The 143,871-nt window shown below is 40.5% G+C and overlaps 4 protein-coding genes across 13 annotated transcripts; 2 read left to right on the top strand and 2 right to left on the bottom strand.

Annotated features, from left to right (window-relative positions):
• The first annotated feature begins 37,335 nt into the window (after positions 1 to 37,335).
• On the top strand, positions 37,336 to 61,824 carry CRACD (capping protein inhibiting regulator of actin dynamics). The gene is made up of 8 exons (XM_050710652.1): positions 37,336 to 37,455; positions 46,554 to 46,718; positions 49,037 to 49,105; positions 50,399 to 50,581; positions 52,566 to 55,650; positions 57,370 to 57,560; positions 58,589 to 58,754; positions 61,664 to 61,824. Exons 1-8 carry the CDS (start codon positions 37,336 to 37,338, stop codon positions 61,822 to 61,824), a joined length of 4,140 nt encoding a protein of 1,379 aa, XP_050566609.1.
• Positions 61,825 to 63,847: 2,023 nt separating this feature from the next.
• AASDH (aminoadipate-semialdehyde dehydrogenase) lies at positions 63,848 to 84,806 on the bottom strand. Of its 7 annotated transcripts, none has more exons than XM_035546754.2 (15): positions 84,538 to 84,806; positions 83,189 to 83,442; positions 81,029 to 81,149; positions 80,228 to 80,568; positions 79,210 to 79,402; positions 78,041 to 78,282; positions 75,056 to 75,162; positions 74,428 to 74,600; positions 73,481 to 73,673; positions 72,864 to 72,982; positions 70,705 to 71,545; positions 69,301 to 69,464; positions 68,607 to 68,732; positions 67,470 to 67,601; positions 63,848 to 66,579 (listed from the first exon to the last, which is right to left on the bottom strand). In XM_035546754.2, exons 2-15 carry the CDS (start codon positions 83,416 to 83,418, stop codon positions 66,172 to 66,174), a joined length of 3,390 nt encoding a protein of 1,129 aa, XP_035402647.1. In that variant the 5' UTR covers positions 83,419 to 83,442; positions 84,538 to 84,806; the 3' UTR covers positions 63,848 to 66,171. The 7 variants fall into 7 exon arrangements, with proteins under 7 accessions (XP_035402647.1, XP_035402671.1, XP_050566614.1 ...); XM_035546778.2 differs by having other exon boundaries at positions 84,564 to 84,757; XM_050710657.1 differs by lacking the exon at positions 84,538 to 84,806 and adding an exon at positions 84,322 to 84,423.
• Positions 84,807 to 87,796: 2,990 nt separating this feature from the next.
• On the bottom strand, positions 87,797 to 134,947 carry PPAT (phosphoribosyl pyrophosphate amidotransferase). Its single transcript, XM_035546742.2, has 11 exons — positions 134,590 to 134,947; positions 101,281 to 101,347; positions 97,676 to 97,882; positions 96,168 to 96,280; positions 95,931 to 96,076; positions 94,591 to 94,663; positions 93,327 to 93,478; positions 90,897 to 91,024; positions 90,399 to 90,620; positions 89,874 to 89,994; positions 87,797 to 88,438 (listed from the first exon to the last, which is right to left on the bottom strand). Exons 1-11 carry the CDS (start codon positions 134,715 to 134,717, stop codon positions 88,263 to 88,265), a joined length of 1,533 nt encoding a protein of 510 aa, XP_035402635.1. The 5' UTR covers positions 134,718 to 134,947; the 3' UTR covers positions 87,797 to 88,262.
• Positions 103,073 to 143,363, top strand: PAICS (phosphoribosylaminoimidazole carboxylase and phosphoribosylaminoimidazolesuccinocarboxamide synthase). 4 transcript variants are annotated; one of them, XM_035546709.2, is made up of 18 exons: positions 103,073 to 103,472; positions 108,311 to 108,397; positions 111,801 to 112,184; positions 113,237 to 113,326; positions 118,572 to 118,655; positions 121,911 to 121,985; positions 122,629 to 123,030; positions 124,341 to 124,406; positions 125,618 to 125,808; positions 135,163 to 135,214; positions 135,731 to 135,928; positions 137,940 to 138,118; positions 138,708 to 138,887; positions 138,978 to 139,091; positions 139,886 to 139,969; positions 140,094 to 140,274; positions 141,336 to 141,494; positions 142,149 to 143,363. In XM_035546709.2, exons 1-18 carry the CDS (start codon positions 103,085 to 103,087, stop codon positions 142,313 to 142,315), a joined length of 3,081 nt encoding a protein of 1,026 aa, XP_035402602.2. In that variant the 5' UTR covers positions 103,073 to 103,084; the 3' UTR covers positions 142,316 to 143,363. The 4 variants fall into 4 exon arrangements, with proteins under 4 accessions (XP_035402602.2, XP_050566615.1, XP_035402613.1 ...); XM_050710658.1 differs by having other exon boundaries at positions 111,705 to 112,184; XM_035546720.2 differs by lacking the exon at positions 108,311 to 108,397.
• Positions 143,364 to 143,871: the final 508 nt, after the last annotated feature.

The following is a 143,871-nucleotide window of genomic DNA, read 5'->3' as shown; positions in this document are numbered from 1 at the left end:
CTATAACACTGTTCAACACTACTGTTTAGTCTAGTGTTCATGAACAACACTGTATTTATTGTGTTAAATAGAAATCTTGGATATACTATTTAAAATTAATTATTATACTATTAAAATATTTATTACATATTTATTACATATAATAGAAGTATATATTACATGTTCCATAAATAAATAATACTATTAGTTGTCGCTATTAGTGATCAGAGGAAGAAGTACAGACAGTAAGATGGAAAACACGTTCTTCACTATGCGACTTTCTTATTACAGGGCTCTGCGATTCATTGGAGGTATGACTTACTGGAGCTACTGCATTTTGTTATGAAACACAGCTATAATTTCATTTATTAAAGATCTAATAGTGTAACAACTCCCATACCCTCACAACAGTACAGCTGTTGTGTAGTTCTAAAGGAGCCTAAAATGTAAGACATTTTACTGCAAGAAGAATGGCGATTTAAAAATAGGGAAAGCTTAAAGTCATGTTTGAGTTCATAAACTCCGTGACTATGTAAATGTGTTGTGCTGTACTTCTTCTTAAAGTAATAATTGAAAAAAAATCAAAAAGCAAAACCCCCCAAATATGGCTGCAGCTGAAAGGAATACTAACCAAAATGTTCACTCTGAGGTACTGGTTATTGACGATTCAGGTACTGTAAAAATAGATCGGCATTTTGGTTGTATATTAAAGAGACAAAATATATTTTCATTTTATTTATAGAGGAAACTTCTTTCTTCCTCATAAATTATTGCAAGGAATCTGTTTCTGCCTGTGTCTGAAAGCTGTGGATTTGACCAGGCTGATCCTGCAGTTTCTTCTTACTTCAGATGGGTCTCCCAGTGTCTTTCTTACACTGTTTGGAGCATATTTGATTACTTGGACTAGCAAGTTCCAAACATTTGTATAGGGAGTCTAAGTTACAGTTGTTTTTTGTTTTATGGCAAGGTTTGAGTTAGTGTTGTTTCTTTTGCTTCCCTTTCGTTTTTAATTTTTCTCCATTATTTCAAGCTGTAGCAATGTTCAGCTTCATTCTAGTATTCTGTAAATGAAGGTCCTAGAACCTGGCTTTAAGAAGCAATACTATAGTCAGTTTATTTTGTCTTTCCTCTTTTAAGTGTAGGGCTGGTCATTTTATTATATTTCTGAGTACCTTGTCAAGGTGAAAGTTCTTGCACTTCACGTGTCCAGTTGTTTAATATACTATATTGAGAAACTTTTCCTGATACTAAACCTAAACTTTCCTAGGTACTAAACCTTAACTTCTTCTACGTTTTATCCCAGAGAACACTTAAAGCTTCCTAAACAACCCTACTCCTTTCATTCCTCTACAGTTGTGCCACAAAAATGAAAGTTTATTTCTGTATGATGGAACTATCTTTCAGGATTCAAAATATGGTCTTTTCTAGCCCCATACCTTCCTCTATAAAAAGGAAGCTGCCTTAAGGAAATCTCCCGAGATGGAAACATGGAAAGGAATTTCAGAAAACCACATCATAAAGAGAACAATTCCTTTAGGTTCCACTTCAGGAAGTTGCTTGAGGATAAATTCAACTGATTTCTTAAGTTGGGGTTTTGGTTTCTTAGTTGTATATGTGATTAGTGAAAACAGTAATATCTGTATGCTTTACTTTTCCTGAAGTTGTATTAAATAGGCTGAAGACATCTTGTGCTTTTTCCCAAGTCATGTCCCTGGCTGCCTTCAGGGGAAGTTGCACCTTTCCAAGGAAACGGGCCCAGCAATTTTAGAATCAACAAAGCAGACAATACACCAAAAAGATTATCACAGCAAAATAAAAGGTGCTCATCATGAGGTACAGCTTAATAAATTCTAATTCATATTAAGTACATAGAGGAAATTATATAGCCTTTGTGATGTCTATACAAAGTTGTAATTGGAAGAGCCTACAGTTCAGTCAGTTGAAAGAGAATATGAATTTGTTTGAGTGAAGGAATACTGAACGCTCTTATGGAAATTTTAATTAAAAAAACATTAATTCATAAAAAGACTGACATAACTCTTAATCTGCAAAGAAATCTGACCTGTGCTGAGCACTGGTTACAGAAGCAGAAGTTAACACTGCTTTCTATTGCTTTAAAGGATTTGTAATCCATATCATCTAATTAAAAGTTAGGTCCAATTCCACCAATGACATTTATCCTGTTAGTGCAACAGAAGAGACCCAGGCTATTGACCTTTCTTGTGAGTGTTTGGCTCTTTTGGCAGCAGCAGGGTGTATAAATAATAGAAAGATTTTTGTGGGGAAGATTTTCTTGTTTGTATTAAAAGAGATGGTTGATCTAATTATGGGATGGGAGCAGGGATTTTTAGATGCTTGAAGTTAATGAAAATCTTGGTTTTAAGAAGCTTGGAAGAACTGTTCAATAGCAACTATTAAGAGGTAAAATACTGCTGAAGGTTGCTCCCATGAATGTCATCACATGAGCTCATGAACTGCCAGTTTTCTGTTAATTTCATGACCTTGACTTTCAGAAGTCCCCAAATGAGGCAGTGATTTTAATCTTTATTTAGGATTCACATCTAGCTAATCTTGTTTCAATCCCTCTGCCTCCTTATTTTCCTCCCCCATCTCTTCCCTCTGTCAGCTCTTCATTCTCTGTCAGTTTGCCTTGAAGTCCCAGAGTGGATGAGTCAGTGATTCCAATCTGTACCTACTTAGACACCAATTCCCTTTTAGGGATAGCAATATCATGCTTTAGCTCAGTGGGCTGTCATGCTTCGTGAGAGATTTTGACATCTAGAACTTTCTTTTATTAGATATTGACTGTTTCACCCTTCTCTTCCTTTCAGTAAAGTATGGTCTCTGGGGTCTTTTCTTTTTAAATACCCTCTGCTCCTAAAAATCCCACTCCCTTTTTTTTTTTTTAAATAATAAAAAAGAACAGCTCTTGGCTGCAAGGATACTACCAATGCATGAAGATCCAGCCTGCTTTAATCTTTTGTTGATCCCTCACTTGTCTTCCTCTTCTTTTCCTGTCCCCTTATCATCTATCCATTCATTTTCAGGCACCTGAATATCCACTTGGCTGCCTCTTGTCCATCCTGCCTCCCACCACTCTTCAGAGGAAGAGAGGGAATAGTTTTCTCCCTCTTGAATTCTCTCTTGATCTATAAAACTAGGAGAAAGCTGTAAGGGTAACACACAGTATGGGTCTCTGTTCATGTTTTCTAATTGGCCAAAGTATTGAAAATGCTTCTGTCTCTTTAAAATGGCATGGTACTTTGTGCTGTGACTACTACTGAACGTGAAGTTATTTCGGTGAATAGAATAACTTCATGTGTGTTGAGGTGTGAGGTGACCTCATTGTTCCTAAATCTGTTCCTGTTTTGTAGAACGTTTTATTCAGATCTACTCTTTCAGCTGCTCTAGTTTTATTATTTCTGCTCTGGTTGTGTAACAGAATCTTTGAAATGTCAAAATCATGGAAACAGAAGTTAGTTGAAATGTAGCTGCTCCCCGGTAAGACAATGATGGAGTAAAATTAAACAAGGTTTGTGGCTTAATAAAGTAAGAAGTGACACTTGCCAGGTTTTACTCGGGCGCAAGGATGTTGATTAATAAGAGAGCTGTTTCTCTCCAACTGAGAGTTCTGCTAAAAACATTCAAAAATCACCATTTTGTCTTTGCTTGCACTACGTCAGGGCTTCAGAGCAACGTTGTATTAAAATTCCAGTAAATTAAGTTCAGTTTCCCTTTGTGCAGAGTGCTTTTCAGTCAGTGCTCACTCCTGGACAAAGGTGTATGTCCCCAGGCACAGTCTGCTCCAGTCAGTCCTCTGCATTTGTGCTGCTGCTGAGGACCCTGCTCTTGGGACTGTTAAGCTGGAAATGTCCAGTAGCAAGGAAACTGGACAATCAGTCCTCAAAGTTCACTCAGTCGGTGCCAGGCAGCTTTGCTGGGTGTTACCAAGTAGAGCTTGTTTGAAGAAGCAGATTAGAGGGAGGTGACTGTATATTCATTGCAAATGCCAGATATTATCAAATGACTTATGTTGACTCAAGAGTTTTTCCATTTGGACCTCCAGCATTTAAGGGACAAAGAAGAGATGAGAGTCCAACTATGTTGCTTGAGAGCTCCCTTTGTTGCCGGAGGGTAGTTCCCATGGGATGTGTTTTGTCCAAATGATGCATCCTCTCTTTTGTATTGTTAGTTACTGTTCAAAAACTTCCAGTGAAGTGACTTTTGCCTGGCTCATTGTCCGTCACTCTTTTTTACTTGATTTCTCTTTCTAGCTTCAATATTGTCCATTGACTGCAAATAGCTTGGTGCATTTGACTGAGTTGGTAATCTGTGGGGTTTTTTTGTAACCAGCAGGTAAGTTTTCTGACCAAACGTGTTTCCCAGGTTAAAGGTCTAGAGCCCATGCCAAATCTAAGCTTGCAGTAATAACCTCTATTACCTCCGACTTAAGGTAGTGATAACAGAAGACAGAAAGATGCACGGTTTGTTGCAATAAAGCAAGAAATAAAAATTGATATCTGCAATTACATATGCTAAGGTGTTAACAAACCTGCCTCAGTTTCCTCTCACATCCAAAATATGTCCAGATGCAATATGATGACAGCTGAGCTGGTGAGATGGGGGGAAAATATTTTACTTTGCTATCAGTGAATGGTATTGTTGCCAATTCAGTGATGGGAATTATGCAATTATTCTCCACAAAAGAAATGTAATAACAAAACATTTACTGGGCCTAAATTTTTGTTGGATTTAACATGAACTGGACTTGTTTTGGGGAATAACTAGGACTTTTAAATGTCTACTGCATTACATTCTTCAACTATGAAAACCTACTTTCACGTAAGTCAATGGAAAAAAAAAGTTTTTTCTTTTTTAACTTTTTAACTTTGACTATGCAGAGTTTAAATTTGTCACTTCACCTTTCAATCCTCTTGCATTTAATGTTTTGATACATAAGAAAAGCTTGTGTTTCAGTTTTCATACCTGCTTAAACACCTCATTGTCACCAGTGCCACAGCTGTTTTCCAGGTAGTTTGTGTGTGACTGAGATAATGATGATATTAGGAAGTTACAGGGAGACTGGTTTCCACCTCTTCATCACAGGATTGTCCACCACGTCATGCTTGTTGTCTGAGTGATGCTGTTCCTCAGCTGCAGTTATGAAAGTCCTTTGGCAGCCTTGTGTGATGATTAAACACTGTGCTAATTGTCTTTGGCCAGGAGATTTTTTCATGGTCATTCATCCATCTCCAGCTTTGATGCCAGATTAAGAAGTCATTCTAAAAGCTATCTTTTGATGCCTGGGCTTTTCAATATTGTATGCTATATCTAGCATAGATACTAGCTAGATATAGCATAGTGCTTTGGGAGGAAGGCTTGAGGGGGCTATGTGGAGCGATTTATTTGCTTCAGGGAATCTTGTTCTGACAGATGCTGGGGTGTGGAGGGAGCATCCATTTTTAGATGGGTCAAAAAGCCATGCATTTTGTTAGACCAGAATAGCTTTTTCTTTCTCTCTTTTTCAGCTATTTTTAATTAAAAATGAAATTGGGTGAGAGTCATTCTCTTCGCTCCTGAGAACGTTTCATTAATGAAATAAAATGTGTCACTAAAGCCATTGTTACACATAAGTCTTGATATATCTACCAAAAAATCCATGTGAGAAATCTGAAAGGAGAGAGGGACAAGGGGGATATTACTCCAACATTTTTCATCTTATCTTCTTTTATTTTCAGTTCAATCCTGTTTGTCTGCCTGTATTTTGGGAAAGTGATTATCTGTGTGTCTGTGTTTCCACTGCTTAGCAAAATGAGGATGCTAAGCAGCTTGGGATTCTTAAATGCTTCTCCAAATAAACTAATAATGTGTGTTTAATTGACTTTACACAGGGAGATTTAAGAAATCAGATCTCATTGAATCTAATATGTACAATAGTTTAATTAAAATTCTCCTCTGTTAAAGGCTTTATCTTACTGAGCTCAAAAGTCTCTGCTATTGCTGAAGTGCTAAGGACCTCAGTTTAAACCAGAAAGTGACCATAAACTTCTTTGTTTTCACAATGAGAAAGTACAGTCTTTCTCTAGACCCTGAGTTTTATGAGAAACACTTCGATCTAAACACCTTTGGGATGTGAAGGCGTAACCTTAACCACTTACTGTTGCTGGTCTTTGGGTAAAACTTGTAAATCATGATTTTAAAGAAACCTCATGCAAGAATTGAAAAGACAACATTAAAACAGGAATTTCCTGTAGAATTCGAGGAATTTCACTGTACTAGAAGCTACTTGAGGCCCAGGAGATTTGAAAAGTAGACCACCCGTGTTTATAGCAAATAACAGATCTGAGAGCCTGGCTTTATTGTGCTTATTTTTGCTTAAATACTGGTTGTAAAGGTCTATTTGTGGAAGACTTGCACCTCTGCGAAAGGAGCTACTTGAGCCATGCAAAGTTTTATCCAGAGTACAGAGAAGTACTGTAGCAATCTCTGGCTTAGACTGGGTTGATTGAGAACTGTGTGATGAAGTCTTTTTTAGGTTTTATATTCATGATTTTGTTGCTTTCCAAGAGGGATCTGCATCATTGTTGCTTCCTTTGTGACGATAATATGGACTGTTCAATGCTTGCCTCCATTTTATGGTATTACAGGATGCTTCAGAAAATACTAGCGTCTAGCACAATTTTTCTTGGAAAATGCACCTTCCAGATTTCATGGTAGTTTATGACATTTAACTATTCTTGTAAAACTAAAAACATGGATGACAGAGTAATTCCAAGATTTTTCCGACTTCTTAAAAACTGCTGGCGTTACTCATAGCACCCGTACCTTATTGCCCTTGTGGAAAAGGTAAGCTATTTTGGGCTTTGTAGCTGGGGAAGATTGAGCAAAAAGCAGTTATATAAACTAATGTAGCAAGTGAATTTTACATGAAATATCATTCAGGAGGTCCTAGCTATCAATCTGAAATCACCTTGGCTAGTTAAAACCTCCATGAAAGAAACATTTTCCACTGTTTCAGAAGGACTTTATAGTAGGAAGAGTGTTAAATACAAAGAGTGCTGAAATATGTGCTCAACTCGATTTGCAAGGCTGTTCCTATAAGGTTCCTCTCACCTTACAATTTGTCCTTCAGAGTTCTCTTAAAAGCAAACAGAACAAAAAAAAAGCCAAACCCTTCTCTCTGGTGATTTCATGGCTTTTGTTTCTTCCTCAGAGAAGATCAAGTCTGGAGTTTCTCTGACTTCGTCTGAAATTGTAGGGATGATCAATTTGTTTAAGAAACCTTGTAAGTACTCGACTTGTTCTGTAGCTTATGGAGCACACGATGTCCTGTCGTTCAACAGCTCACTGTTAGATGTTTTTTTATTATTATTATTTTATTTTTTTGTGGCTTAGTTTGAAGTACTTTCAGGGGGGAGCTGGCTGATGGGATAATGTGCTGTGCTTATTGTTTTTAAGCAGGAGCTGCTGCTACTGTATGTGCTGCTTTTGTCCATTTTTATGGAAGTCATAACAGCATATGTGTGCAGTGGAGTCAAATCCAAACCAAAGAGGTTATTCTGGTTGATATTTTTGCAGGTAATTCCCTGTGGCATCACTGGGAGCTATCACACACGTGACTCCCCCAGTTTATGCTGTGTCAGATGCTGTGCTTTACCTTACCTTTTGAGATGGTCCTGATTTATGAAAGTTTAGAATTTATGGTTTTAAATTTTGAAGTAAATAGAAAAGCATGTGTTCATTTAGGATCATCTTGAATCTTTTGTACAGTTGTCAAAAAGTTTGCTATTTTTAAAGCTTGCTAATGTAGTTCTAATTCCAATAGTTTCTTTCTGTATTAGTTGTCAAATATTATTATCTTCCAGTTGCACTGATACTAACATGCATTATTTCATTTTTATTTCTTGCATTGGATTTGCAGTGATTAATTGCCAAATTCAGAATTTGAGTTAAACGATGTAAATGGACTGAAGCAGTATTAAATTTGTACGTATGTGTAAATAGCAAGCATGCTCTGAAGCCGTGGTGCTGGATCAATGTGGCGTCCTTCTGTTCACCTCTGTGTTGGCTACGTTGAGGGAGTTACTTGGGGGTGGGGGGAAAGGGGTTGTCCAAAATGTTTATAATGAACGGGACTTGCTTTCGACTTGAGCCAGTGCTTAACATCTTGATGTGACAAGCTTTAGTCTGTTTTCGGGTTTTGTGATTCTATGTCTATTTCTATTCAGAATTAAATAATATCTCTGTTTCCACTGGGTTTTATGATGCTCCATGTGAGCTTGTGTTACTGAAAAGGTGTCAAGAGGGGAAAAGGTCAAATGTTTTGCCAGGGAAAGAAAAGAGGGAGGAAGGAATGTGAAAAAGTCTTTACTCCTCAACAAGCTATTTAATCAGCTCTAATTATGGATTTAAAGGATGGAAGAAGCAAGAAGACACATTTTGCATGCACAGTTGAGGAATTCATGTAGGAAGAAGAGACAGAAGTGTTTGAAATACCTGGCTAGCTCTCTCTTGTTGTCTGTTAATAATTCACATGGGCCTTTTCATTTGTATTTTGCTGAGAAAAACAGAGTAGGCTTGAAATATAAAGAAACTCTTAACTTCCTTTGTGAAGGAGTGGGAGTACAGCATGTCCATTCAGTACAAAGAAAAGAATTTACTTGGGTGAAGTTTTCAGACATCTTTATTTTTTTTAATTTTTTTATTTTATTTTTATTTTTTTGTAGGCAACTTCACCAGTGGCGTTGGGAGAAGGAAACTGTTTCTCTCATGTGGTGTTTACACTTGTGTTAGCTGTTATTAATATGTAATAACTAAGTTGCAAATTCCTAACCTAGACTTTCCCGGAACCTACTGCCTACTTTTGCTGAAAAACATTTCCTATAGTATTACCACCAAATAAATGGTACATCATTGTCTTGACATACTGTGGGATGCTGGGGTTAATCATTGGATGGTACCACTGTAAGGACTGAAAAATCTCTGGCAGCCAGCTGTGGGGAACAAGTCTGATTCAATGTCAACATATTCAGTTTCTCTGTGGGTACCTGAGTTCCATGGATGGGATTAGAAGTAGAAAGGTAGAGAAAATCTGCAGTTTGCCAGTCTTTTCTAGCTAAGGTGAGTGGTGACAATTGTGCACTGTTGGTCTTGTTCTCAGAAAGTGCTGCAGTGCTAGGGCTTTATTTTGATTCCATTTTCTGTCCCTTTTCTATGTTAGTGAGTGCAGTTGTTTTAGAACTTTTTCATGCCAAGCAAGCTTTATCTCCCAAATGTGTAAAGAGAAAATTTAATATGTGCTATTAAAATCCTGTTCGTAATGTCTTACTTGGGATATTTGTTTGTTTCTGATCCCCTTAGAAGCATACAATTTGCATAAGAAATATGCATAAGTATTAAACGAATTCTAAAAAATGAACATGGTGTATACATCCACAAGTAATGTAGGTAGCATAGCAATGCTTTTTATACACGGAACATGAAGTTTTAATACCTCATGGGTGGAGACAGCCACTAATTGGCTAACACAGTCATTTGTAGCAGAGGCATTCATTATGTTTGTTTGATAAGATTTCTTCCTAGTGCTCTTTCAGACAAGTCGGAATGCGTAGTCTGGCTGCCTGTCCCCATGGCTCAGGAATGGCTTTTAAATTACTCCTCTGTAGTATAAGCAGGCTTGCTGCTATCAGAAATGCGACAGTAAACTAGGTGGGACTCTTGTCTGAATCAACCTTGCCATGCCTGTATTAATTTTTTGTACTTAAAAAACAACTTATACTTAATGAGCTGCAATTAATCAGCACCTTTTGCTTTGATACACAGATAAAAATATACTTTCAGTAAAATACTTGGTGAACTAATTAGAGATCTCCGCCCAGTGCAGTTGAGAGACTTCTGTTCTCTACTTTATTTGTTTCTTATTAAACAGTGATATCACAACCTTGTTTCCTTACTGCAAAGATGCAATCTCTTCATGTTTTTCTTCTTCCGTAGCAGACTGTATTTAATTCTTATTCTGGTATGTTGTTTCTCTAAATGACATGTTCTCTCTAGCCTAAAAAGGAGAGTGCTTGTCCCATTTCGTAACATAGCCTAAAGCGAGGATGACCAGGTGCTCTGTGGCTACATTTGACCCAGCTGACTACTCAGGTGCTGGAAGATAATAAGAGGATGACTCCGTGGAGGGTGCTTGGGTTATCCTGGAAAACAGGTACAGACAAACCTTACCAGTCTGATAGCATGGTCCAGGAGGGCAGGGCAGAGAAGCACAGCTATCCACAGCAAGGTCACGTCCTCAAAATATACCAGCTCTGGCACAAAGCCTGTATCAGCAGAAGAAAGCGGAGTCCTCTGAGGCTGCTTTGGAAGTTCTTTACTTGTCCTTCAGCCCCCTGAGAGGGGGGTTTTTCTTTGGTTTTAACCATGGTTGATGTTAGAAAAAAAAGCTATGACATTTTTGGTTAATTAAAAAAAAAAAAAAAACCCTCTCTCCAATTTGGGCCCATTCTGCTAGGAGACAAGCAATGCAGTGACTCCTCTCCATGAACTACCCAGGACTGGTGTCTCTGGAGCTGCTGCTTGGGATTCCTACCATGCTGTGAGTAAGTGTTGTGTTTCTACCAAGGTTGCAAAGAGAGAGAGTTTGCTTCATTTGGGGTATATGAGGACTTTCTCAGGCCGTTTTAGTAGTAGAGTAGTTGGAATCACACATAACTAAACAAAAATTCCATATTCCAAGAAAGTAACGTGGGTTGCGTACCTCTTGTTGTTCTTCTGAGACATAAGGTTCAGCAAGTGTTTTCACAGCCTTCCTTACTGCCCTTGTCATTGATCCTGGCTAAATTTCCAGTCCTTTGGTTGAGAGGCTTTTGGCCTCTTTATGGTGAACTGCAAAGCGTGTGATGGCCATGTAGGAATGTGCTGCCAGGCTGAAACCGTCGCCAGCCAGCAAGGCTTGCAGATAGGTGTTGGTTGCATACGTGTACCCACCACCAAGAGACCTCAAAGATGCAAAGGTACACGTAGGTAACCTGTCCTAGCTTCTGCCCTTTCCACTTCACTCTGAATGCTTTGTTTAAATAAAATAGGGGTAAATGCTTTCCCTTCAGATTGAGGCATACCCTCTGAAGAAAAATACTGGAGAAAATGTTGTTCTGCGTTGGCATTGCAGTATGTTCCTGCCTCACAGCTGGTGAGTGTCATTTTCCTTCCATACAACATGAAAAACTTACTTGTAAAAACTGAAGAAGAGGGGACAAAGAGGTGGGAGAAGCATGAGCTTAACTTGGACATTGTGAAAAGCTACCCTGTATGACTGAGAGTGCTGTCATTTCACATATCTAACTTAAATATTTTGTGGTTTTTTTTTTCCCTGACTGTCCTTGGTGGGTGTTACTGTGCATATGGCTTCTGGCCTTTAGTTCTGCTGTTTAAGGAAGTATCAAGATTTGCACAGTCATGTAGGGCATCAGGACATTTCTGACCATGCAGTGGAAAATCTGGTATGGGGTCTGACAGCGGGCTAACACGCAGCACTGGGATGATTGTTCTCTTTGGTTAGGACTTCTTGCTGTAAATGTTAATTTTCCCCTTGTGTGTGCCATGATGCAAAGCAACAGCCACTGTTGTTCCCATACTCACAGCTGACAGATCATTCAGAAAAGGTCCTGTGGTAAAGATTTTAAGAGGCATGACCTGATTTCCTTTGAGATGCTTTGCAGCTTCAGAATGCATTAGGGAGAGAGGTGTGTACATCTCTTGATGCTAGTTGGTCCCATAAAATAAACTGATTATTTTTATAAGCTTTTATTTGGGCTACTTTATTATTTTTGTGCTGTTACAGTTCTTGCAAAATCAGTGTGCTGCTGGGTAATGCTTTACAGGAGTGGAAAAATACTGTTTCAGGTACACAGACTACAGGTTTTTACTAAGTTAAGAATAGATGTGAAGCGAGTGAAAAGGATGTAAATAGATGAGTACACACCTCTCTCCTCTGCCCCCACCCCTTTCCTGCATTTGCTCTCTGGCATTTCTTTTACACAACTCAAGGCTAAGAGCAATTGCTGTAAGTGGAGCAGAGGTATCAGGTGAAAGTGTTTTGTGCAGGGTAGCAGGCAGCCTATGGTGCCAGCAGAACAATTAGGGGAGGGAGCTAAACATGGTTTGTTCAGCGTGGGCTTTCTTTGAATCTGATTCTGAGCTTCCATATCTGCCCTTAGCTGGACAGAGAGAGTAGCAGTTCCTGCACCGAGCTGCCTGCAGAGAGCCACCAGCTGTGGTAGCACCTGGGAAGCGAGTGCTTGGAGCTGCCACAGTGCTCTCCTGCTTCCCCCCGGGCTTGACAGGCAGGCCCTGCAGTTAATCAGTGCCCGGACCCAGAGCACAATTTCGGTTTCCTGCTCTTGTTGCTGCATTCGAACAGCTGGAGAATGTCCGGTCTGCCAGGAGGCGCCCCGTGTAGCACTATTTTCTGGAAAGATGCTGTAACAGTAGATGGAGCAGGTGGCTTGGCTGGCTGCTGTGCCCGCTCAGAGTATGGCAGGCACAGCCGGCACTCCCAGTGTCCTTCCAGGGCTCATAAATTGCCTTTTGGAATATTTTTCAATCTAGAGTCCATCCTGATGTCGTATCCCTGGATCTACAATGCATTCGTTTCCCTTGGCCGTAATTATGTGTAATTATCCTTACCAGCACAGGAGGTCTCTATTCCCTACCTGGCCATCTGAGTCTCTTCTGTTCTGTTTCATTCTGGGACACAGTAAATGACATAAATTTCAACGTGGCCAGGTGGTTTTGCAGAAAAAACACCATCTCCTTTGCCAATGAAATTTAATTGTGCCCAACTTGTGTGGCTAAATTTTATGTATTTCACCAGGTCGGTGTTGATAATGGTTTGTAATCTCAGTGCTGGGAGGCAGCGTGTGATGAGCATGGGTGGTCACAGTGGCAAATCCTGGCCTGGAACCAAACCAGCATGAAATAGTTTCTAAACAGAAATTTCTAAATAATAGTAGAATAGTTTCTACTGCCTAAAGGAAAGAAAACCCAAGGAGATATTTTAAAAAGAAATGTCTAGTTGCCCTAGTTCAGGGAGAAAGAATTGCTCAACTGCCTCCTTATAAAATGAATTATTATAGATGTTTTTAAAATGTTTAGATTTATAAATGCTCGAGTATCTCTGTTGGCTGCTCCTCTTCTTTTCAAATTTTATGCCTCATAAGGAATTAATTTTCTTCTATCATAAAACAGAATGGACAGGGGAATGGGAGATTTCACTGAGCATCACAGTAGTAGCTGTTCATTTATTTTTTCTAGTTTGATGGTACAGATCTTACAAAGAACCCTTTATTGATATTTCATTTTGTAGTATACATACTGATATCTTATTTGGCTAACATTTAATACAACACTGCTTCTACTTCTAAGTGGTTTTTAATAAATGTACTTGGCATCAGCCAAATAAATGTGATGACAAAGTACATCTATCTGAGTATTTTATGAAGTCAATGATGTTAGGTTTGCAAAGATGCAAAGAAAAACATTGAAGAGGTTTTGTATTTCTTAGGTATTTGTAAGGAAGTCTAAGCTGTAAAATGTCATAGGACATTTCTGAGGTTACAAGTCAATAAGTGTTTCAAGTGATGTCATGTTTCTCTATTTTAATTCTGGAAGACAAAGGCAGACCATAATCACCTTAATCTTTCAGCTGCCTCCAAACTGCAAAGGCCCCACTGAAAACATACTAATCAGGTACTGCTTTTGGTCTGAGCTCTGACCTCTTCTTTCTTCCTTAATAAATAACAACAGGGAAATATTTTTTTATTCTGTATATTTTATTACGTTGATGACAAGAAGAGGAACTGAGTCGATTTTAAGCTCCTTTTCTAAAGAGGCAGTTGCCAAAACTTCAGCACTAAGGCCTATAGTCATCCTCCCACTACACAAATGTCTTACACACATCTCGTGTCAGTGCTTGGTACAGGGTGGAGGCAGCCCAGGCTGATGGCTCAGGTGCCAAAAGCAGCCCAGAGCTCCCTGTGTGGTCTCTGCTCTGTGAAAAAGTTGTCTGAACTTTTTTCTTTAAAGGTAGCAGCATGTTACCTGCTTACCACAGAGGGACAGGTGATGAATAAGGAGCAATTAGTGAAGGATTGCAAAACTCTTTGGTGTTTGAAATACAATACCAGTATAATTAGGGTTTAATACTAATGATTAACTTTTTATTTCATCTCCAAGGTCTAGCTGCTCAAAACCACATTACTCCAACTGGTGTGATGGTGTTGGGTAGCTGCAGGGTCAGCTGGAGCTTTTCTCTTCATACCATTCAAGTCAGTACCGCGATACCAATTTCATCCTTAAGTGGACAGTGGTCTACAAAAATGAGCAATTTCAGAAAAAGGCTGAAATGAGCATCTAACCTTGGCACTCAGCAGGGACATCCATCCACTGCAGGCTAGAATAACAGTGTGTCAGCAGCGGGGTGAAAGCAGGTGTACTCGGTGCTGCTGAAGGTGCAGGGGAGCAGGAGGAGTTGTAAGCTGTGAGCTGTAGGGGAAAAGCATCTCTGAGTTGCAGCGGGGTCTGCCCAGGTCTGGAATATTTAGGTGGTCTGAGGATCTGAGGCGCTTCCTTGTGTGTCTAGGAGGTGGATCTTGTCCCTGAACAGAGCAGAGGATGTCTCAGTGGAGCCTAACAATTACCTGTTTTTTACTGAGGAGGAGACAATCTGGACTTGTGTTCAATGTATGTAGTGAAAGCTGCTCAGAGAGAGAAAAAAATGGCTGTAGGATAAATAGGCAAATCTATAGACTCAGGCCACCCGTCCGGACTCTTAATCTGGCCACAACTATTGTAAATTTCTGCAAAGATGGTGTGTCTATTAGAAGAAATAACTGAGCCTTGAGAAGCGAGCATGCAGCAGAAATGCACCAGAGGAGCTCACCATGAGAAGGGGAAGGTGCCCCTGGTCTGGCTCTACAGGGCCCCAGCAGAAGAGGCAGCTCTTTGCAAGAGCACTGCGTCTTGAGGAAAGGAGCACAGAGCGGGTCCTGCGTCCTCCATGGACTTGGCCAATGTTATTTCCGAGGATGATTTGACGATTTGCCAGTTTGGGGAAGGAGCACCACAATTCCTTCTGGCCACCTTGCCCATCAGAATAAGGTGGCTGAGGTTGGATTTAGCAAAAGGACAAAACCAAAACCTTCTGAGTTCCCTAGTTCTTTTCACTGTTGGTTTCACCATGGAAGCATCCACTTCCATCTTTGCTCTTTTTTTTTTTTTTTTTTAAACCAAGATTGGCAGGAGGATTTCTGAATGCCGTGGTTCATACAGTTCTTCTCTTCAGAAAATAAGAGATTTTGTCATTTTCTTTACATTGCTATGCAGTTGTAAACTGCAACAGCATTTTAATTCTGTGAAATCAGAGATGGTCACAAGTGTTTTAGTTCTTTTAGACACGTTCAGCCTGAGTTCAGGTTGGGCTTGGGTTCCATGCCACTCAGATATGAGTTGTTTTTTTTGTTTGGTTGGTTTTTAAGGCTCATTGCAAAATTTAGAGATGGTTCTGAGGTTTCAACTCCCTAAGCTTGGGGAGGGCAGATGGATTTGCTGCCTTCTGTTCAGATTTACCTTTCTAAATTTAATGAGGAGATTACTAAAATAATGCACTGCTGTGGTTGGTAATTTGCTTGGAATAGGACTCCTTTAGTTCTTGGCTTTTCCATTTCACCTTATAACTCTTAGAAATCTGAAAAACAACAGAGGCATAAAGTAGTTGTGGGTATTTCCCCCTTTTTGCCAGGCTACAGTTACTTGTAGAACTATATCTGAACTTTTTTTTAAAAAAAGTAATTATTTTTCATAGAACATACGCTGTATTTTTTCCCTGTTATCCATGGAGCTACTCTAACTCAAAAGGAGTATTGATAGATTCCAAAAACATACCAAACTATCCCTATGACTGGGGACCAGGCAAGTTCATAAAATGAAAAATTGGCTCTCTTAATTTCATCTGGTCCATTTAAAATATTTTTCACCTCACCTGCATCAAGGGTACAATTCTTTTATAAATTTGTCATTATAAAAGTGCATTAAACTGAAACTGCAAAAATTAAAAAAAAAAAAAAAAAAAAAAAAAGCTTTTCCTTAGATGCTTGCCTATCACAATGAAACAAAACATTTTTGTCTGCTGGTTTCCTTCATTAATGAGTTCCTGTTGATCTGAGTAGTGACACCACTTTGAAGGCACTCCATAAATTGCTAGTTTTAGTGTTTTCAGCTTCTCTATGTCACAGTATACATCCTTAGTGTTTTCAGCTTGTGTTAGGCAACAGAAGCAGAAATGCCGTGTCTGAATTTTTCACTGAAATGAGAAACTTCTATCCAATAAGACCCCGTATGTGTGGCATTCAGGAAAGAACACTCGTGCAGTGTCAAAATGCCTCAGCAATATAGTCATTTGTTCTTTCAGTTATACCCATATAAAAGAGGGAAAAATCAAATCCCAGTCTAAAATATGTTGGAAGTACCTGCTTGCTTTCAGCCTTGATTTATTAGCTGAGCTCTTTCTCCCCCTAAGGCAGTTGGCTCTCCCCCCTTCTCTCAGAGAGACTCCCCTAACCTGTTCCAGGAGCCCTTCCCATCGGCTGACATTTCATTTTTTTTGTGGTGGCACCTCAGTGCTGGCTTACATTTGTGCTGTGACCTGCTGGTGTGGCCAGGTTTGTCTTCCCTCCCATATCTAGCTGATCAGGGCCAAGTTACTAAAGGATATCTCAGCAAAATGCACAAAATGAATGAGTTTGTGTATGATACTTCAGTATTGCCTCTCCTCTCTGCTGGCCCAGTCCTCAAGCCACCCACTTCAGGCACAGCATTCTGGTTCTCCTGTGTGCTCAGGAGATCTCTCAGCTTTGTCTTGGCAACAGATGCCAGCTTTATTTTATATCATAAGCAGGTAGTTTCTGTGAGGAAGAAATGCTCCTCCTCTCACCAGTGGGGAACAATTGCAATTGGCACGATACAAAAGTTTTTACTGGTGCAATACAAGACTTGCTCTAAGGGCTGGAGGGGCAAGGAAAAAGACTTCACATAACATAATGCTCAGTGAGAATGATCTTTATTAATAGTGATTTCGGTGTAAATGACTGCCGAAAGCTGGGGAGAGGCAGCAGGGAGGTGTCTGGCCACCCAGGGTTGTGCTCCTCGGACTTTGCACTGCTCTGCAGTGGGGCCTCAGGCCCAAGTTCTACAGAATACTTTTTTCACTGAGAAGGAAACAATTAGCCAATACCTCTACTATGTTGACATCAAGTGCTTAATGCATGTCAAGAAACCTCAGATAAAACCCAGAATACCAAAAGGGCCTTCCATTCCTAGTAATATTAATTTTTCTCCCTCCTCTTACATAACGGATGGATGTTGTAGCGGTGAATCAGAAGCTATTGTGGTCTCTTCCTTTCTAAGCATCTCACATGCACTGCAGAATGCAGAGCTATTATAAGCAGGCTTTGTCTCACCCCGTGTGCTCCCATATGCAGCCCCATGCCTCGGTAACATCTCTTGCATTTTCTTAACCCTTTTGTAAATGTCCTGACATGTACAAACTCCACTAGCTGCTGTCACTGTGCTCAGGGTGCATATCCCACATGGCCTTACTTAAATCCCTTGACTGCTATTCACTGTTGTAACCTCTACTGGGGCATCTCCCCTAGAAGATGGGGAAAGGAGGAGGAAACTCCCTGGCTGCTACTGAAATTTACACCAAGTTCCTCGCACTTCTTCCCTGCCACAGTCTCCAGCCTATCCCACGTGTTCCCAAAGTGGCCTGCCTACTCCAGGCTTGGTTGGGCTTTTCTGTGCTGCCTTTGTCAGGAGAGAGCATCTTCCTCCTTCTGGGTCCGGAGGTGCTGCTGGTGTGCTGGATCGGGGGACAGGATGTCGGTGGTGAAATGAAAGGAGGGATGAGGAATGTGAGGCTTTGTGACCTCCGGGAGTGCTCACTGTGGTTTTCAGTAAAAACAACGGGCACACGAGTAACACAGCTGGCTGGAAAGGCTTACAAATGGAGGGAGGTAAGACACCTGCTAGAGTAAAGTAGTGAAGAAGTGGGAAGGAGCAGTATCTACTTGGCTTTAGTTCTTCTGTTTACTGTCAGCTAAACACATAAGCACTGCTCTTCACTCTCCTCCTGCATTAATCTCTCTTCCTTGCCAATACCAGTAACTGTGGCAGTACTCGTGCAGCAGAGATTGAGTCCTTTTACCTTGAAGTGAGTAAGATAAGGTTTTACTTTCCCTGTTATTTCCTTGTTACATAAAGAGAAGTGTTGAAGTAGCTTTCTTTGGTCTGGGTGCTAAAGTATATTTTATGGTGCTTGTTTGAACTTTAATAGGATCTATTATGCTGATTCACGTTTCCTAACATCTGTTTCAGCTGCGTGCATTTTCTTTGGCAGGTACAGTCTCTGGGAGGAAGGAAATCACAAAACAGTCTGTTTATGGAAATGTTCTTGCTTCTCCAGGTGGCAAGGGAAGACATGTTTCTGGAAAGCAAGATTGGTTCTTGTTGTGTTATGGATCCTTTAGGTAGTATTACTAGTTTATATCAGGTAATCCAAGAATACCTCATCCTCTCTGTGGGGCAAGGTTTGCAAGAAATAGTATCTCTTATAAGATCACTTGATACTCTTGGAAAAACGCACAAGCATTGGCAGGCTATTTTTCCTTAGCTTTGCCTAGGTGTTTTCTGAGACTATTGCGTCTGCACCAATTTGTTGCCTTTGATCCCTCCCAATCATGTTGTCATTTAACATTTCTCAAGTATTGATTTCATCTCTGGTTATGTTGTCTCATCTCTGTCACCATGGGACTGTTGCTTACTGTCTGCTTATGCTCTAACGCTAAATGTCTCACAGCTGGGACTTGACCTCCTTGCTGGGAAGCCATGTCGCTGAGCCTGAATGCCAGCCTCTTTCATGTCGATCTTTATTCCCTCTGTGGTAGCTTAAACATTTCCTCAGGCTCTTTGGTGTTAGCATCTGCTTTGTATATCTGGGCTGTGTCCATCTGACACCCCTAGTTGGTTTTTTGTTTGGTTGGGTGGGTTTTGTTACAGATGGAAGAGAGGGCAATGGGCTGAGGGAAGATCATGGGGGGGTAAAAAACATCCAGGAAACAGCTTTTCCACTGAAATCTGATGAACCCCAATAGGTAGAGGAGCTCATCTTAAAACTTGGGAACATGACCAAGCAGAGCAGAGCCTGCCCTCCTCCTTCCTTGTTTCCAAATGGTTTGGTTCCCATTCCTGGAGGAGTGAAGACACCTCTCTGGGGAACACTGCTCCTGGGTCTGAACACAAGTGCATCAGCAAAAAACAAAGTCATCACAGACTTGTTTTTCGCTGACAAGATGTGGTTAGCGATGTCCATCAACTTTCCCTCTTACCATGATATTTTGGTTCTTTTTCTCCTCAACTGCTACACTGTGCCTGCAGCTTGGTATCTCTCATGCCCTCTCCCTGCCATGTATCTTCAATATCTTCATTATTCTATTACAGCACATTTTCTGGTCATTACACCCCCTGAAAAGGAACGCTGTTGTTTTGGACACAGCCCCTGTGCAGTGCCTCATGTTACAGACAGGCCTTACAGGCAGGTGCTGTACTTCACATATGAACAAATGTCTGGGAAACCTCCACAAACCCACCTGCAAGATTGAGGCTTGAAAAATCTTGGCCACGATAACTTCCATTTTAAAAAGTCACTACAAATCCTGCTTTTATTTTTCCCCTGAACCACCATGGTTCTGCCTATCAGCTGATGTCCTTGTTGGGTCAGTTCTGCTTGGAGAGACCTCTTCCCTGCAAGTTTTCTCTCTCTCCCCACCCTGGGTGCCCCAGCACCACAGCAAGGAGGACAAGCTGCAAGGAACCAATGCCTTGTTACTTATTAGGTCTCTCTCTGTGATTGTGTTAGGCTCATTTCACTTGAAAATTATTTTTCAAATGATTTCAGTGGTGTTGGCATCTCCTCTGTGCCATCCACATATCAGTTTCTTCAGCCTCAGCTGTGCAGTGCGCCTGCTGTTTGGGGTACATTGCTTCCTCTCTTTCCACTCTTTTAAATCTCTTCCACCTGCAACAGTTAAATTTTGGCCCACCAGTGCTTGTGCTGAGGGCTCTGTGCAGTTTTTGAAAGGCATCACAGCAGAGGAATGACAATGGATTTGGGTGACATTTGAGTAGTTCAACTACAAGCTATCTGACAGGGATTTGCTGGCTGGTGCAGTTGCTAATGCTTTGCCAGCTGAAGTCCAAAGGCTGTGCCTGATTTACAGGTAATGAAATCCATTACACCTGCCTTAATCTTTATAGCAGAGAGCCTCAGAGTGAAAGAGATGGTGCAAGGGGAGTAGCTCTTCCTCTTGGTCTCCTGTCTGTTGCCAGGAGTGGAGGGATCACCAGCTGCCTTCGTGATGTCGCTGCTCTCCACTTTACCTGGCTCTGTGTTGGGCTGTGCGTGTCTTTGTGCAGCTGACAAATTATGTGACAGTGTAAAGATTATTCTAATTTGCTCTGCTACTCTTCTGGAATAAGTTGGGAAGGGAACATGGACCATATGCGCTGTGTTATTCAGCTAGCGTATCCAACTCTGTTTATCTGTCGCCTTCACACCTCGTGTTTTGCTGTGATTCCAAACTGACTTGCTGCTAACTGCTTACAGTGATTTGAACAAGAGAGCCCTGTATAACAGGCAGAAACCGGCTTAATTGCTGGTCTCCTGTGTTCTCCTGGGGCTGGATTTGTAGGAATCGTGTTTGAGGGATTAAGGAGAGGAGGAAATGGCCCGCATGAGCCTTCCTGGCTCTGTCAGCAATTGCCCTTGGCACAAGCTGACAGCGTTGGGTACCCCAACCTTCAGCCTTATCTGTCCCATTTTTCCTGTTTGAAGCATAGATAGGCGAGAGGGATGAGTCATGGTTGAGCTCGAGCATCAGAGACTTGGAAGGATTTCGCACAGGGTGTTTGCTGCTGCACTGCCAATGTTTTGGTTCCTGTTTTTTTGTGTAATTGTTTTCCTGTTACAGGATGGATTTTACCCCGTAGGTGATATCATCCCATGTCTTCCTCTATAAAATCTCATGACAAATTTGCGTGCTAGACTTTGCCTTAGCGGTTAGGGCTGGCTGCTCCTCGTGTCTGCACTGTCAGGACCGGGAATGGTGCGTGCAGCCCTTGCAGGGATGGCTGTTGGTTGGTTTTGCAGTGACTCAGGAAGCCTGACTTAAAGAATTCATGCATAGCAATGTGACAACTGTGATGATGCTGGGTGGAGTGGGAAACAGCCAAGGGATGTGTTGAATCACATGGAGAAAAACAGACCTCAGTTGGAGATAACCATGTTGGCTTTTACCCGTTTTGAGATGAGAGCTGTGTTGGTCTGTCTTGTTGAACACCCGGACTCACAGCTGAATCAGCGGGGTAGGTTTGGAGCTGATGAGGTAAAGCACCTCTAGAAGAGGAGGGGACAAGGGGATGGGGGGTGACTAACACAGTGAGAACCTTTTTTAAAAAATGCTGCCACCGAATCGATGTATACAGTAGATTACATTACCCAGCAGAAACGGCATCGCACAGCCTTCCCTTCCAAAGGAGGCTGAGGAGCGGGCAGTGTGGGAGCTGTGCAGAAGCAGCCCTTTCCCCACTCCTGGGTCTGGTACCGGCCCTTTCCCTCCTGTCTGTGCTGTCAGTTGATTTATGAGTTTTTGCAGGCAGTCTCTGAAGCACGTGAAGGGTTGGGGCAGCCATGGCCTAAAGCAATAACTTGTCTCTCTCTGCCTGCCTGTTTGGGGCTTTGTGTACCGATACATGTCTCTAAAGCTGGAATTGAGCAGTGAGCAGTTGTCTGGCTGGGGATGTGAGTTGGCTGGTGCACGGAAAGCAGAGCTAAGGGACAGGGGGAAGCAAACTTCTGTCCCCATTTTCCTTCTGGGGTGCTGTCATATTAGTAAAATTGTGCAGCTTTGGTGGTGATTGTTTCCCTAATCTGTTTTTGAGGTGTATAATCCAGCAGTTCATCTTTTTACCTATACACTGCTGCTGGGATGCTGTGTTGTCCTAATGAAGTTGTGCAAATGCCGTGAATCTTTACTGCTGAACGAGAAGATGATGCTGTGTAACCCTCTTAGGGATTTGTAAAGGAAGTGTGGCATTAGTATCTATTGCATCTTTGACTTCTTACTTTGATCTAGGTTTCTTGCTTCATCTGTAATCAGGTGCGGATGCCCTCAGATTCATGAGGAGCCTCCTACAGCTTTCTCGCTCTTTGTGCAAGTTTGTCCCCACCCCTGGGTTCAGCTGGGGCTGGCTGGCACCCTGCTGGCTTGGAAACCCCCCATCACTGGAAGCAGCTAGGTGACAATGTGCTTTGGCGTCTTTTTTCTCCGCAGTACTCCACCGTTATGCCTCTGGCAGCTGCTCTGGGGAGTCACCCAGACATGGCTTCGCCATACGCAGGTATGGCAGAGTGGAGCACGAAACCTGACGTGGCACTGCTGAGTGCTGCTGCAGGAGGGAAATCTTTCATGTTTCCTGGTCAAACCTTCCTACGGGGGCCTCCCTGTACTGTGTAATCCAGCTGCTGCCTTCTGCTGAGCTGCAGCTCCTGGGGAAGGGCAGAGTATGCACATGGGCACGCTGTCTGCATGCAGCCTGGGAGAAGAGCGCATGTAGGGATATAAAGAGGTTACAAAACTCTGTGTCACCAGTACAACAGGATGCTTCTCCAGCTGGGCTATGACGTGAGGCTGAAAGGTTTTTTAAAAGCCGCTATTTTGTTTTAAGTAGATTCACTGCAAAATTACGCAGAGGTAGAAAAGAAATCAAGTTTTTTGGCAGTTATGATGTTTTAGAAATTCTTTGGTACATCCCAGCCCAGAGAAATTAACCTCTTCTTGGCAGTGGGTAGGAAGAAACTCTTGGTGCTTTTTGCTTCAATGCATGTTGAGAGAAAAGTAGTTTGAAGCTACATTTATTTTCTTCAAACTTTTGTGGAGGGAAAAAAAATCACTTCTGGTTAACTTGTTTTATTTCTTGGTCCTGTCTTCATGTCTGCTTTGTCTTTTTGCTGTGCTTTTTTGGTGAAGCTTTTAAAAATTGAAATATCTCAAGGAAGAAGTGCTTGGTCAAATTCTGTCCTGTTCGCAGTTACTTTGGGGGCTCAGAAAAATGTTTATTGAAGTAACTCACCAGCAAACCAACAGAACTTTGTCCTGTTCCCTTCGCTCATTTGCAAATCTACTTGTCTGGTTGTGAGGCCCCATAAGTAAAGTACAGCAGGTTACTTTCAATTGCTTTCAACTGAAGGCAGAGGATCCTGCACCTGCTTGAATGGGGAAATCAAAGCAGTGCTTGTCTTTTGGTAAAAAGGCCAAAACAAAAGCATGGCATAAGCCTAAAAGCGATCCCCAACGTTATGTTCTGGCTCAGCAAAATTATCCTTTCCCCTTATCCAAATGTTCAGCTGATGTCTCCAAGCAGACCCTTGAACCCAAGAGCAGATGTTTTAATGCTCTTAGTTTTGCTCTGTTGATGCTGTACGTCAGCAGGGAGTTGCAGCCCAGCATTTACATCGCAGGCGCTGGGCTGCTTCGGGCTGGTGCTTTGCTCTTTGACCTCATTCTTCCTTTGAACGCGGTAACGCGGTGAGTGCTGGCGAGTCGCGCCGGGGGCTGCTTCCCTCAGCCCTGCCTGTGTTTGCCTTGTAATCTGCAGACAAGAAAAAAGCAGGCAAATTCCAGCCTTTCAAGAAGCTCTTCGGCAAGCGGAAGAAAAGGGAGCCCGCCTCAGACTGCGAGGAAGCCAAACTGAAGCCGAGCCACTCCTTCGGGAACGTCTGCAACGGCGCCTTCTCCTCCGATGAAGAGCCCAACGGTGGTCTGAGGTAGGAGCGCACCGGAGAGCTGGGGGCCCGTGCAAACACAAGGCTCACTGCCCCTGCTTTTAAGGGGCAGGGCTTGGTGGTAGAAAGTTGTACGCTGGTTGTGAGGAAGTGCGTGCATCCTTTCTGAACATGACACCTGCTGCTGTAGAAACCAAGGTCTCGCTGCTTGTACACGCTGCTTTTTGGGAGCATGTGCCAGTGTACAAAAAAGAAATGAAAGCAGAAATGAATTTTAATCCTGCTCCGTGATTTAGCATCCCTGAGCAGTCGTATTAATGGCATCTCTGCTTTTAAAATTGGGGAAAGGGAATCTTGAACTGGCTGCTACAGATGCTTTACTGCATACTTTTCCCTGCAAGGTGATATTTCTGGGTCCGGATGGAGATGTCCTCTTCTGGTCCACACCTGTACAGTTTTTGCATTGTAATTAGGGTCAACAAACAGGCTGCTCTTATTTCTGATTCTATTTGAATGTGGAGTAAAAGGGGGAAGAGAGGGGAGAGGGACACCTGGTAATCAGGTGTATTCCAGTGACAAGAAGTGATGGGAAGAGAACACAAGAATTTGCTGCAGAAATGATGGGGGGAGGGATTAGTATGTCAGAAACATGACCCTCCACATTATTTTCAATGATGCAGAATCACAACTGTGAAAATGTAAGGTATCTAGAAACTTTTATATAATTTTGTTTCGTTCTGTAAGTTCTTGGTTTCCCCTTTGGTTTCTGCAATGCAATCTTGTATGCCTCTTTTGGCTGTCCCAACTTTTCAGACAATGAAGACTGAAGGTAGCTGTGTTGTAGATGGGGGATGTGGCTGGCTGCTGTGGCACTGCATTACCTGCATGCAGGATGCAGAGCAGCTGTAGGAAGTCACCATATCTTTTGCCTCAAGAGCAGACTAGCGAGTAAGAGCAAAACAAGGGGCATCATCTCGCTCCCAAGAATTTCCTATTCTGTGTAACTGAAAATACAGTGCTGTGCTCAGACACAGATAGTGATGGAGGAGCTTGCCTCGCTCCACAACAGCGAAGTGAAGGGGTGGCAGACCCTCCTGAGGCTGTTAAATGCTGGTGTTTTTCAACACGGGCAACTTCTTTTTCTAATTAATAAGGGCATTAAGTCCCTAGTGGAATAAATCAGTTTGCATGATGTAAATCACAGGGATGATCAAATATGGAGGGTCCCAAGTCTCAAGTGGGATGTTTCTTTCTGCGCAGGTGATTCATGAGAGCTACTTCTGCATTAGCCTGCTAGAAATTCTCTCTCGCAGAACTCTTCTTTCCCTGTCAGGCTTCATGGTACAAATGTAGGTGGGATTAGATAACAATTTTCAGTTTGCAGGTAGCGTCTGCCACATTTACCCATCCCACAACATGCATAGATGTTCAGTGCGGTGCATTAAAGCACTTTTGGGAGCTTAGCTTGGCCAGCTTTTTCAGTTTTCAGCAGTGTGGCTTTCATCCATTTTTTTTTTGCCTGTAGTATAACTTCAAATGTTTATGAATTAAATGCAGAGATAAGCTATTTAAGTAAACTAACATACACAGTTGTTTACAAGTTGTCTGCCAGTAAATGCATTACCATACCTTTCATTATTCATACAGAAATGAACCAAAGGGAATATAAATAACTAGTAGTGTATTTATATATAACTAAATTCCTGAATAGTTTTATAAACTCCTCTGCTTCAAACTCTTTAAGAATGTAGAAAGATGGCATGTTTAAAAATACTAGTAATAAAAGTTCCAAATTTGGAAAAAAAAAAAAAAAAAAGGGGGGGGGGATGTTTACATTCCCTGAATGGAGCTACATTTCTTAATTAGCCTGTAAAGTACATTGATTTGTTGTTTGCAGACATTTCACATGGAGTTTTTGTTTAGGGGAGGAGAGATTTGCTGTTTTGAAAAGATAAGTAAGCTGCTTCAGGAAGGTAAAAACAAGAAAAGAAGTAAGTGTAGGCTAAATAAGACATCAATATCGCTTCTGAGACCTAAGCTAGTATTTCACTGCATGGTGTATTGGTTTACAAGCCTGCTCAGAGCAAGTGCCTGAATCTCTAATGGAGAATGCACCAACCAGGTGATGCAGACACACCATGAGAAATTCAGGTAATCTGCATGCAGTGTAGCTTCACCAGCTGAGTTGGAAGCAGGCTGGGAGCTCCGCCTGTCCATCCCTTCTCACAGCAACTTCTTGGACTCATCGGATGCAAATAACACTCTTGGTAACCTGATGTATGCACTCTTCAACCCCTATATTCATCTGTGTTGTTTTGCAGTTCCCAGGCAGGAGGTTTGTTACTGCAATGTGTCTTGCCCTGACTTCTGAGAGACTGGAATTCCTTTGCCTACTTTTATATTGCCCTTCTCAAGTTTACAAAGTTAAAACTGTATCCATTAACTTTCTGTCCTAAGCATAAGAGCTAGGAGATAGAAGTGCTTATTACATGACAAGTTAAATCGCATTTGTGGTGCTTCACTGAAGTCTCTAGAAGCTTCTGTTCTGAGACTGTCAGACATTTTATAACATTTAGTATTTGTTGTATTATTTTTCGTGAAGGACACTAAGCAAGCATTGTGAGGAAAGATCTGAAAAGTTTGTGGTTCTGGGTTAATGTGCAGAGGCAGCTGGGGAATTACATTTTACTTGTAGAGGCTATGGCAGTGCCTTTACTTGGGCTGAGTGCAATATTCCAAAGGACGTGGCAATAACCTGTCAGCTCTGTAAAACTCAAGTGTGACAATATTGATCTTCCAGGGAAAAGTCTCCTGGGAATCTTCAGTCTGTTGAATGTGCCTGGCCGTGAAATTCGGCCTCTTTATTTGTAAATCCCCATCAAATTCCCCATAATCCCCATAAAACTGTTCTCACATCACCTTCATAGAGTCATCTTAATTAAGTAGGAATTACTGAAAGATCTCAATTCTTTCTGTATGCTGTGGAGTACTGCCTGTGAAGAAGAAGGTGTGACAGATTTATTGTCTTGTAAACAACTTTGCCTAGTTTTTGCTGAACCTTAGTCAGCAAGAACCGCTGTTGGGACTGGACCTGAATCACCCAGCTCTTTGCCCTAATAGAGCTGTGCAGAACTGCGCAGCAGTTAGTGCTCACCTAATGAATTCAGCTCCTTTTCTGCTTGTGGGGACTGTGTGCATAAGCAGTGTGGTTTCTGGGAATGTATTCGCTCTGTGAAAATGTCGCATTTTGGCAAACAACCTTGCTGTTTGCTTTTCAAGGTGTATCCCTGTTGCACTTAATCAGATAATTCAGTGATCGTGTAATTGCATTATTTCACATCCATGACTGTGGAAGCCATAAGCATTCCCTTGCAAATATGAAGCTTGTTTTCTGACAGTCTTACTGGTAGAACTTCAGAATTATCTTTCCTTGAGAATTGTCCTGACATCTTGTCAGGACACTTCAAATCTGGAGATGTGAACTGGACACTTGCAGGACCTAAGGAAAATCTTCATGTACTTTTGGTGATATTTGCCCAGCGTCTGCACTTGAAGACATGCTTCATGTAGATTTAAGGCTTAAGGCAAGTATTTTGCACAGGTTTCATCATTAGACCATGTAGATAAGCAAAATAAGCAATAAAGGGTTTATGGACCAGAGCTGGGGCAGGGAGCACGCTGTGTTCCCATGCTGTGTCAGGAGTTTTATGGCTTGTGACTGGAAGTTCCCAGGAGGGACACCCTAGGGTGATAAACTGGGACACACAGCCAAGATGCAGTGCGAGCCAAGGCCATACATCTGCACAGAGCTGCAAGCTGCGTGAGTGGCAGGCTCCTGAGAGGAGCAGAAATCTCCCTAATTTCTCCTGACAATCCAGCTGCCAGCACCAGGGGTAAATCTCTCTGCTCAAAAAGAGCAGAGGAAGGTCTGGGGAGAGGACAAAAAGTGTGTTTTATTGTTGTCGTAGGAGACCTTCAGTTAGCAATTTGCTAAAGATAATTTTTGTCGGAGTTCTTGTGGGTTGGGCCATGTCAGTGGTCACTTACACCTACGTCCAAATGCTACAGACAGTCTGAAGGTAGAAAGGTGCTGGTGGCTTCATCCCAGTCAGCAGCTTTTTGTAGTGCAAATTTGGCTCCTCTCTACTTCAGAGAGGCCAAGGGCAGTGATGGAAAGAACGCCAGTGATGGACACACAGGGTGTCTACACAGCACAACTCTTCTAGAAACTTGATCACTACTGGCCTTATTCAACTTATTTTGAGAGGGAAAATAATCTGATCAAGATTTGATCAGTCAGTTCAGTTGTGGTATCTTAGTCAATTCCAGACAGCTGTTATTATTTACCTAAGAGGTATTTGACCTGTAAAGGATAAATTTTAACTTTACGTTACTTTTCAATTTTGTGCCTGAATGGGCACAAATGGCACAAGCACAAATTTTCAAGTAGAGAAAGGACAGGAAGCATAGAGATATCTACATGGATAAATCGTGATCTCTTTGATGGACTGAAATTTAAGAAAGAAGCCCACAGTAAGTAGGAACAAGTGATGAATTCCAGAGTGATGTAAAGGATAAGGAGAAGTCATTTCATGGATTCTTTACTGATGGACTGAGGACTAAGCAAAGAGTTCCTTCCATTGTAAACAAGGAGGGAACGATGGCAACAACTGATGCCAAGAAAGCCACAATGATTCAGTCCCTCTTTAACCTTTATCTTCAGTACAAAAAGCAAAAAAAAAGGAAGAAAAAAAAAGGGAGGGGAGCAGCACTAATTGGGCTTTCAGTATTGTCTGTTTTTAGCCTATGTGAACTTTGTTCCTATGAGTGCAGTTTATATTGAGTTTGTGCATACACAGATAGCAGGAATATCACAGCTTTGAGAGAGTAAGTCCTCCAAATAAAATGCAGGTTCTTCTGGCGGGTGCAGAATGGGACCTGTATTCTTGTGCTTGTTCTCACAGAAGTTAGAGATAGGAGAGGCTTGTTTAGTGCTCAGCCACCCTTTCTGTGCTTGTTCCCAGCTGGCAATTTCCTTAAAAGAAAACAAAATTATTCATCTGGTTTTGTAAACAGTGTGCTCAGCTTGGGAATTTCTGCAGGTAATTGTGGTCTTCTCCTCCAATAGCAGAGTATTATATAAGTTAGGTCTAGGGTGTGATACCATTTATTCACTGTTACTCATCTCTCATATCTCCATTTTAGCATCTGAATATTTAATTATAATTTTGCATTTCATGTGAATGAGAACAACTCATCTGCGTCAAATGTGGCCTTGGTTACTAACTGCTGATCAATGGCGTTCACTCTTGTTGTCATAGAGACTGACTTGAAAAATTAATGTAATTGTATTTTCCTCATTTCTCAAATGACTCTTTATTATTGCTCAGGTAATTACTTGGCATGTACTTTAAAATAATATTGATTAATTGACTGGTGATTTGCCTTATTTAATCAATCACCAGTCAAAACTAATGATTGGGAGAATCTGTTCTGTCTCTTTCTGGACTTGATGTTGCCTCTTGAGCAAGCCAAGCCCCTGCTCTGATGTTCACCTTGCAGCTCACATTTCCACAACATTTTGATGGGTGATGCAGTTAACATGGGAGGTACTCTTCACATAACTTTGGGGGGGATAGTGAAAGAAGTAGGACAAGCACTATCATCGTCTTTTCTTAGTGTTGACCTTTACTACCTGTTCAGACCAGATTTGGTGCAGGTGACAATCACCAGGACACAAAGGTTCATGTTCCTGCTCCAGGCCACTCCAGGGATTTCATCCCAAGGTCAGGCAGTCTGTATTTGGCGTGTCGTTTAGGCAGACTCTTCAGACATACCAAAGTACTTGTAGGCATGCAGTCTGTCCCCAAATTTCCAGAAGCGGCTCATGATATTTTCAGATTTTCATAAAGTAAAGTTTTGCTTCTACCTCCAACTCAAATTTGTAAGCCTAATATATAAGCTTTTAATGGCTGTGTATTTTTTTCCCTGCATGACTATTAGAGCATTTGATCTCATGAAAATGATTCACCAACAGCTCAGCTGTTGAATTTCTAAATTTGAGAGTGGGGAGGAGAGAAACCCAACAACCTATAACTGCTAATTTAGAGGAATCTGCTTTTGTCAAAATAGGAAGAATAAGAAAACTTTAATGTATTGTTTTATTAGCTCTTAGTATATTTATACATTCATAAATCCCTATGACATGAAGGTGCTGACTAAACGTGAAAATAACCAGACTCTGGACAGTCACAAGCTCTTGTGTTTTGGGTGCAGTAGAGTGTCCCAATTCCTTCTTGGACAATTCCTGCCACTGTTTTGACACATTTCCATCAGGATGTAGCAGTGGGCAGCTCTGTATGAAGCAATCTAGACTATCAGTTAAAAACTGATCTCTACCTACTAGCACCTTCAAAGAGCTCCCAAAATGCCTTCCCTCTGTCATATCCATTTTTTGTTGATTGGGCAATTTTTCTTTTCTTATTAGCCTGATTACTCCAATTGGCTTTTGTCAGTTTCCTGATTTCCCTTGTGAGTGTTTTCCTGTCTCCAGTGGGATGCCTGGGAGTAGTGGTGCTTGGTGTGCACCTTCTCCTGGAGCCTTCATGTTAGCAGCACTCTGACACCTCAGAAGACACCTCTGTCTTCTTTTTCCTTATCTTTCATCCTCAGCCCTGATCATGACTAGTTTATTTTTCACCTCGGTAATTCTAGAACTACTTCTACTCTGGTCTTCACCTCTTCCATCACGTACACTGCCCTGCTGCCCCGGGCCCAGTCCCACAGTACCTAAGCAAGGATAGCAGGGACAGATTGTGGGATGGTGGCCAAGTTGAACCAGTGTGCAGATAAGGCAATATCTGGATGATAGGACAGGTTCCAGGCTGAGCCAGAAAATCAGTTTGTAGGTCAGGATCAGGTCCAGTGATCACCAGGCAGGTAGGTCCCCAGTGAGAGGGCAGGATAAGCCAGGAAGTCAGTCTGCAAACTGAGGTGTGGATCAAGGGCCTTCATGGCCAGACATGGCTGTGACTGAGCTGGAGCCAGCACTCCTCCAGCACAGCTCAGGCAGCAACCAAAGCCCCCAGGTGTGATCACAAATATTGCTCCCAGACCCCATGTGTGTAGGTAGAGGTCCCAGGTGAGGCTGGTCAGGGATGTTAAAGCTTATGAGGGCATTCAGGGCCCTGACGCTTCTCAAGATTAATTTCTGTGCCCTTACTGCTCAAGATGTTGGTTACATTACTAGTATGTATTAATGATGCATCAGCTACTCAAAACTAGTCTCGATCCCTACTTTTAAGGAATAATTTATGGTAAGTTCATAGGTTACAGGTCTCCTGGTGACACCATGCTGAAGCTTTGTGTAGCATAATGTTGCACGATGCCTTTTGAAATGAGCAGGGCTACTTAAACAGACACCGTAAAAACAGGTCCACGACATCAGTGGGACTCTGGTGGGTTATACTAACGGGATTGTGCAGTTTCCTCAGAGTTTGTGTCCTGAGGTTCAGCAGCTTTTGAAGGCGACATGGACACATCTTTAGACTGAGCAGAGAAATGATCCCTAAGTTGACTTTATGAGAAAGAATCCTTCAACTACCCTGCTGAAATATCTCCCTCTTGGCTGTTCAGCTTGTAAGGAACGTGTTTATGGGCTTGTTAAAACAGTGGAGTAACATGCAGTCTAAGCACAGTTGTAACTCACAGCCCTTGCAGCACAGACAATATTCCCCATCCAGGCATTATTTAGAACTAAAACTCACATTCCAGCACAACGTGAATAGATGAAAGAAAATAGCTAAAAATATGGCTCAGTATTACAGTCTATTTTCATCTATTAAAGTATTAATGCATCTCTGGAATGACTAGAAAATGCAATTTGTGTTTTTCATCTCTAGCTGCCCTGGGGACATTCATGAGAGAGGAAAGGAGTTGGAATCAGATTTCTTTTTTTAAAACAAAGCATTAAGTAAAGGCAAGCTATTGCTGTGCCTGTCATTTCCTTGTAGCACTGTTCTGGGAGGTGACTCTCAGATGTTTTTGAAGGGATTATATTAAGGGTCAATACCTGGCTAAAACACATTTGTTCTTACTTTAAAAATTCACAAAGTATACAGTGTTGAAAATGGCCGTATGTTAAAAAGTTGGTGGTTCTTGGTTCGTTCTGTGGAACTGGTTTCTATCGGAAATCTAGAAGAGTGGAAGTCATGAGACTGTTTTTGAGTCAGTCTCTATGAACATGGAAGAACAGAACGCCGCCTTCTTTCCCTTTATTTTCCAATTTCTATTTCTAACTTCTTAATATCAGAGTGGGAGGAACATTTATGAGATGCTGAAGAGGCAATTGGTGATACGAGGTTTCTGTACCACAGTAACGCATTGATGCACGATTATGCAAGAGCTGAGAGCTGAGTGTTAACCTGCTGGCAAAACTTTCTGAAGATTGCACATTTGTCTTTGAGAAGAAAAGTAGCTCCAGAGGAAATGAGGTAAACTTAGCCTTGTATTCTGTGCAGCATTACCCCTGTATATACCCTGGTGTACTTAAAGGTTCAGTCCCACAGCAGTATAAACGGATCGAAGTCCAGGCTGCAGTCATCCGACTCTTTCCAGCAGCTCTCTGGGCACGCCTCCCCCAGCTGGCACGGGTGCTTGTGACAATCTCCACTCAGCCAAACCAGGAAATTGTGAGGGTTTTTTTGTTGTTTGTTTTCTCTAGTTATTTATTCACCCAAATCAGTTCTTTCAATTGTTTCACATGAACCACTAAGCAGGCACAAAAGAGGTGACAGGAACGCATGGGGAGGAAGGTAAAAGGAGAAAGGGTAATACCTCACCCAGTCCTCGTGTGGAGGAGCTAGACCTGATGTAAGATCCCATCCTAAACAGACACAGGTGCGTAGCCAAGGATGACTTATGGGCATCTGAAGAAAAATCTCTTTGTCTGTTTTCATGGAGGAGAAGTAAGACTTTTCTTGTAGGCTCAGGGTGGTTCTATTCTGCCATGAAGCATTCGTTTCACATTTCCTAGTTTCGTAGCGATCAGACACCTCAGCAAGAGTGAGTAATGGAAAGAGGATTTATTGCACAGAGTTTTTTGCAAGTCAAATTCATGTATAGATAGATTAGGTTTATGATGCTATCAACATATATGTTATCTGTTTTACCTGTGGTTTTCTGGGATTCTTCCAGAAGTCTAAAATACTATCAGAAGTTGTTCTCCCTTTCCAGAGGAATGATTTAACTCAGCACTGAGTTAAACAGAGAGTCTGAGAAACATATTCATTTTGAGCTGAAGAAAGCTAGTTAGGGACAAAATGCACCTGAGGCAACTGTTTTTATAATTAAATATAGCGAGACCTGGATTCAGAGCCCATGTTATGGTCAAGTCCTCATCCATGGTTAAGATGCGCTGTGGTCCTCCATATCTTGCTCTCTTCCCCCCATTTGACAGTTCTGTCCTCATTATTTGTAGAAGTCCTGTGGAGTGGTTGGGACTGCTGGACCCTCTTGGGGTACCCTCAAGATAAAGGCATATTCTGGTATATTCTTTGTGCCAAAGGCCATGTGTATCAAAGAACCCCTAGCACGTTCTCAAAATGTAGCAGGTATTTCATCCTAACAATCAAAAGGTGAAAACTGTGCTCTTAGTTTTGCTGAGAAGTTGAATATTCTTTTCATGTCTTCGGGAATCTGAAGTGGGACAAAGCTGTAGCAAAGAAAACTTTGAGAATGAATGAAATTTACATTCAAACTTTGCTCCAACTATATGAAAATGACTTTTGAAAATTTGTGTATTGGAAGTGAAACTGGAGCACAATACTTGGGTAGTAACCCATCTTCAGAAATCAAGACTTTAAGGATTTGCTATACGTGCTTTGTATTTTGGAATAGCTCATCCGTAATTTATTTAATTCAGTCAGGTGTTTAGAAGTGAGTCAGATTGTGATTCAATTATTTTCAGCACAAACAGCCTCAGAAGTGTCACTGTCAGTGTTATCAACACAAGTGCTTATAAATTGATGCCCCTGTTTTCCCAGATCTCTTGGAAGTGATACAGCAGTTGGGAACTGAGCAACAACTTCAGCTGGCTCCAACTATAACCCGTGCCTCTGACACACAGGGAATCTATCCAGAGCTGTTTCTGGTGTACACACGGCTTTTAATTGAAGGGAGGGCTTTCTGTACTAGTCTGTAGATGTGGATTGAGAGGATCCAATTGTGTAAAGGCTTCTGAGAAAGTCTTCGAAGATAAGAATGGTAGTACCAGTGAAGGAGGCTCAATTATTCCTATTGTATGATGACTTCAAAGGAATTCAGTCTTTCTGACAGTAGAACATGAGGAGAGTGGGGAAAAAAGGGTGGAAAAAGGACCTTTGTGATCTAATCTGTCAAACTCACAGCTGGGAGGATTTGAAAGGACCATAGGCTCCAAGTGAATAAAATAAGAGACCTTTCAGAAAGTTGAAGTAGCCTAGAAATTGCCTTAAATGCTATTTAGACTCACCTGTAAAAGAAACTGGGTTACTACAATGTATGAATATGCTTTTTCCAATGTGCTTTAGCCTAGATAGACATTTAAGAAAAAAAAATGAAGCCATTTTACGGATTATTGGAGATGGGGCTGCTAAAATTTCTCAGCTATGCAGTTCTGAAATGTCCAGTATTTGGATTTGGATATCCCCTGGTTTTGAGGGGATACAGTAACGAGAGGTCCTGCGTTAATTCACTGTGGAGTTTCATGAAACTGTTTCACATGTTCTGACAATTTGGAGTATGTTTGTTTCAGTAGTGAGTTAAAAACGAAAGTTTTCAAAATACAAGTTTGGCATCAGCTCTATAAAACCAAAATGTGCTGCTGAAGTTTGGACCTGCTAGTGACCCCGCTTCAGTTCAAAGGGGAGAGTATAGAGATAAACGTAACAGTTTTAATTTCAAGTGTGCAGCAACAAAACTTCTCTGTAAAGAGAACGCCAGCCCACTGGTCAGTCAAAGGGCAGAAGTGCCAGATGCACAAGGAGCAGCTGTGGGACAAAGCTGGAAGTGTCTGTGCCACAGCACAGCTAGAAGAGTCTTTGAGAGAGGATCCTGTGGGGAGCACAGTATGAACTGGGCTGTGCGTCTTCAGCAGATCTCTCTGCTCTAAGGTAAACTATAAATTCCCATGGCCTTGCCTTCTGCACATACCAACCCACGCAAATGAAGGAGCGGTTGGCACGGGTCAGTTTGTCAAAATTTGCATCTTGCCCTCAGTTTTGGTCACAGAGGGAGCTCTGTGAATACACAGACTTTTACTCTGTTGAAGGCAGTGCTGGAGCTTTCAGTTCAAACTTGCCGAAATGGTTGTATTAAAAACCAGCTCCCAGTGAGCTTCATGTCACACCGCTCATCTTGCAAGCCGGACCTTCTAGGATTTTGTCGCTGGTTAAGGGGCATTTCAAAAACTCTGGTTGATGGGCTGCTTCCTGGGTGGCCAAGGAAGCTTTCTGTCATGTATTCCAAGGCCATGCAGTGCTCCCATAGCTCTGTGTATGGGCTGAGTCAGGATGATTCAGTCCAGACCCTTTTTAGAAGAAGGTTTAAAAATATACTGTTCTGGTTTCCTCTAATAAAAGGTTTCTAAAATAAGGTGTATTACCCTTAGCAGGCAGTCAACTTGTGGTTTTTATTTAAAATAAATAAATAAATAAATCTAGAATAAAATACAGCATCAGTTAAATGTTTTCCCTCTTTGATGGCTAAAAATGCTGTGAAATGTTGAATAGCTCTTTGCTTGATTGTGCTTGATTGCATGCTGGTTTGTTTTAAATGAAGCGTGTTGTTCAAATATTACTTTTGGATTAAAAATAATTTTACATTTGAGTATGCTTGTGTGGAGGATGAAGTGATATAGGGAGCTCTGTGTCTTCTCCCCAAAACCTTGGATGATTTATTTTAAATGCAAACTTATTCTATATATAAACTAGAGAGACAGAGAGGTTATGGGGAGCTCTTTTTTCTGTTATTGTCAGGTTATCTGTAAGAAATTTTGTTAGAAAAGTCAATAATATCTTATAATTTAACCAATTATATGGGTTATATTAATCATATATAAAATTCATACTTGGTAAGAAAGATTATCATTTTTATTTTTAAAAAAGTTCACGCCACTGGGGGGAGGGGAGAGATGAATATGTGTTAAATACTTTCCAGAGGTATTTTTCAAATTATGAATATAACTATTCTGAACACTTTATAAACTACAGGCACATTTTTAGATGGAGAAAAAGAGAAATATACAGATTTTCTTAAACATGTAAGGGTTTAGTTTTTCATGATGTTTTACTTACCCCTCTCTCTGGAAGGATCCACCTTCCTTGATTTTGCTGAATAATTTCTCTTATAATGTTTCCTAACATATTTAAAAGGTTGTCTTGGTTAGGTTGGTATAAAAAAAGTTTTGTTTTTCCTTCTCTGGACTGTAAATTTACTGAAGCTGTAAATGGCTTCTGTAGAGTTGCCAATAGGTTATTAAAAAGAGATCTAAGGCCTCTCAGTTGTTCAGTTCCTTCTGCTGTGACTTTCGTCATGTTTGTATTTCACTGGCTTCCTAGTTACCATCAAATATTCTAGGCTGGACAAAATGCAATTTTCAAACTCAAATATTTTCCACCACGCTGCCCCCAAAAAACTAAAATAACTCAGAGCATCCTTTAAAAGAAAAAAAAAAATCTCACTTTTCTTGAAGAGCCTTTAAAATCTCTAGTAAATTAAAACACTTTTGGTTTAATCCCTTTGCCTGTGGATTTACAGCAGCCATATAAGTAGGTCATTTGTGATGCACTCCCTTCCTTGGCATTTGGGCTCCTCGCCCATGGGCATGTCTCACTGTTTGTTGCCAATCAAACCCACCTAATATGCTTTGTGTAATTCAGTGGGTTGAGGATAACATTTCATCGTCAGTGTGACCACACTCATGGTGATAGAAATGGGTACGTAATGAGCTCAACAGTGTATTACCTCCTTCTGTGTTTGAGTGCTTACTTTTGCTTTGGACCTGCTGTCTGTATTTTGAACCTTAGTCCGGCTAAGCAGTTATTTTATATATTTTTAATTATAATATTTTATATTTTTTAAATATGGAGTCTGGTAATGTATGCATCATCATCTACCCTGTATCCTAAAAGTACTATTTAGCCCTGGGCCTTCTAAGGAAAATTGATTGAACTTTTTCAACCTTCCTATTAAAAACTTCTCACTTAATGTTCTTCCAAGGAGGAAAACTGCACACAAAGGAATCATTAATCTTTTGATAACAGAAAATGTTTGGATATCTCTCTTCTGAGAACATTCAAAGCTCTCATATGGACAGGAGGGAGGGAAAATCTGTACAGCTGTGCAGCTATGATATGAAGGGCCACTCTCATAAATTGATTGTTGTACTTATTACCTGTTTTTCCAGGTCTTCCCATTATTATATGGGCAGTCGAGCTTTCTCCCATGACAGTATTTTTATACCTGATGGGAGAACAGAGAGCGAACAGACCGTCCAAGCAATGTCACAGGAGAACGTTTTAGGAAAAGTCAAAACACTGCAGGTAAGAAATTACAACTGGGGGAAAATTAATTTAAAGTGTGGTGGAAAATGTTTTCTGGAGCTCCAGAACATGTTAAGTGTGAATAAAGGTGGGTTGCTTGTTCAGTGGCCTGGGGGCTGTTTCTCAGCCATTTAAGTTGTCTGGCCAACAGCCACATTGACAATTTGGATAACCTGCAGAAGGTCTAGGTTCTGGTCTTGAAAGGTACGACAGGGATGCTGCAAGCAAACCTGCATACATGTCTGCATCTTGTGGAACTCATATGAATTGAACTCATGGTGTTGGCATGTCTGATCCTTATGTCTGAGACCTACAGATGTGGCACTGAGTGGAAAAATAATAATAAAAATTGGGGTTCAGGTGACAATGAATGGCATACAAAGTGAGACTTCTTAGCAAAGCTCATTTCATTATTGTTTTGTACTTACTGCATTTTTCCTCAGTTTTTTCCTCACTGGTCTTTGAGTGGTTCTCAGGAAAGGCAGATACATTTAACTCTCCAAAGCAAACAGTTGATTCGTAGCTACATACCCAATTCAGTTGGGTATTTGCTTTGAAAGAGCTTCACATGACCTGCTTTCCCTTGCCTTCCAGAATTCTGTCCCATTAGTGCTCTACCTAATTTTTTGCTTTACTTGTTTTTTATGTCTGTAAGATTCAAGCTTATGCTTATCTAGACCTTGACAGAGCTGTCCTTCAGAAGCACCTCTCAGTTTATTGCTCGGGATTGCTGGCATGCTCTGTCAAAGCGCTGGTAAATTTTTAATGATGTGTGAGTGTCATTACCCTGTAGACAACAAGTAAAATAGTAGTGACTTCTTTTACCTCCACAGCACCCAGTCTGGATCCATCTTTCCTGGTGAGGGAGATATCTTGCATGGTAGGCTAAGGAGACTTCCAGGATGTAATTGTTCCTTTATCCTGCACAGTGCTATCAGCCGACACAGCACCGAGTGGCGCTGACTGTGCTGACTATGGATAAACTTTGAAGCAGAAACCACACTAGGACAGCTCCAATTTCTCTGTGCTGTTTTTTCAGCTTAAATTTCCCCGGGTCAGGTAGAATCAACGCACACTACTTGCTGGGCTAGAAGTCATCATATTTTAAATGACTACTGGCTCTGGGCAAAGATGTGAGGTAGCTGGAACTGACCTGCAGAATGCTTGAGTGTCCTTGGGACACAAAGACCACTGACTTCAGCAGGGAGCTGTGCCCTCCCTACCTGTTTGATCTGTTGTCTGGGCTTCAGTATGTTAGCTTTTCTCTGAATACCTTTTCTTCTTGCAACTCAGCCTGGAACAACATCCCTGATGCAGTTTTTCCCACTCTGCTGGTAACGGTGACATCCAGAGCAACCCATGCAAACAGAAAGAAAATGCATAATATATTGTAAATGACTCTTTCAGCTATTTACATCTTATGCAGAAGTTATGTATCAATCTAAATGTCCATGGATATTTTTCTTTTTCATAACCCTACACAAAGGTTCCTTATAAATGAGCCTGGGGGCCACATCCTGCATCTGTAAAATCTGCTGTCCAGGACATAACTGTCCTCATTTCCCCAGCCATGATTTCCACAGCTGTTCCCTGAATTTTAGGACAAGATCATGCCAAAATCCTGTTGCATGTTTTTAGGTTGACCTTAGGGTTGGGTCCCAGGTCTAACCAGTTAATTCTGAAGGTTTTATGCAGTTACCACCTCGCACCTCATCTTTTTTTTTTTTGCATGGCAAAATGCTCCTTGGTGAAGGAGTGTTGCCAGGATTCAGAGCCCAGTGCTGACTCTGAACTTGCCATATTCCAAGTAGAGACCAAAAGCTCTGTAGATTTTATCCATTTTCAGGAATTTGTGGATGGAGATACAGTAAAGGTTCTCGAAACGTTATTTCCCCATTCTCACCTTGCATTTCTGCCATCTCTGGAGTCTTGATGAACCCACAAAAAATGGTGCAAGACTGGTTCAATGTATCAGCCTGGGCAGGTGGCCAGAGCGTGCACTGGTTCGGTTTCTTATTGTAGAAATTATTCCTGCATGATTGTGTGTTCAAGGTAAACTGGTTCTTTCTGGAACAGCTCTCATTTCTTTTTATTGATTTTCAGATTGGCAGCATTCATCTTATCAGGCTCTCCATAAACAGATTTGGTCATGTTCTAAGGTTTTACTGCGTCCTGGAAGCCTGGCTGAGAAAAGCCTGGCTTCTTTTTAACGTCAGATAGGCTTTGTGTATCCTGAAGCTGCTACTTTGTGTTGGTTAAGCCATCTATTGTTGTAAAAGCAGTCTTTTCCTCCTACTTTGGATCTGCTGAGGTTTACCATTACCTAGTTTCTAAGATGCAGTGTAAAAAGCCAGCATGAACCTGCCCCCACAGAGCGCCAGTACCCTGGTACTGATAATGCATTTAGCTCCTCAGGGACTGGTGCTCTGCTTCTTGTGCAAGGCTGTGAATGAGACCTCAGGAGTGGTTAAAGCCTAAATCTAGTGGTGTATCAGGGCAAGTCTGAAAGAAACTCTGGGAGCTTGTCTTTATGGGCTTGCCTTCCATAGGCTGGTGTTTTATTTTTCCTTTCTTCAAGGTATGTTAGATCAACCTCCTCACATTTTGCAGCTGTGATTGTTGTTCTTGCTGCTGCTATTTGTCAGAAAAGGTTAAAAAAAAAAATGAGCAAAGGACAGTTCTTGTTTCAGAACCACCAGAAGCTTCACCAAGTAAAATGGAAGCTTGGTTTGGGTGTTTTGATCTTGGTGCATCTGTGCCACTATCTCCCCTTTGCTGCACAAATGCTGCAGCGTGGCACTGCTGCAGACAGGAGGACAGCTTGTTCTCTGCCTCCTGCCTTCACTGAGCGTACCTCGGGTCACCTGGCATCCCGCAGGCAGCGGCAGTTGGCTGCAAGAAATGCTAAAGGTTGAGTATAGTTTATGGCTTATTGCATCTAGGAGCTGCTGGGCTATATTTTTTCTGTTTCATGTGGCCATGTGCTTTAAAACAAACAAATCATCTGCTGTAAAACACCATTTATTGCACCGTGCTTAATTATGACAAAAACATGTTTTGGGAATCCAGACTTCTTGGTCAAATTCTGATTTATTTTTTTCTTTTTGCTGTCAGACCTGATGGCTGTTCACTTTTGGAACCCTTTCTTGTAGTCATTAACATATCATAGCTAATGATCAAGCCAGTGTTTCCCCCGCTGTGCATTGCACATCTGCATTCTGCCAGACGTTCCCATTGCTCTTTGTGTTTTATATTGTCCAGATCTCAACAAGACTACAAAGCTGCTTGTTAAACCTCAGAGCTATTATCGTTTAACTTGATGCTCTTCGTTTTGTGGAACTGGGAATGAGTTTTCACTGAGTGACTGCCCAGCTTTGTATTTCTTACAATTCATTTCATTGGTGCCAATATTTTCTAGTACCGCTGCATCCTAATTATTTTCTTCAAATTTGACAGTTGTTTTCCCTTTATAAACTGAATTTATCACCTTTTCCTAATCATTCTTGTATTTCTGAGGCACACCCCCTTTTTCTTACAATCATATTACACCCTGGAAAATTAGCTTCTGTTTTCCTTTTATCTGCTTTACTTTTAGGATCACAGAATCACATGGTTTGGGTTGGAAGGGACCTTAAAGCCCACCCAGTCCCACCCCCCTGCCATGGGCAGGGATACCTCCCACCAGACCAGGCTGCCGAAAGCCCCATCCAGCCTGGCCTTGAGCACCTCCAGAGATGGGGCACCCACAGCTTCTCTGGGCAACCTGTGCTAGTGTCTCACCCCCCTCTGAGTGAAGAATTGCTTCCTCATACCTAATGTAAACCTACCCTCTTTCAGTTTAAAGCCACTACCCCTTGTCCCGTCACTCACTCCCTGACAGAGTCCCTCTCCTGCTTTTCTGCAGCCCCCCGTAGTTTTGGTGCACTGTCAGGGGAGACTCAGGTGATGAATACCACAGATCCTCTAGGTGTCTTCAGGCTTCTCCAGAAGGACTTGCTCTTAACACGTGCACATCTGTAAGTGATCCATTACTACTTCATACTGAAATATTCATTTGCATCTGGATTTGCTGCAAATACATAGGATCTCAATGGATCCTCTGCCATTTCATATACGGTTTGATTCTTTACCATTCTTCCATTTTAGACTCCCCAAAAATCTTCCTTGAACTGTAATGTCCCAAAGCAGGCATGCTGCTCCAGCAATGGAGAGCGGAATAGTTCTTTCCCTGAATATTATATCCAATACCTGTGGTAATAATTCTTTGTTTCCTCCCTTTCACTAGGTTTATCCTGTTAATTTTACATTTTATTTACTTGCTATAGTCTCCCATTATACCAAAATAACTTGGTGCTTTCCATTTTATTTTCTCTTGGGGAAAAAAAAAAAGCGTATGTAAGGTGTTCTGCCTGTTCAGATATGCTGCAGATTTTCTTGTATGGATAAAGAGGGACTCATTTCCATAAAATGAACAATTAGGTAAAGAGTTTCTTCAGCCTAGGAAAGAAATGACAAGGGAGAGAATATGATAGAGATGCGTGAATTCATGAATGGAGTTGGGAAAGTGAATAGAGGACAATTACTCAGTCTGTCGCAGTGTGAGAACATAGGAGCATCAGTTGAAGCTAGTTCCATTTCCAATCCAAAACAAATATTTCTTTATGCATAGCTGGACTGTACAGCTCCTTGTCGCGCAGTGTTGTTGCTGAAATATTTATAAAAGCTCAAAAAGCAACGACACATTCATAAAAGTTCCCAAATTACTGTTGACCCAGAAGTGCTCAGATGCCACAAATCATTGGAGCATTTTTAAGAGAAATCTTTGTATGGGCTCACCCTGTTCTTATACATTCCTGAGTCATTTGATTTTTGGGGTCACTGTGATAGACTGTAGAGGGCCAAGAGGTATTTCAGTGTTGTGACTGTTCCTAGGACAAGTACTATTGATGAACTCATGATTTCACAATAACATATAGCTACAAACCGTAACTTATTTATATCTGTGGGCATTGCAGACAGACATGAAAAACAGGTATTTGAGCTGAAGGCAAAATATCACCAGCACTTCTTCTAAGAATTGTTCAAATAGAACCAGTTAAAATGGTACTATTTTATTGATTTTAAATGGAACAGAGAAAGTAGCTCTCAGGATCTGGTTTTGGATTCACCCCAGGCACAGAGCCTTAATAAGAATGATGTGGTTTCGGGGGGCTGACTCCAACATGCATGCAGGCAGGCATGTACACAGAAGAGGAGCCAAATCCGAGTGAAAGAGGAGATGCACAGCCCAATCTGGGCTCACTGCCGGTTAATATGGAAGGTTTATTCTGTGGCATTTCCTATGCAAACACAAAGAGTGCTTTGAAGGTTGAAGCTTTTTAATTCTCTGCAGGCACCAAGTAATGCAGAGCAATTTCTCTTGGGAATTTTATTTCTGAAGTCATTAATGTTAAGCTGGTGTAAAGATGTCAGTTAAACTGCATGTTATAGCAAATTATTTGGCATGAAATAAGTGGGTCTGTGTCACGGTCCAGTTACCGAGGAAGATTTTTAAATGGGATGAGTGCAAATGTTTAATTTTTTTCTAAATTCCCAATATTTCTTTGCCTTTATTAGACGAATACGTTATTTACAGCTGCAGCACTGAATATCTTAGAGCAGTGAGACCATAACCCCAGGGCTGTGGTTTTGCTAAATACTGTTCTGTTCTCACCCATCGTGGCAGCAGACCTCCTGCCCCTTGCAGCCTGCAAGGGTCTGTTCCTGCCCGTGGCAGTCAGGTCGAAGGGCCAAGGCCACGTCTCCCATCTGTAAAGCTGGCTGGCGGGCGAGGGCAAGCAGGAAGAGGAGGGGGCATCCAGTGGGCAGCAGCCCCAGCCGGGGGGTTCCTGTCCTGCAGGCACGAGGTGGTGGCAGCGGCAATGTCCCGTGCGCAGCCCTGCCCCTCACTTTAATCTCAGAAAACGTGGGGATGAGATGAGCCTGCGTTGGAGCAGTTTGATGATCCGGTTCAGAAACTCCTGTGTGTGTGTGTGTGGTCCCACCAACCCGTTTCATGGTCACGCGTGGTAGCTGTACTGTGAATGATGTCTAAGTCCCGTGGAAATACCCACCCGCCTTGGGGCTGGTAGGACTGAAGTGGAAGGTACAGACAGGAGATGTTCGTCTCTTTCCTTCTGTTTCTGACTGATGAGACTGGGGTACAGGATGGTGATTTCTGGCTGCTGAACTACAAGCCTTTTGCACAAACCAGAAGAGACCAGGTACGTTTAACTGAGACCAATATGCATCTCTGGGCATTTCCAAGGAGTATTTAAGCATCTTGTGACTGCACAATGGTAGAACAACAAAATGTCACGCCTGCAACTGCTAACAACTGGAGTTGCAATTAATCCTTCTCGGGCACCCACATGCCCTCAGTAGAGGGAATTCTCAAGTAAGGAAGAGTTTATAGTTCTTCTGTGTCCATGAATATGTCTCTAACTCCCTTCTTTTCAGGGAACATGGTCTCTTTTCAATGGCCTTGAAGCTTAAATATATGTATCTCTCCACTTCTGGATTGCACTATTTGTGTTTATTCTTTCAAGTAAAATTTGTGCATTTTTTTTCTTTCAGGGATGATGCAATTTGTTTTTGTTTTGTTTGTTTGTTTGTTTGTTCTTATAATTGACCAGGTAAAGAATGTATGTGTACGATCTTGAGAGGATAATTGCACCACAGTTACAGTACAAACACGCTTTCAAAAAGAATAAGGAGTACATTTTATGTCGTTCTTTGAAAGTAGTCAGAATAAATTTGCTTAGTGGTAACAATAAGCTATTTGAGACTTAGACATTCAGTATTCAGTATCAGTTTTGGAGATTGCAGAGTACTGAAAGCAACTGGCCAGTGGAAAACTATTAATCGAGTTTATTCTTTTTTTTTTTCTCCACAAAGTCAATAAATAAATGCAAAAAAAAAGAGCCTTCTGTCCTATAAGGAATGTGAGGGCTACTCAATTTTTTTTTCCAGTCTTCAAAGTGATTTATGTAAGTCTGAGCAAATAAATCTATTTAAACTTCAAAGTAATTTAAATAACTGTGTACAGTCCAGAAATATTGGCAATATTATATTTCCTGGAAACAACAGGAAAACAGCATTTAAAAACAAATGTACATCTTTACAGCATTTTTCCTGTCTAGGAATATGACTTTAAGATGAAGCAAAGAGCAGCCTCAATTTATACAATATGTTATCAAATTAAGAATCTGTTCTGGAGCTGGTTTCTACTGGTGTCAGAGGAGCTGCAGGAACAGAGCACGGTCACAGCCTTCACACTACTGAATACAGGCATGTTTGCTCTCTCCAGCTCCCATTTGCACAGCGGAAACTTGTAAGACTTCAAGTCAGAGAGCTGCATTTATAACATGAAAACCTTGAAGAATTTTGTGCAACCCTTGCTATTAGATGATGGGTGCACCGGCAGTAATCTAGGTGGGAATAAACCTCCACTATACAAAACTGCCCACTGTTTCAGAATGCTGTACTAGATGAATTTAATCATTTTCCATCAAATTCAAGTGGACATAAACTATTCTAATTCAGTAACCTGATTCTGAGGAGTCTCTGCATGTATTTTACCAGGTTTCTGTATCAAAATACTAAGGTAATGTTTTGTGGTTAATATGCGTAAAATTTAAGTCCACTGAGTGATGATGAAAGTAAGACTGCTCTGACCTGAATCCTTTTAGAGTCTACCTCCTGCTATTAAAGGGTGTCTTCCCTTGGCAGCTGTTCACCTGAGCTACGTTGATGATTCTGCGGTATGGAAATAAGACATGCCCTTGTTTTTTGTGATACCTCCTCTAATCTTCCGTATTTCTCAGTCAAACTCGTATCATGGGTCCGTGCAGGTACCTGACATTCACACTGAATACAAGTTGCACAGTTGAATTGAGCACCACTGAGCTGTAGGTGTTTGCAGTAATGAAAGCCAGAGATGCGAGGTCTCTGGAGAATTTTCTGTCTTTGAAAGATGGTAAGGCAGGAAAATAACTACTTGCTCCCTTCCTTCCTAACTGAAAATGATTTGCTGAAATATTTCAGGAAGAAAATCTATCATTAAGTGTTCCTTACTCCTATTTATTCCTTCTTCAAGAGAATTTCTTCACTGTTACTAAAAACTTCGCTTTCAAAGACTGCATGGTACATGTGTCTGCAGTAGCCAGAGCTGCAACTTGCCCAATTCATCCCACCAGAGGATAGATATTACATGCTACTTATTTTGCTTACCTTATCCTTGATATAATTCAGGAGTACTTTCTTGTAACCCTAGAGAAAAGATTACTTCAACAAAGAAAGTAAATGATGGGAAAGCTCCTTTATCTTTTGGTTTACTGTATCTTCTGTGCATAAACTTTTCTCGTGTAAAGGCTGGTGATGGGGCAGTGCATATGAGCATGAACTTACACGAGTTTGTGCACTGTTCCTTGACAGCAAGCATCTAAAAGAAGCTGGGTTTTCTCTCCTTTGAGAACTTGCCTCCCCTAGCACAGAGTTATGCCAGATCCTTAAGATATTAAAACTTAAAACTGGTCCTCACAATTAGGATATCTTTAAAAACTACAGTTGCGTGGCATACAGGGTTTGGGGGCTAGAGAAGAAAGAAGCTGCCTTTTGGGGCAGTTTTAACTTCTCAGGGTACACGTGGATCATGATGTTATCATTTCTTTATGGCAGTAAGGCTTGGTAATTAGCTTTTATAATCAAAGCCTTAACCTGGGACACAGATTAAGAAAACAGAAGGAATGTTGCAAAATTCACAATAAATTTGCAGAAGTTGGCAGCACTGGTGAGAGCTCAAGCTGATCACCCAAAATGAGAAGTGATGCAGTGAATTCCTGACCGTGGTCACTTTGTGGGGAGAATGGAGATGGGATGGTTGTCATGTTACAGCAACGTGAGCCTCAAGTTAATTTTTGTTGTTGTTGTCCAGAGTCAGAAGTTGTCCTGAGTATTTCTGTGCAGCTTCCATGTGGAGAACAGGCACGTGCTAGACTTGACTTGTTTTGCTCATAATATAAATACCTTTTTTTTTTTTCCTTCCTTTTGTTTTTCAGCAACAGTTGGCCAAGAATATAAAATTTGGGCAGCCTCCACAAATGACAATTTCTGGGAGGACAATGGGGGAGGCAAGTGCTAGTGTAGAAGAGGATGTATTGCTCAGTAGCCCCATGGAGACTGACACTCAGCAGGACACAGTGCTCTCAGAGAGTGGCAATAAAGTAAGCACTTTAAATCAATGTATTTTTGGCATTACGGTGGTACTACAGCAGTAAAGTTCACTGGGGAGTAACAGATGTCTCCAGTGAGGCATCGCTGAGCTCAGCGGGCTGTTGTTTGGGGGTGGCATCTCTCAGCTTGTGCTTCTTGGACTGTTGCGAAGCGTGTGCTCTTGGCATTCCGAGCCAGGTCCCACAGCACCAACTTGAACGTCTGCTCTGAACCTCAGCAAAACAGGCATTGCTCACAGCGTAGCTACAAGACTGGATTTCTTCTAAGACAGAAAATGTCTTGAAATACAGCTTCTCCCCCGTGGAAAGCTGTGCACAGCAACTATGGCAAAAATGAAAATCACTCCAAAATGAGATCCATAAAACCCTTGGTCTTGGGGTAAATATCCATAGTCCTTGCAGACAGATGAAGGCAGATGTGGTGGAGAAACATTTTGAGAATGGTCCATAAGCCCAATGTCCAGTGCAATTCAAACAATTTTCCTAATTCTTCATTGATAGCAGGAACTGGAGGCATTCAGGTATCTGGAAGGGGCTTGTTCTGACAGTGAGGAAGCACAGAGAGTGACAGGAGCTCTCTGGAAATCCTCTAAGGAGAGACTGGCTCTGTGTCATGTTGTAGTGGGTGAAAGGAACATGGGGGACAAAGGGACATCCATTTCCCTGCCTGGAGGAGGCTGCCTTTGTGTCTGGGTACCCTTGGGGCAGGCACACAGCACCCCCACTGCTCATGCACCCATCAGATCCTGGAGGGGGACCAGGGCGTGAGCTCGTGGTCGCTAGTGCTAGCTCTGGCTGCATGAAAGGTACTGAGAGCAAGTGTCCTCTGCAGCTCGTGCCAAACATACAGCAGGGTGATTCATGGCTGAGGTGGCCAAAACTCTTCATCAGCCTTCAAGTGGCAACGTAGCTCCCCATAGCACCCGGCACACCACAGAGCGCACTGGGATGGGGGCACGTTTTGGCTGCGTACCTTGGTAGTAGGAGCAGGTTGTGTTTGATGCTGGCATGCATCCTCTGCAGCCTTCCTGCTTCAAGAGACCAGAACGTCACCTGGTGACCTCCAGCTTGAAAGCACAAGTAATTCAGTCACTAAATCATGGGAGTACCCCTGGGTATTAAGGAGGGAGAGGTTCAGTCCTTACCACCTGCTCTTTCAAATCCTGTGTTTTGAAAACAGGATTAATGCTACTTCGCACAATTCTTTTTCTGAATGCTGAAGGAGTAAACATTGCTTTTACATGGAGATTGCAGTTCAAAGTGCCCAGGCAGATACCAACAAATCAATGCTGAAATGCAAGAGCACTCAGCACTTTGTTTTTCTCTTACTGTGCACTACTCACTTACCTGCTTTATCGGAGACTTCCTGGCGCATGGCAGCTTGCTTGGTTCCTGCTCACCTCTGCTGTTGGCCGTGTAACAGCTCCGTGTGTTTGTCTGCATGGGCTGGGGGCATGGGGTGGCTTCTGGCAGGAGGTGGTGGCTGGGCCCACGCAGCACTGCAATATTTCATGTGTCCTCTGCTGGCTTGTGACTGCTGGTTTTCCCAGCGAGCTGGATCGCCAGCAGGAGTTCTAGGTTTCATTTAACTGGTGTTTGTCAAGCTGATTCTTTATACTTTGTGCTAATAACCTGTTTAGAAGGGAAGGCTGTACTTTTTCACGTGCACCTGGTGTAACAGGATGCCAGCATCCACCAGGTTATGAACTAATACTGTGATATAAGAAGTAAAGAAATGTTTCTGGATGCGATGAATGCTGCTTCAGCCCCTGTGCCTTAAAATCCCCTCTGGGAGATGGCTTCAAGGGGGACAGTAGCTAAGGAGTCATAGTGACCGACAGGCTCAGATCGCAGCGGGGCCGACGTGCTTTGTGAGAAGAGGAGCCGTCGGGAGCCTTGGGTTGCAACTCGTTGCAGCAGAGGCAATGCCTCACTGGGTAGGGACCAGGTTCTTAGCTGTGGTTAGGCCTAGCTCAGGAGAAAATAAAGGTAGTATGAGCTGCCTGAAATCCTGCAAAGCTGTGCTCTTCCTTTTGATTTTGAACCTAGTTATCTCCTTAAGGAATTTTGCCTTTTGTAGTATGTAGCAGCAGCGACCGCTTCGTATAGACAGTGGTGATTGAAGGAGCAACAAAGAGAAAATTTTAGTATTTAGAAATAAGAATTGTTTATCTATCAATCCTGCAGTGACACAAAATGAAAAAATAAATGACTACTGTAACTTGCCTGATTTCACAAGTCCTTCTACCCATATTTATTAGATTCTTTATGTTTTACTATCTAGCTGTGGTAATCTTCTTGTTTTCTAGTCAACTGACGCTCCAGATCTGTTGAGAACAATGAATTTGCCCAGAGCAGGACATGAAGTGGAAGAAAAGGTACCAAAACTTTTATACTCAGTTTGCACTGAATTACTTGCTGGTTTTAGTTACTAGAAGCCTGTCAGTCAGTTTTTGCTTTAATACACGTTTCTTTGTTTCGTGATCGTCCAAGACTTTGTAAATAAGCACTCACTGAGATTGAGAAATCTGTTTCTAGAGTGAGAGTTGATGGCAGAACTCAGTCTCTGCCAGTCCTGCAGCATTCCTGCATTTGATGCATTAATCACAGAGACACAATTTTCCTAAGTACTTCTACTACTTTGTTATGTCTACGTGTAATTCAATAAGTGTATGCAAAATGTTCCATCAGTTCTTAAGTAATTGGTTCCCTCATTAGCATATGTTTAACCTTGGAAGATTGCAGAGCTGTCTGGAAAACAATGTATGGGACTCTTTCCTTATAGATGTTTTCTCCCTTCTTCTTTTTCTGTCTTCTTTTTCCACTGGGGTTGTGCCAAATACCAGTCTCAGGATGATGGGTCAGTGATTTACGGGGAGGCTGTGATTACAGGCACTCTCACAGGTCTAGACATACAGCTCCACTCTGTTTATTCACACAAGTTGTTTCACTAAATCACTTTGTTTGTATTTGCAGTTTCTGAACCTAAATATTTGAAATGCAAGAGGAAAAGCACCAAAGACAGTATTTATTTATTTATTTATTTTCCTGTACTTTGGTGCTAGCTTGGACAACTCCCCATGGCTGTGGCAGGAAGCTTTTCTGGAGGCACTGGGCTGGTCTGAGACCCAGTATCTCAGTCGTCTCCCATGCAAACAGTACGGCTCTGTAGCTGTTCTGTTCTAATGCTTAGATAAGTCATTCTGATTTATTCTTGCCTAAAGTTTATCATCTAAATGATTTAAAGATGTACCTATTTTTCATTAAGCAAACTTTAAAATGTTCCGAGGGATGTTGCTGAAAACTCTGCCTCTGCCCCTCCCATTTCCAACAGCTTCTGCACGGAACTAAACTGTGGAAAAAAAAATTAGAACATTCCAAGTAATTTTTAAATTAAAAGTATGAAAATGTGGGAAAAGGAAAATGTTACAGCTGGATGAAGTTCATAATTTCTGTAGTGGAAAAACAGGGTTTGAAATAAACCAATTAGTTTATAAACTAGTTATGAATTAATAATTGCTTTGAATTCAAAACTGCAGAGTTTTGTGGGGATTGTTTTTTGTTCTGCTGTTGTTGTTTTTGCGTGTTTTTGTTTGTTTGTTTGTTATATGAATATTTTTAAATGGAACAAATAGTTTAATAAAAACTTCTTGTGTTTGTGATACGAACAGGTCACTCCAGTCAGACCATCTCGGCCAAAAAGACAATTTTCCTGTTCTGGCACGATTGAAACAATCAATCTGGATGCAGTTCCCCAGGCTGTTGCTCGTCTAGACAACAGTGCAGCTAAACACAAGCTGTCAGTAAAGCCAAAAAAGCAGAGGATGTCAAGAAAGCACAAGAGATTAACAAAGGTATTGAACCACTGGTGAAATAATGAGAGGGAGGGGGTACTTGTTAAGCTGTGTAACCACAAATGAGTGCACCAGGAGTAGCAATAGACAGAAGACTGCCTCAACATGTAATTAATACCATTAGAGGTAGATACTGAAGCTTGGACAAATCTTGTGTCTCCAGGGCAAAACAAAATGGATGCTTGTTTTGTTTTGTTTTGAAATCAAGATAAAGACCTAAAGATGAAACCCTACGCTGGACAGACGATGCAAAAAAGTTTTAATCACAGAATCATAGAACGGCTTGGGGCAGAAGTGACCTTAAAGACCACCCAGTTCCAACCCCCTGCCATGGGCAGGGATGCCACCCACTAGATCAGGTTTCCCAAAGCCCCATCCAGCCTGGCCTTGAACACTGCCAGGGATGGGGCATCCGCAGTTTCTCTGGGCAACCTGTGCCAGTGCCTCACCACCCTCTGAGTGAAGAATTTGAACATCCCCAGCTCTCTCAGCCTGTCTTCACAGGAGAGGTGCACCAGCTCTCTGATCATCCTCATGGCCCTCCTCTGGACCCGCTCCAACAGGTCCTTGTCCTTCTTGTGCTGCGGGCCGCAGGCCTGGATGCTAGCTAATATGTCAGCTATAGCTAATAGCTAATATACGTAGTTGAAACAAATGCTACTTAAATCTGAGGTATTCCAACTAGAGCTTTCTGATTCTTGCTATTCTAGTTTTTTTTTTTAAAAAAGTCAATGGTCTGAAGAATATCTGCCACTGGTAATGCTGCTCTTGTACGAGTGATCAGGTAGTACAAATTGGGGGGGAAAAAAAACAGCTTTTCTTAAAATGGCATGGATTCTGAGAGTGGTGATATCATTGTCTTACATGAAAGAACAAGACTTGAGTAACCCAGCTCTTTCAACAGCTTTTAAAGTGAATTATCAAATCCTAGCTCCATATGCTTACTGCATGGCTTTTATCTTGACATCTTACCAGCATTTGTAAATGGGACTGTTGAAGTAATACAGCATACAGGAGAGCCCACTTCCCCACCATTGTACTTCAATGTCACTCTTGCAATGAAGAAATTAAACTTAAGCATTTTGTTTATGCAGAGTGGTTTTGTTTAACTGGAGCCAAATGATGACCAGACAAACGGTAGCTGGACAGGGCATTAACTGTGCTCTTTTGCTCATGGGAAGTGCCGGGCAGCACTGTTTGGGCACAGCTCGTCTTCAGACCATGTCACTGCAGAGACAAGGAGCAGGCTGTGCAGGAGATCTGCCCTCGGTGTGCTGCAGGCATTGCACCTACCTGCCAGCGCCGAGGGGCAGCGCGCAGAAACAGGCAGCAGTTGGCACGTGCTGGACAGCGCGGCTTTGTGAGGGAGCTCTAGGTTTTGTCAGTGGCCTGGCAGTAGGGCTAGAGGCTTGGCTGACTGTGAAGGTATCCCAGTTCAGGATTTGTGAAAAGCAACCACATTCTGTTTGCCTGAGCAGTGCTCTTTCCTGGATTGCACTGCAGAGCTCTTTCAGGTGGGTAACAGCTTCTGTCTCAGCTAACATGTAGATTTGCTACAAAAAAGCCGGCAAAACAACTGCCCTTAGGTTGGTGCTAATTATTTCAAGCTTTTAGAATGGAGCTCTAAGTAACAAAAGAGGGATACAAAACGCATTCTCCCTATTCCTCAGTCTACTGTAAATTTGAAATGCCAGGTCTTAGTCTGGATTAACTCATGTACACCAAGGGGTGACTGAATATTTAGCATTATACTGTTGTTATTGTTGGGATGTTTTCTTTCTTATAAAGGCTATCATCTGTACAGGTGAGAGGCATGGAATATACGATGATGGTAACCATAAATTGGGGTGTGTTGACTCTGGATGCGAATCATTGTTTTTAAAGAAAAAAAGTAATTTTGCATTTGCAAGTGATATTTTTTTCACTGTAAATAACAAGCCAGTAGGCAATATTAAGTAACTCCATGCTTGTCTCCCCATTTCAGGGATCACAAAGTTTAACGATAACAGAATTTGAGCCAGAGGATCTAGAAACTGAGCTGTATGCAGACAGATACCCCGGTTATAATGGCCACTTCACAGCAGACAAGCTAATCCAGAACAGAGATGAGCCAAAGCAGCTTCCACTGGCAGAGGAGAAAAGAATTGAAGATCACTGGGGGATCCTTGAGGCGGAAAGGATAAGGCAGATTGTGGAAATGGAAGAACAAAGGGAAATGGAAGAACAAAGGTGCCAAGAGCGTGAGCAGATGCAGAAAGAGCAGGAGAGGAGGGACTGTGAAGAGGAGAGTGGGCAGAATCTCCTTGAAGGAGAGACGTCTTTGAAAACAGAAGAGCAAGCATGCCAGGAAGAAGAGAGAAGACTGCTGGAGGCAGAAAAGAGGCAAGAGCTGGAGGAGCAGAGGCAGAAGGAGTTGGAAGAGCAACAGAGACAAGAGGTGGAGCAGCAGAAGCACAGGAAATGGGACGAGCAAGAGAGATGGAAGCTGGAAGAACAGAAGCACAGGGAATGGGATGAGCAACAGAGACAGGAGCTGGAGGAGCACAAACACCAGGAACAGGAGGAGCAAAAGAGACGAGAGCTGGAGGAACTTAAGCACCAGGAAGAGGAAGAGCAGAGCCAAGAGCTAGAGGAGCAGAAGTTCCAGGAACAGGAGGAGCAGAGATGCCAGGAGTTGGAGGAGCAGAAGAGGCAAGAGCTAGAGGAGCAGGAGCACCAGGAATGGGAAGAGCAGAGGCACAAGGAGCTGAAGGAGCAACAGAGACAAGAGCTAGAGGAGCAGAAGAGGCTAGAGCTGGAAGAACAAAGGCAACATGAGACTGAAAAACAGCGTCAAGAGGAAGACGAAAGAAATCAGCTGGAGGAACAAAAAGAACTCAAGGAACAAAAGAAGGAAGAAAAACAGAGACAAGAGCTAGAAGAGAAAGAACTTCAAGAAGGTGAAATAAAACTGAAGCAGGAGAAGGAACTTGAGAGCCTCAAGCAACAGAAGAAACAGGAGGAACAAAGGCAGCTCTTGAAGGAGAAAGGAGAAAAGACAGAGGAGGAACAACCCCAGCAATTACTGGAGAAGAAACAGAAGCGGGAAGAGCAGAGAAAACACAAGCTCACAAAACAAATGCACTTGGAAAGTACAGATATTATGCAACAAGATGAACTGAAGCAACAAAATGAACAAGAATGGAGCAAGCTGCAAGAGCAGAAGACAGAACCAGAAGGAAAAGATCTTCAACAAAAGCAACAAGAAAAATCCTTGGAGCAGCAACAGGACAAGGATCAGCTGTGTTCCGGAGGGGCTGACAGGCATCCAGTGGAGGACAAGCTCCAAGAAAGACCAAGACCCCCAAAACTCAAACAGACAGAAAAAGGGAACAAAACAGCAGAAGAAATCCTAGCCCAGAAGCTGAAGAGAGAAGTTGATGCTCAGGAACAAAAGCGAATAGGGGAAGAACTCAGGTGGCAGGAGGTAGACGAAAGACAAACTGCATCCAGACCCTTCACGTTCCAGGTGTCTTCTGGAGATAAACAGATCATATTTCAGAAAGTAAATTTGAGTCCAGTCATGCCTGTCAAGGGAGCAGGACTCTCTTCCCCTTCCCTCAAAGACTGCAGGGTGCACACCTCCAGCAAGGGCTCCCACACACTGCCCTCATCTGTGTGTGTGCCCCACACAGCTATTTTGGTTACTGGAGCGCAGCTGTGTGGCACAGCAGTTAACCTGAACCAGATAAAGGACACGGCTTGTAAGTCATTACTGGGCTTAACAGAAGACAGAAAAAACGTGGATATTCCTTCACCAGAGAAGGCCCAGGAAAAAAAGACAGGTACCAAACCCGCCAACAGTAAAATGAAATATGCACAAGAGACACTGGACCAAGCCACGCTAGCTGAGTGGGCCTCTATCCGCTCCAGAATCCTGAAGAACAAAGAAAACAGCAAATACAACGAGAAAGACAGAGTAAGCGGCTGCAGGCACAGCGATGACTGGACGCCCCGAGGGCGAGGTGCTCCCCATGGTAACTTGAGGAAAACCCTATCTGCAAATGCAAAGTTCTCAATAACACCAGCATGGCAGAAGTTTTCAGAAGCTTCAAAAGCCAATTTGGACACTGAGAATGTGAGTGCAGCGAAAGGCAGTGAAACAGTGGCTGTGGGAAGAACCACTGGCTCATCTGCTGACCTCACTGGGGAGGTGGCACCCACTTTTAAGGACAGCTTAGCTGAAACGGCTAAAGAGAAACTGGAAACCCGCAGTGAAATTACAGACAACACGGAAGGCTGTAAATTTGCAAAAGATCTTCCATCTTTCCTCGTTCCAAGCTTTCCTCATCCTCCGGGTAAAGAATTACCCCAGTCAGAACCTCCAGGTGCGCTGGAAAATCAGCAGGGTAACAGCACAAAAAAACCTGATAAACCAGCACCAAACGGAGAAGAAAACGTTTCTCCTTTTGGGATAAAGTTACGGAGGACAAACTATTCCTTACGTTTCCATTACGATCAACAGGCAGAGCAAAGGAAGAAGAAAAGATACAGTGCAGGAGACAGTTTTGATGGTGTGCCTGACCCTCTGCTTACGACAGAAGGTGAAAAAGAACCCACTGTTTTTGCTCCACAAGAGAGCACGTCCCCTGGCATGGGAAGAGCCAATGTCCGTGGGAATTTAAAAGACTCCAAAGACTCTTCAGTTACCGTGATAGAGCTTTCACAGCCAGCGGGCACACCACTGCCAGCGCCCAGCCAGGGCGCTTTACCTCCTCACGAGAAACCAGCATGCAAATCACTGGCCCCGCAGAAGCCTGCGCTAGCTCCAAAGCCTGCCAGCCAGACGCCGCCGTCATCTCCTCTCTCGAAAATGAACCGCTCGAACCTGGCTGATACGCTAGGGCAGAGGTTTATTAAAGCTGAATCGGACGGTAGCTGGAGAAGAGAAGACAGAGCGGTGCCCCCCACGGCACTGAGTGAGAACAAAAATGAAGAGGAAGAAATCAGAGAAAAGAAGTCATTTTTCCCATCTCTAAGTATTCCCTGGAGAGAAAAGAATGACAAAAAGCCTGAGCCATTGAAGAAAGGTATGTACTTTGAAAAACTCATTTAGCTATAGTCTGCATTTCCAAAACGAGATACTGAAGTCCAGAGGAAGAAAACTGGTCTTAAGCTATAATTGTACACATTATTGGCACATTAATTATGGAGTGCCGCTACTTTGCTTAGGGTTGTCTGAGTGAGACTTCCCATCCCCACAGTTTGATTTAGATACACACGAAATCAATGTGGCCAGTATGACCTGCTTAAATAAATTAATTTCTAGGAGGTAACTGAAGTGTGTGTGTTTTCCGAGTTAGTCAAATGATGGACTTCGTGTTACATGTGTAATGGCATCATTGGAGCAGAGGGAGTCATTGTTATAATTTACATCACATTGGGTATATTTCTAGGGGAATACTATCTAGCTTACAAAGAAAATAAGATGACGTTGCTCTTACAGTGCCTGTCTTGGGCAAATTCTCTACCTACCTATACATGGGTACACGAGCCTGCATTTCAGAAGCACTCTGCAGTAGCAGAAGCAATCTCAGTAGTCATAGTGACTCTTCAGAGGAAGGCTGAAAGTGCCTGTGTCCTGAAATAGTGTTCTGTACAAATGGAAAAAGTCCCCTGTCAGCATAAGGGCACTCAAAGAGCAAGGCAAGAATTCAGCATTTATTTGGGAAATCCCTTTTTTTTTTTCATTCTTAGTTTTTGTAAGCATCAAGACACTTCTAAAGCCATATCTCAGTGGAACCACTACATATTTTCCATATTTTCACAGTCTGTGAGCACGAATACCCTTTTTTCTTTCATTTTTGAATGAGGATTTATGGAAATAGTTGGAGGCATGGCTGCCACCTTGGGAGAGCAGGGACTGGTGCCTCTGAAGGTTTCTGTGCTCTGCAGGAACCTTTACACCCACAGAGCTGCTCCCTGCCACTCACAGCTCTACACTGGCTGCAAGCCCCAATGTTGTTCAAAAACAGAACGCAGAAATTTTCAAATGCAGAAAATCTCTAGCTTGTTGTCAGAGATGCTTTTAGCCTCAAATACTACTTGCAAACATCAGTACAGATATTTAAAGGTATGTAAGATCAGATTATAGGTGTTTTGGTTGCTAGCTCCAATGAGACTTTTCAAATAACTGCTCAAATAAAGTCTGATTTCTTTCTGGGAGTAGCCAAAGGCACCAACCATTAGAGAAGGTTATATCCACCTTTTATTGCTCTTGAATCACTGCGCTGAATGAGAAAACAACCAATGCCCAAGTGGCAATTTTAAAAAACCTTTTTAAGAAGGGCTGCAGTTATAATTAATTTTTAGCACCCTTTTTTAGCTGAAGTTTGGACACTGTTCCCTTAAATGTGGCTGGAAGACCAGGAAATTGCAGTATCTAGTGGCTGGACCCCTTTCCTTTCATCAAAGGTACAAACAATCATTGAATATGTATCACTTACTTTCACTCAAATGTCTCCTAGGTAGTGGGGGAGTATATGTAGTAAATTAGGCTAGAATTCTAGGGGACAGGCTTTTTAACAACAAAAAGATAAATTTGTACAGCTGTATGAGAGTGCTGAATTGGGTCTTATTCTTGAGGCATTAAAATTTTCAGGTTTTGACATACAGTTCATGAAGATCTGCGTGTGGCACAGAAGTCAATAAGCTTAGCTCTGGAGTTTGACACGGCGGGTAAGTTGTACTGATTTGCTTGAGCAAGGGATGTGCATTACTCAACCAAATCTTTTCATGGTTTCTTACAGAAAAACCAGTCCTCCAGAGCAGGCACTCTTTAGATGGCTCTAAATTGATGGAAAAAGTTGAAACTTCACAACCACTTTGGATTACATTGGCGCTACAAAAGCAAAAGGGATTTCGTGAACAGCAAGCTACTAGGGAAGAGAGGAGACAAGCCAGAGAAGCAAAGCAAGCAGAGAAGCTGGCTAAAGAAAATGTAAGTAATCCTTAGAAATACTGATGTGATCATTGCAACTACTGGCTAGTTTTATTTTGTGGAAGGGATTTCTTTTCTTGTTGTGGTTGGTCTGTAAGATGTCATAAAAGCCAAGATGAAGGTGAGTAAAAAGTAGTCTGAAAGTCCAGAGTTCCATTTTGCAAATCTCCAGAAGGAAATAATGTGCAATAGTGTGACAATTTTAAGGATAAAATCTGATGCCTTAATATCAGAGGGTAGTTAACAGCAATCATAAGCATGACCCCTGTGCAGGTGGTACAACAGAAAAGTTGTATGGAACCTCTGTCCTTCAGAGCTTGAGAGAACATCAGTGCTTGGGATATAACAGCTGGAAGATTCACTAATAGGTGAATATAGGTGAATATTAGTAAACTTGAATTTATTTTTATCATAGCATGTCCTATTTGGATAAAACGTAGATGAGTGAAAGAAATAGACTGTAATACAAAACATTCAAACACTTAAAGCAGGCAATGAATTCAAGTATTGCATCTCTCCTGTTCTCTAAGTAGGTATTTTTCTATTAGTAAGAAAACCATTTCCCCTTACAGTACAGCAGTGACGCTATGCAAGCAGCGATGCTGTATATAGGTACCACAGATGGTAAAAAGGGAAGCTGTGTGGATAATGAAGCCTATTTTGATGTTTGTTATGGGACCCAAATTTCTGATGGACAGATACACAGAGACATACGTAACTGGTGGAAGAAAGCAGTGGGTGTGAAGCTGCCCACAGATGCACACTGTTCTGTACTGTGTGTAACAGGTTGGGCTGGGTCAAACTGCCCAATATTTTGACTGAAATGACGAATTTAATTTTGCTGTCTTCTTTTACAAGCTTTACAAACTCTAAGTTTTAGAAGAATTGGAGTGTTTGGATTCTTTGCCCAAAAGGAAGGTTAAGGAAGGGACAGGTGATGAACAAAAGTATCAAGTGTGCTACCTCTTACTGGTAGCCACTACAGGACAGGCTGGTCCTCATTTACCAATTTTTCTTCTCTGTTCTAGGCGGCTGTGAGTAATCAGTCAGATAACAAAAGCAGCAGCAGCAAAACAAGCACACTGCAGAAATCTACGCCTCAAGAAGGGGAGAAGAAAATTGAGTCTGCTGTGTCAAAACTAGAAAGAAGGGAGCAGCTGAAAAAGTCTAATACCCTTCCAACATCTGTGACAGGTACAGTGAGAGATTCTCATTTCCTCTGAGAATAATGCACTTTTAGAAGTGGTATTGCATGTTTTTGAGAAACCGAATGATTTTCTCTCTCTCATATTACCCCCAGAATTAAGAATGCATTTGCTTTCAGCAGGAGCAATACACCTTGGCCCAGTCTCATGTGCTGGCCGTTATGCTGGAAGTACATCATTTTAATCAGTTTTTGCTAGGTCCCCAGATCATTAAATTTGCAGAACTATGTCTGCTCAGAATTGCCCCAGTTCAAGTTAAAAACTAAAAACAAAAATTAGGCTGTCTCCCCAAGCCATATCCAACAAGTATTTTTTGAACAAGTCTAGTGAATTTAAGGGCATTTGGTTTACTGCAAATTGCAATTGCAGTGCTGATTTGCTTTAGGTAGAGGGTCAGCACAGAGTAGCAATGGTGCTGAAAGCCTACAAGATGTACCTGTGTGGGAAATAGGGCATGTTATGTTCTCACACCTCCCTCTTTGGAGAGGAGAAATTCTCTCCCCAGAATATTTGGAATGAGGATTTCTTCCATTCAAAAACTCAAAAAGTAATTACATTAAATTGAAGGTAGCCTATCACTTTGAATTTAGGATTTCGCCCTCCCAGTCTAGTATCTAGTTTGGACAGTTGGAACCAGAATCCACTACTGGACTTGTCACTTGGATAAAATGAACATTCATAAATAATATTCATACATTACATATTCAGAAGGCAGAAACATGAAAATAAATGCTTCCTCAAAGGTCATGGCATTTGGGGTGACTGTTTAAATTTGAGATTTGTGTAATATTTCTCTAGTCAACATTAGTTCTAGGCAAAAGGTTTTGAAGAAGAGTATGGATAAATAATGAAGAAACCTTTTTACAGGCTAGACTGTAAATAATGTGGACTGTTTTGAAAGTAAAGTGTTGATGCTTGTTGGCCAAGCATCAACAATGCTTGTAAAAATGCTTAATAATGCTTGTAAAGATGCTTGTTGGCCAAAAAGGCCAACAGTGTCCTGGCTTGTATCAGAAATAGCATGGCCAGCAGGACCAGGGAAGTGCTTGCCCCTCTGTACACAGCTCTGGTGAGGCCGTACCTTGAGTGCTGTGTTCAGTTTTGGGCCACTCACTACCAGAAGGACATTGAGGCCCTAGAGCGTGTCCAGAGAAGGGCTATGAAGCTGGTGAAGGGACTGGAGCACAAGTCCTATGAGGAACGGCTGAGGGAACAGGGGTTGTTTAGCCTTGTGAAAAAGAGGCTCAGGGGAGACCTTATCATGCAGTACAATTACCTTAAAGGAGGCTATAGCAAGGTGGGGATCAGGTTTTTCTCCCAAGCACCAAGTGATAGGGGAAAATGGCCTCAAGTTGCACCAGGGGAGGTTTAGATTGGACAGTGGGAGAAATTTCTTTACTGAAAGGGTTGTGCAGGATTGGAATAAGCTGCCCAGGGAAGTGGTTGAGTCACCATCTCTCAATGTCTTCAAGAAACATGCAGATTTGGAACTTAGTAGTGTGGTTTAATGGTGGACTTTAGTATTAGGTTAAAGGTTGGACCAGATGAGATCAGAGGTCTTTTCCAACCTGGGTGATTGTCTGACTCTAAATACACGTGTATCAGCTGCGTCTATTCAGTACCCCTCCAAGCCAAGAATTATGGAATGTAACTATGAAAGCAGTGAGGTATTACAGCGACCTTAGCTTCGTAACAGTAAAGGCTAAAGCAGCGCCATCCTATGTCACAGACTGTTCTACGCAGAACATGAAGGGGCACCAGGCAAACTTGTATTCAGTTGGCTTAGATGCTGCATGTCCACAGCGCAGCTGCGTGCCCGTGCAGATATGCCTGAGAACTTCTTTTGCTTGCAACATCTTACACAGATTGCCCCAAACTTTCAAGCTACCTGTTAGCTTGCTTCCAGCACCCAAACTGGCTTTGGAGGCAGACAGCTGGAAAAGCTTTACAGCATTCCTCCCACAAGCTGTCACAGGGCTCTACTGCAGCCCTACCTGGAAAGATGCAGTGCTAAGGTATGTTGTACTGTAATATGTTGTCAGCTCTAGCAGAAAAACTCTAGCACAATAGATGATCCAAAATTAGATCAAAGAAAGGCCAGGAACAAAAAATTAGCCTTGGAAGGTCTGTCTGCACTAGGATATGAATTTCACAAGGAAATTCAAGAGGAATCGCTGATTATGTTAAAGTGAAAGCATAACTGTTGGCTCTAAAGGAAACAGTGACACTTGGAGTCAGGTAGCCATTATCAACAGCACAGTATAATGTAAGCCAGTGTTTCTTTACTATGGATGATAACACTGATTTAGGTTTCCCACAATTAGGAGAGCATTTAAAACAGAAGACCAGGCTAGAACATGTTTAGAATAAGTTTGCTGAGATCTCCTCTAAGGACCTTTAAAATTTTTTTGAAAAAGTTGGTGTGTTTCCGACTTGCACATGAATCTTGTGCAACAGGAACTGTTAAGAGGGTATAGCCATTAAAATAGCATAAATTACCATAACCTTTAAAATTATTAGCTTTTCAAAGTGTCTGTCTACAGCAGTAGCTGCTGCTACTGTTCATTTACTAGTTAGTTAAAAATACATCATTAAATACACCACCAAAAAGAAAAAAAAAATTGCCATGCATGAAATTTTAAGGCTTTTTAAAGCATTCAAAACCTAAAAGTGAAACAAATTCAAGTAATTTGTACTAAATACGTTTAACAAAAAAGCTTTTTGGCTTAAAAAGAAATGGATAAGAGACTAATGAGTTAGTAAATAGTATTATTTAGAGGGTTGGAAAGTACTGTGTTAGAACATCTTCCATAGAAAAGAAATCTCTGTAACTGTGACAAAATACTGGGTTTAAGTAATGTTTGTTTTGTCTCTCTCTCCCCACTCTGTCAAAAACAGTGGAGATTTCCGATTCTGTTCCATCAAACCCGCTGGCAAAAGAAGTGGCCAAGAGATTCTCCACGCCCGATGCTAACCCTGTGTCAACAGAACCAGCCTGGCTTGCATTAGCCAAAAGGAAAGCAAAAGCCTGGAGTGACTGTCCACAGATCATAAAGTAAACTATAACATTACGTCTTATTGCTGCCTATTAATTGCTTTCTTTTTATTTATTCAGCTTTTTACACATGACAAAACTGAAAATGCATGTATTGAAGAACTGAAAACTGAACTGATACCGTTTTGCTCTAGCTCACTGTAAAGTGTACTCAAGTCATATATTCCACTGCTTTGACAAATAGCTAAATGAGGTCACATGCAAATTTCAGAGCCAGTCTCTCTCAAAAATTCAAGAATGCTCAGATACTGGATGTCAATTTTAGCCAGTATCATCATAAGAGGCAGAACTTAAGAAGCTCCTTAAATTCTCTGAGTATTTGGTTCTGCGATTTTAGATCTCTACTGTTAAGTGGAGATCTCAGAAAAGCTTTTCAACACTCCATTGTTGAAACTTTATGCAAGATGCATGTTCCCTTCTCTTATTCCTAAATTTTCTTAAGTGTTAAACTGTATGAACTGTCAGTTCTACCTGCTATTTGGAAGCTTCTTACCTAATGAACTTTGGGAGATATCTTTCCACCTGCAAATGATAAATAAGAAGGACCATCCAAATGCTGAGGTAATTTCTTTCATCATAGCATTAATATATTACGTTTATATTCTCTCACTCCTAGGAAAAAAAAACAAACAATTTATCCAGCTTCATAAAAATTACTAGTTAAACAGAAGTCAGAAAGTTTTCAGAAAGAAGCCTCTATTCTTTACAACTACCTGAACGGAGGCTGCAGTGAGGAAGGTGTTGGTCTTTTTCCTCAGGTGACAAATGCTAGGATATAAGGAAACAGTCTCTGTTGTGCCAGGGGAGGTTTAGATTGGTCATTGGGAAGAACTTCTTCACGGAGAGGGCGGTCAAGCATTGGAATGGGCTGCCCAGGGCTCTGATGGAGTCCTCATCCCTGGAGGTATTTAAGAGATGTGTGGACATGGCACGAAGGGACATGGTTTAATGGTGGGACTTGGTAGGTCAGGTTGGTGGTTGGACTTGGTGACCTGGAGGGTCTTTTCCAACCTGGATGACTCTGTAAGCCAGAGGCAGTGTTTATTCAGGTTATTTAGCGCAGCACTGTTTGTGTGCTTGGCCATGTTTAAGATGCATACAGACAGTGATTGCAGATTAAAACTTGAAATCAATCATCTGGGACTGAAGTATGTAGAACTATTCCTGTGCTCCTGTACTTATAGAATTAGTCTCATCGAGTTCCCACAGGAATAAGATTATATGACTGAATTTGACTGAAAACTGAAAGCTCAGTCAGTGGTATCTCTAAAGTTTTAACTCTGCATTCTTCCTGATTTTACTTCATGTGCAGCTTTAGGTAGTTCAGATAACTTACCATACTTTGACCAACACAGCCAGCAGACTTCAGAAAGTGTTTTTGTACCTCTCCCAAGTAAGTGCTTACTTACCCACCATCTCGGGTATCTGCTGTGGCAGATTCTTTGTTACTTCTCTGTACCTAAAATAGAAGTGTTCATTCCCACCCTATTACAAAAATGGAAAAAGTCTGTAATTTTACTATCCTTAATATCCCACAGAAATATCTGTCTACATTTTTTAAAGTCATCCTAGTAAATATAATTGTAACACCCCCAAGTTGTTTTTTACAGGAAAGTCTTTAAATTTGAACATCTCTTTGTAATGATAAGGCTCAAAGGAACCTTTACGCGTAAAACATTTTAAAGGACGATATTTTCATGAGATAAGTTGCATCATTATAGATTCACATACATTTCATGGAAGTATTTTGGCCAAACTGCTGTATGTGGCATGAGTAGCAGCACTTTAAATTATGCAGAAAACAGAATGAAACCTGCCATAGCCTCCCATTCCAAAAATCAAAAAGGGCTTGTCCACAAAAGTCATTCCTGAATACTCTATTTCCTAACAAAGCAAAAACAAAGGTTCAGTATCATGGTTACAACAGCACAAACACAAAGGATGCATTAGATTGAGTAGCTGTGCAGCAGCAGGACGTTTTTTTCTTGGGTCTCTTTTAAGCCATCAGTTTTACTGTTTTATATTTAAAACCAGAATCTCTCAAGTAACTTTTTTTTCTCTTAATATAAGTATTTTAAATGTTTTGTACAGAGATGGGGCAATGTTGTTCTCAAATATTTGGAAAAAAATACTTCAGCTTGCAGAGATTTTTACTTTGAACATCTTATCTGAGAAAGAATTGGGCCCATAACTGTTTTTGCTCTGCAAGCACCATGAATTAGTGCTGCTTAAGTTTGATTTACACTTTTTTTTTCTGAGTTTATAAGCCTGCACTATTTGTAATTACAAGAACTAAACTGCCTGAAACCCGCCTTCAGGATTATTTCCTGGGACAGGGATCCAGGCAGAAATACAGAGAAGGTGAAGTAAATCAGGATTAAAGTATTTGAAAAAGCATAGCATAATTAGGTGCTATTGTGCATGACATGATGATGCAATTTTCCAATACAATACACTTCTAGCACATAGAATAGAGCTTTCATTAAGGACGGTCTTAATCTAAAGCTTCAAAGCAGAAGTTGTTTTCAACCATAAAGGTATCTAGTGTAATAATGGAAACTGTATTCTGTACAGTACTTGGTGGAAACATTTCTAAAGTGTACATGTTTAACAGTGACATTTCATGTTAAATTAACAAAAATTTGCACTAAATACCAATGAAGTGAAGTGTTACTTTGCTTTATCTTTGTTGCAACCATTACTGATAAAGTGTTGGAAATCTGTAAGAAAAAAAAAAGACAAAAAACAACAAACCACCAAAACATTACTACTGACTTTAAAACAGAAAAAAATGTTTTAAGAACCGAACAAACCACTATGTAGTATATTGTCTCAATTTTTTGTAACTTAAACACATGAAATACCATTTCTTCTGACAAGGTTATATATGATTAACCTCTATGTTCATATAGTAATGTATAAAAACTATAAGCTGTATAATTGTGGGGTATTTGTTGTGTACTTTTTTAATTTTTCAAATGTTTTAAAGTGCAATTGTTTATTATACTTATGTCATTTTAATTCCTATTAAATTATAACCCAGTCAAAATTATCTAAGCAAGGGTGTATCAATTCTGTGTCTCCTTTTGGTATCGCTGTAGTTCAGGTTTGCTTTACAATAGACCTTGTAGTGCCACAAGTGTCTTGCCTATGCATTTCTGTTAACAATAACATAGAGGAACAAGACATGATGAAGTAAAAAATAAATTAGAATTTGAAGAGGCTAAGTTAACTCAGGCTGTTAGAATTTAAAGTAGATGGCTCGTGAGAAGGAAATAATAGCTTCCACAAGAGTTCTTTTAGATGACTGGTAATCAGGAAGACACTCAGAGTTTAAGTGTACTTTTGTCTGTAAATACTCGATCTGCATTACTGGCATTAATTCTTTTTAAGGGGTTAAGGACAACCACAAAAATCTACACAATCCTTTATTAATAGTTTTCTGTAAATACACTGTAAAGAGCATTAATTCAAATTTCTTCAAAAATGATTTGGCAAGCATTGACTTGAACACTATACACTTCACCTTGGAACTCATACAGTAACTTGGCATTGCAATGTAATAAATATACACAGCAAAGTACCTTTCCACTTCAGAATAGAGGAAGTAACTCGTGCTGACTTTAATGGAGTTTAAAAGTATATGCCTGGCTGAACTGATGCCACGGAGGGCTCAGGCTTGCAAAAGATTAATTATGTAGTTTATACAAACTATAACAAAAAGTCATTACTCCCAAGTCCATGGAATGCAGGATATGTCCTCAGAAATCATCTTAAAAGTTAGAATCAACAAAGGACTTAGGTTACCTTGCCACGGAATAGAAACCCACTCAAACCAGACAAACAGCAGCCTGATGCGTGGAAGAGCTAGGCACAGGCTGGGCTAAAAGGAGCCCAGGGGAGAAGTTCGTCTGGATCCTAGGAAAGAACATGTTCCTCCCTCACCGAGACAAGCATGTTAATTCAAGTTGCACAGTACTGCACCTTACCCCAGTTTCTCCCAATTGCCTAAGTGCTTGAAGCCAAACTACTACCTATTAATTTCCTACTATACCTGTAAAAAGCACAACACTCATATCCAAACCATTTGAAACCATTTCTTTCATGAACCTGAGCTGGGAAGTGAGGGAGGGACAGTGAAACTTTGGGCTAGGTGCTGAGCAGCCAGCCTTCAGTCATCAGTACAGGAAGTCAACGAGCATCACTTACCTGCTCTGGCTGTTGTCGTGGTGCAAAATGCTACCTGAGAAGTATGCAAGGAGCATCTCTTGTCTTCAGCAAAACAGGCGGAGAGGTAGACAGCACCTGTGAGTTCTTAATGTACACATGTAAACAACACAAAGGTAGCAGCCTAACAGCCTTGTTGTTCTTTTTCTCCTGTTATACACAAATCTAGGCAATAAACATAATCATTTCTACAGCCAACAACAAGCTTTCTTCCCCATACTACAGGGGAAGAGAAAACTTCTCCTGGAAGCTTAGCTACTCCTTCTGCTGTTCCGCTCTTGGCATTCAGGATCCACACTGTGCCATCTGTAGATACTGCTGCCAAAAGGATTTTGTTCTTTAAGTCATCACTTTGGAAAACAAATGGTGTTCCATAAACGCTTGAAGTAGCTTCAAATTTCCACAGTAAATTACCCTCCGTATTACAACAGTAGATAAAGCGATCATGGGAGCCAAAAAATATTTCTTGCTTAGTTGAAGTTGAGATGCATGGAGATGAAAACACCGGTCCATTAGTGGGAAACTGCCAAACCTACAGAAATAACATCACCACCTATCAGCAGAGGTCAGTCACATTTTCAGTATGACAGCAACTCTGATTTTTTTAGTAACTAGTTGTTGACAGGAGAGCATGTTATTTCAAGAGCATACTAGGTTTCGGTGAGGGCTGGTAAAAATACTTGTCACATTACAAGTTAAGCTTTACACACAGTAAGTGATAAAAGACTCATAAAACAGATATGCAAGAGTTGCTACCTTCTGTGAGGCACACAGAAAATGGCCAACAATATTCTAGGCCCATCGTAACCGAATTAGCGATGAACTTCATAAATTTATGAATTCTGTTACCACGCCGTAACCACAGTATGGTACCAACCCATACTCATCATGGAGGAACTAAAAAATGTTCTCATTTAATTGAATGTGAAGACTGATATATCTTGCCAGAATTATGATTTGCAGCATCTCTGCCGTGATGCCAGAATTGTTTGATAAACAAATAAACATTCTAAGAAACCTTTACTTCTGAACAGCCACCAGCTGTAAAGAAATGCTTTAAACATTCCTGAAAAACTTCAAAACCAAAAGTAGACCATTTTATTTGTTGACACTGCCCTGGCACTACCATTTGCTCCGGGTGCAAGCTCAACAAGAATTTCTGTTACTCCATCAAGCACCTCGGGAGTCAGGGTGTTATTTCTGTCTCAGCCATGACACAGAAATACTACTACTGTAGAAATACATACTACTGATTTTCTGCTTTCTCCTCTCTATAAAAATAAATACATTCTTGTATTTGGTTCACAAAAAGGTATGTGGTAATCATTAAACCTCACAAAATAGCATTAATAAAGCATCTCATGCAGTGTTTTGTGATGAACATTAAAAAAGCACAAAAAGGCCAACAGTAGCAGCTTTTACCTTTTCTCCAGAATGAGTATAACAATACAAGTTTCCATCCACGCACCCAATACAAACACACTTCTCATTGCAGTGAGGAGAGGAGAAAAGTGGTTTTCCCACGAAGCTTTTCCAAATCTTATTCCCCGTCACCTGTAAATGGCAGTGTGCAGTATCTGATGCTTAACAACGCAACTGTAAGCAGCTGCACAAAATGACCCTTCCTTCACAGCTTGACCCAGCCCTTAAGAAAGAAAGAAAAAAGGCCTCTTCCAACCAGAATGCACACCAGAAGCAAACCTCCTCTTCAAATACTATTCAAACAAAATGTTTAGCGCATTCCCTGGGATACTCATTGCCCCCTATTCCACCTTTCTCTTCCTTCCCCTAGGCAAAACAGTAATATTAATAACAAAGTAGTAGTAGTAGCAGTTTCAAGAATGACAGATTCATTTTTTAGTTCCATTCCCAGCTCCTCAGTATGTGAAAAGAGTCAGTAAAGGTGAGAATATCTTGAAAATAAGCTGTATGAGTTATGACTTGCATTATTATAAACTATAAATACTGTAGGAAATGCTGCAACCCACAATCCATGATTGTCACAATGAGCTCCTATTGTTATAAATAATCACTTGGAGTTACAGCTGGGGTTCTCAACTACCTCTTACTCAGAATTAGGAAAAAAAATATTTTCTTATCCACAGCCCACTAGAGCTGCAAAACCACAGACTTGTCTTCTAACACTAGAGGCAGACAGAGAAACCACTTAGGTACTACTGAGGAAATCTGTAGCAGGGGGAGGTAAGGATAGCCAGGACTGATGTGAGGTTGCGAGAGCTGAACACCACAAATACTGGTTTAACTAATAATGTAGCGTGTGGGATCAGAAGACACTGATTCCAACTTCGGCCCACAGTTAGCATGCAAATTCAAGCAAGTCACTTCAACTCCCTTTGTTACTAGATCCTTTTCTGCAATACAGAAATTGTTATAGTGACCTTGTGTAAAATAATAAGGCTCTCATGTGGAAAAGATTTCATAGTAACATAAGATCATGTGATTTCCTTCATCAGAAAAGTGCTCTTAACTTCAGAAATGCGTTTTGGTTTAACCTAAATTTGAGATTGGGATCAAAGACAAGCAGGCAAATATACATACCGGGTTTACAGCCAGTAAGAGTCCTCCTAGTGTAGCAACATAAACATGATGTGGAAAAGAACTTAGACAAGGAGAGGAAAACACAGCTCCACCTTCGCAATGCAATTTCCATATACACACCTTTTTCTGTAAGCACAAGAAAAAAATTACAATTGGAGTTCAAGCTCAGAATGTTTACAAAGACCTTCTAAAGTCAAAGCTTATTAAACAGTTTTTTTACTTACTAGTTAGGAAATTTAAGATATAATTCACATGCTGTTGTAGCAACTCATATGTCATTGGCCACTTTCTTTTCTAGTAAATACGAGAAAACATGCTAACCAACCAGTAGTATCTCCCCCCCTTGTTTTCCTTCTCCTCCAATCTGCTCTTTCAAAACGTAAGACTCTCTTTCCACGACTAAGCCACAGTGTTATTTCTAGGGCACCCTATTCTGAAACACCCTCAGAGCATTCAGTAACTGAGAAGCTCAAGATGTGGTTTCACCCAGGACCAGGAGCAGGAGAACACCACTCAATCTATTACTACCACATAATCCTAAGACCACTCTTCAAGCAGGCAAAACTTTCTCAAAAGTTTTAGGGTAGAGTGGTGAGAAAACAAACACTAGTGGAGTATTCATTTGGTGTACTACAGATAGGGTCTAATTTGGATATTGGCTCTTCTATACAGAAAGGTCAGCCAGTGCACTTACATAAATATCCAAAGCATACAGATGTTGGTCATGAGATCCTATGTAGACTAGCCCGCTGGAAGGATCTACAACTGCAGAGCTTTTCACGGTATCTTCTGTGACAAAAGTCCAGTGGGTTTCTCCATCACTGCTTTGGAGCACGTACACTAAGCCGTCGTAACAGCCTGTATCAAACAAAACACAACCATGGAAAAAAAGTATAATAAATATTTGTATTTATGCTGTCATTTACGCTTTTAGCTGCACCATTGCTGGAAAGAAGTAAGATGACTTAGGAGATAGAGTTTCAAAATTTTTTCCAAAGCTGCTCCTCCTCTTTTAGCCCCAAGTCTTTGCTGATAATTATACACTCAAAGTTGATCATTCTGTGTGTTCTTTCCAGGTGACATTTAGAATGTAATTATTTCATTGCCTTTCTACCAAACTTTACAATAATAATATTAGAAGACAAGTAGAGTTGCGGAAAAGGGAGAAGATTTTTTTTAATGACCTCTCTCTCTAATTTTCCTTTATGAAAACAAAGATGCTGAAAGAATAAAGTTTGTATGTTTTCTAATGAAAACTGTAGTTATAGAAACTTTTGGTCTTAAGAAAACATTCAACTTTGTTGTCAGAGTAAACAGCAATCAAAATAGTTGCAAAAAAATGGCAACATCAGCTTTGCATAAAAAACTCATCATCTGGACATCTGTGCTCACCAGTGATGTATGCACTCTAGAAAAAAAGATAACGCTAAGACAAATAACGGTAACTCTGTTGGCAACAGATCTGATAAAAAATAGAGCACGCTGGTCCTAACAGAAAAAGTTTTATATCAAGTCAGTGCTACACATCAACAGCCAACAGTCCTTAAAATTCACACACAATGATGGATTAAAATCTTCCTTTCCCAAACTCATGTTTAAAAACAAAAAGCTATCCAACATTTTCATGTCACTTATATTTACAAATATATAGTCGAAGGAGATAATTTTTCAGTTTAATTATCTGAGGCACCACATGCTGACCTCTGTGTCTATTAATATTCAAAGACATTTTAAGACTGTATCACCTTTCCATACTTTTTTTTAAACACAGTGTAATGGTCACACTTAAATCAACCACTGAAAAGAAACTGTACCTACTGCTTAATCCTTAACAAGGCCTTTCTAATAAATTCACATATCATCACCCACAACTGAACAGTATGTTAAGTAATCTCCATCACAGGTTATCATGAAACTTGAATTACTTATTCCTTCTTCCCTTTCTGTTTTACAATAAACTAGTCCTGAAGCAGACATGTAAGTTTATGGGTAAGTATAGATGGAAGTCATTCCAAGGTAAGAAATAAGGTTCTACGTTACTCATTTCATATTTAGCAGAAAAATGACTCTGAAATGAAGGCTAAACCAAAAGACATACCAACAATGATGAAATTCCCACACCTAGATATGCAGGCAGAAGATTCAATACGATCTCCAAGGGTCTTCTCCCACTTTATTTCTCCCAAATCTAGATCAATGGCCTGCATTGTGTGAGAGTGAGAGCCAACATATACAGATGCAGATATTTCATCTTTAAAAGGTATTATAACCAACGGCGATGCATCAACACATTTTCTTGTATTTGACTTCCATCTTATGCATAATGTCAACTCTGCTGTTGTTACATGACTACATTCTGCGCGGAGTTGCTGCACAGAGCTACAGTCAGTTTTACTTGCCATGTTGTTAACTGTTAAAATTCTGTTTTTCTCCATTTCGTGCCCTTGCACATGGCTTTTCATTATACTTGGAGTCGCTAAATGCAGAAGGGATGGTTGTTGTAGTGGTTCCACTCCGACCTGTGCTGTATTATTGGGTTGCATTAAAGACTTGGTGAAATTCATAGAAAGAAAATGATTTCCTCTGCTCAGTGCAATAAATGAAATTAATCCTGGAACAACCTCAAGATTTCTTTCAGATTTCAGTTTACCATATTTTCCATGGATTTCCTCTCCATCATTCCCACTTAGTTTTCTTTTCAAAGCATTGTCATTATTTGTTAGTTGGTCTTCATCCGGAAACACGGTTTTAAGAATATGTGTATAAATCTGTTCGATCGTGCGGCTGAGAATAACTTCCAGGAGTCCAGGCACAGCTCTGCCTACTAGCATCTCAATTTCATCATAAAATTGAAGAGCCTTTAAGGAGTCTCCACCACTGTGAAGAAATACTGCGTCTCTAGAAATTCCACTGGAATCACCTAGGAAACCCAGAACAGACTAGAGAAAAGAAGGAAAAAGGTAACAGTTCATCAGTCTTCCACCAGGTCACACAGAAAAACTTAAGTCAGGTAATATCCTACTAAATACCCAGAAGTCCCACTTAAAATTAACAGGAACTGAGGAAAGTCAGTTCCCTCTGAAACTTTGCAGAGATACTGACAGAACACGAGCTGTGGAGGAATGTGGGAACAGGGAGCTACTAGTTCAGTACTACACATTTTTTTGTTCATTTCCAATTCTGCAGTCTAAGGAACGGAAGCAGAATGTGCTGTATTTTTGTTGGCCGTTTTCAATCTCAATACCATTTACTAATGACATCTACACTATTTCTCAGATAAAATACAGATGCCTTTAGATAAAATTGGGTTTTTAGTAAGATTTATATAAAGCAGTATCTTTTGCTTTTGAATGATTTAAGTAACCTATTTATCTACCTACTGTTGAAGCTATAACTCCTTCCAATTCATAAAGGATTACGGATTCAGCATTGTTATTACAACAAAGAGCAATTACTACATCTCCTGTCACTGCACTCCCTGCTTCTTAAGTCTAGCTATGAAATCCCAAACCCTCCGTTTTTGGAGGCTGCATTCTACTGTTCAGACTAGATCTAGGGCACGTCCCACCTCCTTGGTTACCATTTCTATAGCCACCAACACAGTTAAGTATCAGCACAGGCACAGCAAACTGCATCACCAGCTTCTTTCTGCATTTATGTATTCAAGTCCTAGCCACAGCAAATCCCACTTTCAGGTGAAACTTAGAAGTATACCTTTCAAAAAAATCTAATACTGTTGGGCGTCACAATTGAGTACTTTGAAAAACAAGCCTTTACCACAGAAGTTTAGAAACAATACAGTGAGACAGTCCAAGAGATAATTACGCAACTGTGCCACCTATTTAAAAAAGACTCTTCGATTTGTAATTATCTTTAGAAATAAGAAACTCTACTAACACAGTAGCTATTTTGTACAAAATTTCCACATCCCAGTTCCTTGTTTCCCTTAGGGATACCTTACTTGGCAAGTGAAGCAGTATTCAGAAAGCTACTGACAGATTACATCCTTCCTATGCTAATTGCTTATACCTTCACAGTCTGCAGCTTTATCTGATACAGAAACATAAATGAGTCCCTCCTGGCCATTACAGAGCAACTGTATTTAAGTATTAACTGAACAGAAAGAGCTGTAATACTTGAATGTATAGGCAGCAAGAATGTTCTGGCTGCATTAGTCATAGTTCTTAAAACTGTTTAATTCCTGACACATGTATAATGATCCACTTGCAAAGATAAAAAGGCAGCTCAAAATACTACCTTCCATAAATACTGCAATCTTTCCCACAATTCCTCTGCGCCATTCAGCTTACTGTCACGCCTTCTGGAGTTTAGATGGTTGTGGTAAATCTTGTTCAGTTCAGATATATCAACTTTGCCTTTGTAGAAAATAAAGTATGATTTTTTTCATTGCTTTTCAGCATTTACACTTCCAAAGCTTGCTCTCCCCAAATAGTTATCTTACTCTTTTACAGGTTTCCACTCAACTGCACTTTTTTTTTTTTTAAATCCAGTCAATCAACTACACTCAACAGAACCCAATAATGTTTTTGAAAACTTACTCTAGCCTCCCGCATAATCCCACTTTCAGTGCCTGATCTTTCTCTGAGAGAAGCCAGGGTTCTGTCACAGACTGCAACAGAAGTGACTGAGAAAAAAAAAGTGCAGTTTTAGTACTAAATTGATTTTACTGCTACTTTTTGAATCTTGAATGAAACATTATCAAGCACACATAATACATGGTCAAGATTTCCTACTAGGTGTTACTTCTCTGATTTGTGTGTTTCAAAAGCATGATGAGATTTGGGTCAATTAAAAAAAAAAAAAGAATGGAGACCATTAAAGTAAGTGGCAAGGGTACTTATAGTTTCACCTACCATGTGATGTTAAAGGCAAAGATTTAATCCGTACAAGCTCATCAGGAATTGCGTGAGCTGGCAGACATTTTTGAAGTTCTTGAAGAGTTTCTCTCTCTTCTAAATCACCACTGGGCACAACAAATAGGATAAGTTTTTCCTGCTGATACCAGGTCACTGCACAAGCTTCTACCTGACAAAGATCTTCAGCAGCCTGTAATTAAAAAACATTATTTATGTTTTGAAATGCAGTTTATCAAAAGACCGTGCAAGCACTGCAGTGCACCATTTGAAAATTTTCATCTGCATAAACAGTTTTCAATTCTGTTGGAATAAAACATACAATAAAATACATTTCTAAGAACGCAAAACCGAACTCCTCCCTTCTAGGGTACCCATATTACATGACTAGATTTTTGATAATACATCCTCCTAATTTCTTCAAAGATTCTAAAAATCATCTGAAAATGAGTACATACAGATTTCTGGTGGTAATGATGCATGAGCATTATCCCTGCTCTTCTGTACTGGCATAATCTACTCATTAGAATCATAGAACCACAGAACCATTTAGGTTGGAAAAGACCTCTAAGATCATCCAGTCCAACCTTTAACCTAGCACTGCCAAGCCCACCGTTGAACCATGTGGCTAAGCTCTACATCTACACGTTTTTTGAAGACCTCCAGGGATGGTGACTCAAGCACTTCCCCAGGCAGCCTGTTCCAATACTTCACAACCCTCTCAGTGAATAATTTTTTCCTAATATCCAACCTAAATCTCCCCTGGTGCAACTTAAGGCCATTTCCTCTTATCACTTACTGCTTAGGAGAAGAGCCAGATCCCCACCTCACTATAGCCTCCTTTAAGGTAATTGGAGAGAGCAATAAGGTCTCTCCCAAGCCTTTTCTCCCGGCTAAACAACCTCAGCTCCCTCGGCCACTCTGCATAACATTAGATGTTACATTACCTGCTGCAAACATTCAATATTAAAACGTTTGCCATGACGTTTAATCTGATTGTCTTTCCGACCCAAGAAGACCATCTGTGCATTCTGCACTCTTACAAAATCCCCTGTTTCTCTCATTGTGCCCGGGGGTACAGTTATCTCATCATCAAGAAAGCAGATTCGTTCCTCACCACCTACACAAGAAAAGACTGTGGTCATTATTAAATGGCTAACTGTAAACAAAATTATTATGAAAATACTGAGTGCTTTATTAAATTCTCCTAAATGCCAGCAAGCATTATAAAGAGTAAACGTTTATTATCAATGTCTAAACTTCTACACTGTACCAATTGGCCCATACTGTTAATTCAGTTACAACATGTAAATTAGTACAGCTGAGCATCAAAATTGCAAGCAGGAAAAAAAAGATAATCAGTATAACAAAAGCAGCATGCAGATAAAATGGTGATAATTTCCTGTCCGTCATTCCAACAACCTAAAATGCCATCAACGTTCCCAGCCCAATGGGAATTTACAATGTTACATTAATCTGTTTATTAGAGGTAGGCACCAAGTAAAAAAAAAATCAACATATTACTAAAACCCAATTAGGAAAAGTATCTTAGAAGAACAAAAAATATAAAATAACCTATAAATACTTGTCCCTCGCCTTCTAGAACTGCAGAACCGTTGTCGTCTCTGACCTCAACTGTTGTTCCAAGGAGCGGTGATCCCAAAGGTACAGAGAAATCAGTTCTAAAGATATTGAAGAGAGAAGCAGTAAAAATCTTTTCCTTCTGAACACAAAACAACGATTCCAGGCATTATTTAACATACAGCCTTCTAAAAGATCAGTATCAGGGCAAGAGTAGATAGCTGGGGCTTCTTTCTACAAATATTTCTTCTTAAAAAACTGCTCTATTTCTTCAAAATTAAAAACTTTGTCAATGTGCATGGATTTCATTATCATATACAAAAAAAACCACCCAGAGAATGATAGAAAATAAGGCTTAATGGATCATGAAATCCCCTGAGAGTCCCCTGAGTTTCTGCCAGCTTTTCAGTCCCCCAGGTTGAACCTCTATCAAGTTCAACCATTTTAAACACATACAAACACTTTCTAATTCATTCTTTCCCTACCCTAGTTTGAGCTTTTATTCTTGTTGGTTACTGATATTGTGTCAATGAACACAGGTGACTCTTCCAGAAAAACCTGCAATAAAAGGAACAGTAATTTCAATATCATGTATCTTACTACAGAATTCTTCCACTGAGCTGCAGACCAACTCATTCCTTTCCCTTTTGCAAGCACTTTGCAAAACCTCATTCACTGAATACAGACACTACTTCTGAGTGAAAGTAAAGAATAATATATTTTTTCAGTAAATTAAAAAAAAAAAAGTAACTTGAAATAATTGTGGTAATATATCAAGTTAGGCATGTGTATCAGCTCAACTCTGATCTTAAAGTCTCATATTTGAACCTAATACTCTTGCTCAATCCCTGCTATTTAGGCTGTTGAAACCTCTTCTTTTTTCTGATCAGTCAATTAATGCTTTATCCTGTGTTAGCTAAAATGCACTCAAATTTTGTATTTTTTTGCCAAAAAAAATATATTTTTTTTCAAAATACAATGACTTGGCAAATAGACAAGAGGAAGCATCCCTGATATTCAGCATGTTTACCCCACACCATGGGAAAGTCCCAACAGAAATAAAAAAAAACAAAACAAAGTAAAATATAACAGCTACACACAAACAAAACAAGATTACTACGTATATTATAAAACAGCAAAATTAAAACAAAAAAAACAACAACTCATTTTGACATTATTTTTAAGAGACTTGAGATTAGATGTTTAATTTTGCCAAACATATCTAAAAAACAGAGGGGAGACAGACCAATAACACACTAACTTTTCTGCTGATTTCTTGATATTCTAGTATTCTCTAGAAACTGTGCCAGTTTTTATCATTTAGATAGCAAGAATAACAGACCACCGCACTCCAATTGTCCTACCAATACTAAAAGTGAAGAAGACATAAAACCATCTGTCCTGTTTTTGATCCTGGGCTGCTTACTTGTTTACTGCAAAGGAACTGTAATTCCCTGTGCAGTGACACTTCGAGGGAACAGGCTGCGATGTGAAGAGCGAGAAACAATAGTCACAGACTATAAAAATTTTCAGCATTCCAACTGCACCTTAGTTTGAACTGAAAAACAACAGATTATCTCGGGAGCACAGAAACTTTGAAAAAACAGCTTCACTGACGAGAAGACAATGTTTGAACTCGGAGAAACCAGAATGAAACACTAGAATCAGAAAATTTCAGTGCTATAAAAGATCTCACATTTTCTGCAGAACAGGCACCTAATAACAGGCCACATCTAGAAGAGTCCTTGCTTATTCTGTAGGAGTTTTGCAGGAGAATTTGTCAACAGTTTATGACCATCCACCATTTTCAGTCTTCAGTTCTTAAAGCACCAGGTTAATATATCACACCATTTGTCTGAAACATCCCATTTCATAGGACGTGTCTAACTGAAGTCACATGTGTAACACCATGCCAGAGAATAATTACACATTTCAGAGAGAAACAAAACACTGAGCTAACTCAAAGAACCTCTCATGGCCTTGACACTCCTGCAACTCTCTTTATGAAATTCAATGAACAAAAAAAGTCTTTAATTGAGTGAAAATAGCAAAGCGCTACATGATGAAAAGAAAGTACTTCTGGAAGTCCAACCAAAAGGACCATGAAACCTTGGGTGAGCCACTTTGCACAAATTTCTGCCATCTGTACTTGTCAAGTAACATCAGTGGGATCATTTGCTGAACAGTGTATTATCCAATGTCAGAAAAAAATCAGTAACTAGTCTCCACTTCTTCATTTGTGGAGTTTTAAAACTGTAGGTAAAAGCACTGTAGCAGTAAGAACCACTCATATCTATTGATTACATTCGAAATTCATCTCTGAGTATTTTTGCTTCAAATAAGTAAATCTCAGAAGCAACTTTCTAAACTTGACAGAACTAAGCTATGAAGGTGTCTTTGTTCAGAGGCTATGATTGAGACTTAAAGAGCCTCATTTTTCTACTCCCACTGACAGCTCTATTAGGCTTCTTCTGTTTGAATATGCAAGATCTCACTGGAAAAGCTTCACAAGCGGCGAGAGTAGGGCTAACTGAAGTTACTAACAAATTGGGTAGGAGCTATTTGCCTGCAGAAGTGCAACACCAAGCCAGTACCAGCACACAGAGACAGCGCACCCTGGACTAGGCCAGTCCAGGTCCACCAGTGGGAAGGCAGGCTGGGATGAGGAAGAAGTCTAGATAGAGAGATGACCAAAATAGAGCCCATCACGACACACTGTGTGAAGCAATGCCACCAGCATGCAAGATTTCAGACTGAAGTTTTACGGTTCAACAATCACTCACCAACTTTTACTTGAGGGGGTTGTAACAACATGAGAAATGGTCAGATTTGCCTATTTCTACATAAAAGACGTGTAACTTCTACTGGCATAAACACTGACGAGGACTCAAGTAGCCCTGGAAACAGGAGACCTGGGTTTCATTTCTACTGATTTTTAGCATTCACATACCAAGCCATGAAAACAATGAAATTTCCTACCTAAAATCAGCACTAAAAACCTCTTCAGGAATCTTGTAGCAAGTGGCCCAGCTTGACACTTCGGTGATACCGTATAGATTAAAAATACTTGTTCTGTTCTCCTGGTGCTTCCAACTTTTCAAGAGACTCAGTATGGGAAAGGTTTCACCACCAAGAGCTAAGACTCGGAGTGAAGTATCTGCAGACAACACTGTTGACTTAATAATGTGAGCTCCAAACCTTCTGAGAAGTGTTGGTGTTGCCTGAATGGTTCATGTTAAAAAAAAAAAAAAGAGAAATACCTGTTACTTTTTTTTTTCCATATGCGTACCTCTTCTTGCTTTGTATCTACTACCATATTTATGTTGTGGATCTATTTAACCATTATCTCTGTACAGTAGATGGCATCAACCATCAAATGTTAGTATAGACTGTGCTGCTGTTTTGCAAGGTTTTGTATATTGTGTGAAGCCTTTCATGAGTACTATCAGCACCAATTTACATTCTTCTGCAGAGTTTCTGCTTTACCTAGCTTTAGGAAATACTTTGTTACACCGCCAGGTAAAAGGCCAGGATTATTCAACCACAGTTGATGCTCATAACTTCAAGTAAATTTTCCAAAAATGAATTTTAAAGCTATTAAAAATGAGATGACCTATTCCAACACAGAAGGAACAAATGAAGACTCATATAAGCAGGTGGCCTGAAAACAAGAAGCGTTACTGGGTAATCAATTATTCTATTTCTCTCATTATTGTAAAAAGAAAATAATTGACTAACGTTTTATCATCCTATCAATGGCACTATTTCAATTGTATTTTCAGAACAGAGACTACCACTAAAATTCAAAAATTGTTTGAGGGAAGGCTCCAAAATCAAGTCTATTACTCAGTGCTAACATGTTTCTAACAGCTTACTCCATAATTGAATTAATTCTGAAGAATTAATGGATTCTCAAGATGGATGTTGGTTTTATCTTCAGTTCACTGCTTTCTGTTGCAAACTGTATGACGCTTCCTTCAAACGGTAATTTGCCGAAGAGCTAACATTTTACAGAAAAATGATAGCATGACCTCCTCTCTCCAGGAAGAACGCTACTGTCATTACTGTTTAGATTGATGAAAAAGTAACACACGTTAGGAAAGGTGAGAAGTGAAAGACTGAAAGCAGTCATCTTAGGTGTTGCCTACCTGTAGCACTGTCACATGGTGATGGCGAAATAGAGCAGCAGACAGCTCCAAAGGCATCATTTTAACGGTGTTTGGGACTACTAGAATTGAGGCTCCACTGGTCAGCGCAGTGAACAATTCAACCACAGATGGGTCAAATGTTAGAGGAGAAGCCAGGAATAGCATGTCATCCTGTGTGATCTCAAATATGGATCTGAAACAAGAAAGCCAGGAATTACAAACCTGATGCATGGTGTTAAAAAATTAACTCCAAACTAGAAGAGCAGCACTAAAGAGATTTCTCACTTTAGCAACGCCAAGGGGTTACAGACTACCCTGAATATGTAGGCATGTTGCCAGAATATTCAGACCAGACAGTTTCAGCAAGAGCTCCTGTATCGAGACTGTAACTATGAATATAAACTAATGAAGTCCTTTTACAAGTTTATCTACCACATTACACACTAATACAGCATGCTGAAAGACATATTTCAACTAATGGGTGCTCATTTTTTTTAAAAAAAAAACACAACTGTTATTTCCCATAAATAGATTTTCTAGAAATTATTAAATAGAACAGAAAGAAACCCAAGGAGACTAAAAAGGAATTAGGATTTAAAAACTACAAAAAACATTTAAATATAATTGTGAATGAACAATTAACTTTGTTATCTATTTCTTTTAAGCAGCAAACCAGCAATACAATACTTACAACAACAGCATATTATTTGAAGTACACCCATAAAAAATGAGTAAAACATATGATAAAACATAATTTTTAAAAATCATTATAAACTTACTTTAATAATAACAATTAAAAAAAATAAGTATTAAAAATAACACCAAGAGAAACAAAACTTTGTGGTACTATTTTGAAACAACGGAAACACCCACAAAGAAATCCGAAATGCAAGGGAAGGAGGAAGAAGTGAAACAGTGCTAGCAAAGACCCAATGTACAACCCTCTGAAGTGCTTAGAGAGTCCCTAAATATCAAATTTGTAAAAGCTTTTAAAGGAAAAACTGGAAACCACACGTACTTAAGATGATGAATATTTGGCACTATACATTTATGAGGTACTCGGACAATTTTGGGGGTCCCAGTAGTTCCTGATGTATGCAAGACGTATGCTAAAGAGCATTTCTGGCCAACATCCATGTATCCTCCTTCTGGTGTTTTTACTTTGAGTTGCTCTGGGCAAACAGTATTTCCTGGCTGTGAGTTACCCATAGCCTTGAAAGGTTCATATTTACTGTTTACATTGTCTGCTTGTGAATTTACATCGGTGTGGGTCCAGCTTGTTTGGAAGAGAGTTAAACCCATATGTTCTACTGCAGAAGAATTGCAAGAAAACCAACCAACGTGGGTCATTTGAAATTTCTGTAAAATAAAACAAACAATTTAAATAGCAGAACTCACGATGCTCTGTTGTTCTACCATATGTAATGAAACATGAAACATCATTTTTCACAAATTACCTGTGATTTTTCACCCCTTTATTTTGGAGGACTTACACCAGACAGTTTTAACCTCATATATGTTTGTATATTAACTATGAATAAACACAGACTTTATAAATGAGAAATAAACACCTACCTGAGCAAACAATGAAAAGGGAAAACATACAAAAGAATTCTACAGAGGACAAAATTTTTCTGAACAGCGGAGAAGCACTTTGTACTTCTAATTTTAAAGATACGCTTTTCTGAATGAAAGCCTCTTGTCATGAAAAAAAAACACAAAACAAGCCCAACCAAGCTTATAGAAACAGAATACAATCTGAATAGCTGCACATTTTTAAATTGCACTTTAATGCTTCTGTAGAAGCCTGAACACTTACCTTTATTTTGTCATTCTCAACAAGAATATATCGAAGATTGCATTTCCTTATGAAGTATGTAGATAACACTGGTGGTGCATCTGGATCAATAGGAGAGTAGGCAGCTGGAACCTGAAGGATTCTAACAAGACAAAAACATTTTAAATAAATAAACAAAAACCCACAGAGAAATTAAGAAAACTCTAGGAAAATCCATTTGAATTTAACTAAGATTTTTTTTAACTGTAATTTGTACCCAGAGTCAGAAAATTTAGTTATAACCTGACTTTTAAATATTTTATTAGAAACAAAGTATGAAACAAATTATAATCAGTGTTGCCTTTTGGCATTTTACAGCAAGGAAAAATATTAGAGCTAAATAAAAAAAAAATCAAAATTCTCCTTGGCCAAGCAGGTTGGTGATGACAAGGGTAACACTGACATAACAGCACCATGATTTCAAAACTTCAGCTATAGACTCTCGACAGAAATACAAGCATTCATTTATACACCTGCAACATTTAAAAAAAAAAGTCTGCACACTGAATACAGTTCCTATTCTCAGTAAACAGTCCAGTATAAGAAAATTCTGAGCATGTATCAGAACTTTTTTCCCTAAGAAATAAACAGAGGAACAGTAAGTGTCATTCTGCTCTCATTCACAGTGCTTTATGTTGTAGTTTCTTCAACCGTTATTTACTGCAAACACTCCCTCTAGTGGCTTAATTTGATAAAAGGCTAACACTTGAATTTATTAACAGCACAGGGGAAAAAAAATAAAAAAATCAGTAACTAAAATATGAAGTTCCCCTAAATCTTCTCATTTCATCTTAGGCTGGGTTCCCGTGTCCAGTTAGCTATACTTCCTCATTGTGCAAGTGATTTATCACTGTAATAATGACAAGATCCTGAACAAAGGCTTGGAAACTGCAGTGTTCTGCCTACAGGAATCAATACCCACTTAAGCCTGCCCTGCATTACATATAGCAGTTGATTTTTTACAGCTATCTTCACTGAGTAATTAAAATGCCCTGCCAGTTCCCAGGCATATAACAAAAGAAATCTGTGTTCCTGCTCAGGTCATTAGGACACAGGATAAGCCAGGATGGATGGGACTACAGGCTGCCCCATACAACCTGCTGCTCCAGTGGAGTCAGCCCTGAGGCCGTTGTGCAGGACTTTGTCCAGTCAGATCTTGAAAGTCTTTAAGGACAGAGCCTGCACAACCTCTCTGGGCAACCTGCTCCACTGCTGGACTGGGGAAAAAGTGTTTCCTTATTAGTGAGGAAGCTCCTCAGCACTTCTGGAAGGTTCATGATTACAGCACTCACTTGATTGAGATCTTTATCGTCAACTGTGATGCATCTTCTGATGCTACTGCGTATTGTGACAGCAAGGAAAATACCAACACAGACCTCAGAAGCAAAGCTGCTGCAGTATACACCAACTGAAGAAAATATGCTTGGGATGCTAAGATACTGTGTTACATCATAAATGTAATAGGTAAAAGGATACAAGCATTCTAATTCATCAGTAATGGTAAATTATAGAAACTGCTGAATTAACATGAGTGTTGAGATAAACATTTCTATTTCCTAGCCATTAAATAATCAATGTCTCTTTAGTGCTGCATTGCTAATTAACTTCTCCTGCAACATTCCTGTAATGGAACTGTACAGACTCATTTAGCTTAAAACATGACATTTGTTTTCAAGACTTTATTTTCGGCTAGCAAGACAAGAAGAATGCATTAAAAAAATGTATACTTGTTTTTGAATATATATTTATTCTGTTAATCAAGTCCATTTTTAAACAAGTACAAAGATAGTCAATAATTGCTGATATTTCTATAAATATATTTAACTATACATTAAGAAGAATTACATACATTTTAGATCAAGGAACTTAAGATTCAATAAACTTTGGCATAGACTTTTCAATGACTAAACTGTAATACTGCAATCTTTTCCCTTTAAGAGTGCAAGAATCAGAGTGCCTCTAGACTGTTAAGGAATGCTATAAAGAAATAAAAAAGCAAGCATTTCAGTAGCAGCAAGACCAACTGGTAGGTATTGCTTATGGTATTACTACATTTTTGTTGATATTAAAAACATAAGCAGACTGAAAATTTACTTAATAGAGTTGACCATTAAAAATACAATACAGAATTCAAACCATTACCCTAAGATCCAAGAGGGTAAGTTTATTCCTGGATAGCAGTAAAGGCCTATTTCACATTTTCCTTGGAGACTGCAGTGCTTTTGAAGGAAAGCTGTTAACTCCGTGGCAAGTTTAACCAGTGTTGCGTATGTGTAGAAAGTTGGAGGTTCATCATTGCATTGATCAAACCAAACTGCTTTTCTATCTGAGTACAGGCTAGCTGCCTGCTTCACCATCTCCTGAAGAGTCATCCCAGCTGCATTTCTTCAGTAGCCCTAGAAGATTAAAAAAATAGGAAATGACAATGTAGTCTTTGTTATACATACATATATATATATATAGACACATGTATATTAGTCATATGACATAAATCCACAAAATAGTACCAAGCAGGAAAAAAAAACAACAAACTTCTCAGTTAACAGAAAACACAGTGCTTCACCGTGTTTTTTACTACACCTTATACTGCTAGAACATAAAGCTTAATGTTTTAATTGTTTACTATGGGTCTCATGCTTAGGAGCATGGTAATTAACTTAGATTTAATTACAGACATAGTTTGCTCCTCTTTACACCTTTATTTTTAAAGCTGGGCAGAACTAAAATATTAACTTCAGCAATTCATAGAATCATTAAGGCTGTGAAAGACCTCCTAGATCATCTCGTCCAACCACCCCCCTACCACCAATACCACCCACTAAACCATGTCCCTAAGCACCACGTCCAACCTTTCCCTAAACATCCCCAGGGACAGTGACTCCACCACCTCCCTGGACAACCCGTTCCAATTTCTGAGAAGAAATGTCTCCTAACTTCCCATCTGAACCTCCCCTGGCACAACTTGCGGCCACTCCCTCAGGTCCTATCACTGGCTATCTGTGAGAAGAGGCCGACCCCCAGCTCCCCACACCTTCCTTTCAGGCAGTTGTAGAGAGCAATGAGGTCTCCCCCGAGCCTCCTCTTCTCCAGACTGAACAACCCCAGTTCCCTCAGCCGCTCCTCACAGGACTTGTGCTCCAGGCCCTTCACCAGCTTCGTACCCCTTTTCTGGACACGCTCCAGGGCCTCAATGCCTTAAACTGACCACCAGCTTTAACAGCACAGGGAAATACCGCTTACGCAGGGATCCCAACAGACGACTCCTAAAGCTTTACCAGCGCTGCCCCCGCAGGTGCGCGTCCCTGTACCATGGGGCTCTCCTGCCCGGCCCGGCCCAGCCGCGGAGCGGACGGCACCGCACTAAGCCCCCCCGCAGTGTCCCCCGCCGCACCCCGGCACGCCCCAAGCTCCCCCCAGCCCGCCCCCAGCCCAGCGGCCGCGCCAGCCCCAGCCCCAGCCCCAGCCCCAGCCCCAGCGTCCCGGGCTCCCACCTCAGCCAGCAGCCGCCTTTCCCCACCTCCTAGCAACCGAAGGACACCGCTTCTGATTGGTGGGACAATTATAGTCCTGGACGACTCCCCAGTAACGTGCGCTCTCATTGGTCAGTGTCTGTCGCACTGTTCAGGCATCCGAAAGCGGCGCCCGGCCTGAGCGGGGTGGCGCCATTTTGTCCCCGGGGGGGGGTGTGGGAACACACCGGTGAGTGCGCCGCAGCCCTGGCGGCCCTGGCGGCCCTCCCCGGCAGCGCCTCCTCAGCGATGAGAAAGGGGCAAAAAGACACGCAGAGACGCTCGGGGCGGAGGGCGGGCTGAGGGGTGCGGAGCAGCCAGGCCTCGCCACTCACACACCGCTCTTGTCCCCCCCCCGTCCATGCACAAGATGGTACAGGCGGCCGGGGGCGCTATGGTGGCGGGAAGCGCGCGGCCGCCATTTTCTGCAGGGGCGGTGAGGGGGAGGGTGCTGCTGGGTGGGGCTGCGTGTGCTGAGGGGCGGTGGGGCCGGGCAGGGGAGTCCAGCGGCTGGCCCCAGATGATTTGTTTCACGGGGAGTTTATTAAGGACAAATTCGAGGCGTGCTGCCGCAAAGGCGGCGGGGAGAGATGACGAGAAAAGCAGTTCATCGCCGTTTTTAATGTTGTGCATGGGAGGAGTTAATGCGTCAGCGCTCCACTGTTTTGTCCCATTTTTAAAATAATGTAGCACGGTTGCACGCTGGTAATAGAGTTTCACGGTAAAACATTGAAATAATACAAACGGCAACATCTAGAACTGAAGGTTTGTTTGTTTGTTTCCACTCAAAACGTGTGTATCCCACCCTATGGGGAAAAAAAAAAAAAAGGGCGTGGTTGTCCTAAAGCACACTTCCAGTTGTCCATGAATAAAGTGACACTTGAAAAGTTTCTCCACTTTAAGGCCTTAAATGCTAAAGATTAGGCGTGTACCATACTAAAGATCACAGTGCTTACAGTAGCAGACCTTCCTTGTAATTTCACATGCATTACGTGGAGGGAAAAAAGGTATTGGGACTCATGAAATCAGAATTATGCCACCTAACACTCAAATCACATTTAAGAAGTTATTTCCACATGTAAAAACTATCTTTTTTTTTTTTTTGAAAATGTCTTAAAAGACATTTTAAAATGTGTAAAATAAATGAAACTAATTTGCACAAGTTTCATTTAGAATCTTTCACAGGCAACTTCAGAGATACTGATTGAATTCTGCTTGCAACCTTGTTAAAACTGTTCACCTATGTTTGTATGTCCCATAGAAAGGGCTCCTCACATGCCTCTAACACAAGAGCTCATCTTGCCCCTTCTTTTAAAAACGTTTGCTTTTTTGAGGGCAGGAAAGAAGAAAGGTGATAAATGATAAGTTTTTATGTTTTCTCACACTTCTCCCTGCTAATCTAGAAGAGGGGAGGTCAGAGTGACTGCACCCAGTTCTGTTTTCTCAATTTACTGTCCAGGTTATGGGACTGTTAAAAAACAAACAAGCTTGCTAATTAGGTGAGATCCAAATATCTCTCCCAATATGTGGATCTGGGCTTTGGTGAAGGGTGTGATTCTCACGGTGAAAGAGATTTTCCCATTAGCTTGACTGCATGTAGGTTCTGATTGCACAAGATTCAGTCTTGACTTCCACAAAATGTACTTACATGCTTTCTTGAATTGGGACTTTTGATTTGTGATTGTGTATCAGGCACAGTTGCTACAAATCCCAGTAAGAAAGCTCTCTTCTGAATTTAATGATGAGTGCTGTAATTCTCCACTATGTGTAAGATGGGGAAGGAAGAATCTCTTAAACTTTTATTTTTCTTTGTTGTTGTAACAGTGTCACAAACAATTGTAAGGCCAAAATATACAACATTAAATAGAAAATCTAAAATTAAATTGCTGGTATTCAGTGAAAAAAAACGAGGTATACAAAATATTTTTACAATTGTGCGTAAATTTGCAATATTTTTGAAAGGTGCTTTTCCCTTTCAGCTAGTGGTTCATTGTGAAGTGATCTTTATGTATACAAGTAACCGTAATTGTTACCGATTAAAACATACAAAGCATTCAATACCTAATGGTTCTTCAAAACTTTCTTTTAAAACATTACATTTATAATAACAGTAGTAATGTAGGAAAATAAGAGTATACCCAAAACATCTCATAACCTTCAGTTGATCTATCATTCTCACTGTTAAGAAAACGACTTTATTTTTGAGTTACGTTTGGACACTGACATCTAGAAAGCACAAATAGTTCAGACTTCAGAAGTTGTCAGGATTTGTCCTGGAGAAAACAAGATGTGAAACAAAATAAAACAAATGGCACTGCCAAATATTTTTCTCCTTCCACATCCTATTGCCATCTGGTGAAAGCACCTGAAGATTGGTGGACAAAATCCTGGAAACAAGCTGACAGTGTGCACTTGCAGCCCAGAGGCCAACTGCATTCTGGGCTGCATCAACGGAGGCACAGCCAGCAGGACAAGGGGGGAGATTGAGCCCCCTTGTGAGACCCGACCTGGAGTGCTGCGCTCAGCTCTGGGGCCCCCAGCACAAGAAGGACAAGGACCTGTTGGAGCAAGTCTAGAGGAGGGCCACGAAGATGATAAAAGGGCTGGAGCACCTCTCCTACGAAGACAGGCTGAGAGCTAGGGCTGTGAGCCTGGCTCCGGGGAGACCTTACAGCAACATTCCAGGGGGCTTATAAAAGGAGGTGTATAAAAAAGATAGTGATTTTTTACATAGGCACATAGTGATAGGACAAGGGGGAATGCTTTATAAAACTAAAAGGGTAGATTTAGACTAGATTTTACAAGGAAATTCTTTACTGTGAGGATGGGGAGGCACTGGCACAGGTTGCCCAGAGAAGCTGTGGATGCCCCGTCCCTGGAGGTCCTCAAGGCCAGGCTGGATGGGGCTTTTGGCAGCCTGGTCTGGTGGGAGGTGTCCCTGCCCATGGTGGGGGGTTGAAATTAGATGATCTTTAAGGTCCCTTCCAACCCAAACCATTCTATAGTTCTGTGATTTACAGTGGAATTCAAAAAAGAATTTTGAAGTTATAAACCTAGAAAGCTTTTGGCTGAGCATTTCCCTGAGTCTTCATTTTTTAAAATCATGTGCTAGACCTTTTATAGAATCTGGAAACTTAGTTACAAAGGGCTTGATTAATAATGACCATTTAGTTATATATGCAAAAGTCAGGTACTTCTATTTTTAAGAAATCTAAGCAAGAACTGCTGAGGAAACAAGAAGACTTCAGAATCTGGTGTTTTTTTTCCAAAACAGAAAAGCAAGCTTCACATTCTTTTTGCTTAAAGATTTAGATTAATTTGAAGTTACACCACATGATTCATAATTTGTACGTTGTGAACAAGTCTGACAGGGATATCTCACATTCGGGGCGAGACTGAAACAAAAAGCTATGGAATTGTAACATAATTATAAACACTTTGGTTTTTACAATATTTTATGAGAAAATAGAAGGCACAACCGTGCATCAAAACTATATGATTTTGTATTTCAATCTGCTTACATAGTTTTCTTCAGCACAGACTTTCTCTAAGTCTTTACCAATAAAGATGTATTTTACTAACAGTGATAAGTCAACTATAATAAGCTTTACATATTACCTAAATGTAAGAAGGCTATTATTAGCAAGAAGGCATCTTTGCAAAAAGTACATTCAGCAATGATGAACCCAAGTGCATCCACTAAAAATTCACCATTCTAGCTCTACAGGATATTCTCCAGTGAGACATGCTGTGCAATGACCAATCTTTCCAACACGCGATTTCTGGGTTTTAAGGCTGTTATCATTCTCTTGTCTTGCTCTGATGCTTTCTTGCACAGATGATACCAGCCCTTCCACAGAAAGGTAGACAACACTGTCTGCCCCTAGAGGAAATAAATAATTCATCTGTTAAAAGCTGCGCTAGTGTACCAAATGCAATGCTCCTAGGAAATGCAGTCGCATTATTGTACGGATTATCATGCAAGGTGAATCACCTCACCTAGAGAATGGTTCTGAAAAATTATAAGACCATAACAAGCCTTGCCCTCTCAAATTATTTGCACAGGGAACAGATTCATTGAAATTTAGACAGAAGGTTCTGAGTTGGGACCTGTTAGCCAAACATACTGCAAAAATTCGAACAGAATCCAGAGTGTGTATTAAAACTCTCTGAACTCCCTACAGTGGACGCGTGGCTCGTGCTTCCCAGTCTAAACACCTAGGATTTATATACTCTTGTCGGAACTTGGAGGAGCAGAAGAGCATCATGTAAAACAAACAAAACAAAACAAAACAAAACAAAAACAGCATGCAGCTCATGAAAAACAGCATGCAGCTCATGTTACAGCAGTAGGAAAGATAGACAACAGCCTACTCAGATCATTACCTTATCAGTTACACTCAAGTATTTTGTGAATGAATATGAGATACTTAAATATGAGATACTACAAACTTGAAGTATTTCAACATGCCTTCATGACAATAATTTTGGGGAAAAGAACTCATTGCAAGATTAGACAAAGTATTTACACAAGAAATTTTAAAGTTTCTAACCACAGCTATATTCTTAAAACATTTTAAAAATATTTTGCAGCACAAGAAGCTATAGAGTAGATCTTCTCACTCGCAGACCTTCACATGATTTCTATTACTGATATCCCCATGAAGAGCACATTGTTTACCACACATCACAAGAACATAAGCTGTTGGTTCTTCTTTGTTCTGCTGTAAACATGACTCATTCTAGAGATTTGAAAATGTATTTAATTAACATTCTTTGATTAGTTTCAAATGCCATTTCTTTCAAAGTAAAGTATCATGTAATGCAGTTAAAATTATTTGCATAAATTTAAACTTGTTGAAAAATCGGTGGGTATTTACAAAGTCAGAACGTATTTTTATGAATGCCATAGAAGTGAAACTACATTAGTTTTTCATTATACAACAGATTTTCACCATTTATTTTCTTTCTGATATTTTGCCTACAGTAGCTCTGTGTTATAAATTTTCCCAGAAGGAGCGATACGTATCAGAAAGCTGTGTTATACTTTATTTGTAACTTAGGAAATTATTCTAATGCTTTATATTGTTCAGAGAAATATAACGTACTAATTGTGTTAAAAAATACACAACTAAGTTGGTTTGATCCGTAGGGAACATACAACGCAGAGATTTAATGTGTCAACTGTTATGATTTTTTTGTCCAGTTTTGCCACTCTCGCCTCAACGTGTTGTACTTTATTTTGATGCAGCCAATAAACTCCTACAAGTGAAAACTCTCAAAACAAAGAAACAAAAAAAACAAAACAAAAACTTTACCTATGTAGTTTGCAAGGTCGTGAAACTCAGGTCTGTTGGCAATCAGTTCTTCTTTTGTTGGAATGTTTATTCCCATGTAACAAGGAAATCTTATGGGAGGTGAAGCCACACGGATGTGTACCTGAAAAAAAATACAGTTTCAAAACAATTCTATGAAGTGAAGGTCAGCAGATCATAAATAAATATAAGTCCAAGTTCTGCAAAATAATTATGAAGGAACACAGCACTAGACCGAAGTCGTGGAAGAGTTAAAATAACATTTTTTTTCAGATGCCAGTGCAGGAAGAGAGAGAAAGACCATTTTAGAATGTATTGTTACAATATTTCCTAATATTAGGATAAGATTTTGCTTCATTTCTGTGGCATTCAATCCTTGATGCAAATGTTTCAGTTTACAAAATCAAACATCACACAAAATATTTTGCTCCACTAACAGACTTGCAGTCTATTTCAGTTAAAAAATCTGAGTCCCTTCCATCAATCTCGTATTTACAACTGTACTGTACTGACTGAAAATGAACTTACCTCTTTAGCTCCTGATTCCCGTAGTAGTTTTATTATGGGTGAAATGGTATTGCCCCGCACAATTGAATCGTCAATGATAACAACTCGCTTGCCTTTAAAATTGTCAGACAGAACGCCAAACTTCTTTGCAACACCAAGTTGCCGTAACCTCATATTTGGCTGGATAAACGTTCTTCCTACATACCGATTTTTACAGAGTACTTCAACATATGGCAGTCCACACTATGAACAGGAGATGGTTAAACAGAATTAGTATCTATAAAACTGGTTATTCTCAGTTAATGTATTTTGAAGCAACCTTTGGATTTAGTAAGGACTTCACAGTTAATGAAAAAACTTTGGAATACCTTAATATAATGGAATAAGGAAAAAAAACACGTGCAGATGACTCAGTAGAAACAAAACTTTATCAGTACCAAACTCCAGTGGCCCTTACTGGAATACTCCATTAAAAAGGAGATATGTGTAAATGTGCTTGAAAAAAATGCAAACACAAACCTTTTGAGCGTAGCCCAGAGCTGCTGGGGTTGCAGACTCTGGAACGGTGCTGACCAGATCTGCTTCCACAGGTGCTTCAATAGCAAGTTGCTGACCGCATCTCCTCCTGACTGAATACACCATTTGACCTAAGAACAGCAAGACGAGTTTTTCCTAGTATTCATAATTCAGATTTCTTCTCAGTTTGCTGTATACATTTCTGTGGCAAGTTGCAGGCATAGAAGTCAGTGAGAAATCTCCAGAAATAGGAAGCAGTCATTCACATGAGGTAATTTTTTAGTTCTTCCCATAATGTCATATTCTATTTTAACATTCACATTCATACCACTACATAAAGTTAAAATCTATTTTGCCCTTATCAGGTAACTAAAAGTCCCGTGGATGTTACAGGAGGAAAGAAAAAGAAAATTATTCCTGCAACTTTCACAGTGTGCATATCCTATTTTTAGCTGTTTTCTTAAGCAAAGTTTGTGCAATCATGCAGTCTTGCCTGTACTGTTACAACTTTGAGCCAGTCGGTGAACTTCACCCCACATTCAGGAAGGCGGGCAGAGGCTGTGACCTCACGGACGCCAGGGTATGTTTAGGGATCAATAACTTCAACAATCTTAACGGCTGGAGAACAAGCAGTTTGAGACAGCAAGGCGTCTCCTGAATCACCCTTCTTTGTTCCTCCTAAGTTGTTTGCATTCCTCATGACTTCATAGTCAGGAGTCCGATGTTATCACCAGCCACAGAGCTTGTCGACCCCTATGGCGATACTCCCACATCTCCCCCTTTTTTATTAACAAAGAAAGCACGATTAACACAAATTAAGACACAGAGAAAAACTATTAGGCATACTAATCCTATCTTTAGCAAACTTTGTAACCCCATCCCTGGGAGAGGCAGGCAGTGAATGCTGCCCAGCGGGGTGCTCTGGCTGCCCCTCCAGCTCCTGGAGCCCCTGTTTGTGGGTCCTGCGTATGCCAGCAGGACCCTCCCATACGTTGTTTTTTGGTTGAGCTGGAATCTAAAGCGCTGAGGAGAGTGCTGTGATCATGTTGAGGCAGATGTCGAGACGGATGGACCCATCGTGCTGACACCCATCTTGGATCAGCTCCTTCGGCCAGTGAGAGGTGACTGTGTACGCAGGTATGTTTCTCTCAGCATAACGCTTCTTTCAGCTTGACCTTCCTTTCAGCTCGCATGCGCTTCCTTTCAGCTTGCTGGGTTCAGCCAAACCTATCTTCGTGAGGCGATCAGTGTCCCTGTCCGTGTTCTGTTAGTCTGTCTCTGTTCTGTTAGCCTGTCCCTATTAGTTCATTTTTTGGTTTTGTCCCTGTTCTGTTAGCTAGTCCCTGTTCCTGTTCTGTTAGCCGGTCCCTGTTAGTCAGGTCCCTGTTTTTCAGGTCCCTGTTTGGGCGCCATTTGTGGCGTAATGACCACACGAACATCAGGGTATGTGTAGGGATCAATAACTTCAACAACCTTATTGAAGACAGGCTCCCTTCTTTTATACCATTAGCTCTACAGCAGTACTTTCCCACCAGCTATTCATCGGTTAACAACTTTGCCCGGCAACAGCAAACATTTAGCAACTTCCATGTTTTAAGAGTTGGAGAACAAGCAGTTTGAGAAAGCAAGGCGTCTCCTGAATCACCCTTCTTTGTTCCTTGTAACTTGTTTACATTCCTCATGGCTTCGTTGTCAGGAGTCCCATGTTATCACCAACCACAGGGCTTGTTGACCCCCATGGCGATACTCCCAAAAGAGGCCTCAGGAGCTTTTAAGGTCCTAAAAGTCTGGGACCAGGAGAGGGAACTGGAGGCACTGTGAGATGAGGCAAGGTAAAGATTACAGAGGACAGTACTAGGGAACATGAGAGAAGTGAGGACAGCGCTAGGTATGAGCACCTTGGCTAATATCTTATCACTAAGGCAATTTTCAGGGGCTTCTACTGAAACAGTAATAAAGGCATTAGACTGACAGCCTCAAGTACTTGCATAAAGCATAGATTTCAGTTATATTAAAAGCATCTTCCTGAAATAACCCTTTATTGCATAGAAAACACCAAGAAGAAGTTGTTTTGCAGATTTTATTTCACAGGTCTGATTTTTAAAAGGTTTTATAAGAACTAATAAAGTTCCTTCCTTAAGTCTCTCAAATTTAAGGGTTATTTCCTCTACGTTAGCCATGTTTCTGGCTCTTTTCATCCATTCCATAAGGCTATGCAGGCAGGCCTGACTGAAGCTGTATACACAGACAGGAACAGTAGGGTTTTTTGTCCTCAAGAACTGTGCAAGCCTACCCTGTCCCAGCCCTGCTCTGGAAATTCACGGTCAGTGTCACCCTGCTATGATCCCTGATCCTTTGTAGAATCAATTGTCCTTGAGAATGTAATCTCCCATTATTTGGGAGGCAGTGGCTTTGTATGTTACATCTTCTTACCTTCAAAGATACTGTCTGGTCTTGCAAAATAAACATATTCAAATATGCAGAATGCTGATGGATCTCCTTCAGGTCTTGGTACCACATCCAGTGTTTGGACATCATACCTGGATATTTTCACAATCTCTCCAGGAAGAACTTCACGGTAGTACCTTGAAAGAGAAATACACAGCATTGAGAAATGTCCCGAACCTGAATAACAGTTTTAAAATATAAACTCTATTGACAGGAAAATTGCTTTTAAACATCCTAACATGGTATTTTTCTTCTGTCTTAGGATTTGATCTAGACTGTTTAAGACCAACATGCTAAGACAAAATAGCCTGAATAAATACCAGAAAACAGTAAATTAATACTCCAACTAGTACAACAGAATTATGGTATTCTTCCCATATGTGAGATGTAGGCCAGTACAAAGAACACAAAACAATATGCCTACAATAAAACACCACAGAATGGAATAAAAGACTAGTAAAGCGCAGTCACATTGTTTCCTGGTTTTGCTTTACATCTCTTTTTATTCAGTGCTTGTGGTCTTAATGCAGTTTTTCAATGCTTTTTATTTAGAGGATCCAAATGTACTTATTAGTGTTGTACCCAAATGCACTTTTTAATAATGTTTGATTAGGAAATTAAATATACTTCCTCATAATCATTCTTCCTTTACTCATGTTTATTTCACAACTGTCTTCTATTCCAAACTTCCTAAGACTTGTTTGACATCTCCCAGTGAGTATCCCACCTTTCTTTTCAGAGTGTCTTAGGTAATGTGAATGTCATCTCTTGTGTTGGCTCTAACATAAGTTTCCACACATGGAAATAATTTCAAGTGCCTGTCACTTTTTAAAATGAGGCTTGTCAGGCAGCATATGCTGCATCTCAGGTGAGTGCAACCTGTGAGCTACCAATGCAGCCTTTTCTGTAGCTGAAGGATTACTTTATAATACAAGAATTCTGCTGCTAACTAGGCTAAAATTAAGAAGTATCTGAATAACTAGATTTAATGCAACAAGTAAGAAGCATCCTTGAAGTTGTCTTTACCATTACTTTCTGAACACATAATTATTTAGCTTTCTTTACATTAATCCAATTAAGAACATAAACTGACAAAACACAATTGGCAAAAAAACTCCAAACAGCTCAATAAACTAATCCTTCATGTCTTTCACCTTGTTAAAGATTATGATATTTGGCAGTTTGAGGTTTAATGTTGAATTGCTGCCTGAGGAGCACTTTCAGATAAAGTGAGAATCGGAGCACTTACTCTGCACCAATAGATAAAAAGCTACAGGATTCAGAGGAGACTACCCATCCTTCTGCTTCACTGTTATCCTTTCCTGAAATAAAATATTTCAGTTATTGTTAGATTCCACAATTCTCGCTACCATTACCACTACACACATTGCATATCTAATGCAGTACCTGGCTTGCTACAGTTTAGGTTGCCAAGTGCACAATTACAAATTGTTGTGAGTTCTAACTATAACGTTTAGTATTTCTTTAGTATTATTAAATAATAAGAAGTTTCTTTAGTATTATTAAAAAAAAAAGTAAGCATCATAAACTTGTTCTAGGCAGAATGGGAAGTAACAGCATCATATTCATGCTTCACAAAGAGAGAAAGTTCAGATGTTATTTCTGCAGTATTTCAGACTTGCTCAGTTCTAGTTCAATTGCTTTAGATATACATAATTACTTTTGTTTGGACAAGAAATCCCTTTTCCTATGTTAAATGCATCAACGTATAGATCCTTTTGACTACAATGGATACTGGATTGAACTCCAGTATGAAGAGTATAGGCACAGGATAGATCAAACCACAAAACAGGGTATTAGTGTTTGATAATAATCTTGATAATTTTGCTTTTGGTTTAATTTACCAAGTTTTCTGAAGCTATGAAAGCATTTATTTGTTTGCCTTTGAATTATTTTATTTTCAAACAAATGAACACACTTTAATCTCACTTCAGGGAACATGTTGATTTGCAGGCTAAACAAGAGCTCCAAGGACTTTTTCCCATCAATTGATTTGATAGTGTTCCATTACCAAACTAAGTGTGACTAGGAGTGCTTGGAAGTTAGAAATACATTGCCAGTAATCCGACACTTTTTCACCATCTTATCACAGCAGAAAGGAGGAAAACAGACTTGTTTCTGGGCTGGATATAGTCCTGGGCAAATAGCTCCAGGTGGCTCTGCTTGAGCAGGCAGGATGGAGCAGGTCATCTCCAAGGTGCCTTCCAACCCCAGCTGTGATTCTGTTCATCCTTGCTTTCCCATTGAGATGGTAAGAATTTAGTTAGGTTTTCAAAAATATTCTATTACAGCTGGCCTGCCTAATTCTGACACTGTCAGCAGGTAACACGAATTCACTTTTGCTGGGAACAGATAAGATGTTTGCCAACCTCCTACAAATGATTTTTAACTTACACCACTTCTGTTTTGAATTTTAAAAACTGACTTTTGCATCAAATATTCCTACTTCCACCTCAGTAAATGCAGCTGTAATTATTTATATTGATGACTTAATGCACAAACTGTACATATATTTAAATGTATATATATATGTGTGTGTACAAATATGAATATATATGTATGGTTTACCTTTTCCGTTCATGTCCCCTACTGGAATAAGGCGACCAATGCAGAGTGGACGATTTCCATACGGATCACGTACTGCATAAATTATGTCTTTATGCATAATTAGCAACGAATAAGAAGTTGGAGTTTCATTCATTAAATTTTTTATTCTGCAAGGAGACATAAGTGAACATAATCACGTGTTGCATGCCATGCTGAGAACAGATTGCTGTTCTTGATTCTGAAACCTGTCCTCCTCACCTTGCTACCCAATCGGCAGTGTCATCATTTTCTAGAGGAGGTGTGAAAGCCAGCAGCTGGGTGATCAATTCACTGTCAGAGCTGGTCGACAGTCCTACACCATGCCGCATAAGCTTTTAAGACACAAAACAGAAGTGTTACCAGCACTAAAAAAAAATGATCTCACATAACGCTGCTTGTATTTTAGTTTAACAATACCTTTGTACTATGAGCAAATGTTTTCAAACATATCAGTGCTTCAGACGATTAGATCATCAGAAAGTCAACTTTCTTCCAACAAACCAAATATGTAAAAAGAACTGGTACAATCATCTATGTCTGGAACTGCATTTCTCCCTTTCTATCTCATTCCTTTGCTTCATGCACAGCCAAAAGTATTCATTCACCAACATTCAGGACATAAAGTCATGTTTGGGCCATTTAATCAGCTTGTTTCTGCTTCCTCAGGGAAGAGAGGTAAAATATGCATGGGGGAAAATATGAAATTACCTATAGAAGAAAGAAAAGAGAGACGCCAAGACAGAATGGTGGTCAGGGCACAAAGCAAAAATAATACAGGTGTGAAGGAAAGCAGAGTGGAATTAAAAAGCTGAAATCCCCTTTTTTTTGCTAGGGTTTTCTAGACCTGGTCAGTCAAATTGTTCTGTCCTGATGTATTTATGCTTCTAAGGAAGATGAGAATCTGCAGTGTATTCAGCCAACTATTACAGCCCATTCAGTTCTGTATGCACTACAGTTACTGGATTTTATCTTTAGAAATCATTCTAACTCTCAAGTAACCTGGATTCTCCACTTTCCATCTACATTTCCTCCCCACTGTTTTTTTCTCTCATCCATTAAATACGCTTATTAATCTGATTAAAGATGGGGTAGGTTACTTTAGGCATGTCATATGTTTGCCTTGCTGCAAAGCAAAAGTATGTCCTCTAGCTTTTGGACGGAACTTATGATAGAACAGATTTCACAATGAAACATCTGCTAGATTTTAAACAGGTTCTTTAACACATACCCTTGCAGCCAAACACACTACAAAATATGGTGTTTGATGATCTCCTTATGTGTTTATGTCCTAACAGTGCTCATGATGAATTTTGCAAGCCAGAAATACAAATAAAGACAATATTCCAAACAAGAACATTTCATATTACAATTACTTCACCTTATTATTATGCCTCTCCTAACTCCAAGCATATGATTTTCTGCTTCTGTCAGCCATAACAAATAAGGAGAGCTTCAAGCCAGGATCCCCTGTTATGGCTGCGGTAGTTTTCTCACTCGTCCTACAGGAATGTGACCATCAGTCTAGAGGACTGGTGAGTTTTCCCCTGTGACGGTTACAAATGCCTCCTCTCTCCAGGAGTTTTTTCCCCCAAATTATTTTGATTATGGTGCTCCTTCACTACACCAAGTAGTTTGGTATTAAGTACACATCATAGCAAAGTTTTTGCTCATTGCTGCCTCATACTCAGACATAAACAACGCTGGAGCTTCCCAGGGGAGATACTGACCTTCCTCCTCAGTCGCATGGCATTTGTTAGTTCACCGTTGTGTGCCACAGCGATCTTGCCATGAAGAGTTTCTACGACAAAAGGCTGGCAGTTCTGCAGCTCAGAGATCCCGGAGGTAGAGTACCTGGTGTGCCCAATACCAAGGTTTGAAACATAGAGCTTCTTCAGGCTGTCTGCATTGAACACGTGATTTATAAGACCCATTCCCTTTGGGAGAAAAAGAAAAAAAAATTGTTCCGTTTTGTTTTTCTGGCAATTTGCTCACTTCTTGTGTTTGGTTTTGGTACTGCATTAAAACTCTGTGAGAAGGGGAAATAACCTGAAAGCCACAGGAGAGAAAGAAGCTGAGTAGGTATCACAGTGCTATGTCAGATCCCATTACTCCTGTTCTTAAACAAAGCATTATACATTGTTGTGCTGAGGATTTTCACAGAACAATCTATTCCCTGACTAAAAATACATTTTCTGAAAAACACTACTGAACTGTTGTGGTGTTTAAAGAAGAAAAAAAAGTTGCAAGAAGGAAATTCTACTTAGAGAATACTATTTACAAGTTAGTAGTATATTTGATTTACTTTTATACTGGGTCTATGACAACATTTATCAGATTGCAGTCATTCCTGCCAATATTAGAAACAAAGCTTTTTTTCTAGAGCTGTTTTTCTGTTTACTTGAAACAAACTTTTCATACATCCAGGTTGCCTTCTGTCTAAAGCAGAAATGTGTCAAGGCTTTTTAGTCAGCCATCAGGAGCTTCTTTTGGCAACAAACACAATTTAGCAGCAAGAATAGTCTGAAAAAATAACTGCACACAAAGAGGAAATCAAGCTTGGATTCCAAACCCTCCTACAACCCCTGCTTCTGCTGCCTGTGAAAAATATTTACATCCTTCTAAGCCTCGGTTTCCCTATCACGCGTAGTAATTGTGATATCCATGAAATCACACATGGTAACAACACTCTTAGGATCTGCACAGATATACGGGAGAGATTGGAAAGTCATGAATGGTTCACAGCCTATGCTTTGGGTACAACAAGACAGTGGGATGAGACAGAGAGGAAGGAAATATATTTTCAGAGCTCAATCAAAGCAGCTTAAAGAAAGCCAAGCTTTAGGGTATTTTCTTCTGCAACTGGTATAGAGTCAGAATACTAAAAGGCTGTTTGCACGTGGTTTTGGGATACTTAACTGTCATGTTAAAAAGTTATTGCCTCAAACAGTCAAACTAGTATAGGTTTACTTGAATGGTTCAGCAAACTTTATGCCAGATCAAATATCATCTGTTGTCTCACAGATGACATGAAGCTTGCCTAGAGTCTGTACCATGTACAGAAATACAGTCACGCTCTTTTTTTACTTTGGCCAGTTGTATCCTGACAGGAGATCTGGCATTTCACAGGTCCAGTGTCAATGGACGTGGCTATTTGAAGCATTGCTATAGCTTAAACAAACAATGCTATTTTAAAACAGCATTGCTGACACAAGTACATAATCTTTAAAATGCAACTTGAAATATTTTACTGATTTAGATTGTGCTGGTGTGGGACAATAAACGTGAATTGCACCAGTATAAAAAATTCCCAACGAAGATGATCTGATGTCTGTATTACATGAAGCCTGGTACATACCAGAACATGATCATACAGCTACTTCAGTACAGATTTTTCTGTATATTCAAGCATGCAAAAGTCAGACAAAGCCTTTCCGCGATTGACATCACTACATCTATACAAGAGATTTAAGTTTTTCCACATCCTGAGCCAGTGCAGCTATGACACTAATGTTTTCTTACACAAGTCTAGCTGAAAGGCTCCAACAGACAAATCTGGATGAGTCTTCTGGGAGAGTTTAAAACAATGGATTAATAGCCTTTGTCAAGGTCTATAAATCTGTTGTCAAAGGCCAGTAACAATCAGAAAGGAGCACATACCCGTGCCATAGGCAGTAGAGTTTGTACTCTAATACGTGCATTGGCTTAAGCTGTTGACAAAGGTGAGTTTGCACTAACGTACTGGGTTGTAAATCGATGCAGTGAGCAGCAGGCACCTTTTCCATTCTGTTGTCTCTGCTAAGAATAGTCAGCTGGGGTTTGGAGGACAAATGGACACAGTAGCATCTTAACTGTTTTGTGTTTTTTTTTATGATCTAGTTTACAAGTGAGACTTGTAAACTTATTTCCACTGGTGTAAGAGACCCAAATGCTTGTTACATTGGCATTACTTCTAGGATTACACGTCATATCTATTGTACTCCACAGGCTCTTTATTGCACTGTGGTTATGATGGTTTTTAAAAGTGATATAGCTGAGAAAGGTATTTCAAGTATACGAGAAACCATCACACACTTTGCAACTCTTAAAATATCAAAACTGCTATGATGATAGTCAATTAAATTCTTAGCATGACAGCCAAGTATGTCAGCTCACTAACATGGAAACTCTACTGCTTATTGTATTGCCTGCTACAAGTTCATTCTGAGAAGTATCATTTACTACAGGATTTATCTTTTAAAGCTCACTTTAAAAGGAAGTTGCAATTTCTGTAAACCTTAAGGAAAGCTGAAACCCAAGCAGGAGCAGGAATGAAGAACAGACAACATGGTGCAGTAGTTCAGAAAACTGGCATTTAAAAGTGCATAGCGGGGAGGATCTCGCTGCAAGTAACAGATAGGAGGGGGGGAAATTCCAGAAGAGGCGACAAACATGACGCTCAAGAGACAAGACTGTGCACGAGGCATTCAGCAGTCACGCATTGATATACATGCTGCTGCAACAAAACGGTTCTTACTCTTACACTGATTTGAACAGTGTAATTAATCTTCCTCAGAGACCCCTGAACATGAAGACAAATTGCTTTCGGACTGTGGTCAGAGAGCACACTGGCATCAAGAATTGCCCTGTGGTTTTGTCTGCTGAAATAGTTTTATTTCCTAAACACTGCTCTTCCAGGCTTTAACAGGCTGGTGACTTTTTTTTCCTGATTACTATTCAAAACAGAATGAGCAAAACCAGTCTCAGAAAATGCAGGGATTCTCCTGGCATAATACTTCAGAGGCTGTGGCTGTTTTATGTCTTTTAACATCCCTGGGGATTCTCTCAGCTTGAGAAAGACTGAGTGACCTTCTCAGGTCTCCATTCAATCATTTATTCTGTTCATTTTCACTTATGGGTACAGTAGCTGCCACTTCCTTGATTCTCTAAAAGCTAAGAATGTCATCCACTTGCTTGTGCAGAACCTGTAACTATTTTTCTTTTCTCTTTCTCAAGCTGTGTCCATGAACTCTTCCAAATCTCTGCAGTTAACACTTTAGCTGCAGGGTGACTTTGGTAACTACTTTTTAGGAAAACAATAGCCTGATCTGGACATTCTGTGTGTCTGCCACTGTGTGCATGGATACAACCAGCAGGGATAATGTTGGCATATCTGTTTTAAACATGTACTTAGGTCAGAAATTGCACAAATAACAGAATTAGATATCAGCACTCTGACAAACCAAAACAATTAATCAAAACATGTTGTTTCCCCTCTTTCTAATTATTCAGTTTCCTCACTGAAACAAACTGTCATGCATCTCAGCTGGGCATCCAGAAAGCATTTACATTTTACCTTGTGCACTTTGAATGCCTGGGATGACTCTCCATCACTTGTCACAATTCCAGCACTCTCCTGGCCCCTATGGACAAAATACAATTAAACATGAAATGCTTAATGAAACACTGTACCATACTGTAGATTGGTGGGTTTTCCTCTGTTCTTTACAAGATGAAATTTTAATGTAAGTGTATTTATTGTTTCATTTTACATGCTTGTAATCAAAACAGTGGTTTCTTGCCCGTGTTACGCTTTATTTGAAAACAATCACATAAGGTTTGTGCCTAAGCCCACTGAATTCAGTGGGAATCTTTCCACTAACAAGCACTGGCTCAGCCTCTCACTGCAGTCCGATTTCAGTGTGGGCATAAAATAACAGCAGATGCTTAATCTGCAAAGCCACTTTGCAGTGCTGGTACTCCAGGCTCCAGCAGTAGGCTCTCCAGCATTACTGCATTTCTGTCGGTGTTTGGGGCGCTTTGGCTTAAACTGCTGCTTTTGCTTAAGGGAATGCATTGTTTCTGTCACTGATCACCTGTGGAAAAGCTTTTGAACTCTTGCACTTAAGCAATCAAACAGGCATTTGCACAGCTAACTGTGGGAGGATCGCCATGGGGGTCGACAAGCCCCGCGGTTGGCGATAACATCGGGCTGGTGACGATGAGGCCCTGAGGAATGTAAAGAAGTTAGAAAGAACAAAGAAGGGTGATTCAGGAGACGCCTTGCTGTCTCCAACTGCTTGCTCTCCAACCCTTAAGACATGGGAGTTCCTGAATGTTTGCTGTTGCCGGGCAAAGTTGTTAACCGATGAATAGCTGGTGGGAAAGTACTGCTTGTAAGGCTAATGTATAAGAAGGGAGCCTGTCCTCAATAAACGAGGTTGAAGTTATTGATCCCTACACATACCCTGGTGTCCGTGTGGTCGTTTCGCCACAACGAGGACATTCTTAAACACATTTATTTTAACTCAGGAAGATTGCCCCATCTATAAACACAAAGACTGGCAGTAAAACTAACTGATACACCGCATCCAGCGACTTTCAATTCAGTATGACAGACGATTTCCATTTCAAAACCGATGCTGTCCCTTTAAACGTCTCCCAAATCAAATGGGTGAGAGAAGCAAACATCCCGAATGAAAGGCCGTTCCAAGTAGGCAGCTTACATCTTTTTTGTAGTGCTAATGGCAGAAAAGTAAGCACAAGGAGAAGGGAAGTGCAAAGCTTATGCAATTTTGCCACTTTGGCAAATTCTACACAGGCGAGCATTTTATTAAATCATCACTCATAATTAATGAACATTAACAATGCGCGTAGGCGGCCCCCAGTTTTAAAACAACCCCCACGCAGGAAGGCTTGAATCATGCCCACGTTGCTGCCATGCCACCTCTGGAAACCTGCCACCCACACGCACTGCGGCCCGGGCGGCAGCCTCATGAGGAGCCGCGGCGCTGCCCACGCAGGACGCCCACACAGCCTATCCCCGGCCCGTTTTTCCACACAGGTGCTGCTCCTCCTCAAAGGAAGCCAGAAACACCCGTGTTTTTTGCCCCGATGGCGACGCGGTGGCGATGCCGGTACGGTTTCTCGTGTGAGGTCGGGGAGACCCACGGTCTCCTGAGGGCGACATGGCCGCGGAGGGGCTCGGGTTGGGCTCCGTGGGGGTCCGGTTGCCCGCAGGCCGAAGGGCCGCCCGTGCTCGGGCCTCGCAGCGGCTTGGGGCGGCGCGGCGGAGCGCGGCGCTGACAACCAGGCGCCTGGTTGCCTAGGGAACCAGATCTTGGCTAGAAATAGTGAATCATTTCCAGGTCACTTTCAACATGGAGTGTGGAGTGGGGAAGCACTGGACTGAGGAGGAGGTTAAAGCCTTGCTAAGCGTCTGGTCTGAGAAAAGCATCAGGAAGCAGCTCCGCGGCACCCTGAGGAATAAAGGGATATTCATCTACATTGCCAAAAGGCTGCAGGAGTTAGGAGTTTGCAGGGATTGGAAACAGTGCCGGGCAAAGTACAAAAACCTCAAGTATGAATACAGAACGGTTAAATACGCCCACAACTCTGGGGATGCCACTAAAACCATGAAGTTTTTCCACGACCTGGATGCCATATTGCGATATGAACCTGTCCTGCAGTTAGGTGCGGCAGAAAACGGCAGGTGCTCCGCGACCGAGGCGCGGCTGAACGCCAGCCCCACCACAGACAGCACCCAAGGTAAAAAACTCTTGCTATTTCCTCTCTTTGCTTAAAACCAAACGCACGAATGAGCCAGGGCAAACAGACCCGAAGCCCAAGTTTGCGGCTGAGGCTGCCCAGCCCCGGCAGCGCTGCGAGCAGCGACTGACTGGATGCGCTCCTGGTGCAGGGCAGAAAAATGTTAGCACCCACCAGTGTCGAAGCCTGTAAATACAGCCTAATTCTCACCAAATCATGGTAACATTAAAGCCTCGGCAAGTACTCACTGGTGTTATGGCTCCTGCACCGAGTTCAAACCCTAAATTAAGGAAAACTGGCCGGTTTTGTTTTTGTTTTTCCCTTTGACATTTATTCGCAATACTTTGGAGTTGGGTTCAGCAGAGCTCCTGCTCAGACATAAACTTAGAGAAAAATAAAAGCTAATGTGGAAAATGTCATGAACTGTTTTCTGTGGTAGAACTGAAACTTCTGATTTTTACCCCTATTTCTCTGTAAATGAAATTTCAGATATGACAACTAATGGTAACTTAAATTATTTTTGTAAGCAATTAACTTTTTTTTTGAGAAACAAAGGATGTTTAATAACTTCTCATGAAAAATTGCCATATAGTGAGGAAAGTAAAAATCTTTGTGTTTACCAGAATATTCAGAGACAAAACAAGTAAATTCCACTGCTTTTATTCTGAAGGGTTTCTTACCAAATTAGTTGCATCTCTTGTTTTATTCAGCCCTCTCTACATATGCATTTAAGCTGTGCTTAACATTTCAATAGGGTCAATCTGCTATTTGACAGCACTCAAATCTCCTCATCACATTCTAAATGTCACCAAAGCACAAGCCCCAATAATAGTTCCGAGTATCAAAATAATATGGCTAAAAAGAGAAATACAAAGCTTAGCTCCATTTCTGCCCATAGTATGTACCCGTTTATGTTACTTAAGACTGTGAATCATTTTTAAGAAAAACAACAACATGGAATTAGTATCAGGGGAGATTGCTAAAGGCACAGAAAGGTGCTGGACATCGAGCTTGCCCTTGTACTCTTCCAAGGCTCCCTCTACTATGTTGTGGTACAGGTCTGAGAAAAAGGAATTAGCATTTCTCTTGCCATTCTTTACCTTAGGTAAAAGCTTGACCTTAATTTGTCATCATTAGCAGAAAGTCTCTAGTCTTTCACAAGTCACTTAAAATGAAACAGTATAAAATGAATTTTATACTATTTTAATGTGTGTTTTCTGCACTATATATTACTACTACGTTCCATTTTTATTTTTAAACATGCAGAACTGAGAGCCAAATCTTTGGCTAATACAAACTGTTAGCTCCTGAGGACTATGTGAAGCTAAGATACTGAGTGTCCTTCTTCTCAGGATCTGGACTTAGATTATCCTCTGTATTTTTATGCAGTTTGCACTAAATGTTAATCCTAATTCTCACCTGCTTTAGGCCTCTAGGAAGTTTAAACCAGAAAAGGTTAATAGCAGTTGTGAATCCCAAACTGGAATAAAACAAAACACAAACAAACATCTTTGCCCCCTGGGTGAGACACACCTCATTTTGAAGCATTGGCACAATCTGGTTTTAATGGTGATATGATTAAATACCCTCTTAAGTGCCCAAGCATTTCTCTTACTTGCTTTAGGGAAAAAAAAAAACAATTACTTTATGGATAAATGCAAATTAAATGCAACTAACTGTAATAACATTAATGGTAAGAATTTAAATGCAAAGCTTCCAACAACTGTAATTCAGCCACAATGGCAACATCCTAAGGTATAAAGCATCCTGCAGCTATGCAGTGTAAGTGTGGTGTAGTAACCACACGAACACCAGGGTATGTTTAAGGATCAATAACTTCTTCTGTCCATCGATTAAAAAAATTAAGAACATAGTATGCTTTAGCTATCCTTTCTTGGGGGGTCATACCCATATGTACGTACACCCGTATGAAAGGACAGAGAGCATACCCCTGAGAACATCAACTTTCTTCATTTAAGGACACAAGTCGAGCAAGCAATGCTGCTTTAGTGGCTCGGTCCTTTCCCATTGCAGTCAGAGTTGCGGTGTCTGTGAAAGGAGGAGCTGCTGAGCTCAGTATGTTGAAGGGCAGTTGTGAGGCTGAAGTGGCATTTGTGGCTCTGTGATGGTCAGAAGCCTTCTCGTGGGGGCAGATCTGAAGGTAGCACTTGCATAGATCAAAATAGGACTCGGCACAGCCCATGTGCCTACCCAGCAATGAGCCTCACAGCTCCTCTGCTGCCTTGGGGAAGAATGGGACTGTGGGTGCCCTCCGTAAGGCAAAAAATACCAAAGTATATCTGCGTCATTGCAGACGTCCTCCTGAGTTTCTCCTGTTCAAGCACAGGAGAGGAGGGAGGTATGTTCCCTCCCCTCTTTCAAAAGGGGCTGAGAAGCCTTATTTTGGCAGTGCTGGAGGAACCAAGGATGCTTAAGCTTCTGCCTTGGATAGGAGGCACAGGAAGTACAAAAGGCTATCAGTAAATTAAAACCTGTGCCAAATAACAATGTTCGGTATGCATTTCTTATTTCATTTGGAGAACTTAGTAGCTGTACTAATTCATTCTTTTAAATGTATGACACAGGACAGTGCATGCTCCCAAAGAAAATACTTTATTTTTACCATTGTACTTAGCCTCAGTCTAAATACTCATACCCATCGTTCATGTAAAGCTACAAATCAAGTTTTTGTGTTTGATCTCTTTGATTCTCTCAAATACTGGGAGACTGCTGGGGGGGGGAGGAGGAAGGAGAAGGAGGAAAAAAAAAAGACTACTTTTATGAGACTGAGTGGTATTTCTATAGCATTTCCCTGAGGTGTTTTTCATATCTTGTAAAAGCGGTTTTCTCTTGGAAGTGTAATTGAAGAAAGTAATAATTAAAATCACAATCAAATCTAAGAGAAAGGTGTCTGAGGCCAAACTCACTAGCAACACACACAAAATCCCAGCTCATTCATGGAAAGATGACACTTTCCACAAAGCACATACAGCAGTGCAGGCCCATGATGTTCATGTTGTCTTCCCAAAATACACTGTTTCAGGGCAAAGACATAGCTATAGCTTAAATAACCATTTAAAAAGGTATAATTCATCAAAGTTCAAATAACTGACCTTCTCATTTTGTTAACCAGTTTGGATTATTTCAAGTTAGAACAAGTATTAACAAATCGAGCACTTGATTTACAAAAGCAAAGCTCACCTCGTAATTCCTGTAATTTACAATCTCTTGTATTTCTTGCTTTATGTTTAAATATTAACACAGTTAATATTGCCTTTCACTTTACAACAACATCTATAGAAAAATTATCAAGTCAGAATAGAAGTGCACCAGCAGTGAAAATATTATTGTAGGTACTAAACTTACACAGCTACTAGACATGCAAAAAGTTCCTTTATAAATGCCGACTTGACAATGGCACTCATACGTAGTTCTCCGTGTCTGGTTTTCAACATTAAACATATCATTTACAAATATTCTATATATGTAGGTTTTTAATAAAGAGTATGCAATATACGCATATGAATGTTTTTGCTCAACAAATACTTTTCTCCCATCAAATATTATTTCTTTCAAATATAACACTTTGTGTTGTGTTCTTATTTACTTATGACATTAAATAGTTTCTTTTTAAATAGCAGAGTGTGAAGAAAGCTTTCTCATCCCCATGCCCACAGATGTCCCATTCAGCAGCGTCCCAACAAAGAATTTCTCTCCCCTCTCTGTAGTTCACTGGGCAGCTCTCAGGCAGACAGAGCTGAGCCCTGGCACTAGTGATGGAGGCAGAAGCACACCTTTCCTTCTGCCCACCCACCGCAGGGGGTAGCAGCTTCCACCACGAAACAAGGTGGACAGCTGGGAGCAGCTAGAGATCAGGTGAATATGAATCGTTCTGAGTCTTGCTGAAAGTCAGAAGGATTTAGGATGGTGTTTTCAAATGACTGTAAATGCAGTTCTCAATTTGAGTGGTGTCAGGGACGCCCCGTTCCACCACTATGACCGCGCCTCGTTACAGCCCCGTGTTACAAACGAGTGTGGTACCGCTGAACAGGTAGCTTCGCTCCCCATCACCTACCGGGCTGGAAAGGACAGCAGCTCACTCAGCATGCTTATGAAATCAGCATTTCATACCTCCTGTCAACAAGATGTGTTGAATACACCACAATTTGAAAGTGCTTTGTGAACATTAGGCTGATTCATAACCTGACTTACGTATGCTGCTTTCCAAACTTACACAGCAATTGCTATAACGCTGCTTTTTATAGGATTGTAAGGAATACAATACTGTAAAAAACCTAGATTGAATCCAGTCAGCTACTAATATGTGTCTGATCTCTAGTCAATGTAGTTCCCTGTTTTCTCTATGCCATTAATGAATCTCAGAGATTTCCAGAACCCTTTGTAGAACGTTCTTATTTTCTTCCTACTCTTTAAATATTCTTCCTGGAAATTGTTTGGTTATATAAATGGGTTTGTGTTTATCTGAACAATGTGCAAAGTCTGCTCTTTTGCCATCTATTACTTTACATTCTCTACTTTCCAACTATACATGTGCTATCTGCTCTGAATACTGAGAGTCAGAAAACCATATTGGTCACTAGAATCTGGTCAGTTTCTACAAGAATTTTAAAATAAAGAATATTTCTGACAAGCTTCATATTTAAGATGTAAAATAATTTAATTTACCTCCTATAACTCCTGGCCCTTTAAATTGACTACAAATAGAGTGTGGAAACTGCAAAGTTAATAATCTCATTGTGTATGGACATTTTCACTAAAACAAATATAAGCTAATTTTGTCCATACCTATTTTTATCTGAAAACTCTTTCCTTCCCAGGTGAAATATCAGTTTCTTTAGAAGATGATGAGGATGCTTCAGGAGATCCACTACTTTTTATGTCACGGGTCAGACCAGTTCAACTAGGTATAGTATGATGGTGCAGAGACCAAAAACTAAAAAGCAGCATTGCTGTCAAAGTGCTTTCTGATAGCTTGAATATGCCATTGTTCCATTTCTCATCAGCATAGCTTTAAAACTGCCACACATGTGCACCATCTCATTCCCAGTTTTAGTGCTTAGCAGTCCCGTGCTTCACTAGATACTGTCCACCACACACGATGTGCCTCCTGCTTGACCACTGTTCACACTCAAAACACATCTCATGCTATAGCGTAATCGAATTAACCACATTAACCACATTCATTTTAAGTGCCAAATGGTAGCGTGTGATACACACGTCAACTTGTGGATTCTCTCCAACTCATGTAAATTTCTGCTTAAGGCAGCATGAGTGAATGGCCTGAGCCAGGAGAGAGATGCAGGGTCAGACCTCTCCCACTGAGTAATCCCGATTTGCAATGGGCTTCACAGCAAATGTCTCCAAGCAAGGGTTGGTGAGCAAAGCTTCAGCCCAACCAGGGCTACAACAACACATCTGGAAACTGCCCTACTCTAGCAGTTTTGCTAAGGGAAGTCATTACTGAGCAAAGGCGTAAATCTGGCAAGCCAGAAGGAGGGAGAAAATCCTAGGTGTGAGCCCCTTCAAGGGGCTGATAAAGGGCATGGAGAAACCTGAACGCATTTCAGGGAGAATCGGAGAGAACTAGTGAGCTTATTCCTTGCCTGGATGCGCTGTCCTGAACATCCCAAGTGCTCTTTCCATTTCTGACATGCTCTCTATGCCCCAGCATACATCCCAGTCCCACAATCCAGTCAACTTTCACTAGAGAATAAACTCCAAGGTGCGATACTCAGAGAGAAAATAAGGCCCCAGCTAAACTTACGGGTTCTAGAGTGCAAACTAAACTCCTTTTGCCCAGCATAACAAGAAATTAAAGAAGAGACAAGAAATTTACACGCAACTGTATACATACATATAAAAACAAAACTTTTCTTGCTGTATCTGAATCAAAGTTTATGGGAGTAGGTCTGTGTTATTCATCAGTGCTCTTGTAACACACTGCCAAACAGATTTGTTTGACCTGCTAGAGCACTTTAGTTCTGGGAAAGCTGCTTTCTACAAAGCCAGCAAAATAACTTAAATTGCATGGGCTCTCAAGTATGTATTGATACTGAGAAGTCTTCTCTAGCGCTTCTCTTAGTTTTTAGATTTCAGGTACTATTTCAAACACCACTGAAAAAAATATTGAGCCCTTCATACGTATATTGCTTAATATTTTGGTTTCATTTCAGCAGATTGCTCACTTTTTTCATGTTGAAGAAGCTTAGAAAAATGTCAAATATGGCATAAAGACATCTTTTGGATTAGAAAATTCTGGTACCCTGTCTTAATGATTTTGTAAGTCATTTTAAACAAATTTGAGCTAAAATACAGTTGAGACATAAAATTTTACAGTGACTATAACAACTCTGTCTCAAAGCTGTGCTTATTGGTAAAATATTTTGATTCACAAGATTTTTAAAGGGAAGGAGGAACAAACCTAGCAACCATTTTCCACTCTGCTCCACCTGCTCTGCATATAGAAGAATGAATGAGCAATCCACCAAGTCAGCAGAACTCATTGAAACTGATGTTCACAACTGAAAGTGAGCTCAGTTGTAAATGAATTTGTTAATGACTTACACAAGAACTACAGAAACTGTTTCCCTCTCAAACTATGCATACTACTGTATGGCTTTAACTGAGAAATGCAGAGCCAGTGGAGGAAGCACCTTCTGTTCTTCCTCTGGGGTTTTTCCCTCCAGTCTCCATGGTGCTCTCTGATAGTGATGAGTGAACCCATCTGCAAACACAGATAGTTGCAATGCTCCCAGTACTACTGAGCAGAGACTACATAAAGCTTATCTAATGTTGGCAGTTGTCAACCATGGCGATTCCTATGGTTGCATTCACCTGTAAACAAGCATTATCCCTCAGGAAGAAATGAAGAAAGCATAATTGATATGTCACCTGAAAATTACCCTTCTCAGCAACACGTCAGTCGGCTGACTGTTGGGGAGTTCCAATTAACACAGGACTAACAGGAAAAATATTGGTATCTCAGCACAGTTTTTACCACTGGAATAAGACAAGCAAAGAATGCCTGTATCTAGGACAAGTTTGTCCCCAGACAGGTTATTATACAGAAGCATGCTCTACTGCAGCTGTATGTGCAAGCAAAGGTCAGATATTTTTGCCGTCAAACAAAGCCCAGTGACTATAAAGTACCCACCCCCATAGCTTGGCTTGCCCTTTTAGAATAAGACACTTGCAATGACTTTTATCACTTCAGCATGACTGCAGAAAACAGAGTCAGTTACTGTGCACTTTCCTGTTTGTTCGCTTTGATAAAGCACTGGGGATGTTTTTAAAAGAGGTGTTTTTTCTTTGGTAAAGATTTGGAAAATACATGAGAAACAACTTTGCAAACTAATTTGATAATCAAAATCAAGTCTTTAAGCAAATTCTTAATTACAAATAAGGAAACATTTTTTTAAATTTGCAAGAGATTGTATTTCAGTGTTTTCAGTAATTGCATGGCATCTCCTTTTATCTCTCAATATTAAAAAAAAAAGTGGGAGACTGGAAAAAGTAAAAAAAATCATCTTATTGCAAAGTAAGATAACTCAGATTTTAATTTTTATTAAAAAACAAAAACAGCATTAATGTTTATAGTGGTCCATACTGAGAAAGGGAGAGGTTCAGGACAGCTGGCCTCAGTATCACACCAATGTTCTTGTGTAACTCAAGGCAGAAGCCTCCATTCCACCACTCCCCAAAAAAGGGGTGCTTTGTTCAGAGTTAAGAATCAGATTCTTCAGCTCCTTACCCAGTTTGATGTTCTGAATGTGTGTAAGACCAGAGGCATGAGATGAATGCAGAAAGTTAAGTCTTTATGCTAGTGTCAGTGACTAGGGACCCAACCTGTTACCGTGTTAATAATACAGCACTTTGTGCCATTCAGACAGTTCTCTCCTCCTGACCTATGTCTCAACAAAAGTTAATAGGTTATTCTCAAGGGTCTTACAAGTAAAGTTAAACATACTAGGGAGCAGAAGTGTTCTTCTCAGATTAATTAAATGTACATGTACTACCTTAACACAGGCTTTCAAGAAAAGACAAAAATGATGTCACAACAGAAAGTTGGCAAATTAATAACCAATACCTTGATTTTAACATCACCTCTGCTCCATCTTTCTTTGGAGAGAAAACTTGTCAGGAACCAGCATGCTTCATTCTCATTCTCTCTGTCCTTTCCTTTCCTTTCCCCACCCCACCTACCTAATGCAGGTAACCCGTGTCTGTGTCTCTCCCCTACCCCACACGATGCAGGTAATCCACCGTCAGCAGTAGAGGCTTCTAAAACTCCGGCTTTTATTCCAACAGTAGCAAACGAAGGAGGAAAACACTGGACTGTTGATGAAGTCAGAGCTCTAATACACATATGGTCAGACAAAAATATCCAGCAACAACTGGAGGGGACAGTGAGAAATAAAAGAATATTTGAACATGTTGCCGCTAGACTTCGAAAGTTCGGAATTGTCAGGGACTGGAAGCAGTGCAGGACAAAATGTAAAAATCTGAAACATGAATACAGGAGTGTAAAAAATGCCCAAGGCTCGGGGAGTACAAGTAAAAGTATGAAGTTCTTTAATGAACTGGATGCCATTCTGGGGCACAGCACCATGGAACAAGAAAGTAAATCAGATAATGAGGAAAGTGGGAGGCCTCCAGAATGGACAGAAGGAAAATCAGAAAAGGACTACATAGGTAAGTACTTCAGCTACCCATATATCATTTAAAAGTTTTATTTTTTCCAGCACTACAGAGACCTTAAAAGAACCAAAGAAACCAAGCAGCTAGATTAACCAGTTTGCTGGGTGGGGTGGGTGGGGAACCCAGAACGGAAATTTATTGTTTTGTCCAGTAGTTTAATGAATATTATTGTGTGATTGCCCCAGACATTTTTTTATAGAACTGGAAAACAAAAAGAGAAAGATAAGAGGGAGATGTAGGGTAACACAAAGATAAAGAGAGACCATTCCAATCAAAATCATATCTGAAGGGACTGTTCCCAGCATAGATAAAAAATGGATCTGAGAGATGGTCAGACTGTTACTGGAAAAATGAAGACACTGAGCAAAAGAAGTCAGTACTTATAGACATTAGTTTAAAAATTAACATTTTAACCTGTCTTTCTCTTATAGTCCCCAGTAAGTCCAGTTTTACTGGCCTTTGGAGCAAGACTCCCCAGTCATGGGACAGCTATTGTGAAAATAGCAAAATGTGGTCACCAGCACAAAGCATGCTGTCAGAACTGGCCTTTATTTTTGTGTGCTTATTGATGGATAACTTGGTACTGGGTGGATTAACGCAGAATTAGGAGACTGATGAACCTACACTGCATAAGAGTTATTTATTATTTATTTATTTATTAATGTATAGCCAGGAAGAGGCCTGTTGTTTAATAACAAAATTAAACTTTAAAGTGATCGTTACACAGTAAGAATCCCACACAGTGGGTATTATGGTGGCTAAATATAAGTCTAGAAGCTAGTAGGTTAACGGAAGAATGGAAGAAGTCAGTGAAGAAAAATGTAACACAAAGATGAGCGTACATTCTCTGCCCCGAAATTATGAAAGTGTTTTTGGGGAAGTTTCACTCTTCAGTTGCTGTTTGTAGACTCTTCACTTATGCATCTACTACTGAGGGCTGGCATAAGGAGGATCCTAGGTTGGATGGCTCTTTTGATTTGACACAGCACAGCTGTTATGTAGTACGCAAATGTGGTGCCCTGATTAACATAGCATTATTTACACAGAAATGCCTGGAGACACAGGTGAAGAGGACTCTGTTAGTAGTATGTCAGAAGACCTACAGATTGCAGATGTAAAGAAAGTTTCTGACTCAGGTAAACTGAAAAGTCTTCTATTTTATACAAATTCCTAAATTTAGTAAGCTCAGATGGATTTCTAAAATGAGTGTGCATTGTAATGACAGAAAATGCAGAGGCCTAAAAACTTTTAAGGAGGAAATAACATAATAATAGTAACCATACTTTTAATAAATACAGCCATACATGTGCACATTCTCAGTGCTCTGCTAAATTTGGTAAAAACAGTATAGTAAATAATCTTTTTGAAGATTCAGGGTGCAAGACATAAAGAAGAAACTACTGATTTAAGTAAGTTGAGTGTAATGTATTATTGCATTTACTTTTACTTAAGCCGTAAGTCCCCAAGGAACAGAATTGTTCAGTCTCCTGTGCAAAGGTTAACACAGTATTCTCTTTTTCACAACATAATTAGATCAGTACTTAATATAATTCTGTAAACAGTCATGTTGAGGTAGAAATTTCATTTCAGAGTATCACTCTCCATTTCATGGTGGCTGCTAAAAAATGAAGGTCATATGCTCTTTACAAAGAAATATTATGGCTTATGTCTGACAGCATAACTTTCGGGAGAAGTGGGAATTCAACATTCAGCTAGAAGCATGTATGAAAGCCTGGAAGACTGACAGATGTGTCTCTCCACAGTAGAGAGCACCTCACAGTCTCCTTCTGTAGCATGAGGTAGAATGTGCTCATAAATTAGGTGTAAAGGAGTACTCTTGGCAGAATTTTAAATGGTCTAATGTGAACCTGAAAGGTTTTAATGTCAAATTAAAAATCTTCTGACACATGATGTTACTGTAAATACTTCTGCAGAGAATCTGGCAGCTCTGCATATAAGGAAAGAAACAGCTATGACAAGTAAGTAAAGACATGGTTGATGATGAGAGGTAATATGAGGTATACTGGACAGTACTGTTCTTGCCTCACCACTCAAGTATAATTACATTTATTAATTTAAATTTACTCACAAAGAAATACATAACTGGCCTTTTAGCAGATCACCATGAGCACAGAGGCGTTCATTAGGGAAAAATAGGTTGTCATGGAAAGTGCATTTCCTACAGGGACTTCCTTTTAAAAGAGACAAAATTATGTAAGAAATCATAACCTGCACTCTGTGGGATCCAGTTAAGACAATTTGTAAAATGCATCAAATTCCATTTCCTCCCATCAACAAGTAATAATACTACATGTATATGAGCAGTAGGCAAGACACTGTAATAATACATAGATTCAGCAGTGACATTAAACAGTCATCTGGCATAGTTATCAGCTGCTTGCAGCTATGCAATACTGAAAACGTTTTGGATCACAAGCTTCCAAATCAGTTACTGAAGAAAAAGTTAGCTGTATACTTCCAGTACAGTTTTGAGTACTCTTTTTTTTTTTAAATTTTTTAACATTATGTCAGGATATGTGTAGCTGTTAGATACCTATAGTTTACAGTGGTTACCATTTCCCTTTTCGAATATATGTATTTAACAGCATTGTTTGTTTGTTTCTGGGTAATTGCAATTGCAGTATGATTTTGTGGGCAGGGATTAAAATAGCAAGCGTTTCATTAAGTTTCTCTGGCTCAGCCTGCTCATTCAGAAGACTACTGTTCAAACTTCTAAGGGGAAAAAAAAAGGCAAAAAACAGCATTCCTTCTTAATAAGATGCAGTTTTAGCTTCCAAAATTATTTCCCTCATTCCCAAATGCACAGTACAGGCCCGAATCATTTTACCACAGGTGGTAAAGAACACTTAGACTTTTGTGTTGTTTATAGTAACATAATTAGGTATTATATAAAGCAGAGAACAGGTGCACACTTTTTACATTGCAATATCATGGACACCCTTTATTCTCTAATGTGGTACATGCCTTTCTCTGATAGTTCAAATGAATTTAAAGTAAGAAAACTGTTAAGAGATTGTATGTACCTTTGTATTCATAAATTCATTTGAAGATAAATAGTGAAAAAAGCAATCAGGCAGATATACCATGTTATGTGGGTTCTTTGATATCAGTAGATCTCTGACAGTCAATAGCTTTTAGGATGTGACTTCTTAAGGACTATTACCTATTCAGCAGGACTTTCATAGAAAACTTTCTCAACAAACATGTAATCATAATATATATACATTTAACATTTTTTTAAAGAATTGTAATAAAAAATTAAGAAATTCAGTGAACCTTTCACTGGGTTTTCATGTTGGGTCATCTTCCTAATTTGTACATGGAGTTAATGTACTCTGCAGTCAGCGTTAAGTGCACATTTGTCTCTATATATTAGCAAGCCTAGGTAGACATCTGCTTTCTGGCAACTGCAGTAGCATAAATGTGCAGAGTTGCACCAGCTTCCTCCGACGTACACGTGATTCTCACGCTCTTACAGGTGTATCTGTGTTATCAGCCATGGTAACATCATCTCCACTGCTAATCTATAAACTGTCCAGTCAGGTTTGCCATATGCCAGCAAGGAAAAAGATTCAGATGGTATTAGTTAAAAGACAAATGTACCAGTCGCAGGGAAATGCCTAGTTATTTCCTGTTTCATTGCATTTTTTCACCTCTGCACAAATGTATTTGCTACTTAAAGAGTAGCCAGTGTGCACCTGAGAAGGAACAGATAGAGGTAAATAAATCCTTACATGTTCTCGTACAGACTGCAACTTTATTGAAAGTTTATCTCACAGCATTGTATTGTAGGAACTTTCTCAACAGACTGGCCAGCAGAGGGTGCAAGAGTATTGTATCAGTCACAAAACCAGTTAGTTCTTGGCAAAAGCAGGTAGAGAAAGCCTAGGGTCACTAGATTTTCCCTTTCCTGCTAACACCTATCCATATTAAATCAATCTGGAAATAAAACCTTACTTAGTCATTTTGACTGCTGTTTTATATTTCATGGGATCATGTTTAAGGGCAGCTATTTCTGGAAATCTATTTAGAAGAGCCAAATTGCTTCGGTTTGCACACATGGTGATCAGTCAGTTCAAACTCCACATGTGTATGTTCCAAACATGTCAGACTTCGCAGCATCACCACAGACTGTGTACAGGTGTTTAATTAAATTTGAGGTATTTAATTAAATCTGAGGTACTGTGGGAAACAACAGTGGAGAAAAAAACAAAACTCTGTGGAATGCTTGTAGCCCAAAGTTCTTAAAAAACATCAACAGCAGGTGTTTTGTTCCCATCAAATTGCTTTTCTTGTCATTATTCTTTAGATTTTTTGGTGCCCTGCATACTTTACTATATGGCTGTCTCAGGACAAATTCAGACTAAGTTGTGACACTGCCAAGGTGCATTGCTAAGCAAAGGTTTTTGTTTTCTTTAATGGTTGTTTAAAGTTAGAATCTTAAGTCAGTACACACTCAGGCACTTATGTTGGCTTCTTCTGAATGTTGGCTGCTGCATGCATGGAATTTTTAAAGGAACAGATATAAAATCAAAAGAGAATGTTTTAATACATATGCTCCAGGCTGGTATGAAGAAGATGTTTCAGAGAAGTGCAAAAGCAATGGTTCTTGATTATTCACTGGCTTAGCCCAAGGCATACTCAGTCTGCAGACACTAACTCCAGAGTGGTCTACATCCAGTTTCACAGCTCTGCATGGCAGAGCGACATGCCAATCTGCATGGCAGCAACTTTGCAGCCTGTTGGAGAGTTAACATCGGCCACACATTGAAAAATCCTCCTCCCCCTTCCCCTTTTATACTATACATGACACACATGAGGGTAAGGATTAGGAGACAAATTACTGATCTTGCCTTGTGAGCCAGAACACAAGATTAATAGCAATAGTGAGCACGGTGCCAAAAGAGAACATAGCTCGTATCATTCCAAGGGACTAAAAGGAAAAGATTGCTACAGCATTGCTCTGGTGGCCTTGTGAACAATGCTTCAAATACAAAGTAGAGATTAAGCATATTTGCTGGCAACTGTCTATAGCTTGACTAAACAATGTGGCTGGAGCCAATTTCTTTTATCCATGCCAGAAACTGTCAATGGTTTGTTCTGTTTGGCTCCCTCTTGCTCTCCTCATGCCCTCCCTCAAAACACTCAGACAAGCAGCTTAGAAAAAAAAGCCAGGCTATCTACCCGCATTCTTGGCTCACCAGAAAAAAAGGGGAAAAAAAGCACATGATGCTGGTCACATCATAAAGAACGTCTGATGCAAACAAGTCCTTATCGATTCGGTGGTAATTTTTAATAAAATGGCTATAGATTATGTGTTATTGCTCAATGTTTGGGGGCAATATTCTTGAATGGACTGAGAACAGGCTGGGAGCCAGAAACTGCTGCCATTGATCCAGCGTGGCCTTCAGCCTGTAACCTCTGTACACCGGTTTCCTCACCTGGAAATGAGGGTTGGAGAGACCACTTGCATCATCTGCCAGCCTGTCCCAGGGCACAGGGGTGGCGTTCTCCGTTAAACAAGAGGGGACCAATGACAGAGGTGCTGAGCTCTCCTCCCTGTGACTCTCCTGCTGTCACAGCTGTCAGGGTGCCCAGAGCCCGGGCAGCGTTGATGTAAACCCTCCCATATGCTGCACCAGGGGTGATGCTCTGATGACAAGAATTTAGTACTTTGTCTCCATCAAGCAAGCATGCAGTCCTGCAGATCAATCATCCAGGCAGAGCACCATGATGTCAGTGAAAAGCCCCTTGCGCCAGCTGGGGCTAATTCAGTGACTCCTAACATCAGTCACCTGAGCCTTGCAATAATTTCAGTGTGTATGGAAGCCCTCATGAAAGTCACTATCTTGCTTGTTCTGCTGCATACAGGTTCACCTCGTACTACATGACTTACAACCATGATCAGAGAACGATTCAACTAATTCTAATTCAGGTTTTAATACCGTAGGAGTTCGCACATTTCATCCATAAACTTACACTGAGCAGTTGTTACATGGTCTTCTGTATTTATTTCATAATTGCTTACACTAGGCTCATAAAGCCCGCTGTTCCAGAAAGTGACAGTTTTAATTTATTTAGAAATAAAATCTCTAACAATCATTATTGTTACAGCCATTCTCAAGTTGGTGATCCTACAGATATAATTTGTGAATGTTGTAGATGCCCCATCCCTGAAAATGTTTAAGGCCAGGCTGGATGGGGCTTTGAGCAACCTGATCTAGTGGGTGGCATCCCTGCCCATGTCAGTGGGGCTGGAATTAGATAATCCTTTAGGTCCCTTCCAATACAAACCATTCTATGATACTATGAACTTAAGGCCTGTTTACTTAATAAGAGTTCTAATTTTTTTTGGTGCAGAAATCCTTGAAGATGAGGACTTCAACAATTCCTCCTTGGCAGCTCTGGAAGCTACACAAATAAAGAAGGAGACAATTGACATAGGTAGGTGAAGATTGTAGCCTGATGATTATAACAGCGCACTCTACTTTACTGGGAACTGCAGATTCCTAAGATTTGTATCTTACTCTCACACATCATACTCAAGCTACTTCTAGGTTATAAAATCTGGTTTTGTTTGATTTCATAGTGCAAAAAATGCATAAGCTTCTCCTTCCCCTTACTGATAAAAAGATCTTATTTCTCCTGACAACATACCTCCTATTTTGCTAGATGTGATAAATATGCATTTCGTTGTGACAAAAATACTGTTCTTTTTCATACAAATCTACTAGAGAGGATGAACTGGAAGACTAAATAGCTGTCTTGTAAACACTGAGCATTTTATGCCTTGTCTGTCTTTTCAAACTATTCCATGACAGTCCATTTAATTTCAAACTATTCACTATCCAACAATTACCATAAATATTCTGCATTATTTTACATGTAAAACTGAAATCAGAGCCTCAGCAATATGCAGAAGTTGTACATTGACAACAATGACAAGTATTCAGCAAATTTGTTTTACTAAAATCGTTTAAAATTGACATTAGAATACACTACGGATAATAATCTTCTGGAATAACTGAACATAGAAACCATGGATGGTCATGAAAAAAGACATTAGAGGAAATAACAATGACATTGAAATCTATTGGCCTGACATCCTGGATCAAATTATACTCTTATGGTATTACTGTTTATACTCAGAAGTTAATGGAAGGAATAAAAAATTCTATTATGATTCTGTGAATGACAAATTCTTTGCCCTTGTACCCTGAAAGTTTCTACAGTAAGTATTGTTTGCATCAGTATTTCTGTGATGCAGGCAAGGTGCTGTCTTCTTGGCAATTGTGTTATTTGAAGTTGGGTGTTCAGACTCTCTATCCAGCACAGCTTTTAAAACTGTTTACACAGGCTGTTCTTGATTATGGAAGATAACTGTAAGGAGTATGACACTGAGGACAACATCAGAGTAATCACAGCAATGACACAGAAAACACAAATTCCATTAAGGATAAAGTAAGACTGTGTCCCTGAAAATTCAGAGACATAGCAAGGTCACATCAATGCAAAGAAGAGTTCATACACAATGACAGAATAAATGTCATGCAAATCAACTGACTGCTTTATACATAAAAAAATTTCCCTGTTCCTGTCATATAATGTCCATCTTAGGATAGCAGTCACCCTGGTCAGCAGTACACAAATGCCACTGCCAAAGGCAGAAAGATTAGAGAACAAGCATGGTTGAGAGAATGAGCACCTGATGAAGGGAAAGACATGGTTTTTGGATTATAGTTCAAAAAATAAAAAAACAAAAAACCAAAAATCACTTGAGAGCCCAGGATCAGAACTATTGCTCCTTCCTGGTTCAAGGCTGCATTTCCAATAGCTGCAGATGCAAGAAATTTGTTAAGAGTTATGGGGAAACCTAATTATGAAATAGATGTTTATGAAAACTTTTTTTTCTGTTAGCACCTCAAGTAAATCACACACATGATTGTAAGAATGTAATTTCTGATTTTTTTCTGAGTTTTCCATAGATGTGACATTAATTCCTGCATATGGCTTGTGAAAAATATTTACCAAATATTTAAGATAAAGCACGTTGCAAAGAAAATATGAATTCCAAATACTACTCTGCATAAATTAGCAAGCACCATTATAGAAAGTACGTCAAACGAACACTAATTTACCAACTATCTCTTATGTCTAAACCATTCACTCAGTTTTTCAAACATATAAGGAATATTTACTTCCACCATTTCCTGAAAACTTTGCTGAACATACTAGGTCTGTGACATCCCCCTCTAAAACTATAAGAACTAATCTTTCTCCCCCTCCCAACCCAACAAGTAATACCTCACAAATTGAACTTTCAGCCTCAAAGAAGTCCAAGCATGAGAAAGCAAGCCCAGAGTCAGCAGAGCTGGGTTTTGACGTCCATAGATGGCTTCAAGAACTCTGAGGGTTCCTGTCCAACCAGTTTTATTTTTGAAACTGTAGTTTTTATGCTGTGAAAGAGTGCAAAGCTCTTGTAGCCTCAGCTTTGCCAAGGAAGAAAAAAATGGCATGTAGACGTGTAGAAAAAGAACAGAACGATGTCTCTATCCTGTTAGCAATGGAATTTTGAGGAGAGCTCTGATGTGAGTAGAATAAAAAATACTTCTCCTGTCCCTGTCTTCCCTGTTCTGTCATTTAAGCTGTATAGAATAGTTTCAGATTGAGCCATCCCTGCATGTAGAAAGTGCAATTTAGGCAATAAGATTTCCACAAAAGCTTTAACAGATTGTTTACTTTCCAATTTTTCTACTGCTTATGTTATCTCCATCACATCAGCTCTGTAACAGAGGCTAGCCTTTCACCCCAAAGTAAACAAACAAGGTTACCTCCTAACTGGAAGCAAAAGCTTGCAACCTGCCCCACAAAATGGAGCATCTGTTCCTTGTCTCCTTTCTGGAATCAGGGACAGGTACACCTGAAAGCCCAGACTTGAAACCCTCCACAGTAGCTTAGTAAAATGGACTCGAAACCACTTTTCTGTGGCAAAAAGAAAACCCAAGTAGAGGAGAACAAGTAATAAGGAGCAAAGGCCTGTTTTCAACTGCTTTCTGGTACTCAAGGATCTCAGAAAACCCAAACTCAGCAGTATGAAATGAAGCTTTAGCAATGCCAGTGCATGCAGGTCTGTGTACAGGTGCCTGTGCCTGATGCTCCTCCTCCTAATCACAGCTGAATCACGTGCAGTTCCCAAACTTGACAGCGGGACTTCTGGAGCAGTCCCTGCTCATTTCGTGGCAACAGCCAGGGAACATGAATGACTCTGCCAGGGAAAGCGCTGCAGTTCGAGCCCTACTGGCTGTGAGTGAATCCACAGGAGCGTGCCCTTACAAATGGCACCCAAACAATGGACGGCACACCCATGCCAGTCAGTGTGCACAAACGTGTTATGCAAATCTACTTACATGTGAGACACAAACCTGCCACGTACGCCTACATGCTCAATCAGGTATTTTAAACTTCTCTGCAGCATCCACAGCTACCTTTGGGGAATGTGGGTGCAGGAAGAAAGATAAAGCTTATGAGATAAGCTAATAAATAAATTAAGAGGCAAGCGGCAGAAAACTTGTTGTAACCCTCTTAGTAATGGGTTATGACATTTTTAATTGAAGATAGATGTTACCTGCAGAACAGGGGAATAATATTAGCAATTTATTTCCCTAAATCCGTTTTATTTAAACTTGCGTGTTTCTATAGATGATGATTCTATAAGTACTACCTCAGAAGACAGATCTTGTACTACGCCAGTAGCAAAACAGATAGTTGGGACAGGTGAGTATTAATTTCCATGCATTTATTCTGAAAGAAAGTTGCATTGGAATTTCTGTACAAAGCTGGAGCAACCAAATCTCTACTGTAAACATGGCTCTAACTTTATCTGCTTTTGACTCCAGTATGGTGTTATCACTAAACCTAAAAATTAGTTTCAGACTGACTAAGAGCAGCATCAGCCTTCTTCTAAATATCTAGATAGTAAGATTGTAAGATTTTTTTCTTGTATTGAACCCATGGAAGCATTTTTGCTTGCATGATATTTCTTCGTGTCATTCTAATTTGACCCTGGAAAGCCATTTTCTTATTACTGCTGATACAACGTTGCTTCTAATGCTTAAAGCCTATTGCTCTCCTGTATGTAGCACCCTGACATGTCTTTAATTTGACAACAGCAAGAAAGTTACACTGATAAAATGTGGAATTTTAGATGGCTTCCAGAGACAAGAGATTACGTATTTTGCATACTTAAGAGAAATGCAATTACAAATGGATATTAACATTGTAAAATTAAAAGATTTTTGTAACCAGAGATTATTATAAACATTAATTAATCCTTCAGCTTGTTACTTAACCATTAGCTACAATTACACTTTAATATACCTATACTCAGCAATACTCAGTTGTTTCATCATATTTTCAGATAATCATATTCCCTTGGAAGAAGCACGAAATCACTTTAAAGTTATTACAATTAATGATACTGGAGCAGGAAGACACTGGAGCGATAATGAAGTCAGAGCTCTGATAAACATATGGTCAGATGAAAAGATACAGCAAATGCTTGAAGGGGCCACGAGAAATAAAGAAATATTTGAGGAAATTGCCAGAAGGTTAATGAAACATGGAATAGACAGAGACTGGAAACAATGTCGCACGAAGTACAAGAACCTAAAATATGAATACCGTGCACTACAGAAAGAAAATGAACACCTTGGTAATCCCAGGAGAAAAATGAGATTTTATGAAGAAATTGATGATATCTTAAAAAGACAGCCTCTAGTTCCATCAAGCTGGCGATATGAAAGTTCAAGCCTCCTATCAGGTACTAAAATTTCAGTAATGAGATAAAGCGATTAAAACAAAAGTTAAAGTTGCCTGTTGACCCATGCTCCTGGGGTGAAATACAAGGCTGAAATGAGGAGGGAGGGAAAATAACTGCAGAACCTCTATCTGCGTGGTCTGACAGGCAATGCTCAGAGAACAGCAGTGGTCTTTGGAGGAGTTTAGAAGTGAGAAAAGCAACAAAAAAGAAAAGTACCCAACGTGCTCAATGTTATTAGAAAGTCTTTGTACTTTTGGAACCCTAAGTGAGATACAGTGAAATGGTGCTAGAGAAACAGGAAAGGCCTTAGAGGTGATCCAACAGGCATGTAAAGCATTATGGATACAGAGCTGCAAGCTCATACCAATTAGAACTGTGTAACAGTCAAGCCAAGTGCAAGGACTCCAAAAAAGCAAAGTTTATTAAATTCATACCACAGTCAATAGAGAAAAAAAATCCAGGGCTGCAATGCGTATTTGAGCACTTGTAATTATAACCTGCCTAGAGCAGAGGCAGCTGCTCCTGAGAGCCAGAGCAGTCAGGTGGATCAGACACTCATGTAGAAGCAACTTTACCACTGCAGCTTACAGCTCAGTGAATTATGGTAAACCAGGTCTAATTCTGTTTTTTCTAAACACTAGATAATAATTATCAATGCCACAAACATTAGTTGAGGACTTGAACCAGTTTGGCAGCAGAGGTCAGATGGACAGCTTGAGCAGAAGCTGCTGGAGCAATCCTTAAGGCAGCTGTCCTTACTCGTGAATCAGAGCCATAACGCGGTGTCCAGCAGCACCCTGCGGTAGTGCCACTGGGTGAGGCTGGTGGCCATGAGATGACACTGCTGCTTCCCACCTACCTCGTTCTTATGCTAGATGACATTCTTAAGACATCCATTTTCTTCCAAATCCAGAAACTGAAGGTGTTACTGCTCACTTCTGCTCTCTGTAAATGGAATTTTTCAACACCAAGAATATTTGAGCTGACATGGCTGCTTTACATTTTAGCATGCCAGAAAAGGGCCGTGTTATCTGTGTTGTGAATGCTGATGCAGGCAGGATACAGGAAAACAATAACCTTTCATAAAAGAGGCTTTATTAGCTTGCCTGAGGCATCTGTCAAGCAAACGTATGTCTCCACCCTGACTCTGCATGCCAGTCCAGCACCTAACTTCTCTAGAAGATTCCTACTGCTCCAAGTCAGTTGTCGCAATGCATTCGCTTTTGTAGGATAAAGCATTTTGGTTTGTGACTGACTATGCTTTTAGAATCTCTGCAAAATACTTAGTCACCTTGCTTCTCTCTTTTAAGTTTCAGTGGGAGATGTAACAGCAAACACAGGATCCTTGGGTATCAAGAGAAAAACATGGAATGATGGTAAGAGCCTCTGACTTTTTAAAGCATCTACACATTACTGTTAAATTGGATGCCATATACTAGTTTACAGTTTAAAAAAAATCTATAATTTAACACCAACCTCCAAACTAACATTGTTCTTGCACTATTAACAATCTGCAAAAGAAACCTCCAGATTAAAATGTGGGCCTAAGGGAAAATGTGCAATTTCTTTATTTGAATCTTCATCCCTGATAAAAAATAAATAAGTAAAAATGAGGGAGGCATCAGGAAATCATAGAATGCCTCGGGTTGGAAGGAACCTCAAAGATCATCTAGTTCCAACCCCCCTGCCATAGACAGGGATGCTACCCACTAGATCAGGTTGGCCAAGGCCCCATCCAATCTGGATGTATATTATATATCCATTATATATGGATATATATTAAAGAAATAATTATTTAATTTATGAGAGTCAAATGTAAGGAAAACATTAACATTTTTAAAGGAAGAAGCTGTTTAATATCCTGTGTTGCTCAGAGGAAAACATGGACTGTATCACAGTCATGGTTGTGATTTCTTCATATTATACCATGTATCAGTAGTAAATGAGAAGAGAAGTTATGTGCTCAAAACTGCACAAGAGAAAAACAAGATCTATTATGAAAGCGATGATATGTTAAAGAATCACTGAGAGAAAAATGAAGGAAAGGACAGAAATATGTGGAATGCAATCTGAGAGGAAAGGTCAGGAGCTATTCTTGTTCCTACCAAAATTGGCAGGCCCTAAATAATCAAAAAGTCCAAAAATGAGGGATAACAAAGTTAGTTTTTAGGAGACTCCCCCTTACTTTTAATACTAAAATTGTCTTGTCTGTAGACAGATGAACACAAACACATCCAAACACCACACCATTTCTGTTCAGTACATTGTTAGAAATTGCATTAACAGGACTAACTCTATGTAATTAAATATTATTTATTTTATTGCCAATTAGATAACTGTCTTGCAGAAAGCAGTAGTCAGGCAAGCCTGAGAGTTCAAATATGAGAGAGCAGCCCAAATGATTTTTACAAGGTCTACTCATTCCTACTGGTCATTATACAATGACCCCTTACACAACACCAGACAATGCCTGCCAAAAGAGGGTAATAGAAGGACGGCATTAGGAAAATTTTGTGGCATGTGCTAGACTTCAGTCAGCAGTTCGTTGACTTGTACACTCTAAGTACATACTTTGCTTTGTTCACAGAGAAGTCACCTGTTCCACTTAAGAAAAGTGCTTCTGAAAACACCATTCTCCAGTTTCAAAAACTGTTAACAGAGAGAGTGCACACAGTAACAGAAGGCAAAAAGTTACTGTTAGAAAAGCTTTGTAAGCAGGAAGAAATGCAAGACCTCAACAGAACTCAGCTGTATGCTGATCCATCAGCCATACAACAGGTTGGTTTAATGAACTTTCTACTAAATTAGCATGCAAAATGATTCTCTCAGATGGTAAGAAATTAAACAGACTTATTTGTGAGAGTAGGTCACTCACTTGAGTACATTGGTACAAGGTTGCTCCCCTTTAATTTATTCACCTTCAGTCATCTGAACTAAAAAAAAAGGTATGAGTTTCCATCATAATTTTTAACAATGAACTTTTAGAAGTGGCATCAGTTAGTCTAATAAATGATAAAACTTCTTCCTACATGCCTTGGGTCACCTACATAACACAAATGACAGGGTTAATTGAAAGAAAAAAATACTTTGACATCAAAGAAAACATCTACATTAACATGTACACTTAAAACACTACACTTAAAACATCTACACTTAAAAATTTCAACCTATCATGTTCAATTACTATGTCTATAACCATCCTAGCAAATTAGTCTTCTGCAATTAAGTGAACAGTTAAGTGAACAGAGATTTTCTTTTTGGTTAGACAAGGCTTGGGGGGGGGGGGGGGGGGGGGGAACAACACTTAATTCCTTTTACCCTGCTAGTCTTGTCACCTGCTAAGGTAGGGAACCATCCCTATATGACTGCAGAAGGTATGATGCTGTGCAGTAATGAACTGGAGAATTCAGTGAGCCAGAAAGTTGGTGCCCACCTAGAAGGGGAAGAAATGGGTTCTGGTCCTTGTTTTAAGGGATCTGCCCTGTCCAGTAACCAAATGAAGCAGAGAAAACATAGACACTGTGCAGGGGACAATGAGATGATAAATGACAAACACCGTAAGTAAGTAAGTAACTGTGCAGAAACCTACTAGCCAATACTTTGTGATTGGGTAAGCAAGTACTTTACAGCCTATCCTGCCTATCCTATCCTGCCTATGCATTTGCAAGGTTTTCCTTTGAGTGTATTCAAGCAGAAGAACAACTCATTTGTGGATCTGTCATGTTTGTGCATAGACCTGCACAGCCCTGCCAAAGCTAGGTTAGTTCTGGGCACACACAAAGACTCAAGTGAAGTCAAACAGTCAAGTACTCATTGCAGGAGCAGCAGCAACCAGTTTTGTTTTGTTTTTTAAATACCCAGGGGCCTAAATTCCACCCAATCCCTCTTCACTAAATTTTACACAAAGATCTTAGTGGATCTAGTGCTTTGTTTCCCACTCTGTGGTTACTTATTTTCTTGTTAATTCTTTTATGAGAGATTATATGAAGGTATTATTTATCTTCAAATTATACTCATTACCTTTCCACAATGGTAGACTTGATCTGTTATTTGACTAACACTTTAAAAACAATTCTGAGAAGTCAGAGAAATATCCCTAGAAAATCATCATTTTTTGTTCACATTCATTTATACAGTGACAGACATGTAGTTGTGCCAGTGTATACTTAGTGACCATTTTTCACGTTTACATTGGTTTCTTAGTGTAAACCAATGTAAATTTGAAAATCTTTAGCTTATAATGAGACAATTGTAATACTAATCATCATTAGATAAAAAACAACAACAAAAAACTTTCTTCTCTCCTTTAAAATTGCTTTGGTTTCAGTACACATCCTTGAACTTGCATCTATTATATTACTTGCATACAGAACTGCAACCTTTGGTAGGACAAGGAATCTGTCCCTGTCCCTGTCCCTGCTTCATGGTCAGATGTCCTTCTAGAATATGCTGAGCTAGCTGAAGAGCTTCCCATTCCTAGCAGCACTAAAATCACAGGTTAGTCCTTCCAGATATGGGCCAGAAAAAAAACGTGTTCCCACTCTAATTCACTCCAGTTTATGTAAACAGTTGAGATCAATTCAGATTTAGATGAACTTTTTAAGATAACTGTATTCTGTGAGTGCAAGGCTGAAGTTGCATAAACTAGCTGCAATTTGATAACTCATTGCAACATGAAGATCTCTTCTTTATTCCTGCTGGATCCCCCCTAAACCTGCTCATTTTGATAGTTTGACACCAGACTAGCCCAGCTGGAAAAAAAAATAAAAATCTGTGCAGTTAGTGAGTTGAAGCAGCCCAGCAAATCCTCAGGTGTGCTAGCCCTAACTTGGAGCAGCTCAAGGGTTGTCTTTGTTGCAGTGTGATTGCCCTCACAGAAGAAAGGCTAACTTGAGGAAGGCAGTTAGCATCTCAAAGAACACAAACTTCACTTAAAATTCTGAGTGATGCATGAGGACTGCAGTCTCTCCAAAGCTTTGCTGTCATTCAGTACAATGCCCCTGCCTGCTCCCCCCAAAAAATTTTCTCTTCTCCCAGAATACAAAAAAAACCTTATTTTATTCATTAAAACAAGCTCAAGAAATATGCATCTGTATTAAATGCTGTTGTTCAGGTGAGAACTGTACAGCAGTACTCAGGCAAAGGACTGTCTAAATTCTTAGAAGGTCAGAGCACACACGCAATTGCAGAGCACACACGCAATCTCTATTTGGAAACTGTTCATATCAACACTAGAGGGTAGGCATGAAGCAAGAACTGACAGGCCAAAAAAAAAAAAAGCAGGTGTGGCTCTCTACTTGTTTGTTTGTTTTCCTCAGAAAACATGCCTGCAGTTACCAGAGAGCAGGATTTACCTAACAAACAATGTGCAAAGAAGGTGGACTTCCCTTTGTGTGAGATTCCACTTCTATTCTGCTTTGTGGCTAGAAAGTATAGCATGCTTTTAAAAATTATTTTGACAGAAAGCTATCCCCTTCTTTTCTACCATTCATATTTATTTTTGGCCAATAGTGATAAGAGAAGTCAAGTGTAGGGGAGCATTTGGCACCATCTAATACTTATATACTACTCACACTACTTTGTAACAAATATTTACTTGAATGTGTACGAAGCTTAGATAGATAAATTGAAGTGGCATCAGGACAACCTTTCTTCACTGCAGTTGTGGCTATGATACAACATCGCTTATTGCTTAGGGATAAAATAACACGAGGGTTGCATTCAGAATTCCAGTTGTCTAGAGCTATGGTCTGCCGCCTTTGACAGTATCTCCTGGGGTGGTGACAATGGGCTAAATCGAGTATCACTAAAACAGAGGATTTCTCAAAAAAAGTCCCTTCAAATACAGCATTTAGTTAAGCCAACTCATCCTTCCAGAGTATTTCTGCACACACTTGAACTTGTGCTGAGGCTCTGCTCTAAACGTGTTACAGTCACACAATATTTAGCCTAGGCACACACACAGGCAAGTTAAATGCAATCTGGGACATATCTGACACTAACTATCTGTTATGTGTGAGAACACTACAGTAAGACTCAAAGAATCTGAGAAGAACCACAATATGGTTCCTTTTAAGCAGCAAGGCCAGACCAGGTTGTTTCCATACAACTGCTCGAGAGAATCTAGTATAAATTACATCACGGAAATGATCCAGCTTAAAAATCCACACCAACATAAAGTAACGATGGGAACAGCAGCAATCCTATAAAAAAAGTCTTTGTTCTTCTCCCTCCTCCTCAAATATCTGCACTATTAGCAGGGGGCCATTCAGATTAGCATTAGGACAAATCGCTGTCTCCTCCCCAGTTTGCCAAGGAGGGTACTGAAATTTCTGAGGTGTAGCAGATAAGTGGAAAAATCACCACTCCGATCTATATTCCATTCACCTCTAAAGCACGCTTATTCATGGAGATGAATGGGTCACTTTACATGTCTTTGATAGGGCTATTACCCTCGAAAGTCCTCTGAATGCCTCATTTAGTTTATTTCCTGGTAGCCCAAACTGTATTTGGGCCAAATGCCTGGAGAATGGGCTTCACTGAGCAGAGAGGTACTTGCATTCCTGGAGTCCAGGAATCCAGTCATAACTGTTGGCTTAAAAGCACTCCCTCCAGACTCCCACTCTTCTGCAGATAGTCTCTGTTGCACTGGCACCAGCACTCATGTGCTCAAATGGTTATCCACCCACCAGAACTTATTGAAGTTCTAACTTAATAACAAGCCCCTCCAAACACCCCTGTTTTTTTTTTTGTTTGTTTATTTTAAAGTTCAAGAAAGGGAGTGAGAGACATGGCAAAAAGAGCAGCCAGGACAGTTTATTTGACCTACACCACCCATCATGAACCAACCTCCTGTGCTGCGTACAACCCTCACTCCATGCATCAGGCTCAAATTTAAGGGATGGGCAGACAAGGCAACAAAAAGCAATCCTGTGAAAATAACTCGAGAGCTGTATCATGTCTACATGGATGACTTAAGTCAATTTGAAGAAAAATTAAGTCTCATCCCCACTCCACAGCTAGGTTAATGTGATGGAATTAAACTCTGTTGGCCACAATAAATGTAATAGCTATCTCTGAAACATCCTCTTTTAATACATCTTTTAGTACCACTTCTCTGCTGTTTTTTTTCCCCCTCCTTCTCATGTTATCTTATTCCAATTCATAATTCCACACCCAGAGAGAAGAGCCAAGGCCGGACTCCATTTTGTGGAACATACATTATACTTCAGGGATTTGAACTTGGTTAGAATGTAAATCTGGCTTGTCTTCGCTTTCAGGAAATCACCATGCAGGAAATTACGTGAAAGCTGAGCGGATGCAACAGCTCAGCACAGCCAAAAGGCCTCACTCCTCATTTCTCTTCCTGCAGTAGTGAGCGGTGTGGTGTCTAATTAAACTGTCAGCACCTAGCAGCACAGAATAACCTATAAACTTAAACCAGTACCTAACTAAGGATAAAGCATTACTATTATCTACATGCAATAAGAGTCTCTGAAAGTACTCAAGAATCTTTTACCAGCATGTACAGCATAAATATGCTGGTAAAACACCATACAAGCTCAAATTATTAGCTTGACAAACATTTTACCCAGTATATACATTCCCTATGGAACATACAAGTATGATTAATTAAAACTTGGAATTTAGACAGTTAAAACATTAACTGCTGGTTTTGCATCTGGGGATGGAGGATTTGCTAAACCCATACTGGGTTCTTAAGATGAAAAGGTTACACCAAATTATAAGGATCATTACTTGCAGCATATCCATGTTTCGCAGAACATTTCCATCCATTTGGTCCAATTTGCTCAGGTAAGACTCACAGGGTAAGACAGGATACCAATAACTTACTAAAAAGTGTTATAAAAATCTATCTTGCATCCAAGAGATTGTATATAAAAGGTAGATAATCCTATTCAATATGCTATACTGACTGTAGATATTTAGAAAAGGGGCTAATTGGAAACAACTAGCAACTGTACTGGATAGAAAGCTAAGTAAAAATCCTAGCTTACACTGGTGATTATTTTGGCATGGTTGTACGAGTTTTAGTAGTGGACAGTAACAGGGAAGGTATCAGAAAAGCATGCCTGCCAAGCGTCCTCTCCATGTACTTTGATTCTCATAACCAATCCCATACATAGACCCAGCTGAGCTGGGATGAGAAATAATCCCTGTTTTAACCGGATTTCCACCTGCACAGAAAAGGCCTTTTAAAGATCCTATTAAAAAATCAGTACAAAGCTGAATCCCAGGTTTCAGTACTTGGCATTACTGCCAAAAATATTTTCGAAAGAACTTTGCAAAAAGTTAACAGAAGTCACACTTGTTCCAAGATTAAGGTTGCAAATTTGTCCTGGTCAAGGACTCAAATGACGTTTAATAGATCTGTAACTCGCAGTACTCCTCCTCCCTCCCTCACTGCCTCCAAGAAAGTCCTCTCCTTACCAATATCCCTTGACTTTATTTTGGCAGGCTGTCAGTGGATTTTATAGTGATTTTGTTCCCTGGCTTACAGTTTGTAAAGATGACTTAGAATACCCACTTTATTAATTTTAAACCCAGAGTAACAGTTTTAGCTTTAAAGTTTCAAACAATGAAATTCACTGCTAACATAGCTATAAAATGCATCAAAACCAGATGAAAATCACTAACAAATGGCCTTAAGTTAAATTGGTACAATGTTCTTAGCGCATGGAAGCACTGTTAGTAGGAATACACGCATTTTTTGTTTTAATTCACAATTCACCAGTATTAAGTAAAAGCCAATAAAAAGCCATATTCTGCCTTCTGCTACAAAGGAGTGTGAATTTAGGCCCTGACATTTGAGCAGCTGTGTTTTAATTAAAAAAAAGAAAAAAGGAAAAAGCTTTGAGAAATTGTCACTTACATGACAATAAAGTGAGATTCCAAGTCAGCCTTTCCTGGTGTGTCTGCTTGTGGGCCCACTGCAGAACCCAGCATACAAATACACCTGACTTCATGCAGAATAGTTTCAATGATACAAAGAAAACCACTCAAATACATGCTAAAATATTCTGTTTGATTGATGCAGTGTACTGAGTTTCAAGCTTTCAGTTGCAAATATCCTCACTGAAGTAAAGCTCACCAAAGTGCCTGAATATCTTTCTAACACTGTAAAAAAAAAAACAACTATCAGCTCTTCAGGCCATTTATCACAAAAAGCAAAGCTTTTTTACATTGCTGCAAATGCCTGTATCAGAACAGAGAGCACAAAGAATTCATGCCATATGTTTTTGTGGGTTGTAACAAGCACTCTATGTTTATGCATACAGATATGATTTCAAGGATTAGAAATTATAATGTGTTCCCAACGGCTTTCTCTACTTTGTAGATCAGTCATCTCAAGAATGCAGCTCAATGCACTGCCACGCTTGAATATTCTAATTTTTAAAATCTGAGATGAATTAAGGGCCAAATTCTGACATTTGACTTATTGCACAAGACTAATTAGCAATAGAAGAATCATGACTATGACTTTGTAAGGCCAGTAGTCATTACCTACACATCCTTATTAATTTCAATGGGAGCTCTAAGAACTATTTTCCAATGGACAATCAAACTACTGATGGTCACTCAGGGTCTGCTTGGGACTATCCATTGTTATTTACCATACTTCTCTCCCATATTTACATACCTTGAAAGGAATACGGTTAAAGAGATGCTTCTTACCTTTTCAGTTTAGAAGAACCTGCTTAGTGTAATTTACTGATACAGTTAATGCTTAAACTTAATCCTGGTTTTCAAGAGATGTTCCAACAGGAACAGGTGCTACCTTATTACCTCCTGATAGGGATGCCGCCACCTTTTACTACACCTTACAGTAGAATACTAAGGAAAAATTCAGAGAGGTTAGAGAGAAACATTAAAGAAGGAAATGGGAACATCTAAATTTCAGCTATTTAATAGAATTTTATTGCCTGTTTGAAAGCTATACCTAATTGAATGGACTGTTTAACTTCACAGTGAAAGTAAACAAGTTTGGTTTTACAGATGCAATAAGGTTTATGTCTCTAAGAAAGCATCCCTTAGATTTTTTTAGTTACTGAGTAAGGAAATCAGAATCAGAGGTAGTGTATGTATGCCATTAGGTACGTATTCTGTGATTTTTTAGAACTTGCAAGTTGCTTCCACTGTTAGTCACAACATTAGCATTACTGGCTACAGTTGTCTCACATAAGGCTCCACAGGGGTCATTTGATATTAAAGAACTCATGGAAATCAAATATACTTGTCAAGTGCCATCAGAAAAGAGAGAAAAAAACACACTGTGTATTGAAAATCATGAAATAAGGTTGCAGTGGAAGTTGAGATAGTAAGCTGCAAAACAATGAAAAATACAGCAGTCATTTTATTTCCAACTAAGAAACTCCATCCAGGTCCACTAGTGTAACTGTGCAGGCATAAATGAGATCAGATTTTTTTCCAGCCTCTTTACAGAGAAGTGTCTCAACCTAAAATAAGGCCATTGATTGATTACCCAGCTTCATTCCTTGGATTCTGTAGCTTTATCGTTCCCAATAAAAGTGATTTTGATGGACACTGGCAAATATATGTAGCTTATGAATGATACACCTGCAATCCAAACAAATAGTAGTACCTGAGCGTGATGTAGGGATGCACCATTTAACCAGTAAAAGTATATGAAACTTGGCTGTAATAAATAGAAAAGCTGGATGTAAACTATTTTATACTGTTGGTCCAAAACAGCTTTGGAGCAACCCTTACATGTCTGTGACCTCAAAAATACAGTGACCAACCCCCCCTTTTTTTTCCTTCTTCAGTGCATGTGTGCCTAGAGAAGCCCACCTCCCCGGACTGTCATGCATGTGATTGTTTCACCCACTTTTCACCAACGTGAAGCTAGACTTACCACATAGGCGTTTGCAGTGCAGAGCGAAAGCTAGCACGTGCGTGTATGCCTGTGCATGTGCTCCCACGAGGCAGACAGACCTCGCTGGCACCAATGAAATAATGATTAATGTATGTTTGCGTGTAACAGCATAACTTTGAAATACCAAACGAGAGCAGAATCAAAACTTCATTTTACAGCTCCTCATCCACAGTCGATCATGGTGAATAGTTTTGTTTTACATGGCCACAAACCTCTCAGGTAGCAGGCGAGTTTTATTACCCCACGATGCTAGCCCTTACCACTTGTGGCTGCGAGGAGCCCCAGAGACCTTTGAGAACCCTTTTCCGTTTCCGCAGCCTCCACTCGGCAGGGCTGCGTTTGAACACCAGCATCTCGGGCAGGGCCTCGCTGCACCGGGACGAGCCGCCACCAGAGGGGGACGGCAACGGGGACACGCGACTTAGCTGGCCGCAGCCGAGGTCCGGAGCGTGTCCCCAGGCTGCTGCTCCTGCGGGCAGCCCCCGCGGGATGCTGCGGGGCTCGGAGCGGGGACGGGACGGCTGGGTGCGGGCAGGGCCCCGGCCACGCCGCTCCTTCCCCGGCCTCCGGCGAGGAAGGGACCCCCCCCCCCCTTCTCCCCTCCTCCCCGTGCCCAAACGGCCTCCCGGTGCCCCCCTTACCTGTGCTGCAGCCCCACCAGCCCCAGCGTGATGACATGGGGCACGTCCAGCTCGGTGGGCCACACGCCGGAGGCGATGCAGCCGAACACGCCGCACTCCTCCCGGATGCCCAGCTCCTCCAGCTCCATGGCGCCGCCGGCACGTGGTGGTGGTGGTGGCGGCGGGGCGGGGGGCACCGGGAACCGGGCACCGGCCAGCGGCGTGTGGCGGCTCCCGTCCCGCTCTCCCTCCTGCCGCCGCCTCACGCAGCCAACAGCGCCGCGCCGCGCGGGGCCGCCGGTAGCCTGCCGCGGCGGCCTCCCTCATTTACATACGGGGGGGCTCCGGCCCCGCACGCCGCCCCCTGCCCCGCCGCCCCGCCGGGGGGCTCGGGGGCGCCCGGGGGAAGGGGGGCGGAGGGCTGGGGGTGGCTGGGGAACGGGGGCGGAGAGGGGGGGGCACACCCGGAGGGGCGCGGGGTGGCCGCGATTGGCGCTGCCCGCCGCCCCGCCTGCCCGCCCCTTCCGTCGGCCCCTTCTTACCGCGGCGCCGGGGCCCGGCGGCGTGCGCTGAAGCCTCTGTCCTGTGCCCTAGGTGCCTGCCGCCACCGCTCCCGCTGCCATCGCCATGGCCCCCGCTGGCTCAGGTAACCGTTGGGGCTCTGAGGGGGCCGGTAACGGCCGGGGGGAGGGTGGGGGGGTGGGGAGCGGGAGTCGCGCCGCCGCCTGTGGGTTCTGGCGTCTTGAAGTAAAGTTTTTCGGCACAAAACTACTTTTTTTTTCTTTAATTTTATTTTATTTTGTTATTTCGATACTGGGGGGGGGGGGAACACGATGATCTCCGCGCCCCTGAGGCGAGGCGTGGGAGCTCCCCCTCAGAGCCCAAGTTCAGCGGTTAAACTGCTCAGGCGGTTAAAAAGTAGTTTTAAAAAGAAATAACTAAATAAAAAGTAGTAAAAGTAGCCCACCACGGTTATAGCCGCACCCCCTGAGGCAGCGGCCGCGCATGGAAGCTGGCTGAGGAAAGTTAGCCTGCTCCTCCTGGAGTGGGAGCGGGGATGCTGCTGGGCACGGAGCTGCTCGGGTAGGCAGGCTCGGTGCACTGGTCTGGGGGAGTAGGAAATCTCTTTCGATGTCAAATTCTTCTTTTTGTTGTTCTGCAGAGCTGAAACTTGGTAAAAAAGTGAACGAAGGTAAAACAAAAGAAGTTTACGAGCTGCCAGATATCCCGGGATGTGTTCTGATGCAGTCGAAAGACCAAATAACAGCGGGAAATGCGGCCAGGAAGGACCGAATGGAGGGGAAGGCTGCCATTTCCAATACAACGACGAGCTGTGTGTTTCAGCTGCTCCAAGAAGCTGGTAAGTGTTTTGAAGGCAGAATAAATGCCTGCGTATTGCAGATGGTGTTGCAAAACAGTTTCTCTACTGATTTATCCTGCCTTGAGGCTTTGATGCTTTTCGGCTTTGTCTTTCTTTTTCATTAATTTATAGGTCTGCATTTTTCCTTCTGGTACTACAGATCTGGGTGGGTGACTTAGTCATTTGGACCATGACAGTATGTGTAGTAATCTAATCCACCACTGTAGTTTCTCCCATTTGTCTGGACATACCCCTAACCCTCCCCTCTGCTACAAAGTCCCAGCTGAGTACCAGTTGCTCTAAAAGTTGTATTATCTGTTATAAATTGATAGATCTCAATCAAACAGTAAAGTCAGCGTGTTTCAGATGTGAAGGAGAGAAAGGAGTTTTCTGTGTAGTTATATCAACCTCTACTTCTGTGCAAGTAGTTCTTCAGGGACAGGTGGAGGTTAAGGCCTTTTGTGAATGGATTGGTGGAGAAAGAAGACTTAATCAAGTTGTTTAGTATGATCCTCAATCACTGGCTTTCCTAGGAAGCCTGTTCTTGATACGGTACAAAGAAGTCTCTGGGGTCTTTCCATTTATTTTTGCAGTTGATTAAAAATATTGGTTCTAATTTAGAAGCAATGAATTACATGTTTTTGCCTAATTCCATATGGCCAATAATTAAGCTACTGATTTTAATACCGTACAGATGCAGTATGAATTCAAAAAGCTAAGGAGCTGCCTCAAAGACCCTTACATGGCTTTCACTTAGTAGCTTCGGGTGCCCTGGAAAAATATGCAGAGTAAATTGCAGCTGCAGTTTAAAGCAACAAAAGAAGTTTCAGGGTTCTGCTCTGGTTTGATTATTTGACAGGCATAAATTGCAGATAACATGAGTGCCTTATTGTAGAAGTAGTTTGTTTGCTTTTTCGCAACTCTTCTTAACCTACTTTATCAAAGGTGGTGATTTACAAAGAATTCTGTTAAAGTTTCTCTCCCACTTAAAGTAGAGCCAGTGTCAACCTTTCAAAAGCACACATCTGCACTGATTGAAAACTGTAGTAAAAAAAAAAAAGCTATGAGGGGGATTTAATGCCTGGATTTAGAAGTCACTTGGTGTGCAGTTGAGAGCCTTGCAATAAACTATGAAGTTGTGATTTCAGTACTGTATTTTTAGGTTCTTCTTCCCTTGTTGCTGAAAGTGGAATGGAATAGAGCTACTTCTTGAACTGATTAATTGCAGCTCCTTTGTCCTTTGGTTTCTGGCACATGGCAGTTGGGTTTGACAGTTGTCCTGCTCTAGGGAGGAAATATGGAACTTTCCCTAGGAGTGAGATGAGAAAAGAGCCATATTGCACTTAAAATGGCTATAGGCAGCTATTGGCTGTCAATGTTTAATATGTTCTTGCATCTTAAAATTATGTAAGATATGCTGGAGGAGATTCATATGCATGTGTATTGCCGAGTCTTAATGTCTGTTATCCAACAAATCACAATGATCTAGTGCCCTAAATAAATATTAGACCTCCTTTTCATTAAAAAACTAAGTCATTCTTTCCCTTGCTCCATCTTCCTTTGTGAATGAAGTAGCAAAAGCTACCTTATATTTTGCTGTCTTTTGCTAACTCCAGTTGCCCTTCAATGTATGGTGTTACAGTCTATAGATCTTCCACCAGAAGGTATATTTGGATATTGTTGCTGCTAACTTTTGTTTTAAAAAAACATCATGAGGGAAGGATTTGCGACAATTGGATTTCTGACCACAGCAGAAGGTTCTGAGCAACAGGTGAACATAGTATGATAAAACTGGCAAACTACTGACCTGTAGGAAAATAATGGCAGCGAAGGCCTTTTACAAGGCAAAAATGAAACCCTCTTGTTACGCTTAAAATACCTTGAAGAAATTCAGCGCATCCCTGAAGTCCAGAGAAGAATAAGATTGGGTTGTGCTTAAACTTAAAGATGCTTTTGAGTCTTGTTTCAGTTGTGGAGTTTGCCTAGTAATGGAACTAATCTTTATATTTAGGAATCAAAACGGCTTTTGTCAGAAAACACAGCGACACAGCATTCATAGCAGCTCACTGTGAAATGATCCCGATTGAATGGGTGTGCAGAAGAATTGCTACTGGCTCCTTCCTCAAAAGAAACCCTGGTGTCAAAGAAGGCTATAAGTTTTACCCACCCAAAATTGAGATGTTTTTCAAGGTAAGTTTCCTCTCCTGTGGTGTGAATCAAACTTAGAGCTAGAACTCTGTAACATCTTTCTAAAAATGCTGATGAATAGCAGGTTGCACTAGCAATTGACCTTCTTTTAGGGTTGGTAGTATCGCTATCTTGAAGCTTTCTTGTATTCTCATCCAAGAGCTGTTTTTGTCCAAAGCACATACAGCGCAATACTGGCTCACGGGAGCATGAAAGAGTAACAAGCCAAATGGGATGTAAAGGAGATACAACTCATCCTGGATATATTAGAAAGTGTCTTGTGAACTATGACCTAAAGTGCATGTGTTTAATGTTTTTGTGGTTGGTTTGTTTTGTTTTTGCATACTCTGTTGCTCTTGGGGTGCTGTCCAAACTTGAAGTGTTCTGAAAAATGTTAGTGTTACAAGTGTGTTTAATGCTGCTCTTCTCTTTTTTTTTTTTTAAGTACAATTATAAAATTCTAGTTACAAGACTGTGTGTGTGTGTATATATATATTTATTTTAAGCCCTAGCATACTGTCTCCTAATGGTTATTTTTCCATCATAGCTAACTTAACTTACATGCTCTTTCCTGTTTCGGTTTTCTTAATAGGATGATGCCAACAATGATCCACAGTGGTCTGAAGAGCAGCTAATTGAAGCAAGATTCTGTTTTGCTGGACTCACTATTGGTCAGACGGAAGTAGATATTATGGCTCGTTCTACTCAAGCTATTTTTGAGATCCTGGAAAAATCATGGCAGCCCCAAAACTGCACTCTGGTAGACCTGAAGGTATGAAAGTCTGAATTCTCATGATCCTAGTTCTGACAGGAAATATATCGCTGTGTAGTTCCTAAGATAGGATTCTTGTTGTCTTTTTAGATTGAATTTGGTGTTAATATTTTGACAAAAGAAATTGTTCTTGCTGATGTTATTGATAATGATTCATGGAGACTGTGGCCATCAGGAGATAGAAGCCAGCAGAAGGACAAACAGGTAACGTTCTATTCTTTTTATCTTCTAAGTCATTTGGAAAGGAGAAAAAAGTAAACCCTACAGTTAAGTACGTGCTTTCGGAGTGCCTTTTTTCCCGGATAGCAGGAAGCAGGGCTATTACTCTACAGTTGAACTAAATCAGGAAACAGAACTGCTCAGTTGTTTACTTTACCTGAATCATGTAGTAGCATGTTTGAGTGAATTGCTCTGTGCTTTTTGCTCATCTACTTAAAATGAGGTACACTGTAATGTCGTGCAGAACCTAGGCTGCCTAGTGCAATGCTGCTGCAGGCCATCATGTCACTACAAATTCGAACTTTAAAATAATTAATTTAATTCCAATTAAAAAAAAAATAAATTAGTTGTATGTGTTTTCTTAAGCTTACCTGTTGTGAAGTTGGCAAAACCTTGATACTCCCATGGCTAAAAGCCTCCCATGTTAACACATGGTTATGAATTATAACACAGATGGTTGTTTACTGAGGTAGTTGTTCATCAGTTCTTCCTTGCTTCCATATCCATGTATAAAGGAAATAATCACATCCATTTCAGCCCTTAATCTGATATGATTAAAAACTTGGTTCTTTCCACTTCATATTCTATGCAAAGAAAAGGACTCACTTTAGAAGCTCTCTTCCGTAACTGTACAATATTGTCTCTCTTTCCATGTTAGAAATGGCATAAATATTTCAATTGGGGTATTCTTAATTACGGTAGCAAAACGAGTGCTTTGTGTACCCAAACACATCATCAGTTTTAACATTTGTTTTTGTTCTTTTTTTTTTCTTTTTCAGTCCTACCGGGACCTGAAAGAAGTGACTCCTGAAGCACTGCAAATGGTTAAGAGAAACTTTGAATGGGTTGCAGAAAGAGTAGAGGTATCCATGTGTGCAGTTCTCTTGTTTGGTTTTGGGTTGGTGGGTTGGTTTTCTCTTCTAATGAACAATGTATCTAGAATCCTGACTGTTTTTCCTTCTCCTGCCCCCACCCCCTTCTCCCTAGCTGCTTCTGAAAACAAAGAGCCAAGGTAGAGTTGTGGTATTGATGGGATCTCCTTCTGACCTCAGTCACTGTGAAAAAATAAAGAAGGCATGCGCAACCTTTGGAATTCCTTGTGAGTTAAGAGTAACCTCTGCCCACAAAGGGCCAGATGAAACTCTGAGGATCAAAGCAGAATACGAAGGTAAATACCAAAGAACTACTGAGTTAGATTGAAACAATATCATGTACAAAAATTGTCAATTTAAGGATTTGTGTGGGTGTCTCTTCCAAATTTTGTTTGAACATGACTAAGCTGTTACAATGTACTTCATTTGCTAATTACATAATGATAGGTTATAGGCTGCACTAAGCAATTATGGAGTAATGTATTGTCCCACAGCCCAGACACAGCTTCCATTACTCAAAAGCCTGAATTCTGCTTTTAACCCAGTACCTGAACTGCTTTGCCCAGGCCTTGATGGTATTAATACCAGCATCAGTGGCAAGATGCTACAGGAAATGTATTTCTGAAATGGGGAAGAGTGATGACTTCTCTAGCTGACTGTAAATGTTTTTATATGTTACTTACAAGGCAGATGTTGCTGCCGTCATCCTACCTGTTTATTGAAAACACACTTAATAATTTTAGATGCCATGAGAAAAATGTAATTTAAATTCATATTTCTACCAAGAAAACTAGGTATCTCTTTGAAAGGGTGTGTAGACTGCCAGAGGAGAGAATTAACTACTTATCCTTATAGGAGTAGTGTACTTCCTCCAGAGGAAAAACTGACAGATGGGGTATGAGGGGAAGCAGTTTAAGACTCAATGACAGTACAGATGTGGTAACTATAGTTAAAAGGCACTTGTTTTGAGGTGAATTGATTAAGACCTTACAGAACAGAAACATAGCTTAACATTTGAGCAAGAATATAGCCAACTAAGTCTCCAGTATCTTTAAATATTGCTCTTTTCAAAAGCTAAGCAGCACTTACTCATCTGATAATGATACTTTTCCTCAGATGCAGAGTAAGGCATGCTATCTTCAGTTACAGTAAGCAATATCTGGGTTTTAAGGCTCCAAGACTTGACTTATTTTTTGCAAGGGAGAAATTCAAGATAAAACTTAAGTGCTGTGTAGCAGAATCAACAAAATTAACTGCAAACAGAAGAGCTGTATACTCAGATAAAGCACCTACAAAAGCAAGTGGGAAGAAACAAGGTGGATTGCTTATCTGATTTGCCTTTTTTCCCCCTCCCAAGGAGATGGAATCCCAACTGTGTTCGTTGCAGTGGCTGGCAGAAGCAATGGTTTGGGGCCAGTAATGTCGGGTAACACTGCTTATCCAGTTGTCAACTGTCCTCCACTCTCAGCTGACTGGGGTGCTCAGGATGTGTGGTCTTCTCTCAGACTACCCAGTGGTAAGACAATCTTTAACCAGTGCTCTTGTACTGACAGCACTACTTGTTCTAGCGTACATGTGTGTGTGCACACACTAGTAGCTGGATCAGTACCGAACAAAGTCTTTAGAAATCTCTTGCACACGTTCTCTTTTTTTCCCCTGGGCTCTTTGCAATCAAATCAGTAGAGCAAAGATTACATACAAATACCCTTTGAAAGATACAATCCTTTGCTTATCCTTACTAAACATCTGAATTTGAAGCTGGAATTGGTATGAATGGGAACTTTTTTGATCTTTGATCATAGTAAAATGCAGCTCTAAGTAGAACAAAAAAAAAGAAAAACCTTTCTACAATCGGCTTGATCCTCTTATAACAGTGCATTACTACCTGCGTGGATTTTAATTTTTATTAGTGACTAGAATGGATATTTGACAGCACAAAGGCCCAGAAGTCTGTTACCTTTGAATGAGAGTCATTTGCTATGCTGGCTTTTGGTTTCAAATGCCATGAAGAGAGAAGTAATGAACATACAACACTTCAGTAGCTTTAAAACTAGATCATGCAGCTCCTGAGTACTGAAACAAGCGTTGTCTTAAGCTGTTATTTAGAGGCAGTGTTTTGCTTGTGCCTAGAAAACGTGTTTCGGTAGGTGACATTCTCCTCTCTTTGCAGGTCTTGGCTGTCCTACTACTCTGTCACCTGAAGGAGCTGCTCAGTTTGCTGCCCAGATATTTGGGTTAAACAACCACTTGGTGTGGGCCAAGCTGCGATCAAGCATGTTAAATACATGGATCTCCTTGAAGCAGGCTGACAAAAAGCTTCGAGAGTGCACCTTGTAAGTCAAACTAATGAGTAACTTTTTATAGCTACACAAAACTAATGGCGTGTACGTTCATTTGTATTAGGGTTCTCAGTTGGATGAGCTGAGAAATTATGCATCTTTTCTGACAGAAGAAAGCATCTTTAGAGCAGTAGATGAAGTCTGCTGTGTCTTCATCCCTCTCTTCTGTATTTTTTTGGTTTTAGGTTTTTTAATAACTTACTAAAAGATGGGGAAAATAGTATTTTAGTTATCTTTCTGCTGCTCCAAAATAATGCTGTTCTGCTTTTCAGTGTAGACTTAACTACAGCTGATGTTCATGTCAAGATAATGATTTGGTGATTCAAATAGAAATCCCCTTGTTTTCTGTTTCTGTAACAGTAATATTCTTCCATAGTAATAATGTATGTCCTGAACCTTATTAACTCAACAGGACTAACTAAAACTAGTACTGATACTGTTCTGCTTGCAATGATGGTATGCTTTCCTTTAGCAATAAAATGGCAACATATGCTGTATTAATAAGAAAATAATCTGGAAAAATATAAGAGCCTGAAAGAAATATCTGCCTTATTTAAAAACCACAAACGTCCATTATATTTTTCATGTGTGTATGTATGCACATATACATCCCATCACTATCATCTCGAACGCTGTGATGAAGTTAACACCAGTTCTGTTGTTCACAAGCTATAGCTCTGAATGGAATTGTAACTAGGCTTGTTGCCTACTTGCTGTAACCCTTGACTAGTCAAATCTTTGCCCTTTAAAATACTAAGCCAATCTCTAAAGGACCTATGCGGTGTTGTCAAACCATCCTCACACTTCAATAACTCTTGCTTTATGTATGTATATTCCCTCACTCATTGTTTCTATGGGAATTGTACTGAACTGAAGGTGGGAACAAATGGTAAAGCACCAAACTACTGGGGGAAGTCTACGCATGATTGTCTCATCTTTGCACATACCATTCTTCTAAATAGGTACTGATTCTAAGAAATATGCAATTATTCAATGTATGTAACATTCATGCTTTTATAATTAAATAAACTGAGTTCAAAGCTGTTCATGGAGACTTGATAAGCACATATGAATTAGTCATCAGCTGTGGTATATAACTTCAGGATCTTAAATAGATAAAACTTGTTAAGTTTATGCACTAACTTTGCACAAAGGGGGGCTTCTGCAAGGTCAAGTAGTAGACAACATTGCTCCCTGTTACAGAAAGCTGTGTTGCTTTGCTCATAAAAATATACCCTTCTATTACTGTATAATGGGTCACACCCCTTAGTGAGGGGAAGCAGATTACTTTCTGCTGGCTTTCTTGTTCACAGGAAGGGATCACAGCTTCTCTCTTAACTGTATGGCATAACTCTAAGTAGTGCTGTCTTCTGAAGTGCAATCTTTTTAAACTGATCAAATCCTCTTATCTTGCGATCAGACCAGCACCAGAGCAAGCAACTGGGAGTGCAGCACTTCACCCTAGTACCAGCAGAAGAATGAAGTTATTTATAAGCTGAATGTAGCATTTCTTACTGTTCTTCCTACCCAACACACCTAGACTGGGTACTAGCT

The sequence above is a fragment of the Cygnus atratus genome, chromosome 4 (assembly GCF_013377495.2).
Source record: "Cygnus atratus isolate AKBS03 ecotype Queensland, Australia chromosome 4, CAtr_DNAZoo_HiC_assembly, whole genome shotgun sequence".
Lineage (NCBI taxonomy): Eukaryota > Metazoa > Chordata > Aves > Anseriformes > Anatidae > Cygnus > Cygnus atratus.
This window is presented reverse-complemented; position numbering and strand designations above follow the sequence as displayed.

Excerpts from the sequence above, each read along its gene's own strand:
- AASDH (XM_035546754.2), bottom strand. The coding sequence starts at position 83,418 with ATGACTCTTCAGGAGATGGTGAAGCAGGCAGCTAGCCTGTACTCAGAT. Across the intron at positions 81,150-83,188 it reads TTACCCTCTTGGATCTTAGG|AATCCTTCAGGTTCCAGCTG; the intron begins GTAATGGTTTGA and ends TTGTCTTGTTAG. Across the intron at positions 74,601-75,055 it reads CGAGGGACAAGTATTTATAG|GTGGTGAGGAACGAATCTGC; the intron begins GTTATTTTATAT and ends TTTCTTGTGTAG.
- CRACD (XM_050710652.1), top strand. The coding sequence starts at position 37,336 with ATGGGCAGTCGAGCTTTCTCCCATGACAGTATTTTTATACCTGATGGG. Across the intron at positions 50,582-52,565 it reads AGCACAAGAGATTAACAAAG|GGATCACAAAGTTTAACGAT; the intron begins GTATTGAACCAC and ends TCCCCATTTCAG. Across the intron at positions 58,755-61,663 it reads CCTTCCAACATCTGTGACAG|TGGAGATTTCCGATTCTGTT; the intron begins GTACAGTGAGAG and ends TGTCAAAAACAG.
- PAICS (XM_050710658.1), top strand. The coding sequence starts at position 103,085 with ATGGAGTGTGGAGTGGGGAAGCACTGGACTGAGGAGGAGGTTAAAGCC. Across the intron at positions 112,185-113,236 it reads ATCAGAAAAGGACTACATAG|AAATGCCTGGAGACACAGGT; the intron begins GTAAGTACTTCA and ends TTATTTACACAG. Across the intron at positions 123,031-124,340 it reads AAGTTCAAGCCTCCTATCAG|TTTCAGTGGGAGATGTAACA; the intron begins GTACTAAAATTT and ends CTCTCTTTTAAG.
- PPAT (XM_035546742.2), bottom strand. The coding sequence starts at position 134,717 with ATGGAGCTGGAGGAGCTGGGCATCCGGGAGGAGTGCGGCGTGTTCGGC. Across the intron at positions 101,348-134,589 it reads CTGGTGGGGCTGCAGCACAG|GGGCCAGGAGAGTGCTGGAA; the intron begins GTAAGGGGGGCA and ends TTTTGTCCATAG. Across the intron at positions 94,664-95,930 it reads AGGGGACATGAACGGAAAAG|GAAAGGATAACAGTGAAGCA; the intron begins GTAAACCATACA and ends ATTTTATTTCAG.